General features: G+C 38.7%; 9 protein-coding genes, 2 long non-coding RNA genes and 1 pseudogene across 19 annotated transcripts; 7 read left to right on the top strand and 5 right to left on the bottom strand.

Moving 5' to 3' along the window:
- Window positions 1-7,320: 7,320 nt before the first annotated feature.
- Window positions 7,321-9,510, bottom strand: LOC103699448 (annotated as a pseudogene).
- Window positions 9,511-13,618: 4,108 nt separating this feature from the next.
- Window positions 13,619-16,466, bottom strand: LOC103701583 (pentatricopeptide repeat-containing protein At3g57430, chloroplastic). The gene has a single exon (XM_008783703.4). The coding sequence runs from the start codon at window positions 16,446-16,448 to the stop codon at window positions 13,800-13,802; it is 2,649 nt and encodes an 882-aa protein (XP_008781925.2). The 5' UTR covers window positions 16,449-16,466; the 3' UTR covers window positions 13,619-13,799.
- Window positions 16,467-18,000: 1,534 nt separating this feature from the next.
- Window positions 18,001-21,824, top strand: LOC103701492 (60S ribosomal protein L8-like). Its single transcript, XM_008783564.4, has 2 exons — window positions 18,001-18,498; window positions 21,269-21,824. The coding sequence occupies exons 1-2, from the start codon at window positions 18,059-18,061 to the stop codon at window positions 21,612-21,614; spliced, it is 786 nt and encodes a 261-aa protein (XP_008781786.1). The 5' UTR covers window positions 18,001-18,058; the 3' UTR covers window positions 21,615-21,824.
- Window positions 21,825-26,762: 4,938 nt separating this feature from the next.
- Window positions 26,763-27,695, bottom strand: LOC103701491. Its single transcript, XM_039117464.1, has one exon. It carries the CDS (start codon window positions 27,342-27,344, stop codon window positions 26,949-26,951), a length of 396 nt encoding a protein of 131 aa, XP_038973392.1. The 5' UTR covers window positions 27,345-27,695; the 3' UTR covers window positions 26,763-26,948.
- Window positions 27,696-33,133: 5,438 nt separating this feature from the next.
- On the bottom strand, window positions 33,134-39,075 carry LOC103701489 (cytospin-A-like). Of its 2 annotated transcripts, none has more exons than XM_008783560.4 (5): window positions 38,698-39,075; window positions 38,498-38,600; window positions 38,104-38,177; window positions 37,247-37,990; window positions 33,134-33,410 (listed from the first exon to the last, which is right to left on the bottom strand). In XM_008783560.4, exons 1-5 carry the CDS (start codon window positions 38,902-38,904, stop codon window positions 33,288-33,290), a joined length of 1,251 nt encoding a protein of 416 aa, XP_008781782.1. In that variant the 5' UTR covers window positions 38,905-39,075; the 3' UTR covers window positions 33,134-33,287. The 2 variants fall into 2 exon arrangements, with proteins under 2 accessions (XP_008781782.1, XP_008781783.1); XM_008783561.4 differs by having other exon boundaries at window positions 37,247-37,984.
- Window positions 39,076-41,318: 2,243 nt separating this feature from the next.
- Window positions 41,319-44,692, top strand: LOC113462360. The gene is made up of 3 exons (XR_003384570.2): window positions 41,319-42,081; window positions 42,199-42,340; window positions 44,619-44,692. It is a non-coding gene; the product is annotated as an uncharacterized LOC113462360 (long non-coding RNA).
- Window positions 44,693-46,576: 1,884 nt separating this feature from the next.
- Window positions 46,577-57,590, top strand: LOC103701488 (tRNA-dihydrouridine(47) synthase [NAD(P)(+)]-like). 2 transcript variants are annotated; one of them, XM_008783559.4, is made up of 10 exons: window positions 46,577-47,847; window positions 49,576-49,692; window positions 49,809-50,039; window positions 50,534-50,792; window positions 50,914-51,176; window positions 51,846-52,118; window positions 52,349-52,630; window positions 52,782-52,902; window positions 56,867-57,036; window positions 57,129-57,590. In XM_008783559.4, the coding sequence occupies exons 1-10, from the start codon at window positions 47,542-47,544 to the stop codon at window positions 57,225-57,227; spliced, it is 2,121 nt and encodes a 706-aa protein (XP_008781781.4). In that variant the 5' UTR covers window positions 46,577-47,541; the 3' UTR covers window positions 57,228-57,590. The 2 variants fall into 2 exon arrangements, with proteins under 2 accessions (XP_008781781.4, XP_038973378.1); XM_039117450.1 differs by having other exon boundaries at window positions 47,519-47,847; window positions 49,572-49,692.
- A 6,302-nt stretch (window positions 57,591-63,892) lies between these two features.
- LOC108511091 (protein IQ-DOMAIN 31-like) lies at window positions 63,893-72,770 on the top strand. The gene is made up of 6 exons (XM_039117441.1): window positions 63,893-64,132; window positions 68,028-68,450; window positions 68,538-68,738; window positions 69,289-69,363; window positions 69,475-71,360; window positions 72,278-72,770. Coding segments are annotated over exons 1-6 (2,673 nt in total). The 5' UTR covers window positions 63,893-64,045; the 3' UTR covers window positions 72,279-72,770.
- Window positions 72,771-73,954: 1,184 nt separating this feature from the next.
- LOC103719899 lies at window positions 73,955-79,511 on the top strand. The gene is made up of 7 exons (XM_008809382.4): window positions 73,955-74,105; window positions 74,202-74,282; window positions 74,378-74,471; window positions 76,960-77,048; window positions 77,888-77,999; window positions 78,408-78,612; window positions 79,226-79,511. The coding sequence occupies exons 1-6, from the start codon at window positions 74,055-74,057 to the stop codon at window positions 78,596-78,598; spliced, it is 618 nt and encodes a 205-aa protein (XP_008807604.1). The 5' UTR covers window positions 73,955-74,054; the 3' UTR covers window positions 78,599-78,612; window positions 79,226-79,511.
- Window positions 79,512-81,883: 2,372 nt separating this feature from the next.
- On the bottom strand, window positions 81,884-87,168 carry LOC103719898 (peptidyl-prolyl cis-trans isomerase Pin1-like). Its single transcript, XM_008809380.3, has 2 exons — window positions 86,781-87,168; window positions 81,884-82,271 (listed from the first exon to the last, which is right to left on the bottom strand). The coding sequence occupies exons 1-2, from the start codon at window positions 87,013-87,015 to the stop codon at window positions 82,147-82,149; spliced, it is 360 nt and encodes a 119-aa protein (XP_008807602.2). The 5' UTR covers window positions 87,016-87,168; the 3' UTR covers window positions 81,884-82,146.
- A 414-nt stretch (window positions 87,169-87,582) lies between these two features.
- LOC103719896 lies at window positions 87,583-96,965 on the top strand. Of its 7 annotated transcripts, XR_005507562.1 has the most exons (8): window positions 87,586-87,759; window positions 87,852-87,917; window positions 91,953-93,579; window positions 94,536-94,734; window positions 94,844-94,943; window positions 95,037-95,140; window positions 95,240-95,883; window positions 95,961-96,965. It is a non-coding gene; the product is annotated as an uncharacterized LOC103719896 (long non-coding RNA). The 7 variants fall into 7 exon arrangements; XR_005507563.1 differs by having other exon boundaries at window positions 87,583-87,759; window positions 91,953-94,734; window positions 95,240-95,844; XR_003388035.2 differs by having other exon boundaries at window positions 87,584-87,759; window positions 91,953-94,734; window positions 95,045-95,140.
- A 3,104-nt stretch (window positions 96,966-100,069) lies between these two features.
- On the top strand, window positions 100,070-113,206 carry LOC103719895 (ABC transporter F family member 4-like). Its single transcript, XM_008809377.4, has 5 exons — window positions 100,070-100,379; window positions 100,485-100,571; window positions 100,659-100,802; window positions 100,902-100,972; window positions 112,745-113,206. Exons 1-5 carry the CDS (start codon window positions 100,149-100,151, stop codon window positions 113,016-113,018), a joined length of 807 nt encoding a protein of 268 aa, XP_008807599.2. The 5' UTR covers window positions 100,070-100,148; the 3' UTR covers window positions 113,019-113,206.
- Window positions 113,207-116,440: the final 3,234 nt, after the last annotated feature.

The following is a 116,440-nucleotide window of genomic DNA, read 5'->3' as shown; positions in this document are numbered from 1 at the left end:
TCTCTATGTATAATATAAAACTGATATTCTAAGACGCATAATAATTTTGATTGCTTAATTCATTCAACCACTATACTACGAGCATTTCAAAATAAAATATGTGATTTGTTTTCTCTTTTGATCATTTATGGATCATTTCTATTCTATTCATTAATTTTATCATGTTATTAAACTAAGTGAATGATTTACCAGGTTATTGGTATAGATATCCAAGTGCCTGGTATAGATATCCAAATGCCAAATACGTTTTCCATGTGATCAATGCGTAGAAAAAGAGATTGTTTCGGGGATTACCAAAGAAACAATTTGTTTTTTTTCAATAAAGAATTCTTCTAACAATGTGGAGTATAATCTTTGTAAAAATGCGCGTAATATATTTTTATGTTTATGAGTCAAACTTTAGCACACAGAAATCGAAGTATATATTTTATTCAATACAAACTTTTTTTTTTTTTGAGGATCAATTGGGATAATGAGAAATGTTTCTCCATATCTGACCAAATCGATCAATAATCTCACAGTATAACAAATTGGTTTAGATCAACTTATTAATAGGATGCGTCCGTATGATATAAAATTTGGTTCTAGATGATGATCCAATTAGAGGAATAACTGAGACCTTAGTATTACTTTTTTTTTATTGGATTAATATCAATTTTTTTAATAACAATATCTATTAGAAATTAATTTTCTAGCATTTGATTTCTTATTGCCTAAGGATTTATTAGTACACTTGAAGGATAACTTAGAAAATAGAAAGAACAATTTGATATTTGATTTATATGAATCTTGTATAGTTGAGACCAAGAGTGAAAATAATATTGGCAGAAATTGATAAGGTAGCATTTCTATTTACTTCATTAGGAGATCAGTCCCCTTAGAAACCAAAATAGCTTTTCCTTGATATCGAAAATAATGCACGGAAGGATTCTTGAAGAATCATAGGATCTTTTGAAAATAATTACGATGCCTTGCTTAAAGATGTTTCCATTTTTTTATAGAAATATATTTGCTTAGAAAAAGCTCTATAAGATGTTAATCGTAAATAATAAGATTGTTTACGGAGAAAAACTAATACAAATTTGCATTCAAATACATAAGAATTATTTAGGAATGGTCTTTTATTTTCTGGAGCTTATTATCCTAGGTCGGAACAAGTTAATTCATAAGATCTCCTTTGTTACATCCCCTTGCCATCACACCAGAGGGACATGAGGGCTTTCAACAAAAAGAGGGAAGGGGGTTTTTCTTGCTTTTGGCATAGCAAGCCTCCTAATAGGAGGCCCACATGATAGGCTATTAGATCAATACTAGAGAACGCCTAGATAATTGCATCGATGCACATGGTTTTTAAGGGCTCTCAGCCAAATGGATAGTTCAATATGCTAGTCATGGGTTGTAGGCTGCAACTTGCTTACACAAAGCCGAATTTGCTCATGATCACCGGCAGTCATACAAAGTGAATTTGTTTCATGGCCTTGTACACATTGCCTATTGCACTATGGGAGTTGGTCGTGAAGTAATTACATTGACCGCAAGGAGGGAGATGCCGATGGTGGGGCTAGTGAGTAGAGTGAAGTAGTAACAAGATGGCCATACTGGATAGTGCAGCTAAATCACCTCTTTTTTCAGGGAGAGTATGTTAATGCTCATGCTTGTATGGTATTTTTGTTTGGCACTGCTTCAACTCAAAAAGAAGCGAGCTACATTTGGACTAAGATTGGACGTGGAAGTTTTCTTTCATTTTTGGATAGTAAAATTAAGTAAAACCAAACTAATAAATTTATTATCCTAGGTCGGAACAAGTGAGTTTATATGTTCGCTTTTTGACATCTCCATGCCGTCATGGAGGACATGGGGGTACAAAACAAAAAGGAAAGAGGAAGTGAGGTTTTTCCAATGGAAGTCCCACACGACAGGTTATTAGCTCAACAGTAGATTACCCCCCAATAATTGATTGTTGTGCTTGAGCTGTGAGATTTTCGGGATGAGATTATGGGTACTTGCATAACACTGACATCCGGGCATTGTTTAGATACTCCTCGAGGGTTGGTTTGTAGCCGCTGCAACGCCACTTTGCCTCCATTAGGAAGGCGTTGAATAGGTCCTCGCACTAAAACAATTATTGCAGGTGCCACATAATTAATTAGTCATACAACCTTAGTAAGCCTTCGATGGATATTGTTTGTTACTTCTAAGATAAAATTCTCAATGAGGAATGGTAACAACAAATTTTCTTATTCATGGATTTTTTTTTGTTCAAATTGGGAAAAGAAGATCAAGGGAGATAATGAAAAATTAATATTTCTAAGGGTTTTATGTTAGGAAATATTCGAAGCAAAATAAATTAGATGGAATAACTTGCTAGTTGCCATCACGTTTAGACAGAGTTTATTTTAGATTATTTGGGGTATTGTCATTATTTTTGTACTAACAAGCTAGTGTAAAAGAAGGATAGGATGGTGAATTTACCGCTCCTCTGAGATAAATAAGGACATTCCAACCCTCTTCTATATGTATATGATCCGCCACTTCATTGGTTGTGTTGTATAAAGCTGAATACAAGATTTTCATATATTATGGAAAGCCTTGCATTGCATTGGAGTCCCAATCTAGAAGTAGAATTAGAAAAGAAATTATTATGAAAATTTTATTTAATTATAAGGAATAATTATTTTCTTTGAGAATACAATGGTTATTCTGTGGCTATTTATATTTTTAGTTTGAACTAAATTTATGAAATAACTTTTTTTTGTCAGAAGAAAAGGGGGAAGGAGTTAAAGAGGTCCTTATTTCAAGAATAAAGTTATTCTAGTTCCCTTGTGCTGTCATTGTTGTAATGATGGAGGGCCTCATTCGAGAAAGCTAGCTAAAAGTTGTTGCAATGAAAAGTGCATTGAATTCATCGGTCTAGAGAGCCTGGCATTGTATGAATTGGTACGAGTACAAAAGCAGCAGTTTGGAATCTTTTTAATCTGTGCTATACTCTGCAGGGTTCAAACAAGTCACCCATCATGCGTGCATTAACAGTTTGTATCTGGCCTATTTAACCAGATCATGCAGGGATTACAGTGTGCAATTGAGCTGGACCTTCAACATTTGAAGGATCCAGTTGCCATGGCATATTAATGCAGATGGATTTCTTTTATAAACTAAAATCTTTGGCTGGACAAACTCAGTCTTTTGCCTAGACTCGGTGAGTAGCCTTTCCTGATGCATATATTGAGATATGTATCTGTAGTTCCAATGCTAATGCTCAATTTTTTTTTCACAAGCTTTTGACGAAGGTTCAAGTTGCTTTTGTCCTTATGATGCTCAGAAGTTCTAACTTTTTTTTTATGAAGAAAGTTAGACTAAAAGTTGGAGCACAGTGTTATGCTAAATCCTGAGCTCTAGTGCCACCTCTAATTCTTTTGGTTTCTTTCTACCCATGCTATTTATGAACAGCCAGAGCCAATAAAAATATGATGTTTTTTTTTCTGTGGTTTATTAATTTTGACTGTTCGTGGTTGATAGCATGAAACCTAGAGTGAATTCTTTATAGATGGCACTTTTAATCTGTATTATGTGGTACGAAATTCTTATTTACTTGCAGATGTGAGTATGGAAAAGATCACACATGAAACATCTATTAAAGAGATGGTAGTATTAATTCTGGTACAGTGATGCTTAAGGCCAAGCCACTCACTCTGAGGTAGGACTGGACAAGTAATAGCCTTTTTTCGCATTCTGGCTGCCAATGACAACCCTACTAATACAACGCGAGCAGGGACTCCATGTTGTTTCATACAAGTGAGGCGCTTTATATGATGGGAAACTCAGGAGTCAGGAGCGATGTATATATGCTGGACCCCACGACTTTTTTCTTTATATACCGAGTAAATGTAACAACCCTAAGACACTATGGACAGTGGTTGTACGAAGGATTCATCTTCCTTAGCGCAAATCCACCGCCGGATCATGCAATGGTTGCTTTAAGATCTGTGTAGGTAGATGAATATCCAACAACTTTATTATTAGGAAAAATTATAGGCACACCCCCTCAACTTTGGGCCAATCTCAAAGACGCTTTCTCGACTTTATAAAGTTTCAAAGGAACCCTTCAAATTTCCAAACTAGTTATGTCGTTCATTTCCGTTAGAGTAGTGTCACATGAACATCACATGGTAGCGTAAAATTGTACTATGGCCAAACTGCCCTTCGTATCATAAAAGGATCCGCCATTGCATCGTCCATCGCATAGTAATGTCAAGACCCACCTTTCTTTGTGCGAATCCACTTTGGATAATCCATTGCCTAACACTCTTTTGTTCATCCATCTGCACAGATCTTAAAGAAACCAGTGCATGATCAGGATCATCCACCAGCTACATAGATCTCAAAGCAACTACGAGATGGTTTAGATTATTTATTCATCTGCACAAATCTCAAAGAGATCGCATGGATGATCCGGATTATTCATCCTTCTACATAGATCTCGAAGTGATTAGTGGATCATCAGGATTATCCATACACCATCATAGATCTCAAAGCCTAAATTATTCATCCATCTGCATAAATCTTAAAGCTGAATTTGTGCGAATGAGGAGATAGGGGAGTGCTCCTCCACCCTAGTCGCCGATGATGTTGGCCCCCTCCCTCAATGGGGGAAGGTTTGTGGATAGTTCGAGCCTGAGCAATTGGAGTTTGGTAGGGTGAGAATGGATTGGGGTGGTGAGAGAGGTCGAAGCTAAGCCACTCCAGAGATCATCGGGTGGAATTTGTAGCCGAATATCGAGATATTAAGAAAATTGGGGAAAAATTAGGGTTTGCATAGGTAGGGTGTCTTGGGCTTTGAAGAGGAGAGATGGATTCATTACAAATAGGGGAGTGGAGCACTGGTGTTACCGGTGTCGTTGCAAGAGGCTCATTGGTGTTGCCATATGTGCTGCTTGCCAGCCGCTAGCAACATAGAGGATGAGGAAGAAGAGAAAAAGAGAGGTGATTCGAAGGGAAGGAGATGATGCCCAAATAGATCCCATGGCAACCGCATGATGATACATATTTTCATTCGCCTGCAAAAATCTCAAAGGGATCAATGGATGATCATGATTATTCATCAACCTGCGCATATCTCTAAGCAAACCATATATTCATTCGTTTACATAGATCTCAAAGCACCATATGGATTATCCAAATATTCATCTGCGTGCATAGATCTCAAAGCGATCAGAGGATGATCAGGATTATTCATCCACGTACACAAGTCTCAAAGAAACTGCATGGATGATTGAATATTCATCCATCTGCACAGATCTCAAAGCGACTAGTAGATGATCAGGATTATTCATCCACTCGCACAGATCTCATAGTGATCGTTTGGATGATCTGGATTATCCATCCACCTACATAGATCTTAAAAAGATATTCTAATCAGCTAAAAGATGGGAAGGGCATTTTCGTTAATTGAAATGGCATGCCAACATCATTTGCTAGTCGGGGAGGCGATGGACTAGTTTGGAACAGTTTGGAAGCTTAAAAGACCCATTTGAAACTTTTTAAATCCGAGGAGATGTCCTCAAAATTGGTCCAAAGTTGAGGGTGTCCCTACAATATTTTCTCGATATCATTCATATAATTTCAAAGATCAGCATCGGACAGCCCTACTATTATCCATATGGTTTAGCATCCATCAACGCTACTATTATCTATGTGACATTGCAAGGATTAGTATCTTAATAAGCACTTGTTTTGAGTAATTCAGTAGAGTTGAACTGAATTTCCTATTAGATTTATGGATCGAGCAGTTTATTTTGGTACGAATCTCAAAGAAATCTCTATTGTTTTTTCCTTCTGCCTGGCAAGGGTTGCAAATCTGATAGTGTCAGGCTTCATACTGCCTCGACTCGGCATGATGTTTTTAATTAGACTGTAAGTGGGGACTTGGTTAGGTCAACAGATCCGAATCCTGTAATATATTCCTGCATGGATATCCAAGCATGCCCTAAAATAGTACAGAACTATGCCACTTCCAAGCATCTTCAGTAGGTGGTGGAAAATATCACAAGCCAAAACCTTTCAAAGCATGGTACTGAAGTAGGAGATATAGATTGGGGAAATGTATATCCTGGTTATTTTTTTTGATTAATCATCAATAAGCAAGCGATCCTGCCCTTCTTCCAGAAAAAATGCATATCCTGCACTACATCAATGTTTAAATTAGCATATGAATTAGATAGTTGTGATTGTGATGAAACGAATATGATTAATTTTAAGGTTATTCCATCCAAATTCTTGTGTCGAATAGCTAACCTGTTATCGAAGCTTCTTGCTAGCCATACCACATCCTTGAATTAAATATGCCATTTCTTTTATTTGAGAGCAGGAGGGGCTGACCCCCACCATTTACGCATACCCATTCCTTTCCACTTGGACCCGAGCCTAGGTCCTCGACAAATTGAACTAAAGCTCACAACACACGGACTTTGGTAATTAAGATCGAATTGATGGCCATCGCCATTCAGAATCGAATTTCCATCCTCAGTGCATGCTGCAAGAGATAATATCATCCAAGCAAGCGCTTGGTGGTAAATATTACCATCTTTAGAGATCGAGCGGTGTGATGGGGAAAGAGACGCCATATGCAGGACTGGATCTACCCTTATCCCAGCCCCCAAATGCATTTATTATAGCAAGCATCTAAATGCATACGTATCTTTATAGCTATAAATGCATTGAGGTCCCCAAATGCATTTACCTAAAGAAATTTATTATCTCTTTTCTTATTTTTGCATTGAGGCCCTCCAATACATTTATGTTGGAGCCTTTGAGTTCCCTTGGCCCCCAAATACATTGAGCCACTCTCGATCAGTGCACACAAAGTGGCCTCCAAACCTCCTCAAAAGGGAAAAGAAATCTTCTCATTTTCTAATTTCCTCAACCATATTTCAAGCAAAACTGACTATATTAGTGGTTCCCGAACGCTAAATTATGTCAAGTTTTGGAAATCTACTGATAACTTCTGTGGACTTAAATCACGTAGAATTTATGATATAAAGGACATTTCAATTTCAAAAAAAAATTTGGTCAAGCAGCATCAACATGATATACAATTAGAAGACAAGATTTTCCTCATATAAGTCATTATTAGAAGATAAAATTTCTAATGATCAATCTGATTCACATTACATAACCCTGATATCACAGTTAATGAAAAAGTGCTTATCACACTCTTTGACGTCTAGAAACAGAACTGATCATCTATTAAGAAAAATGGAAGTAGAGATGGACAGATGCATCAGAGCTTAAGTGAAAACCAGATGAACGAAAGAGACTGATACAGAAGAGAGAATAAAGGTACAAATTTATTATTATAATTCTCCCAAGATTAGCAGACCAGAGTTCCCAAACAAACTGACCCTAGGGGTGCAAATTTAATTTATTATTGCACTCGAACCCTTAGACCTCAGCAGTGCCCACGGCGAAGCTAGGATCCTCGCACCTATACTTCCCATCGGGGCCAATCCCGAACCCTTTGGGATCAGCAAAAACATTTTCCAGCAGCTGACTTCGAGGTGGGTGAGGGCTTGAATCGGCAAATTCCACAGCATCCTTGACGACATCATTGACCTTTTCCTCGATAGCCTTCAGCTCAGATTCACTCGCTAGATCCTGTTCCAGGATGTGCTTCTTCAACGCCATGATAGGATCTCTCGCGGCATAATGGGCTCTCTCATCTGTCAGAAGAGAACAAAAGCCAAACAAGTGATCTACTGTTTCAACTTGACAGCTTATCCATTGATCAAACCGATGTAGGAATGCGCATAAATATGCATACACATAGCTGAATGACTCCATGTGCACGTTAGCTGAATCATTATATGTTATGGTTAGTTGATGTGTAACTGAATTGAACTAGAGAGGTCCAGTTCATCAACCATGGTAATCCATGTATCGTGCAATGATCATGAATGTGTAGTCTCGTAATACATAGGATAGGATGGTCTTCTATGTGTCTTGCCCGGCCATGAATCCTCAACCATGTATGTGGCATGATGCATAGAAAGTTGGTGCATCTTTTGCGCCATAGAGTACGGTAACATTCTGGATAGCCATCATGTCATAGACAACTGTCGCTTATTTAGAGTCTGTATCATATATAATATCAAGCATAGTATACCATACCGATCCGAACCGGATGGTACGGAGCATACCGTACTGTATAAGTTTAGTATCGGTATTCGGTATGAATGGCGTATTGATACTCGATAAATCAAAAAATTTCTATACCGTGCCATACCGACACTGTACTAATGTGGCACCGGTATGAAGTCTGAAATCGAGACGGCGAATCTTAGCATCAAGTGCTTTTGAAATTTTGTAATGAACATTATTTTTCTGATGAGCATTAGCTGTCGAGATAAATAATATGGTGGCAGTGCATGGTACAGCACAATGTATGCACAACATAAAATCCAAGCCCCAAATCCAAATGCGAAAATACCAGAAAACCAAAGCAGGAAAATCATTAGAACATACTCACAGTGCAAATGAAAAGAATCAAATAAGAAAGAAACCTGCTTCAGATGTTCCCTATCCTTTGTCTTTTTTACTTTTCCGTGATTTGGTAGGATGTACTCATGTTCGAGTTATATAATATGAGTAGCTGTTTTCATTAAAAAAAAAAAAAAAAAAAAAAAAAAAAAAAAAAAAAAAAAAAAAAAAAAAAAAAAAAAAAAAGAAAGTAACGGGGATTGAAAAATAAAGAAATGTGTAACCTTATTAATTAACTCACCAGGGTCCCTGTGATCATCCTCATCCTTATCGTACATGGAGTGTCCCTTGAAGCGGTACGTCTTGCACTCCACAAGCGTGGGCCCTTCACCCCTCCTCGCCCTGGCAATCGCCTCCTTCGCCACCTCCCTCACCTCGAGCACGTCCATCCCATCCACACGCACCCCCGGCATCCCAAAAGCCTGGCCTTTCTTCCAGATCTCCGTTTCCGACGCTGCTCGGAAGTGCGACATCATGAGGGACCACTGATTGTTCTCAACGACAAAAATGACGGGCAGCTTCCAGAGTTGAGCCATGTTCAAGCACTCGAAGAACTGGCCGATGTTGCTGGTCCCATCGCCAAAGAAGACGATGGCCACGTCGAGGCCCTCGGGGCTCGATTCCTTGAGTACGTCATGGCGATACTTGGCACTAAAGGCAGCGCCGGTGGCGATGGGGATGCCCTCTCCGATGAAGCCGAAGCCGCCGAGGAAGTTGCAGGGACGGTAGAACATGTGCATGGAGCCGCCCTGGCCGCGGCAAAGGCCGGTGGTCCGGCCGAAGAGCTCGGCGGTAGGTGCCGACCACGGCATCCCGCTGCGTGAGAAGCTTGATGAAGCCGGCGGCCACGGCCTCCTGGCCGATGTAGAGGGGGACGTAGCCGAACATCTTGCCGAGGTTGTACATCTCGGCGCACATTTTCTCGAAGCGGCGAGCCAGGACCATGTCCTCGTACAGCATCAGCGCTTCATCGCGAGTCACCACCTGAGAAAAAACAGAAAAGTTGGCGTCAGTTCGAACAGATCGACGGAAGGAGTGCCAAAGATCGAATCTTGACATCTTCATAGTTTCAAAGACCAGATTTTTTGGGACGGGAGATTCTGCAAAGATTAGATTTTGAGAGGAGGACCTACTGGGGAATAGTGGGGATGTGGGACTGAGGGGCTTCTGGCCGGTGAGGACAACGGTGGAGATAGCGCGGGGGCCGAGGCGAGAGGCCTTGGAGGAAGCGAAGGAGACCTCGGAGGAGGCGAGGGGGTGGAAAGAAGGGGCTGGGAAGGATGGCGAGAGGAAGGGGGAGGAGGGCTTGTAGGAGGAGAGGGAGAAGGGACGGAGGATGCGGACGGCGGACAAGGCGGCCATTCTTCTTCTTCTTCTTCTTTGGTGAAAACAACAATTCATATAGCTCGAATTTGAGTACATCCTGCCAAGTCAAAAGAAAGCAAAGAAAACAAAAGAGACGGAATTTCCACTGTGGAGGTCCAGCGGAACTCTCCTGAATGCCGTACAACATCGGAAGCGACCCAGTCTACTGCCCTGTTCGCCTCCCGAAAAATGTATACTGCCCGAAACTCATCCATCTCCATAGCCAACCTACGGATCTCCTGAATCAGTGAGTGACCATCTTCGTACCTATCCGCATCCCGGATCTAAGCTATAACAATAGCAGAGTCCCCCTCAAGATGCACCCGCCCGGCCCCGAGCACCCGCCTCACATGGGATAAGCCGGCTCAGGCTGCCCACAGCTCTACTCCAACAACAATGAGACCTGTCGTGCCCCGACCACTCGCTGCAATCAAAGTCCTAAAGTGGTCTCGAATAACAAATCCAACCCCTTCTGACCTCCCATCCATCGCCACACTGCCATCAAAATTCACTTTGAGATAACCAAGGGGTGTGGGGGCACCCAAAAAACAACGGCAAATCTGGGCGCTGAAACAGCACTGCGGGTACCCCAGATGTCCCTAGTCAGCCCAAGTGAAGGCCGGGTCGCAAAGGAATGCGCGGCCAATGCCTCTCTGTTTCTGGAGCGGGATGCGCGGCGCAAAGGAAATGCGAATGGGAGATGCTTGGTTGCAAGTATAAGGCCCTATTTGGGGTAGCTTTTGGAGTGCTTTTTCTGGCCCTCCAAAAATATTTTTAGATAAAAAAGTGGTATTTGGTAAAATTTTGAAAAGTTGTTTTCAGCTTTTGCGGAAAGCTGAAAACAACTTTTGAGGAGAAGCTCCAATATGGAGCTTTCCGAAAACGTTGTTTTCAGCTTTGTCGAGAAGCTGTTTTTTGAACCAAAATACCCCCATTTAAATCACACTTTTTTTCCCAAAATTCTCATCCCGCCTCTTCCTCTCTCACCCATCCTCTCTCTCTCCCTCTCTATCTTCTTCTTCCTCTCAACGTCGCCGCCTCTGTTCCTTCTTCCTCTTCTTTTTTTTCTTTTTTTTTTTATTTTGGAAGCTTGTGGTTGCGCACAGTGGCAGCCACCATGCCGGCCACCATCCATGGTCGGCGACCCCTTTATATTTCAATAAAATGAAATAATAAATAAATAAATAAAATAAATAAATAGATAAAAAAGGAAAATAATAAATGAGCGGCAAATAATCTGATCTAAATAAATAAATAAATAAAAATATTAGTAATTATTTAACTAATTTTATTACCTAGCTAGAAAATTTGTTAGAGAGATAAATGATCATTAAAAGGATGAAAAATTAATTTACACTAATAGTTATAATATTTTATATATTTATTATTTATTATATTATAAATATAATATTATATCATAATATACATTGATATGTTATGTTAAATAATTTAATATTATATTAAATTATTATTCTATAATACATAATGTTATAGTACTATATTATAATAATATTATATTACATTATATTAATATTATACTATATCATATATTTATGTATTAATACATATTATATTTTATTATGCTCTGTTATATAATACTGGTAATGTCTTTTATGGTCATTTTGTCACATAAAAGTATTTTATCAATTTGTTTACCAAACACATATTAAAATGCCACAGCACTTTAGAAATATAGTTACCAAACATCAAACAACTTTTTATAAACGCTCTGCTTCAGACAGCTCTACTTCCAACAGCTCTATTTTCAAAAGCTCTACTACTAACAGCTCCCCAAACATGGTCTACGAATTCTTCGCAATGTGATCCCCGATGGCGGCTCGGTTTCTCCATTACCTAACACCATGGACTAAATGTCGCGTTTGGGTTCAATGTTTTCCGTTGTGTGGTGGCAAATCTGGGAATGACACGTACTTGAACGTCCTTGGCTGGAGAATCTCTCTACGTCACCCATCTTGTCTTTTAGTGTGGAGTCGGTGATTTATGTACATCAAATACTGGAGTCCATTGAGATGATGTTGAAGGTGCATCGACCATGCTAAGCTGTCTCCCAAACAAAAATTTTTGGCCGATCGAGTTACATGTGGCCGGTGGACTGTAAGAGCTTGAAATCTCATCCAAAAAACGGTAAAAAAATATTATTTATATATATTTTTTTATTTTCAGCTGATCAAAGTTACATATGGCCGGTGGATTACAAGAATTTACACTTCATCCAAATAAACTAGCTAAAAATATTTTTTTATATTTTTTTAATTTTATATTTCAGTATTTTTTATGATTAAAATCCAACTATAAATGTCATAATTAACTCGTGATTAATCTATATGGACTCGTGCTATAGTATCCTCTAGTCTACATAAGTCAAGAACTAAATCCGCTCTAATACCATTTTGCAACAATTCAGAACCTCGATCAAAATGACTACCCAAAAAATAGAAGTTGCGTAATTGCCTGATTTCTTATGTTCATATAAGTATACATATATACACACATACTTATGTAACATTAGTTATTTATATATCATTCAATTTCTAAATTCTTAATATATGAAATTTTATAGCTTATAAGATCATAAGATAAAATGTAATGACATGTTAAAATATCTAATGGTATTTACACTCGACTGAAAGTGTCTCTTTTCAATTTTTAGGCAATCATTAATATATAGTTATTTGTCATATAATTGCTGGCATAATTTATTTTTCAAACATGTATTGAATGTTTCGTTAATAAAGTTCTTAAAAAAATCCTGGATTGTTTTAGTTTGATTGAATTTTTAAGATAAAACATTTGATATTCGATGGGTTCCTAAACCTAATCTGAATCCAATGCATATTTTTATTACCTTAATTTGAACTCTATTTGATTCTTCAATGAATTGGACATGGAATAAAAGTTAGATCCAAAATCCCAATGTGTATGGGATTGGATTTATAATATTTTATACCTTTATTATTGTATTATACTATAAATATAATATTATAATATATTATATCATAATACATTAATAATGTTATGTTAAATAATTTAATATCATGTTATATAATAAAAAATTAATTTATACTAATAATTATAATATTTTATAACTTTATTATTGTATTATACTCTAAATATTATATCATATTACATCATATCATAATACATTAATATGTTATTTTAAATAATTTAATATTATGTTATATTTTGAGAAATTAATTTATACTAATAATTATAATATTTTATACCTTTATTATTGTATTATACTATAAATATAATATATATATTACATCATATCATAATACATTAATATGTGATGTTAAATAATTTAATATTATGTTATATTATGAAAAATTAATTTACTCTAATAATTATATTAATATTATGTTATGCTATACAATATCATATTACTATATTATAATAATATTATTTTACATTACAGTAATATTATACTATATCGTATGTTAAGTATTAATATATGTTATGTTTTATTATGCTCTATAGTATAATACTATGCAATGTCCTTTATGGTAATTTTGTCATACAAAAGTATTTTCTCATTTTCTTTATCAAATACATGTTAAAGTGCCACAGCACTTTAGAAATGTAGTTACCAAACAGCAAACAACTTTTTATAAAATCTCTACTTCGGACAGCTCTACTTCCAACAGCTATCCTGCCAACAGCTCCCCCAAATAGGACCTTATACTAGCATAAGTATCACTGAAAATTAAAGCACTACATACGAGTGAGGTAGTTAAATTGACCACAGCAAAGTCATATAGATTATAGCTTCATTACATCAACTACTTGAAATTTACACTCACTGATCTCCTCTTATGCCAATAATAAAGATTCATATGCTAAATCCCCATGGCAGAAAAAATAAATTTTGAGGGACTTTGTCACCAATAGTCTCCGCAAGAACAAATTCCATCTCTAAAATGGTGGAACCTCCTCATATCTCTTAGAACGATCTGCCTTCCCACAAGCTTTGAAATAAATTTGGTGGCTTCATGGCAGTCATTGCACACCCTCAGGTTCTTGGCAACTCTAATAGTTGAACCTGGAGGAGTGTTCAGTATGCCGAATGCTATGGCCAACTTCTCGCTGTGGCCACAGAGCAGGACTTCCTTCTCCTCCTCCTCGACATCATGCAGCACACAAGACGTGTCTGGTTTGTACCCTTCCTTCCTCATTCTGTCCCAGAGAGTTTCAAGGAATGAATAGAGCTGCCGGCTTTGTGGGTGCAATGAATCCCCAGCCATGAATCTATGAACCTCGTCCCCAACTTCAATCCAACTGCAACCTGGTTCTTTCCTCACCCCCATCAGCTTCATTTTCTTTCTCACCTCCGACGACTTCTCCCAAAGCCCAGCTGCTGCATAGATGTTGGAAAGGAGAACGTAGTGACTGGCCACATCTGGCTCTAGTTCAAACAGATGCTCGGCAGCAATTGCTCCAAGTTTAACATTCTGCTTAATGCGACAGGCACCTAACAAGCTAGTCCATGCCCCTGCTTGCTGTGGCCCGGGCTCCATTGTGGTTATGAGATGGTATGCTTCCTCTAATTGCCCTGACCGACCAAGCAAATCGACGACACTAGCATAGTGGTCCGGTGTGGGTTCGACGTCATGATCCTCTTTCATCCTATGGAACAGCTCCAGGCCTCGGCTAACCATCCCTGCATGGCTACAAGCTGCCAGGGCAGCAATGAATGTCACCTCATTGGGCTTGGCTTCCCCTTTGGCTACCATTTGTTCAAATAGCATCATCGCATCATGTCCTAGCCCATGCATTCCATAAGCCATGATGAGAACGTTCCAGGTGACCACATTGCGTCTCAGCATCCTGTCGAAGACTGCTCTCGACCAGCTTAAGCAACCACTTTTTGCATACATGTCCACCAAAGCACTCCCCACTGCAATATCTGAATCTAATGCATGCCGAATGGAATAGCCATGGATCTCTTTCCCCTTTGCCAATGCTGCCAGAGAACCACAAGCAGGCAGAATGGTCATGAGAGTGATATTATTAGGTTTGATATGTTCATCAACTGAATTCCTCATACTCTGCATTCCAATCACCAGATCAAATGCCTCGGTGTAACGACCACAAATGATGTAACCAGCTATCATGGTGTTCCAAGATACCACATCTCTCACCTCCATACCATCAAAGATCTTTCGAGAAACCTCCATCTTCCCCACTCTGGAGTACATGTCCATCAGCGCATTCTGCACGAACTTATCGCATTCCATACCTCTCTTGACAGCATAACCATGTATGTCTTCCTTCCGAGGGAATGCTTCGGACCGCACGCAGGCAGGAAGAATACTTGCCATTGTGGTCTCATTCGGATATAACCCTGCAACCACCTCCATCTCGACAAACAGCTGCAGGGCCTCGTCATCCAGCAAATTTTGAGCATAACCTGAAATCATAGCATTCCAAAGGCCAAGCCTCCTCTCTGCGATCCCATCGAAAACTATCCGGCCCTTCCCCACCTGACCAAAATTACAGTACATGTCAACCAAGGCACTGGCTACAAATGTATTCTCGAACAGGTTGTCGTTCCTTGTGGCATATGCATGGATCTCCCTCCCCGTGTCCAACATATCCATGTGGGAGCAAGCAGGGAGAACGCTTGAAAGCGTGACTCCATCTGGTTTGATTCCCGAGGCCACCATACGATGGAAAACAGCCATGGCCTCCGGAAATCGATCATTCTGCACGAGAGCACTGATCATCGTATTCCATGAGACGACGTCGCGGTCATCGAACCGCTCAAAAAGTGCGACGGCGTCGCCAACCCTTCCCAGTTTGGCATACATTCCTATTAAAGCATTGTAGGTGAATCGCTTTCCATCGGAATAGAAACCATTTCGCAGACCAAATCCATGGAGTTGCTTCCCGAGCCGCAGCCCATCGAGCCTAGTCAGGTTCGAGCAGGCAAGAGCGATACTTACGAGAGTGAACGAGCTCGGCTCGATGCGCTCCTCCAGCATCAGCCGAAAGGCCTCGAGCGCGACCTCCCACTCTTCAAACATGCAGAGCGCTGCAATCATCGAGTTCCAGGAGACCTGGTCCCTCTCGGCGATTCTATCGAACACCTTGAAGGCGCTCGAGATATCCCCGCACCGGGCATACATGGTGATAAGGGTGTTGGCGACGGTGACGGGAGAGGACTGGTAGCCGCATTTGATGACGGCGGCGTGGATCTGGCAGCCGACGGGGAGGTCGTGGAGGCCGGCGGCAGCTTTTAGGGCAGCGGGGAAGGCAAAGTGGTCGGGGGGGACGCCGGCGGAGGTCATATCGACGTAACAGGAGAGGGCGGAGCGGAAGGCGTTGGAGCGGGCGTGGGAGCGGAGGGTCTCGATCCATGAGGCCGCGGTGGTGCGGTCGGCCTGGGAAGTGGCGGTGGATGCGGCGGTGAGGACAGGGGGAGGGGGTGGAGGAGGGATCTTCGGGAAGGAGGGGGTCTGGGTCTGGGGAGAAGGACGGGGAGGGGGAGTGGCGGGGGAGGTCAGAGAGATGGGGATGGCGGAGGACATGGTGTTTGGGTAAATGCCATCCTAACAAACGGGGAGAAGCTCTCTGGTAGTCACAACCTGAAGCTGTGGATATAGGGTGTCCCGGGGTTTGGGTTAAAACAGCAAACAGCGTTTCCAGCCATTCAGTTGACAATCTCAGATCTATGGATATGGTACTTGTTTTGTTTGCCTTCTTTTCATTAAAAAAATTGAACTGATTGACAACCATGGCTTCGGGTGATCAAAGAATGCATCCTTGTATGCTTTGTTTGATTTTTTTAAATTTATTTTTGAAAAAAGTTGAACTGATAAGCAATCATGATTACTGGTGATCAAAGATTAGATAGATCTTTGCATGTACTAATTAGATTATAGCTCATGAGAAGAATGAGAAAGTTCAAGAGGTGGCAAACAAAGTAACAGGAATTGTTTCTTTTTTGTAATAGAGAACCATTACCAGGAATCTTTTAAAAGAGAGAATGCCACTTTGAATAGGAAAACCATATGTCAAATAAAATATTAGAGCTGAACCCTTGGACCTTCCATATCTAAAAAGTATTAAATTAAGTCAAAATTGGGTAGAGTCTAAATATTATAGTTCACTTTATATTAGTAGATAGGAGATGATGGATGAAATAATGTTGTCCTACAATCTTGTAGCAAATGTTCAATCATGCAAATTAGTTGCTTGAATTGCTTTTGTTGAAAGTGTAGGTTATGTTTGGGCTTACATTAATTTCTTCGACCATGCAGATAATAGCCCAACATTGTAGGAGGCCTCTTCAAGTGAATAATAAGATCAAGCTCCATATGTTTGTATGTATACATACGTACATGCACGTGCGCGCACATATGTATATTGAAAAATTTTCTAAAAAAAGGAAATAGTTCATTTTAAGCCCTGAGTTTCATTCTACCTTGAGATTTTGTTAATATTTTGAATTTAGAGAGCAATAGTCATATGGTGGTCCTTGTATTGATGTTAATACTTTAAATATACAAAATATTTAAAGAATAGGTAATGTTTAGATTAAAGAATAGTTCAATATCAAAGTAGGTTGTGGATAGGCCTTGCATCTTGGACACAATCAATATAGAACAAAATCGATGCGATCCAACCCAACCAAATATTTTTTATATAACAATTTCAAGAGAAGGGTTGCAATAAACTTAATCTTTAGTGGTAGGACAAATAGGACTAGCATACAATTTGACCCATCCAACGGTTAGAATTTCTCCATCATGAGGCACATAACATGCCCAACTCCATCATCAAATTATTAGCATCCAAGGCTCAACATCAGGCACTTAAGCTCTGCTTCCGGGCATATGATGTTATGAACTCGTTCACTTGCCTCGTTTTGCCAAAGTCTGCATTGTAATTTACAATTGGAGCTAAATGCACCGAATCCTTTCTTAGCCCCCAATTGGCGCCTCATGCGTCCACTCGCATGACCAAATCAAACCAAGTTTCGGTCTGATACGAAGCGGACCGGATACTACTGAAAAAAATCTAAACCGGACCGGATGAGCCGACGGTGGAGATGGCAGCCGCTAGGGCCACTGTATATACTCTCAAGAAACCCTAGCCCGTCGCCTCCCTCCCGCCGCCACCGCTCGTCACCGGCGCCATGGGTAGAGTGATCAGGGCCCAGAGGAAGGGTGCGGGTTCGGTGTTCCGATCCCACACCCACCACCGGAAAGGGCCGGCCCGCTTCCGGAGCCTGGACTACGGGGAGCGCAATGGCTATCTCAAGGGCGTGGTGACCGACATCATCCACGACCCCGGGCGCGGCGCCCCGCTGGCCCGCGTCACCTTCCGCCACCCCTTCCGCTACAAGCATCAGAAGGAGCTCTTCATCGCCGCCGAGGGAATCTACACGGGCCAATTCATCTACTGCGGCCGCAAGGCCTCCCTCATGGTCGGCAACGTCCTGCCCCTCCGCTCCATCCCCGAGGGTGCCGTCGTCTGCAACGTCGAGCACCACGTCGGCGACCGCGGCGTCCTCGCCCGCGCCTCCGGCGACTACGCCATAGTCATCAGCCACAACCCCGACAACGGCACCACCAGGTCTCCTCACTCTCCAACCATCCCTCTTCTTCTGATGCTGCTTTACTTTAATGCTTCTCTTTTGATCTAGGGTCAGGGTTTTGGGTTTTTGGTGTCTGGATCCGAAAGCATAGATCCTTGATTAGGCGAGGGAAAAAATGGGGCTTTAGGTATTTTCTTGCTGCGATCTGATCTGAAGGCTTCTTCGGTCAACTGATATTAGTTTTTTGATTGGGAGCGGTGTTTTGATTTTATTGCCTTGGTATTTTTATTATAAGTGGGCCAGTGTGCATGCCGCTCGTGGTTTATGTGTTGCATCAAATGTAGCATTTTTGCTGTTTTCGTTAATGACGGGGCATTGCGATTTGTGTTTAAATTGCCATACGACCTTGAAGGTATGTCTTGGTAGTTAAAATTATGCATGTAGCTTGGTTTGTGTAGACTTCTGCTAATCGTTTCAGGCATGTGGTTTCATTTATTTGTTTCGGCAATTAGATTCGGGGGCTATTTTGTCTTGTGAGATCAGTTATTCCTAGATCATGGGCGGTAGGATTGTTTGTTATGATGGAGTACAAATAAGAAAATTCAGATCGAAATTAGATGATAACCTTTGATGTGAAGATCTATTCGGTCGTTCGTATAGATGCACAAGCTTGATGACATGGAAGGCTGAAGGTGGCATTACAGTGGTCGTACCTGAATGCATGTTTATCTTATTTTTTTCTGTGAATTCCTATTTTTCCCTGTCAAACTTCATACAATACAAGCACGTTTAAGGGATTTGTATGGATTTCATTTACCCTTTTCATAGGTTTTGAATGTTTCTCCTATTCTTTGTACAAAGTTTCTTTCCATTAATTGATTTCTGTAGAGCATAGTTCATTGGCATGCCATGCATATGTGTTGTTAGATATCGGTGTATTTAATTATGGTAAGGCAAACATAAATGGACTTGCTAAACAATTTTAAAGCTTCCATTCAGTCTCTAGCTCTAGTAAATCGTTGTTGCAGAGTTTCTCGAGCTTGGTCCTACCTTTATTAGGAAAAAGAACCAGAAATGCCTTCTAAAATATCATAGTCAGTAGCCACATAAACATGATTTGGGATTAGTGCACCATTGGTCAAAATACATTACTAATCAATATTATAGAGAAGAAATGGAAATAGTCAGAGGTTAAAGAATGAACAATGGAAGATTTGTTGAAAAATGTTGGGCATACATAATTCTGAAGGAAAAGTTTCACAAGAAAGCATACAAATCCAGAATTATTCATGATTGTTTCATGGCATGGAGGAATATGATTAGAAGATAAGTTATAAAAAAAAAAAGAAGAATCTTGTTGCATTATGTCGTGATAAAGAAAGTATTTGATCATATGGGCGATGTGATAATTAGTCTGGGGGCCCTTGTCTAATAATTTGTGAAATGGAACTGAAATTTTATTTAAATTTTTTTTTGGCAGTGTAACTACTTGGATGAAGGTTATTTTTGTGTAACTTGGTAGGTGTTTCCTTGGTAAAAGGAAGTTTGAGAATAATTAGGACAACTATTTTGTTTTTTCCTAGTAGTGTTCCACTTTCATTTGGTATCTCCAGTCAAAGAAGAGGGTGAAAAATGTATAGAGTAGATCAAAAGAAATTCTATGTTTTCGATTGAGTTGTTTGTGAAGATAAATGATTTATATGCATGTGACTGGTTGGGTGTCTTCATGTTGCTTTTTTACTTATGATGGATAGCATGGAGTCAATAAATAGGATGTTCTTTCATAGTAGCTATTCATTAATGGTAGCTTTTATTCTTCATATAATTATCGTTTAGGGTAATCTGTATCATGGAGTCATGTGATGCTGCATCCCTTTTGTGCACCCATAGTTTAGTTAAATGTATCAAGAATCATTGTTTCTGTCATGATATCCTTAGGTTCTTCCAGTTTCCCAGTTATCATTTTCAGGGTGATAAATATGCTGATTGTTGACATATTGCACTTTGACCTAATTTCATCACAATCTGGTTAGAACTAATCCCTACACAATTCAATCTCATGTTGCATCTAATGACTAGATGCGTCTAATGATTGACTTCTCTGAAACATGAAAATTATTAAATTTTATGGTTGATGGCTTCATGTTATCAAACTCTGCATCATGATGTTCTGTCAAAAAGATTCATTATTGGGACTATATGAGGAATTGAAGGATTTTCTTGTTGTCAGAAGAACGAAATGAATAATAGCTGAATTTGATTTTGTTACTCATCACGTTCGCTGCAGTCAGGAGAAATAGTTGTTACTTAGAGAGGATGTTGTTAGCTTGCTTTTCGATGATTCTGTCATTGTATCGGTATCAGTAATCACCTATTCTGGTGGCAACGAAGCCCGTTAAAGCAAAGTAATCTGTTTTTCTTATATTGGAAAAGTAAATTTTGCATGCTATGCAGCATGATGTACCAAATCCACTAGCTAATTTAACTTCATAATGTTTGGCTATCTTGAGTTATATTCAACTTGTATTACTTCTGCCAAATGGATTGCTGAATCATGGTTGAGCCTCTCTAATTGGAATGTTGCTGCTAAATGTGTGAAAGTGCAAACATTTCTTTACCTTTATATGTGACTAAGTCCAGCTGGAATACTTTAGGAAATTTGTTGTAGTCATAGTACAATTCTCAGTGGTATATTTTTTATAATTAACATGGTAAACAAACTTGAATTCTTCCAGCTGCTCTTTTATCCAACTTGCTAGGTCATACACTCGCGCGTAACTATTATATTGCTTGCTGATTTGCTTGCAGGATCAAGCTTCCCTCTGGTTCTAAGAAGGTTGTTCCTAGTGGCTGTCGAGCAATGATTGGGCAGGTAGCTGGTGGCGGTAGAACTGAGAAGCCCATGCTCAAGGCTGGCAATGCCTACCACAAATTCCGTGTTAAGAGAAACTGCTGGCCAAAGGTTCGTGGTGTGGCTATGAACCCTGTGGAGCATCCCCATGGAGGAGGAAACCACCAGCATATCGGCCATGCGTCCACTGTTCGTCGCGATGCCCCTCCAGGACAGAAGGTGGGTCTCATTGCTGCAAGGAGGACAGGCCGGCTCAGGGGCCAGGCTGCAGCCACAGCTGCCAAAGCAGAGAAGGGATCTTAGGTTACAAATCCTTTTTGTTATTGCTTGTTATATTTTTGGTTTTCTCGGGTTTCTAGATATGCTGAAGACTTCATCCGGCAGTTTTTTCATAGTTTATTAAGTCATTTGATAAATTTATGAAGACCTTGTTTATGTAATTTTGGACATATCTGGATTTGGATTACTTTCAGGTCGAATTAAAGAACTTCTTCTTGATTTTCTTTGATTTCACTATGTTTATCTTCAGCTGAGTTTTCTCAATTTCTCTATCATAAGTGTTATCACTGGACCAATTTGATGTCACTTAGGCTGTGTCAGTTCCCTGAGTTTTGATGTTGCTTAGGGCTCGTTTGGTTCGCGGGAAGCATTTTCCCTCCTAGGAATATGATTTCTGGGAAACAAATTCCTAGGAAAAGGATGCCTAGGAAAGTACTTTTGGCATGTTTGGTTGACCATTAGAAAGTGACAAATTTCCAAAGTGCTTATGTTTGGTTGGCCATCCACCTTCCTAGGAAAGTTATGTATAATTCCTATTATGCCCTTAATAAAAATTAGGTTTTTAATGTCTCTTTAATGCTTCTTTAATGCTGAAGGGACTTTTTGGAAAAAAGTAAAAATGGAGTAATTCCTGCCTCATGGGAAAGTAACTTTTCCATGTTTCTCATGGGAAAGACTTTTCCATGAAATGTGGGAATCATATTCCCATGGGAATTCAACTTTCCCTTCTCTCTCCTTTGAAAACTCCAACCAAACAAGAGACATCTCATTACTTTCTCATTGACCATACTTTTCCCCCCTTCTTTTCCCACGAACCAAACGAGCTCTTAGTATTTTTATTCAATAAATACCTGTCTTGAATCTGGCAACTAGCAAGCAATGAGAGGTGAAGCAAAAAGACCAAAAAGGGTATATACTTTTATTATGTGGTGTGCAGCATAATTGATCAACCTACAAGAAAAATATGACCATCCTCTGGACCATTTATTCATTAGTTATATGATATTTTGGCATGTTGATCTCTGAGATCATCTCGGTCTGTCCAGTAGTCCCTATATTCGTTTGAATTTGCATGCTGATGCTTAGAAACATATATATTACTCAAATGCATGTTCTTTCTCATTCCTTTGAATCAAACCCTCACTTTAGAAGTTATGGTACAGTTGAAAATTTACTTTTCCTCTCCATTCCTTTTAATTAAGCCTTCTCCCTCCCTTTTTTTGGGGTAAGTGGGTGGTCTAGACTAAACAGTCTAGCAGAAGTAACTAGTCTCTAATTTTATTGCATTCATTTCCTTCTGCCATTGAAAGATAAGCAAGCTGCTAAGGGAAATAACACTGGCCTTACAAGGATAGTCCGCCTTGCGGTCGGTTTCCTTGTTGGTGGCTGTGGGAGGCCTGGAAAAACAGCAGTGGATCAGTAATCATCCAAAGATCTTGAAGCAGGGAGTTAGAGCTGGTCATATTGTTAGAACGACGAGGGATCCAAGGAATTATAGTGATGGAATCTTCTTCCAACCAAGCTCTCATAACCCTGGAGACATAGAAAGCTGTACAGGTTCCTTCCCAGGCCTCACGGAGTTCTGCTGCATCCAGCACGGTGCAAAGAGATGACTTCCCGGCGCCTACATATATGGGTTTACCAAGCAAGCTTATCTCTGAGGATGAAACCTGCTTCTGGTGAGTGCTCCTTTACAGACCTATCAAAATTGATTTTGATGATGCCAGGGATGGAGATCGCAGATGAACTAACTCGTAGAGTAGATCTGACACTACCCCAGTTTCTCAGCATTTGTATAGGATGAGTAACAGAGGCATGATGAATTTCCTTAGCAACAGAGTTGTATCAGCTATCTTATCAGGGGCCATAGATTTTGACTCTCCATCCCCTTCAACACTAGAAGTTTTATAGAGCCATTTGATGGTGATATGTTGAATTCTAAATTTCTTGAAGTATACAACAAATGTTGCATCAATATATTACTTAACACCAATCAAATGGATAATTCTTAGAACTTCACAGAGGGATGAAGTACAAGGAGTGGGGGAAATAAAAGGGTTCAAAAGGGAGAGAAAAACCATTGAAGTTCACAAATCTTTTTTTTTTTTTTTTTGATTTGTGGACAGAACTTTAGAACTAGCACAGAAATCAAGAATTTTTAATGGATTAACGTGCAGAAAAAAGATTACATCTAGGCATGAAATAAACCTGCAGATAAACTGAGTGCAAGGGGGAGATTGTTTCCCACAAATGAGTGCATCAAGATAAATTCTAATGGGGTAGTGTATAGAGAACCTAAGAACTAATGCAGGATTTATTGTCAGAGATTGTGAAGGAAGCAGCAGGTAATCTCGCTATTGCTCAAATCATTCTTGCTAATTTATATGCTCTGCTGGGAAAGGAGTATTGTTTGCAATAAAAAGCTTGGGAGCTGACCGTATTCACTTGGAAAGGAACTCTGAGGTTATGATTGGCTGGATTCAGAATACAACCTACCTTGATTATTCTCCAATTCTGTCTAATTTTTGGAGTCCAATTCCTAGATCTTTGGGTTTTCGAAGATTTATTCACACACACACACACACATAGATATATATATATATATATATATATATATATATATATATATATATATATATATATATATATATATATATATATATATATATATATATATAAAATAGAGAGAGAGAGAGAGATGGTTTTTTTTTTTTTTTCTTTCTTTCTTCCCTCAACTCTTGATGGATTTTATCCTTGCATATCACCACCACACACATGCACACGCACAAAAGAAAAAGGGTATGTTAGACTGTTAGGGTCAACTGAGTAACTTGGTGGATTTCATTCTCACTTGGCACAATTAAAAAAACTAGGTATGTTGGACTATGAGCTCGTTAGGATAGCTTGTTGGCTCAATAGAATAGTGACGTGCAAATTCATATCTCTATCCCTCACTTTTCCATGATTTGAAATATAGTTGAATTATTTAAGGCATCTATAGGAAAAGTTGCACGATATTTTCCAACTTCTAAAAAAGAGATAATTGCCCATGTCTCTTCAGGCTCATACGTTGCAGCACTGAGGCCTTATAAAGTCTCGTATTCTGGATATAATATTCCATAACATTAAAAAAGAGATGAATCCATATCTTAGCTCCTAAGCAATCTCTTGTTCACTCACATATATTGGTGATAGATACAACGTGGATACCTTTTTTTTCTTTTCTTTTGATGTTCCAGGAACATCACTGTCACCATAAGCTGCAAATGTGGGCATTTAGTTTTATTTTCTTTTTCCATATACAGAAAGTTGGATGTTCGACTGCCATGCATAAACCTAATACAGTGGATATGCGAAGGACGCATCCATAACTATGTCTTGTTTTGAAGCAAAAATGAGAAGGCAGATTATATGACTTTGTCTTTAGAAATGTGAGAGTGTCAGGAGCCACTTTAGATTCCTTGTAATACTTCAAATTTGAAATCAAACAGATGGAAAGGTAGAAAATATCACAACTTGCATAAATTAAGGCCAGATGCTCTTAGAAACAGCATCAAATTCTCCCATGTCTAGACCCTGACCTATGAGACTTTTCGATTAATTGACCTTCTGGGAGCCCCAAAGATGGCTTTGAAGATTTTATTGTGACGTTGGCCCCTAAGTTTCTTCCTTTCCGATTTAAAAGGTGCTATTGGCTTACAAGACTTTTGATGGTATTTGAATGTTGCTGTTCATTTAGGTGATGAGGCCACATCGTTTGTGACCTCGCCTTCTTTCCTGTAGCTCGTGGATATACCTTTTGTAAGAATTCATGCGGACGTGTGTTTAGTCACACATCAATTATTCGCTAAATAGATCTTGGATACTTATACAGAATCAAGAAACTCAAATAATACTTTCTGACTAGTCTTTTTGGATGAAATCCTGAATTGTTATAAATGATATCAGAGCGAACCTGACCCATAACCTATGTGGACTAAGGAACACTGTAGCAAGGATCCATCGGAGCTGACCACGGGCCGATCGTGGTACTTGTGATTAGATTTATATGGATTTGAACTCGACGAAGACGTCAGAACTTAAACGAAGGGGTATGTGAGGACCTGTGCGAGCGTATGTTTAGTTCCACATTCCGGCCAACCCCAGCTAACCTTTTTAAGTGAGGTCCTGGGTTGTTACACACAAAGAAGAAGATGCCTGTAGATCCCTTTGTCCAAGCTGCTGCTTTGGTCCAACCACAAGATGTTCACAATTCCTAAGCTGTTGCCTTCAGAGCGCATACTTGCCGTGTTTCCTTTGCATTCCCTTGCTTCTTCTAATCACTCGGTGCAGCGTTGGCCTCAACTTAGACGTCAAAATTCCCGTCTTCACACGGAAAAAAGGAATAAGACAACAAGCCTGTAGGATAAGCTTTCCTCTCTGGCGAAGGAACCCCACACGCATCATAGAGGTGGTTGCAAGCTTTCCTCATTTGATACAATACCCAAGGTCAAGGCCTCTTGTTTGTGATGAGAGAAATTATATTATAGAAGATAATCTCAAGATAAAGATGATCATATAATCGGAAACAATGTCGAGTAGTTTCATCCATCTTTAAGTCATGAATTCTTGGTTTTAGAATTGAAAACCTTTTCTTGCCCAAACCATCATTGCAGCGTGGCTTGAAATAATGTTGGTCTTTATCATGGTTTTGGTGCTGTTTGGATGATTTCATATGCTACAAAAATATCGGTATATTGATGGATTCATGGACTCCTCTGGTTCCGAGATTCCATGTGAAACATGACTCATGAGGTATACTAATTTATCTATATCGGACCATCTGTCCTACCTTTGGATAGCAAAATACATAATCCAATCCATTCTGAAAAAATGTTGCTTTGGATAATAATTGATGCAAGACTCCAAACAGAAAAAAACGAGAATTATGATACCTATTTCTTTGATGAGGTCATGCAAGCATTCCAAATGAAAGTTGAATGAATCATGACATCCTGCTCATTCGAATAAAATGATTCATTTTCCTTTATTTCACTTCTGCTGTTTGCAAGGATTCATCAATTCCAGGTGAGAAGATCAATGAATTCATCCCCCAGATTGACTCTTGGTGTTATTGCTTAATAGGCTGCTGCCAGAGGTAAATTAACCAAGGATTCATCAAAAGAACACTTGTTGAGTTAATAAAAACCCCTTCAATTATGATTCTGTCTATAAGCTTAAAAGCAAGTTTAAAGAAAAAACACCACCTCAATACCATATATAATTTTACAAACAAAAATTTCATCACAAAAATATATATATATACAGACAAGTTCTTAGTAATAAGGAAACCGCTGGATGCAAAGTATTATTAAGGGATCAAGGCTTCCACATATCCTGAAAAGTAGATTGGAAGGAGACCAGGATGAGCAACAAGACGACGACTGCGGCCACACCCCACGGCGAGCTTCCCTCCTGCGGCTGGTTGATGTAGTTACTCCTCCGCCGATCGTACGGTAGGAGGCTCCCCAAGAACGTGTCATCAAACCTCTCGATTGAAGACAGCCATCGGATGACAAGGAGAAGGACTATGGGGATCAGGAGGAGCGCCCAGTTCATCGACTCCTCCGTGCTCTCGATGAGGTCCTCATAGGTGAAGAACCATGATATGCCCAGGAGGAAGAACACCATCAGCAGTATCAGCAGCACTGGGTATGGCAAAGGAGAAAGCGTGAAGGCATCGAACACGGAGGACTCTCTTCTATCATAGGCCATGGAGAGAGAGAGAGAGAGAGAGAGAGAGAGAGAGAGAGAGAGAGGAATGGTCGAGTCTTCGGGACGCAAGGAGAAGGTTCTCTCTTTTCTTCTTTTCTGGCAGCATAAAGAGATAAATCCTACACTGCTTTCAATGCGAACAGCTGGTGGACCTCCTTCATGATGCTTCGGTGGCTCCACTCAAAGAACTTTCCTTCATGGATGGTTTCTATATGAATCCGCACACAAACAGCTGAATAATGGGATGATATGATGAAGGTTGATCCCAATGCTTTGCCATTGGCCGAGTGATTTCCTGTGTCTATAGTGGTGGCTGTTGATAATGAATTAGATCACTATCAGTGGACACTCTCTCCATGTGGGTTGGATGCTTGGAATTTATAAAGGTGGACCTGGGGAAGTGCAGATATGGTAGGTTGGAGCTCTTAGATTGTATGGAAGTTAAATGTTGGACTCAATTATCAGGCCCTTTTTTTATCCAAAAGAAAAATATTTGTTGGACTCAATAGTCTTAATGAACAATAAGTGTCACCCTTTAACTTGCCGAGAGGTAGGTTAGTGTGTGGGACTTAGGATGGCCGACATTGATGCAGGAGGGCGCAAATTGCGGCATTATTGCTTATTTGATTCTCATTGACCGATGCAACTCAAATTCAATATCCATTACTTATGAGCTAGCCGGCCGAGACTAATGTAGATGGATTTGTTATTCCAATTGAATCTATAGGGAGGATGGTGATGGTACCACTTTGGGCAACCTATGAAAGTTATAGGTAAAAGATCTGATCAAGATTCTTTGCTTATTGTGGATGGCTGCCACACATTCATCATCGTGATGCGTCGTGCATGCCTTGTCATATTTCAGGAATAAACGAGAGCTATTCATCTTCGTAATGGATGATGCATGTGGTGGCTATTCGAAATAGCACAAGACTCTGCGGTGCAAAAATTGCATTGTAACTTCCTGAAGTCAGCAATCACTTTCAGTCCCTGCACGGAGATTAGAGTCCGACAGGAGATCCGGGGAATACTGCAGATACCAGAGCAGGAGGGGATGCTGACCTACCTGGGAGTCCCCATCAGTGGCCGGCGGCCACGAGTGGCAGAGTGCTCGAGCCTGGTACAATGGGTCTAGAGTAGGCTCGAGGGATGGAGAGCGTCTTCCCTATCCATGATGGGGAGACTGACTTTGATCAGATCAGTATTGGGTTCCATACCATCGTACCTCATGGCCAACACTGTGATGCCAAAGACGACTCTGTTGAGGATCGAGCGTCTTCTTCGGAGCTTCTTGTGGGGATCACACGGTGGGGGCCATGGCATGCATTTGGTGGCTTGGGAGCATGTTTGCCGTCCTACTAGTGAGGGTGGCCTCGGGGTGCAGTTCCTGATGGGAAGGCGTGAGGCTCTCATCGCTCGGCATTCGGTTCGGTTTCTGCTTGAGCCACACAGCCTTTGGAGTCAGGTGATGGCAGCCAGATATGGCCGAGGGGGCCTAGAGTGGGCATGGAGGGGTCGCCGAGCCTCTTTCATGTGGCGCGAGATTGGAAGGTACCTGCCGACTGCATCAGCGAACACCAGGTGGCTGATAGGTGATGGCAGGAGCATTGACATGACCAGTGAGCCGTGGGTGGACACCCTCCCATTGAGGAGTTGGCCGACCATGGTTGGTGTAGAGGCAGCAGACGGACTATGGGTTTGCGACCTTTTGGCAGCAGGTGGAGCAAAGTGGGATGATGCCAGACTTCGACAGCTATTTGGGGTACATCTAGCAGCGAGGATCCGGTCCCTCCCGTTACCAGGATGTGCAGGGCCGGATGTTAGGGTATGGAGCACTTCGAGCCGGGCCAGGGTCAGGCTGGGAGACCTCTCCCGTGTCATCCAGCCAGAGCAGGAGAGGGGGCCGGATTGTGCATGGATCTGGAGGTACGGTCTCCACCCGCGGGCAGCCCTCTTCTTATGGAAGGTATTCTGGGACCGCCTTCCGACGAGAGCAGCACTGAGCAGACGTGGATGGGGGATCCCCGCAGAGTGTGGGACGTGTGGAGCCGTGGAGTTAGTGGACCATGTGCTCTTCCAGTGTATATGGGCGAGGCTGACATGGCAGTGGGCCGGGATCCTGCAGGAGGCCTGGAGTGAGAGGCTATAGTTTCTTCATACGATACGGCAGTGGCTAGTCAGTACGAGGACATGTCAGGAGGCCATGAGAGCAACTTGCACAGCGCATCAGATTTGGCTGGCAAGGAACGCTCATACTCTCCGTGAGCGTAGGGTGTCACCGAGATTTGCTGCGGAGCTTGCTCGTGTACAGGCTTCAGAGATCATGCCCATCCACTCTTCAGATAGGCCTTTGATAGCTCAGGACACCTGGGGTGCCCCTTCTGCTTCGGCAGTTCACCAGATGGTGTTTTTCACCTGGGAGCCCCCGCCCCCGAGTTTCCTCAAGGTTAATTTTGATGGGTTGGTGTTGGACGGTGGTACGCGAGGCGGTGCAGGCTTTATCATACGAGGCCCGCACTCCAGGGTAGTGGCAGCAGACGGCTGCCAGCTATTTGACACATCGGTTCCGGAGGCAGAGCTCCGAGCTGCCTGGGCGGGCATGCGACATGCGAGGATGGTCCTGCAGGCTAGTTCGATCATCTTGGAGGGCGACTCGGCCACGGTCATCGGATGGATTCAGAGGGGGGCGACGACTGATGGTACAGACCATCCCTTGATCCGTGACATAGGGATGATGATGGGAGACGGGAGGGCCTTTCTGGCTAAGCATGTATTTAGGAAAGCTAATGGAGCGGCCGACTGGGTGGCGGCCCATCACTCAGGGTATACTCTTTGGGTAGGGGACGGGAAGCTACCACATGCTCTCGGTGAGTTGTTGTATTTTGACTTTCTTGGATGTATTCGTACGCGTATTGTATGAAATACTCGTTTTCAGCCAAAAAAAAAAAAAGTTGCTTTGTAATAGCACAGGCTATCCGTAATAGCTTTACAGTCATTCTAGATTGCTTGTTTGGTTGTGATGGGTTTAAAGATTTGTAGCCGTGGTATACTTTAGAAGAAGGCAACAGAGCTAGAGCTACAAATAGGATGGCGAAGCATGCTAGGCTCACTGGGGTCAACTAGGTTTGGAATGATCATAGACCTTGAGAACTTGTGGATATTTTGGTGCATGATGTCTCAGGGGTTTATCATGTATGGTTATAAGTTGGGTTTTCTTTATGGCCAATTTGAAATCAAAAAGAAAATTCATTACATGGCACAAGTAATAAAACTATTAGTGCTAGGAACAAATTTATATTTTATTACTTTTTTTTGATAATATCGTTGTTATATTCATAACAACTATGGTTTGGACTAGATCTCTCATTTAGATAGAAGGGTGTAGTATTAATTGATACATACAATATTAGTGACTAATAATACAAAGACAGGCACCATAGGTTTAAGAACATACGTGCATCATGGAGACATGATATCGGCGATTTCTTCCTCATCCTTTTCCATTCCATGCCATAGCTAAGCTAAATATATGGACAGTTTAGGCAAAATTGTCCGACAATTCTCTTTATCTATGTTCACTCCTCCTTAATTGTTACAAGGGGTTTTATGAGGATCCACCTCATGGAGTTTTCTTTCGGTGACTGGATAGAAGACATCATGTTATAATTGATATGGAACTTCCAATCATAAGTCTTAATTCTAATAGGATTCTTATCTTCTTCATTGCTACCAGGAACAGATATATTCGTGATAAAGAAACCTTTAAGATGGTTCGAGATTTATTAAAATGGAGTTCAAGAAACTTTTTAACTAATGATAATTTAAGCCACATAAAATAAATGTTCTAATATGCCAATTAGTTAAGCTAAAAGCTGTTAGCCCAAGTACATTTAGTTGTTAACAATATTAAATTATTCTTATAAAAATAATTTATTTAGTATAAAGGTGCCATCCCTAATAGTGATCGACTTGTAGGAATCCAAGAAAAGAAACACGGTTGAGCTACCCCTCAGAAAAAAAAAAAGTTTGATTGGATTTCTAAATCAAATAAGATTACCGTGAGTAATTATAAGATAACAAGCATAGATTTCTACTTTTGTTCCCCCTTGCACGTATTACTTCAAGCAATATAAAATTAATTTGATTATTAAGATTTTTCTAGAAAAGTAATGGGAATGTGTGCCATCTTATGCATGTTTAGGTTTCATTTGAATGAGTTTTTAGAGGAACAAAAAGTACTTTCTGTCTCTTTAAAAATACTTAAAAAAATATTACGATTGTACCCTAAAGAGTGTAATATTAAAATAAATAGAAAATATATTAATCCGCCAATAGTTGAACATGCTCTACATCGATGATGATAGGCAGCATATTTCCTATTTTAATTAAAAATCATCGATACCCATCAAGATAGCTAAATAATTTTTTTTTAGTTTATCGACGTGCGGCAAATTAAAATTAATCCAAAAAAGAAAGCATATTTATTGACTACCTTATTTTCGGTACGATACAAAGAACAAAATATCACAGGGTGGAAACATGTCGATGATGATGCCTAATCAGACCATCGAATATCAAATAACAATCAATTATATAACAAAATTAATTAAGTTGAATATATCCAAACTGTTTATTTATAATACACCAATGGTGAAGACAGTGACAAAGGAAGAAATTATATTAGTTAGACCAAATTAACCAGTTCAACGGTAGACTAGTCCAACAAGAAAGCAACCCGAACAGAAAAAGAAAAAAAGAGAGAGAGAAAAAAAAGCCAGCCCTTCATGTTGCTTTCTGTAACTAATAATTTCTTGAAAAGGAGGCACCCTAGGCTCAGCGGTGGACCACGTTCAACTACTAATTTCTTGAAAAAGAGGCACTCGGGGATTAACGGTGGACCACGTCCAACCAATAATTTAGCAAAAAGGAGGCACTCTACGCTCGGGTTAGCGAAAAGGGATTAAAGTGTCACTCGGGCATTACAGAATCACCCAGACTGTTGATATTAGATATCAAGACAAGCAACCATTCTTCTCAATTAAATAACAAGCCCATGGTTTCCAAACTAAAGCCAGCTGAGAGCTGTATTTAGATGGGGCCATGGGGGCAAGACCAAGGCCCTGTTTGGACATCAAAAAAAAATCTTTCGATGGGACATCCATCTCTTTAGAAAATCCGCTGTATGTGGGAGCTACTGAAAGAGATCGGGTTATTAGATGCACAACCAATTCCTGGTTTTCAGGAATAATTATCACTTTTGAGAGGTGACATCAAATTCCTGGTTTTTAGAAATAAATTATCACTTTTGAGAGGTGACTTACGGGTTGAGTCCCTAAGTCACCCTTCATCCAAGGAATCATGCATCTTCTTTGCAAGCTAAAGTGAAAATATAATAGAGACCAAAGTACTCCTGTATTATCCCGTGTCAAGAGAGCAATTCAGCAAACAATTAAGCATAAGCATGCTACAAGTAAAAAAGCATAATAATACCGAAAATACAGACGAAGCTCGAAGTTGAAAAGGCCTACATATCCTAAATGAACATACCAGAAGACCAAGATAAATCATAATCCTTGATCGCAATCTTGAGGAAGAAAAGGCTGAATTCAGAGCCAAGATGGAGTAGGTGGCTGCCCGGAAGACTTATCTATATAAAGGGGAAAGGGTCTAAACTGATAGAATCCTTGGCAGTGAAACAGGAGGAAGCATGGAAATGAATATGGATAGTTTTGTGAATTGTATAAAGGTGTAGTGAAGTATGTACAAACAACACAGAACATCGAGGTAAATAAATAAACAAACAAAAGTTATAGCTAGCTATTTGACACAAGGCTTGAAATATATTTAGTTTACAAGGAAAATCATAAAGCATCAAACTATGCAAGAAATTGATAAAATACAGATAAAATACAAGAAAAATACATAATGGGCATTGTTGTTAAATTACACGATTGCAGGAGAGGAGCTCTTCAATTTTGGAACCTTAAAATTAGCAGAGAACAACCTTGGGCTGTCTACTGGTGAAACAGTCCTTGTTTGTCGTCCTCTTGAACATTGCCGAATTCCCTGGTGATAATTCTAGTCTTGTTAGGCTGGCCTCTAATGAAAAGAGAATTGTCATCTACGTCTAAAATTGGATTAAAGGAAATTGAATACACTAACATAATAACCAGAATCCACCTCCATAATATAACATTAAAACGATTGAATTAATGTGCTAGCATTCACAATCTGGAATGAACTACATGGAAGAAAATTGCAAATGGTACATAAATGCAAGCATCTAGCAACCTGATTGGAAGAACATATTGTCAAAAAGAATATTTGCAAGTCAATTTAATTGAAGATGGTAGATTTGAATCTTGACTGAGGCATACATCATGATGAGGCACAAGCATAGCATTAAGGTTTTCTGGTAATATAGTCATATAGAAAAGAAACTGATAAAAAAGTGACAAAAGGCTAAATAATGAGAACTTGTGCAGCCCAAACACGATGAGAGCACAGAATTACAACAAATTGGAATAATTAATGTTTTTGTGACAAGTGCACGGTTCAGCTGCATCATTAAGATAAGGTACCAATAACCTTAGCATCTGTCTATGGAGCTTCATTAGGAGAATTTATTCCTCATAAACTTAAAAACCATAACTAACATAGGACAATGTGATCCTATTGTACCTTCTGCATGAACATGATGCTCTCTGACTAGAAAAAACACAAATTAGAGCTAGTCTCCAAGCATACCAAAAAAAAAAAAAAAATCTCAGAACAGACTTGCTTCCACATATTTCAAACATGACCTAGTTAGACAGAGGCTTCCTTAACACCAACTTTAAGTTCTGAATACTTTCTGCAACCTGATTTGTTAGGTGCAGTAAATGCAAATACTGATGACAGCAACCACAAAGGATCTTTCCCAATAGATTCAGGTTTGAATCTGTAAATGTCTGCCATTTGGGAGGCATGCTCGACCATGGTTGTTTGGGGACCCTTAACCACTGATCTGCTAGATAAGCATAAAGACTTGGTATCTGTTGATAGATGTGAAGTGAGTGAACTGTGGAAAGAGTGGAGTAAATTGACTCTTGATTACCAAAAAAGAAGGCCACCATCTTGCTAAACTGAGAGGGAAAAGAAAACCATAGGCTATTAGCCTAATCACACAAAATTAAAAAACAAAGTAATGAGCTGACACCACAGAAAGCTGTATATAAGTAGATCAACTAAAAGCACTTGAAAAAGGATGCAGGCACCAGAAGGAAGAAATTCCAAATGAAGGAACTTTTGCAAATATTCCATCTAATCTAATTGAAAGATATAAATTTTTCCTCAACAGCAAAAAAACGTGAACATTAAATACATTTAGGTCATAAAATCGATGATCTTGTGACAGTTAACAATACAGGAGATGGATGAGAGAAAGTTCTGATATGTGTAATGATACGAAAGATGGTCGAGTTGAAGATCTCATATGTATCTTCTTATTCCTTTTAATATTAATTACTCATGTTTCATATACTACTCTCTGAATTTTGTAATCTACATCTAAACTTATGAATTACTTGCATATATAATGAATCATCTTACAATTTTAACACCAAGAGCCTGCGCGGTCTCTTAGGCTAGATGTTCCATCTAGGTCCCCTATAGGAAGTAGTGCTTAAAACCACTTAGGCAAATTGAAAATATAAAAGCACGTTCCATACTTTGCATTAAGTAATTACATAGAAAACATTCATGCTGAAATAAGGAAAAAAGGTGGCATGGCAAGGATATAGAAAGATCAAAAAAAAGATCAACTATAAATTTCTAAACAACAGTATAAACTGTCCCCCCACAAACAATTTTCATAAACTAAAATGAGAAAAAATTCTCATGACATGGAAGCCAATATGCATAATATGATGTATTAAAAGTTACATGCTTCTAAGCATTAATAGCCTATTTAATTTTCTTAATATATGACTCATAAAGTCCTTGATACAAAATCTCTAAGTCCTAGGAATCATTTGATGACTCTGCAGAGACTGATTTAGAGAATATATTCATAACATTGATAAAATGATGCTGCAAGCACAAACAAGTCTTGGTTCTTTAATTCTGGGTCAAGTATAAATATAGATTAGAAGTGTATGCAAGAAAAGGAAGAGGATCCATTAATTCAAGAATATATGATAGGCACTGTTCAACGGTAACAGAAGTTTGATCTCACTATGAAGTATCAAGACAAGACCCCAAAACACTAAATATCAAGATCTTTCACTGATGAATTGTAAATTAATAAGCAAAAGAACTAGTCCCAAGAAATTAGGTGCTAGGCTCTCTATGCCCCTGTATCATTAAAAAAACAAGTCATGTTGCGACTAGGTATACCATTAATGGTGTGCATGGAAATGGTATAACTTTTACGCAAAACATGCCCCTGGAGAATATTATGAAACCCCAAAGCAACTTCGACATTTCTAACTACCATATTATGCCAAAGTTAGTCTCAAGATACAAAACGATTGCAAACTTCTGGTGTTTGTTAGACCATTGAGCACCATTAAACTTTTATCAGAATCTTGTTTGTACATTAATTTCTCTATTTAAGGATTGGCTAAAGCATATCCAAGGCTATGCATTATACTGGCAACATTGGCATATCTGCCAGAGGACCAATACTTTGCATTAACAAAATAGAACATCTAAGAGGATTGCCAACATGACAGAGTTTTAAAAAAGATGGCTAGATAAATACAGTCAAGTTCATATTATACGCATCATACAACAAGATACCAATTTTAAAATTATGTTTCAAATTTTAAAATGACCTAGATACAAAAGATGATATGACAAAAAGTCAAGTTCATTGGTGAATGTGATGAGCGATAGCAGGGACAAAAAAATCTAGTAAAGAAGCAAGGTCCAAGAATGGAGAAGATATGCCTTGGGTGAAAAACATCACGTAAGTTCTCTTTGCTTTCAGAAATCACAGGTGCTAATTCTCTATATGGATCTTGCTGTGGGTATTTATTGTCATAAAAAAATTGAATGAGTCATCATCATACAAAATTTGCAATCCAATGATTTATGAAAAGAAGTTCACGATAAAAAGTATGTTGATGTAGATTCAGTGAAAATAAGCTGGACTAGATAGAGAACATGGCCTGTGCATAGCCATAAAAGGAAAAGTTATATTGCACTGACCGCTCTTGAGCATTGAATACTCATCCAGTAACTGTTTTAACTTCATGTCAAAAGTAAGCAATCATGCCTAGATACTATTAAAAAGTTGTCAGCAGGCTAACATAATTCCATGGATAGAAGTAGACTAATGAGCCAGCATCCTTTAGGGAACCAATTATGTAAATTTACCATGCCAGTTTTTCCTTATGAAGTGGAACAGAGCATGGCTTCTGCGGCTTATATAAGACAACTGATTTGGTGGATTGAAATGCCATCGGTACCTACTGGCTTTAGCAAAACCAGGGACAGTTATACAAACATCAAACTCTGTGATGTGGCTTACAATTACAGTGTCACTTACTATGAATTTTATATTTAATGAGATCCATAACATGTATAATCTGGCAAGCATTCCATCCTTAAGATAGGAACATCAGCTACTCAGTAAAAGTTAGAAACTGGTAAAATAACATCATGAAAAATGAAAATGGACATCATGCTATCAGAAGACTCAATCTACACAGAATATTAGAACCATGATAAGGAAGATCACTTGCAAAGCATGAAATTAAAGAATCAGCATCAGAAAGAAACAATTTAACTTACCCAATCACCCACATAAGAAAGTGCAAACAGGTATATATGTGCGCACAAACACGTGACACATGCACACACAAAAGTGAGAAAGAAAAAGGAGCAACTGAAGTAACTAGCTAGTGTGTTACACTTACATTAACTGAACTAGCGACCTGTGATCCAGAAGAATCTTCATTAGTACGTCTTCGCTTTTGACTTGCATGACCTCTTGCACTTTCCAAGTTACGTTTCCGAGAACTCCTCCTCAGACAACTCCTTACTGGTGTAACTGATGCATTTCTTGAGTTTCTCTGAGTATTCATATCCTTAAAAAATCTAGATTTCCTGTTAGTGCTTTTGGTGGCATCCATCTCAATCTTTGCAAGGTCACTTCTTAACTTTGTAATTGTTTCATCCTTCTCTTTGGCCAAAATTTGCAGCTGCTCCATATCATGCTGAAGCTGTTCTAGCTTTGCATTAGCCTGTTCAGCTTCTTGTGTTTGCCTTCTTAGACCCAGTTCAAGCCTAGCCCGCTCATCCTCCAATCTAGCAATAGTCCCATCCTTCTCATTGTCTGATGACTGCAACCTCGCCAAATCATGAAGAAGCTTCTCCATGGCTTCATTAGCCTGTTGAATTTCTGTCCTTTTGATCTTAAGGAGACCAGCGTAGTCACTCTCCATATTCTTCAACTGGTTCCACACAAAATCCTTCTCTGCTAACAAGGCAGAGACCTCTGCCTCTTTCTTTGAGCTAAGCCTCTTGTAAGCATGTTTTAGCTTCCGTAGTTCACCTTCTAAAACAGTGGTAGACCGCTGCTCTTCCTTGGCATTTTCCCTGGTCTTTGTGTCACTAACTCCAGTCCCTCCATTATCAATTTCTCTGCTTCTCAGCTTTTCCTATCAAACAGATGACCCGGTGGTGGAAGAAACAAGTACTACTATTTGAATTGGACCGAAAAGCACTTTGGCATGACAAATTGAAGAAAGAGGATGTGAAGTTGTAAGAATACCTTCAGCTCTGAGATTTCGGCACCCAGAGTCTCCACACAAGCGCGGAAGTCCTCCAAATCACTTTCGGCAAGTTCTGCTCCATTTAACATAACTTAGAACAAAAAACAGTAAAAAACAAAGCAGAATAATCATAAAAAAAAAGTGTGAGTTGTATTTGCAATTCAAGAAAATTAAATCCATACATAAGAACAAATTGATAATTTCGCCCCTTCTTGCTTGAGAAGAATCATACCAGTTCGCTCATTACCCACAAAGAGGCTCATTAGAACGCAAAAAAAAATTAAAAATTGAAAAATTATGTCAAAAAGACGGCAGAAAACAAAAGCACGTCAATGTTTAAAAGAGGGAAAAGGGGGGAAAAGAAAACAAGAAGAAGAAGGAAGGGAATCCAACCATATTGCTTCTTGGAGCACAAAGCCTCCCTCTCCTTCATCCCGACCATGAGATCCAACTTGGCCGCCTGGACGCGACGACCCTTCCTCTCCTCCTTCTTCATCTGTGAACCCAAAAAAATAGAACATTTTTTTAAAGGAACCCTGGAAAGGTCGCAGTTAGGACTAGGGTTAGGGTTTGCATCCCAAATTATTTTGTACCTGGACGATGTGGGATTCGAGAATGCGGGTCTTGGAGGCCCAGCGGTCGTTCTGTATGTGGATGTAGCGCTCCAAGAACTTGCGGTCATCAGCTAGGGTTTCGATCTGCGACTGCTGGGACTGCAGCATCTCCACCAGGGTCCCAAAGATCCGCTGCCACTGGCGGCGGTCGGAGGACGACGGCGGCGAGCTCTCGTGGCCGCCCATCGATTCGCACAGCCCAGGAGGGAGAGATTTCGAGCAAGCGAGAGCGAGCGAGCGAGCGCGAGAGAGAGAGAGAGAGGTGGGGAAGGCGCAAGGGGTAAAAGATGACCGTTGCCCTAATACACGAGTTTCTTTCCGATTTGAAAGCGTTTCAGATAGGGCGCATCCGACTCGTAGTGGAGCCGTTGGGAGTAATTACAAATAGTACAACTCAAGAAAAGACTTGAAGGAGTCGATTTTTTTTTTTTTTTTGGTACAGAATTGAGTCGATATTTTTTATTTTTTTTTTTGCTTGGTGCTGTGTTCACCCAGATAGCAGGTCTCACTGGGCCTCCCTTCCACCAGAGAATGTTCGATGTAGGTAGAAATTTTATTCATACACTCTCCGACCTATGAGTCACCTCACGTGTGAGCATGTCACCCCAATGTCATCTCAGTGACAGCTGGACCAGATAGCACTTCCACCGTGTATGTCCAAACTGGAGCATCTAGTCCCCACATTTAATTGACGTCCGCGCGTTTCGAAGCTGGACCATACTGGTGGAAGCAAGATCCCGTTCTAACTGTGCTACCATCTTGATGAGTCGATATCTTCGATAGAGAGGTTTTGACAAATAATTTCTATATTAGTTTCGTAAACTCAGTTTGCCGAGTCTGGTTCAAATTTGTGCGAACCAAATTACTCCTTGCTCATATTGTTGCTGCTTTTGTATTTATGTTTATCTAAAATTTAGTGAAATACCAATGCAAATTGATGTTTTAAGATAGTATTTGGACAAAACTTCTAATATTCCCTACTTTTATTTTTTTTATTTTTTAAAAAATAATAGACATAGGATGCTAAGAGCTCTAAAGATTTTCACAAATAGTTAAAGAAAAGAGTTCCACCATGCATATTATTTAGTCTGTTTCATTTTTTTTTGGATTTTTAAAAATAAAAGTGGAACAAAAGAAATACCAAACAAGCCTTTAGTTTTTGGTTCAACCTACTATTTTACGAGCAACAAGTCTCAAAATATCTCATCACCAAAAAAAATGCCTTTTTTCAGACAAGAGCTATGTCTAATGTTTGTAGAAAAATGTGAATAATGTATCTCTAATAATTTAGGTCTAGTCTTTAATGACTCGAACAAGTTGACCAAGTCGACCCACCCAACTTGCCTCAGTAGTCATTATATGTTCGAGTAAAACATAAACACAAAATTGCCGAAAAACTATTCAACCTATTTGGCTTGGATTGTTCAATTGTTCAAATGGTTTGAGTCAAAACATGGTAGACTAATTCACATGGGATCATGAGTTCAAAGTATATAAATTCCTCTATTCCATTAGCTTTTTCCACCATAGTAAATAATTGGCATGAGCGAAGCCATGCTAGCCAAATATGCAGAATGGGAGGCACCAAGACAAGAAAATGGTGCAAATTGTAGTGGAGCAACTAGATATGATTTCCATTTTCCCCTTTCTCCTTCATTTTTATAGACTAGGGGTGCTACACAGGAGTCACCTTATTCTTCTTCAACTTCTAAAATGCACCAATTTTGATCTTCAACCAAGACCACAATAAAGGTCTTCTCTGGATGCAGGAAGAATTATCAATCTGATAAGATCTTCTTGACTAATATGGTGGTGGGGGTGGTTCAAAGAGCAAGGAGGGCGAGACGGTAGCTACTTTCTAATTTTTAAAAATAATATACACCACCTCTACAAAGAGATTCATTACTTACTAGCAAAAGGAAAAGATTGATTATTTCTTAAAAAAGAGTACTTGCTGCTTTTGTTATTAGATCTCTTTGAAACACCCAAATGCCATCATATTTTTAAAAAATTGAAACCTCGACCAAAAGTCCTTTTCAAATACATGCGATCTTTGGGATATCCAAACAAGTTCTAAATCCCTTCCAACTAAAACACATAATTCATTAACTAAGTAATTTGTTGACTAGATACTTAACTTGCTCATACCATGCACAATTATCTAATTAAATGTCTACATTCACAAGCACCTTCATGAGAAATTATACCATGGGATCTCATGCAAGGTAATGCATGCAAAACTTGACTTGCCATGTAGGTTAGATCATGCAAGCATATGAATCATGGTAAAATCTTAGCTACTTAATGAATAAACCACTTGACCTTGTTTTACCTTAACAAAATTGATCTGCCTCCCTTCCCTTTTCCTGGTAAAAGAAGGATTCAAACTCGTTTGGCAAGTTAAGCTTACACTTTCAGACACTTGACCCACTTTCATGGACCTGGTTGGGGCCACCCCAAATGGCCAACGGTCAAGAAGCTTTTATTTGAGCACTGATATTCCAAGATGGCACATCTGTAATTATATTCTTAACCGAGGGCTTTGCAACTATATATATAGCGCCTGGCTCTTCCTCCGGTTCTCACTCCGTATGGAGAGATCAATCGTCCGCGCGCCGATTCTCATCTTCCAAGATCGACGGGGGTTTCGTTCTCCGCCTCCTTCGAAGCGAGCGAGTGCGGAAGAAGGGAAGTATTTGATTGGGATTCCTGTCGGCAATGGTGACGCCGCCCTTGGTTCTCGCTGCCTTGGCCGCTGTTCCACGACCGAGGGAGAGCTCTGTTTTCCTGCCTCTCTCTCCGTTGATTCCTCGGAGATTTGGTTTCGGTTAGAGCCTTCCGCGTCGATTCCCCCAGCCTCTGCCTCTATCGTTCTCGGGGTTGATGGCGATGACTGTTACCTCCATCTGGTGAATCAGCCTCTGCCTCTATTGTTCTGGTATATGGTCCATGATTTAGGGTTTATAGGGTTTTTTCTATCACGTATTTTCTTGATCCTGATTCCTTGATGTTTTAGTTTGATATCTTGAATGCTTCATTTGTTTTTTTGGAAGGCTTTATTTGAGAATTTCCGGTTTTGGACTGCTTGAACAGTTCTTTTCATCAGTCTCATATGGTAAGTGAGTTTGCTTCACGGGTTACTCTTTGGATGCCTGTTATAGCTGCCTGTTAATAAGTTGCGTCCAAGAAGAGCTCACATAGACGTTTGATCCTCGTACACGGGTTTGCAGGGCTATCTTGCAATGATCCGAAATTAAGAAAAGGTGAAATAGACAGATTAGTACTTTTATCTGCTAGTATGTTTTGCAGGCTATCTATAATCTATGCAAGAGATGCAATCACCGTGAGCCAAAACTGGCTTAGGTAAGAGGTTTTTAATCTTCTTGCAAGCTTTTTCGGGCCGTCTGTTGACGAGCTGCAAACTAGGAAAAGTGAGATAGAATCTTGTTTAGGAGTTAAATTTTCTTGCACAACTTGCAGGCATAATTGTTGATAAGTTGCAAGTGAGAAGTGGTTCACAACTTGTGGAGATCACTGCTGTTTGAATTAGTGCCAACAAATTTTGATATCTGTGAGGGTGAGCCTTGGCGCAACAGGAAGGTTGCTCCATTGTGATCTAGAGGTAATAGGTTTGGAACATAGAATCAACCTCTCCACATGTAGGGTTAAGGCTGCATATACATCTGACCCTTTCTAGATCCTAAAATAGCAAGAGGCTCATGTGCTATTTGCCTTTTAAATTTTGATCTCTCTCTCATATATACTCTCCAATTCCATTAATTCAACTCTTAGAGTCAATTTAATAATGCAAGTTAACAGATTACGCCATTCAAGTGTTCTTAGAGTATGCCAAACCGATACCGAAAGCCGTATTGGACGGCGACTGGACCGGTTCAGCTCGTTCGGTACCGTCTCGGTACCGGGCCCGTACCGGGAGAGCCCAGCTAGAGCTGGGGAAGGAGAAGAAAAACAACGAGCGAGCGGGAAAGGGAGGGAGAAGGAGAGCCGCGGACTCCCGCAGAGGGCTGCGGGGGGGGGGGGGGGGGGGGGGGGGGGGGTGTTTGGCGGAGGCGGAAGCCGCGGCCGCAGAAAAAAATTTGAGAATTTTTAAGTGAAGTCGGCAGAGGGTTTGCCGACTTCACTTAAAAATCTCGAAATTTAAAAAATTGAAAATTTTTAAGTGAAGTCGGCAAACCCTCTGCCGACTTCACTTAAACATCTCCAATTTTTTTTCTGCGGCCGCGTCCTCGGCCTCCGGCCCCCCCTTCCCCCTCCCCCCCTCCTTGCCCCGCCCTGCAGGCGTCTGCGGCAGCTGCTTCTCCCTCCCGCCCCCGCTCGCTCGTTGTTTCTCCCTTTCTTCCCCGACTCTGGCGCATACCGGTTTTCACGGCGGAATTGTACTGGTAGGCCACCGGACTAGTCCGGTAAGGGTTGAACCGGCCGGTACGTGTCGGTTCAGCATACCATGGATGTTCTATTTGAAGTTGGTAAATATATCAGGAGAAACTAGTCTTCTTTTGAGAACTATTCACCTTTTATTTTTCCTCCCTGATTTATTTTGTCATTTTATGAGCACTCAATATGAAGGGAGTTACAAAATTATATGTAGTGTTCCTTAAGTGTCCAGAAAATTTCTTTTTCTTCCTCCCAGGCTACTGTTTTTCTCTATTTAAGTGTCCAGAAGTCATTTTATGTCTAGGATTCATTAAATGCACAGGTTTGTAGCAGTGAAACTGATTTTATTTGAACAGAATATATATGATCTGGTAGCCTTTGTTCATTAATGTCTATCACTGAGGGTAGTAATACCTTGGAAGCTGGACTGTGAGTGGGGGCAGGAACAGAGTATGATGTTGGGATGTTAAATTTTATGCTGCTCACAGTTCACAGTGGCACACAGAACAGATTCTAGAGGGAGTGGGAGCATACCAAGGAAACCAGATTATGACCAGCAATTCGGGGTTCCTGCCTCTTAGGGAAGTATGACGAATTGATCAACGATCACTTTGTTTAAAATGATACTTTTGGTTGTGAGAGTTTCTATAATCTTTTTTTCTTCAGGCAAGGAATATCAGGATACCTTTAAGCACCAAAAAATACTGCAGAATATCCTAGAACCTGATACTGCCATTGATTATGTTATGAAAACATTATCTTACCTGCAATTCCATGCAAAAACATTCCATGTAACTGGTCTTCATATTCTCAAATTTCATAGTTTGCCTGCAGTTAGACAACAAATTTCAAAGTCAGCAATTTCTTTTGTTTTCAAGTAGGAACTTTCTGGATTAACTTGAATATCATGATGCATCTATTATGGACTTTTAACTCCTTTTTTTAAAAAATATTTATTGTTTCTGAATTTTTTTATTTTTAATTCAATATTGCAATTGTCATTGTTGAATTTTGCATGTCTTCATAGGGTTTCTTGGCATGTGTCAGCATACTAGTTTCAACTCTATATTTGGTATATATGCAGGACCCGGCAATCTTTCAGCTGTAGTTTTACTTGTGCTGCTTGCATATTATTTCCACCTCAGCATAAATGGAGCTGCTGTAACTACTATTGCACCCTAGTGTGTGCCTACATTCCGTTAAACTTAGTTCATTCTTCCACCAGCACTCAAGGAACTAACATAATAATTAATAATTGAGTACACTGATAATTGAGTACACTGGCACACTGTTAGGGTGACAAAAATGATAGAAGTAGTTGTGCTTTAGTTTGGATGCCTTTAATTATATGTCTGCCTTTTAGTTTCATCCAGATTTCATGGCTGTGGTTCACTGCACTGCTTACTATGTCCTAACTATGAAGTGGAGTCAGACTTCTCTACATTATCTACTCGGCAAAGGATGAAGTAGTATTGAGTCATGACCTTACAATTGACTTCTTGCAGATTGAGTTATCACTTGATATTCAGATATCAAATGATAAATAACTTTCTTTGGCGGACATCAACTCATGCAGGAGCGTCCCAAGGAGCAAAAATGTTCCGTTTATCTCTGTGGTAAGGAGTCCATTGTGCTCCATTTGCTTCATTGGTTGTTATCTGTCCGTCTGATTTGATCGAAAACTTTGAGAGACTAGAACCTTGGTAATGACTGCTTCTTGAACTTTTGATTGGAATTCACTATTGACCTATAGCAAGAGTAGGATAGGGTGGATTATCGTGCTGCATGCACCCATTATAAGTGTCAAAAGGGAGGAATTCTACAATTTTTGTATAGTTGTTTGAGTACTGTTGCTTTCTTGTGTAGCTATCAGCAGGCACTCTTAATATGATCAGTAGGCAAGTTTTTGTTTAGAATGGAGTGCTATTGGTGTTTCGATTCTTCTTAGGGGTGCAAACAAGCTGAGTCGATATCAGGCTCTGCTCATCTTGGCTCGATATATTTGAAGAGCTGCTCGAGCTTGGCTCAAACTCTAAGAGAACTTTGGATAAAGTGCTCAAGTTTGGCTCAGCTAAGCTCTGAGATGAGCTTTAATCGAACCGAGCTGAGCCTTCTCACTGTTTTCCAATAGACTGCTGTTTGTTTATAGAGCTGAGCTCCAAAAAATGTTTGAAATATGGAGCTGAGCCCAAGTTACTCATGAACAGCTTGGTTCGTTTGCAGCTTTGATTCTTGCAACTCATTTTTGCTTACTTTCTCCTGTAGCTTTATTTAGGGTTGCATGTCTTCATTCGGTATGCTCTGGGCCTAAATCTCTCGCATGTTCCTGCTCTGTGACTTATAGATGATAATGAACTTTTGTTTTGTTACTTTTTTTTATTGCCTTCATCTCAACAAACTTTGCTTAAGATATCCTTTGCAATCAAGTAATTCTAAATTATGTTTGAAAAAATGGAATTGTGCTTCTGCATAAGAGAACAAATTTTTATTTTAATGGACGTTGTATTGAGTATTTCTTCCAAGAATACTTTATAGAACCCATAATAATTCAATTAAAATGTGGTGCAATGGTGGCATGGAGTTTTCGCCATACCATTACACTCTTAATCTTGACGTGCAGGTAGGAAATATCGGCAAGGGAATGGTGGACCTACTTATATGAGCATTCTCAGCTTTGTTTTCTGATTTTATTTTGACCTACAGAAATATGCTTTTATATTTTGGTAGCATGAATTAACACCATTATGAACAAAAAATTCGTTATGTCTTGTTTAAATTTGAATTTTCCTTTTCTCTAGTTGTTTAGTATTATAATTTATATCTCCGGCATACTTCTGAATATCTCAGCTATTTTATTCTCATGATAAAGAATTTCTGAATCTCCATAGTGTGCCTTCTTATGTTGGTGATCACAAAATTCATAAATGATGCACATTGGAGAAAATGCATTGAGGAGGCACCATTCAATGAGTAGGTCTGTCCATGCCTTAAAAGCATCCACAAAACTGGACAAACATTTCAGTTTAGTATGGTTGTTAGTCATATATAGGAAAATTCTTTTTAAGGCCAGTAGCCCTGTGAATAAGATAAGCTTTTTGATTCAAAAGTATAATGGATTTAAAAATTGTGAGTCAAAGAGGACACTTGACTAAAACCAAACCTGCAATTACCTATTGGACATTTTAAATTAGTCTAGCCTTCTATGTCGAGGATTTTGCTGCAATATATAACTTTATAACTCATTTCTTTGGGTTGAATCATCAGTCATGTGTTTTTTCAGGTCTCTGTTGTCTAATTTGGGTGGCTGGATGATAGCTTTAATTAAGAATAGTTTCTTTCTGCATATAGTTGGTATTTAGAATCCTTTTATTGGTTTCCTTTGTCCCAACAGTTCTATTTTTTTCCCTTTCTCTTATGTAGCATGTCTATAAAAATGGTGCAGGTTTCACGCATACATCAATAGCTAAAATGTTGCTTCTTCATTCGGCGACCAATATACAGAACCATTTGAGGGTCAACTATTTGTCGCTTACCATATGAAATATAGGAATAGATTTAACGAATGGTCCCTCCTTAATTTATTACTTGCATAAGGTTTTAAAATTTCGTATTTCTGAATAGTAACCAAAAGCCCTTTCAAGATTATTATATAAAATCGAGAAATAAAATTTAATGATTGACTGCCATGGTTTGGTTAAATATATAGAGACCTAAAAGGTTACTTGCTTCTATCTCTCTTTGTTCTGAAATAACTTTCTGCACCATGTAATGAGGAGTAATTTATTCGGGTTAAATGAAAAGAACAACTTTATTTATTTTGTAAAATGCCAAGTTTTCCTCAAGATAAATTGACTAATTTTTTAATGTTTAGCAGATTAAGGTGAAATAGGTAGAGCGAAGGGCATTTATTCTACATGTCTTCAACCTGCAACCAACTACAGCCTCATAGGTGTTTTGAGAAGTTTAATTTCCTTGAGATATAGAGATATGTAACTAAAAGTTGTATAATTTGACCTTTGCGTACAAGTCTAGTGAATTCCTAACGCGACTCAAGTCACTTTGGACAAGGGGTGTGACACTCGTATGGTGCTAGTCGTCTACGAGAGTCAGGTGGTATCCACGCGTGCGAATTCTAACTCCTCGGGCATGGCTTTGATTTAATAGCATGTTGCGGAGAATTCTTTTATTAAACCAGTGTAATCTGAAAAAGTTATTGTCTTGATCACGAAACAACAAATAGTGTTTCCCATGACAAATCACCTGACACGTAATGCTGGTCCCTTTTTTCTCCGGTGGCGTTTGATTTGGGACGCCGAAGTCGAACCCTAACCTCACCTCGTCCGGCTTCGTCTATTCCCCGTCTCTCACTAGAACCCCCATCAGCCGCTACTGGGAGGCGGTTCCCATTTTTTTTCTTTCGCCTCCGCCATGGACGTCGCCGCGCTCGCCGAGGAAAAGGCAGCGAAGCCGGACGAGGGCCGCAGCGCTCCACTGGAAGGCCCTCCTCCTCCTCCACCGAAGCCTGACGGCGCCCACCCGAGGCCGGAGGATCTGGTGGCCAAAGCGATAGCGCCGGTGAAGGTTGAGTACCTCCGCGCCCCGCCCTCCAGGTCCCGCTCGACCCCCGAGGCAGGCGATGCAGCCGATGACGACGTCAACAAGAAGAAGAACGCTCCTTCGAACGTCGTCAAAGAGAAAAAGTCCAGGCGCCAGCTCAAGAGAGAGCGGCAACAGGTGCGCACTTTGTGATCGATTTCCGATACCCTACCGAAAAATTAACCTCTTTTCTGCTTTGCCTTGGTTTCATGTTGTTCAAGTTCAAATCTTGTTATGGCTTCGGTTTGTTCCTTGGTGCTTTGAACTTCTATGAGCATAACAAAAAAAGTGATTTTTAAGGAAAGAGATGGCTTGGATAATTAAGATGATTTTCGAGACTTGACGCCTAGAGTGTAACGGGGGTAAGCTTTAGTATATAAGATGACAAATACCTGTCATTTATAGGTATGCTTAGTCTACTGCCTTCTGTCTTTAATCTGTTCGAGGCATTTCTTGACCGTTTTTGGAAGATAAGTCCAAGGCCGATAATTTTCTAGGTTTGAGATTTTTTTGTATGAACTTTTATGGATGCTGGAAATAAGCCTGATAAAATTGCAGTCATCTTAGAAAAGTTTTTAAAATTGTCGCTGTGTGAGCGAAACTTGGGATTGTTTTGTTTTTGTCAAAGTTCCAAGGTGTTATATGCTTTGGAAGTGTTATGTCACCATTAGGAAATAGCAAGAAAGTCTGGCTATTATTTTTTTGAAAAAAGAAACTTAGGCACTATATTCCAAGTGTTTCCTTTCCTGGTGGTTGTCTATTTAAAGAGTGCTCATATTTGAAGTTTGCTTTTCTAACTTTAAGTGTGCGACCTATCTTTTCTTCTGTCAGCTTTTATCAAATTTTTGGCCCATTTTCCTTCTTCTTATACATCATCTATGGCAAGCTTTGATCTTAAGATAGCGTAATCTTAATTCTTAAATTAGTTATAGACAAGTTAAACATGCGTACATAAAAACATGTCTAAAAATATTGTGAGAAACTTTCCTCTTTCCTAAATCTTCACGAAAACATTTGATAGAACTACAATAATAGTTTCTGGAAGATGGGGATTGTTATGTTTCTTTTTCAGTGAAAATTGTATCTATTTCTTATATTTCTGGTTTCAGTAAAACATGATGAACCTTTACCTCCAAGTTTTGCCAGAAACTTGGGGATGCACCACCAGAGACTCAATCCTGGAAAGTCCTCCAAGGAGAGAAAAAGGTGTGACTATTGGGGCATCACCCATTTCACCACAGAAACAACTCATGCCATTACATGAAATTATTGAAAACAGATGGATCATTCTAAATCAAATTACATTTCTAGTTTGGATGCATTTAATGATTTTTATGAGCACTGAGGTAGTTGTTTTGTTATATATGCATGTAAAATGCTCCGTAATTTGTCATAGCATTGCGTCTTCCCCACTTTTCCAATCATGCTCGCAGTCAAACTGAGTCATCTAATGTTGAAAAGATATCAGATCATTTCTTAATTTTGCTTGTCTTGTTTAATTTTTATAAACAACATAAAATTCAGGTCTTTAAAATCTAGGTATTTTATATCCAATAATTTCAGTATTCTTCCATTCACATTTTCCTCTCTCTCTCTCTCTCTCTGGTGTGTGTATGTGTATGTGCATCCACATGTGGAATATCACTCGCTTTCTTTTGTCATTGCAATGTTTATGTGCCCTTCAATCCAAACTAAACCCTGATCTTGTGCCCATCAGGCTGTGATGGTTTTTCATAGCTTTGATTTTTATATACACATACCATGTAAGTGATTATCACAAAAGGGGTTGCGTATCTAAATTTACATTTCTTTTGTTTCCATACTAATAAGTTAAATTTTGATTTTGATGTTTTTTACATTAGCCAGGAACAAAAGTCTGCACTGCATATTTGTCCGGAAGTAGCAAAAAGTGGAAATGTTGATGCATGTCGTTACAATAATAATTGCCGTTTCAGTCATGATTTGGATGGATTCTTTGCTCAGGTGCGGTGCTTAAATCCTTGCTTTTTTCATATTGTATTCTGACTAGATCTTCTCGTGAGGTTATGGCACAATTATGCATCAGTTATTGTTACTTAATATATCATCTTTACATGCAGAAACCAGCTGACCTAGAGGGGAGTTGTCCATTCCTCAGTGTTGGAGAGCCATGTCCTTATGGAATAACCTGTCGTTTTTCAGGCACACACAACAAACCTGTAGAATCCCAGAATCCTCCTGAGAAAAGCTTTGAAATCAATAGTCTAAAAAAAGATTTGCAGAAGCTTTTGTGGAAGAATAAAGTTAGTTTTCCAAAGGCGAATGCCCAGCTCAAACTTCTTGGCTTAGCGGTAAGATTTTGTCATCCTACAGTATACACTTATATTTTACTCTATTGTTTATTTTATCTTCCTGAAACCCATTTCTCTAATATATTCAAATTAAACTTTAAACTATTTATTTATATTACGCACTTGTTTTACCCCACTGTTATCTCTCTATTCCTTTTGGTGGACATCTAATATGGCTCATTATGTTAAAGGTTATCATTCTTATATTAATTTAAGTTGCCCTGGAAAGCAAGGAATATAACAATGTATTTAGATGATTCTTCCATTTCATATATGGTTTCTTGTATGTAACAGTAAGTTTGAGGACATTGGTTCTAGTTTTTAACCAACTTCATTCTTCTTCAGCTGCCTACATTACTTTATCTGCCTTCAAGTTTTATTGATTTTTGTTTCAGAAATGCGACTGTCCTTTCTGTTCCTAAAATATTCTTCTGAAAAGAATGTATAAATTGCTAGTCTTTCCTGTCCTCACTATTACCAATTCCACTTTGCAGGGGGGTAACAAAACAAAGGCAATGCCAGATGTCAATCAGGTGGAAATCCATTCAGAGTCTCTAAATGGGCCGGATAATCTTCACTTGGATGATGACAATGGGGTTCTTTGCAGCTCAGCCAATGAAGCAGAGCCTGCTCTAATAACATGCACAGAAAAGGACTGTTTAGAGGATGCATCTGTCATTGACCCCTCAAGACCTTTGAAGAAGGCAAAGAGTTCAGTTGATGAGGGACGCTGCTTAGCTGATAACAATAGTGGTTAGGTTTCATACTAGAGGTTTTAATGCTATTTAATGAAAGTTTTGTGTGGCTTTGTTGCAATGTATTTTCTGTAGCTAGATCGCTCTGTTGCTGACTCCAATAAGTGAAATCTGGACAGGCACATATCACATGGACAAAGATTTTAAAGGAATTAATGCACAAAATGGACCACAAGAGATCTCAACTGATAGCTTATGTTCATCTAAAGTTGATTTAAGTTTGAAACCGCATCCACGGGAAAGGAAGCTTATTGATTTCAGAGGAAAGCTGTACCTGGCTCCCTTGACTACAGTTGGGAATCTTCCTTTTAGAAGGATTTGCAAAGCCTTAGGTGCTGATATTACTTGTGGAGAAATGGCTATGTGTACTAATCTTTTGCAGGTTTGCCTTCTAACTTTGAGCTCTCACATTTCATGTGCAGTTTGGAAGAATTTAACAGAATGAAAAAAGAGACTTGCGACATTGCACTTTCTCAACAAAAGATTTAAAAAAGGAGTTTCATGTGCCATTACCATGGACATTGCCAGGCTGTTGAACTTCGGAATTCAGTTAGATTTTAACACAGTCATAACAATCGAATTTGTTTTACTTCAATAAAATAAATGCATATTGTATATGTGTTTCAAATTTGGAAAGGCAGTAAATGTTGAGATTTGAAGAAAAAGATATAAACTAATCTAGAAAAGAAGTTTAAGAAAACTATAAATCTAAAATGGTCAAATATAAGAATGATTTATGTTCTGTATTAAATCATTATAAAATCATGAATAACAAATCAAATGGAAAAACATTGAGTAAATGTAATATTTGGAAAGACTAGAAGATTAATGTTTTCTATGTAACACCTCTAAATGTTGCTGGTGGATATGATCTCAAGAATGTAGCCACAAGTTGATGGCTTACAATTAATTTTATATGAAGGAATATGAGCCAGGGTGCCTGTTATGGTTAATTTGTTTGAGATATTTCTAAAAAATATGTTGTTTCTATGACTGTGAATATATGAAAACAAAATAAATTGTCTTATCTGCAATGTTCTAATGGATTTAGGGACATGCTTCAGAATGGGCATTGCTGAGGCGACATTCATCAGAGGATGTATTTGGTGTACAAATATGTGGGGCTTATCCTGATACCATAGCACGTGCTGTTGAGCTTATAGATCGTGAATGTTTAGTTGATTTTATTGACATTAACATGGGGTGCCCAATTGACATTGTGGTTAACAAGGGGGCTGGATCTTGTCTGCTTACAAAACCCATGAGGATGAAGAGCGTTATTCAAGCAGCTTCTTGTACCATCAACATACCATTAACTATTAAGGTAGGTCAACTTTCTGGTGACACTAGTCTTGTTATGTCATTCTGCTTATCCAGTTCCATCAATAAATTAGTAAATTAAGGTTTTGAAGGAATTGTCAAGAATTCCATCTGAGATACTCTTAAGGCATTTCATTTTGAGATAGCTGTTTTATTTTCTCTTTCTCCTTTTAGAATGATTTCATAATAGAATCAAGTATTTCTCTGCTCTTGACTCTTTGCTCTTTTTAATAGGTGCGTACAGGTTATTTCGAAGGGAGAAATCGCATTGATTCTCTAATCTCAGATATTAGCGACTGGGGAGCCAGTGCATTGACCATCCATGGCCGATCACGACAGCAACGCTATAGCAAGCTTGCTGATTGGGATTATATCTACCAATGTGCAAGAAAAGCCCCTGACGCTTTGCAAGTTCTAGGAAATGGTGATATCTTCTCATATTTGGACTGGAACAAGCACTCTGCTGATTGCCCTGAGCTTTCTAGTTGCATGATCGCTCGAGGTGCCTTAATAAAGGTTTGTCTCCCATCTGGTTCTCTCCTTCATAAATTGTTGAAATCCGTTATCTTAGTATCTATTGGTATATCAGCAGAACTCCTTTAATACTCTTAATCCTCACCATGTTCAATATGTATTTGCCTTTGATTTAGAGATCTTTGTTTCGCAGCCTTGGTTACTTACTGAAATCAAGGAACAAAGACATTGGGACATTAGCTCTGAGGAGCGATTCAATATTCTCAAAGATTTTGTACGTTTTGGCCTAGAACACTGGGGTTCTGATATGAAAGGTATGCTCTATCAACCCATTACAAGAACTTATATCTATGTCCAACTATATCATATCTAATGAGCAGATTCCGAAAACCTACAATATTCTGTTGTCTTTGTAACTATACGCATGTTATTTGATGTGTTACATCATCCTGGATTTGTGCATACTGATTAAACATAGTATGAGTTTTGCTGTTAGTATGGAGCTGAAATAGAGTTTCATAAGACAAGAGATACAAGACAGTTAGAACATGGTGATATGTTGAATTGGTTTACCTTCATGGTTTATGTATAATAAAAGAAGATCATTGTAACATCAATGTGGGGTAGTGCAATAACATGCCTAACTCCAGATATTAATTAATGCTGGGATCAAATCTAAAATTTATTCCTCAAAGTGATGCTTTTATGTGGACTTATTTTCCTATTACCTATTTCTGCTGACAACTTTGGGAGTCGGAGAAAAGATGGACAGGGGAAGGCATTTGCATGGGAATCCAAAATGGCATCGGTCTCCTTAGTTTTAGGTTTAAGATGCTAAAGAGAAACTTTTCTTCAAAAAAAAAGATGTTAAAGAGGAATGAAATGACTAGAACATGAACACAAAGTGAAATCATTTGAAGCCACCCAAAAACACCAAATACCACGAAGGAATTGCAAGAGGGGGTGAAGAAGAATGAAAAGAGTATACAAACAATCCTTTAACAATAGTGAGTTGAATGTTTATAACGATAAGCACAGTTGGATATGAATCTGGGTGGTCGGTTGGTAGAGGGTAGAGAAGATTTTCCCTCAAGAGAGAAAATAGGGGTCATGAATTGCTTGTACAGTCAAGGGAGATCAAATTAGGCAATGAAGTTGGACAGAGATGCTTAAATGATGCCAATAAATTTTTAATGCTTCAGCTTTCCTCTATGAAAGCCGTGGAATTGCTGTTGTTCAATGTGGCGATATTTCTTGAATTGGGTACCAATAACATAATTCATACCACTTGCATCTTATTTTTGGTCCTCTTAAAACTTTATTGCAATCAAAAGCTTCTGATTTGGATTTCCTTTGTGAAAGTGGAACTGAGTAATTCTTCACCAAAAAAGATGAAAGAAAAAGGAAAAGGAAATGAATCGTAAATGCAAGAAAACAAGATCATACCTGGGAGAAGTTTTAAGTGCAGGCATGTCGTTTGAAATCAATATTTTTAGCTCAGGATATTCCTATTGAAAATTTGTGCTTGGAGACACTATTTATGATAACAGGCCTTGCATCAAGTCTGGAACACCAGATTTCTGTGATTTTTCACTCATTGGAGAGTTCTGCTCAAGATCTACAGGAGTTTTTTAGAAATTTCAATAGTTAATGTTATAGGTGTAGCTCTCCATTTTAGTTATAGCTCAGGGATGTGAGCCAAGAATAGGGAAAAGAAATTTATTGGATATAATATGTGCACACTCCCATTACATAAATATGGAGAGGAGGGTGTATGCGTGCATCCAAAGCAGAAAATTTTTGATTGTGTTTGTGTTTGTTTATTTTGGTCTACTTAAGACTTCGTGGATATTATCTCATTGGCATTTTGTTTACCATCTTTTCTTTTTTACTGAAGTTTCTATTTCAAGCCTAACTACAGCTACATAAGGGACCATCAACTGGTTGTTACCTATCTCTCCAAGTGAGAGGACTCAGGTTCAAACCTGACAGGTGGTGAATAACTACCATATTGTCAAAAAAATAAAAAGAAAGAAAAATATTAGCTACATAAGGGCCATTTAATTGATATTTGAGTGTCTGTTTTGGCCCTCCAGAAAATGATTTCTAGGTGCCTAGCCATGTTACTTCGAAATATTAGAAACACCAAAGGATTTGTTACACACACACACAAAAAAATCAAGCTGTATGTATTTGAATCTAAAAGGCTAGTTCAAAGTTCAAACCATGATGGAGATCCTGAATAAAAGAATTTAGTGGCATATCCTTTAAAGGATTTTCCACTGGATTCCCTTCATCTTGCTTTCCCCCACAGGTCAATTCTCCGAATCCATCAATCGTTTCCCCCTTTTCCAGTATTCCACTTGGAAATCCATATGCCTTCTCGTTGCCAAAGCATTAAATTTCCATTAGGAATGTAAAATCAAACTGGGGGAGCTTCATTTCTAGCTATCTATGGTGATATTTGCAATCTGTATTAATAGCTAGGTGTTGCACATAAGTGGTTTAGCTAAGGTTTGTAGTACGTCCACCGGCATCCAAGTAGTACAGTGTTGGTACAGTCCAATTCTTGGTACCGACACTTAGTACATGGGGTGTACTGCATGTCAGTTCACTACTGGTATGAGTTGGTATGCCTGCTATGGTCCGATATGGTTTAGTATTGTGAACCATGGATTCAACTATGCATGGCACATGTTGCCCTTTTCAAACATTGAAGAGGGCAATTCAAGTGTTTGGCTTGATATTTTGTGTTCCTCTGCTCTAGTCTCAACAAGTATTCGCATGGCTAACTAGAAAACATTCTAATCTCTCTATGAAAACATTAAGTTTAGAAGCATATTTCTTTAGGCGTTCAGGGCAAGGAACATCCATATAAAACCAACAGGCTAAAATCTGTCCATGATCTTTACCGTAATCATCTTAAACCGACATCATTAAGGATTCACAAACCAGTTACAGTTCAATTTTTTGAAACCAAGCTTTTGCATTACCAAGATGAGGGTCCTAGTTTCTGCACAAAGTTTTCTGTTCTCACAGAACCTTCATTAGAAATAAGAGGTACATAGCCTGTAGAAACCAGTTACAAGCTCGTGTTGTACAATCATTGACATTCTTTGGAAGCTTTTGCATTACTAAGATGAGGGTCCTAGTTTCTGCACAAAGTTTTCTGATCTCGCAGAACCTTCATTAGAAATAAGAGGTACATAGCTTGTAGAAACCAATTATAAGCTTGTGTTGTACAACCATTGACATTCTTTGGAAACCCAATCACTCTCTAGCTGGTGCACTTAGAAGATTTTTTTATTTTACAGCAGAGAGCAAATTTGACTAGCTACAACCATCACTCATCCGTCTGAAACACTTAATCTAATTATTGTACTACTGTACCTTCAGTATCTTCAGAGTAGATATGTTAAAATAAAGCCTAGGAGAAAGCGTCTTACATTTTCAGTTTTGTAAGTATAGTATGATTGTATATTTGCACATGTTAATCATTTTCCCTGGTTTCTGCCTCCTTGCTCCATTGCATAAATTCACTTTCTGGTTCCTGCTCTTTCAAATATCATGTAGGAAGCTCCATTCAGCTAGTGTTTTGGCATTGCTATTATGAGTTATGCTTTTTCAACAGCCTTAGTGAAGCAGAAAAGATGTTAGAAGAAAAACCTCACCGTCTGCACAAGTATGGGAGGCTATGCCACCCTGAATTGTCGGTTCGAAGCGTACCGAGATGTAGCAGGGGCGGATTGGCACGGTTTCGCCCCTCGGTTCAAGAAACTGGCGAGGGAGGGGAGAGTGAACTTCGAAGCCCCCCCCCTCTCTCTCTCTCTCTCTCTCTCAGCCTCCGCCTCTCCCTCCCTCTCCCTCCTTTCCTCTCTCTTCCTCCCTCCCTCCCTCCCTCTCTCTTTTCCTATCTCCTCTCTCTCCTCCTCCCTTGTAGGTTCCCCTTTGTTGGTATGCACCAGAACATCATGGCATGGTATCTTACCATACCGTACTACCGATGTACTGGCATAGCTGCTGGTTCCAGTACTATGAATCTTGTCTGCAAGTGTTTGCAGCTTGACAAATTGGGATTGCTTGCTTATGTTTATTCTAAGTGCATGATCTATTTCTTCTTCTGTTGTACGACACACCTGGAGTGTAATCTATCTTTTTGGGGATAATCTGTTGAGATTTTTTATTGCACTCATTTTTTACCATTGCTATCAAAGGTGGTAATCCACTGTATTCTTGCTTTTGTTCGTCTCCTTTAAGCTGCTAATCTAGTTAGTACAGGTGTAGAGACAACTCGCCATTTTCTGTTAGAATGGCTGAGCTACACGTGCCGCTATATTCCAGTCGGTCTGTTGGATGTCATTCCGCAACGGGTAAATTGGAGACCCCCCTGCTATCATGGTCGCAATGATCTTGAGACCATGATGGCCTCTGATTCAGCTGCTGACTGGGTATATATTTTCTTGCCCATTTTTGATTTGCATGTACCTTATACATTTCTTGCTGATTGTTTCCTCTCGTCTTGGCTTCCTCAATAATGCAGATCCGTATCTCTGAAATGCTGCTTGGCAAGGTTCCAGAAGGCTTTACTTTTGCTCCGAAACATAAATCTAACGCTTATGATCGGGCAGAAAATGGCTAAGATATGAGAGTTGGATCCCTTGATTTCCTCTATACTTCTGCCAGCTTGAGAGAAGGCTTGCGTGGCCTAGCTAAGAGCCTTTGTTTTGGCATTACTAAAAGCAAACGTTCTTTGTTTTTTTTTTCTTTTTTGGTGAAAATTCCTCTTAGTTATATGCTATCATTGATACGGGACTTCGGAAGAATCAATATATGTCCACGACGATTTGAAATCATTGTTTTGCACGTACGGATAATTGCAAGCATGTGCAAAGCGGAAAAATATGCTACTGTATCTTTTTTGTTCTCTCTTTTCTTTTTTCAAGTGGTGGATAGACAGTACTTAATCATGAAATGAGTCATTTTATAGGTTGATTGCATGGCAGATATCCCTTTTTATTCTGTATTTCACAGGCTAATGGATGTAATGCTTGATCTACCTGAAAGAAAATGATAGTTCCTTCGTACAGCTATATAAAATTATGAAGAATGCCAGTGACATTCGAACTTTTTGCCAATCAACACTAATAAATTGGACTACGTAGCAGGTAGCTAATCTGATTCTTCATTTGTTCATTCGGGTTTGCTTATCGGATATTGAAGAAGAAAATCTGTTAAGTATGCTGTGGAATTGCCAAGAAGAGTTGTATCAATTAAGACCCAAGAAAGCACAAGCAGTTAATATGCGACTCTGGAGGTCTTAGATCCCATGCGCTAAGATTTCTGATTTGAAAAACAGGCCCCACTTCATTCTCTTGTCTAACGCGGTGCCTGAGTAGCTCAGCGCATGTTTTATATTGCTTTAAAAAATTGTAAAGAAACGCACTTTCCAAGAAAAAAATTATAAAAAAGTGCTTTTCCAAGATGAGAAGTTTTAAAAAAAATTACGGGAAGCGTAGGTGTGATAAAGTTGACACGTTCATGAGGTGCGCATGGGCTTGGAAGATTGAGTTTTGTGCTCGGAAGATACAAGAGCTTGTGGTTTAATTTCCAAATGACAAGATCTTTTTTACTTATTGCTGGTGATAGATGATCTTTGGCTACAGAGTAAGAGGAAGCCGTCAATTAGTGCTCCTGAACTAACCCAAACTATAAATGTATTCATGTCTATATAATGAAAACAATGTGCAACATGCAAAATACGTAGACTAGTGAGAGTAGGATTGATTTTTCTAATCTCGAGTACAATGAATGAGGAACTTTCCTTGGATAGGATTTATTTAGGATCCTCTCGAGTTCAGCTCTTGACTGGAGAGGATTTCAACTCTTTCTTTCGTAAGCTAGTACTTTAAGGGCTTGTTTAGATAATCTAGTTGGAATACCACTAGATTAATGAGATAGTAGCGTCAAACCACAGAGAGAGAGCGAGAGAGAGACGGAGGGGGGAGGAGAAAAGGATGAGGGGTCGGGGAGACCCAAGCAATGGAGAATAAATAAAGGCCCTGCCCGTAGAAATGGGCTGGCAGAAGTCCGGTTGTTCTGGAGCGGACTGGGTCCAATAAAACGTTCCAACCTCATGCTTCAACAGGATTATCAAAAACCGATCTCTCCCTCAGGGCCTCAGCAAGCCTGCGGAAACCGCCAGAGAAGCTCCCTCCCACCTTATCGGCAGCGGCGATGGTTGACGCTGCCACAACGGAGGATCCGCCACCGCCCCTGCAGCTGAGAAAAAGGAGAGCGAACATTATTAATCTGAAACACAAAAACTCAAGGCCCGACGTGGTCGACGTGTGGGATGCAACAGGAGCAAATCCAAAGCTACTAGTTTGTCTGGAATCATATAGGAATACTGTTCCTGTTCCAACGCACCCGTGTCAGAAGCGAAGCGAAAGTTCCTCCAGAAAAAGTCGTCCGCCCCAAGGCCTTTGTCACGCCCGGTGTGTTTTACAAGCTAGTTCCATCATTCTGGATGGGACTCGGCCACTGTCATCAGTTGGATCTGGAGAGGCCCAAGGGGCAATAGTTGCGTCCACCCTTTGCTCCGAGATATCCGGATAATAGTGAGGGATGGAGAGGCCTTTCAGGCCAAGTATGTGTTCCTTGAAGCTAATGAAGCTGCGGATTATTTGGCTGCTTATGTAGCCAGTCACTCCGATAGTACTTTATGGGCTGGTGATGGAAAGTTGCCCCTGACACTCCAAAGTATTTTATTTTTTGATTTTATTAGATGAATCCGTACTCATCAGGTATGATCCATCCGCCTTATGCACAAGAAAAAAAAGAGAAAAAAAGACGAGGTACCTTAATCTTCAACTTCCTGACTTCGTTGCTGCGACGAGAATAGATTAATAGAAGCAATGAGGCAAGCAAACATCGAGAAAGACAGCAAGAAGCTGAAACAGAAGCAGAGTTATGGTCCCCCGCCTTTTAATCCACATCTCGGTGTACCTCCAGTTGGTAAAACTGGGCAACCTTTCTATGGTGATGTTCTTGGGCTTCGACAAATGGAAAGAAATTAATTAAAAGGAGTTCGAGGGTGAACAAGAGATGGAGAGTGGACGTAGCTATCATACAACCACAGGAGTTAGAAGTCATGCACGATGTTTAAGAAAAGTGTTGAAACCCCAACCTTCGAAGCTGATCACTCAACAGCCCCGAAAAGCCAAAGCAACAACAGATACAGCTCCCAATTAGTTGTATAATTCTTTGTTCTCTATAATTGATATATATTCCCTATCCAAACTATCATCTAATGTTTTTAAAGAGTCCCAATTGAATAGGGCTGTCAACCGAACAAACTTAGCTCACATTCAGATCAAAATCTGGCTTGAGTTCAACTTGCTCATTTAACAAGCATGTCGAGTTAAAGCTAGGGTTAGCTTGCATGAAGTCTGGTTGATCAAGCTCAAAATATGAATACATAAATAATTTATATATAGTATATTACGTTGAGACTACTGTTATCAATATAAAATTAAAGCATAATAAAAACAGAATATATTTCAACTATAAAATTAGAATATAATAAAAAATCTAAACTATATAGATGAAAGTTTTGGAAGACTTCTAGCTCCAAGTAGATCTCTTCCCTGAACAGCCTTAGTTTGGCTTGGTATTAAATGAACTAAGCTTCCCTCAATTACACCCTGGTTGAACAAAATCTACTAGCCTTTTTGTGAAGGAAATACCAAATCAAGCTACAAAGAACTGCTGTATGATCTCTATAATGTTTTCTGCAGTTATTTCTCAGAAAACAAAAAGGGCTTTAGGGAATTGCCATGATGCTGCTATCCTGAGATATGGTTTGCTAGGTTGTGAGTTCCAGTAGACTTGATTCTGCTAGCTCAACCTGCCCAAAAGGCAGTGTTAAGAAGAAAACCTGGGTGAGCTCTACCTTAACCTTGGAGCGACTTCAGTCATCTACTTGTGGGAAGAGACATGAGAATTGAAGTTCTCTCGAGATCTACCTCGTCCATGCGAACTTCTGCCAACCCCAATGAGAGAAGTGTACAATTCTTTGGCTATTATACCTCATACAAAAATGTCACTAGGTGACATGGGTAGAGAGATCCAACGTGTTCATTAACTTGCCGATCCTGCAAACATATTCAACCAATTTAATGATGGATGGAAGGAAGGAAATGTCTTCTCTTGCGTATGGTCTTTACTCTCAGAAGCGTCCAGTAATATGAAAGGAATGAATAACTTGAAGGGTTTTGACCTGTTGTTGTTCTTCATGAGATACCATGATGTCAAGGAAACAAGGTCATGATGACCTTCACTCGCACTAGTGCATCAAGTGGCATGGTGGTAAACGTGAGCATCCACATTAGAGATGGATTCCTACTGAGAGATTGTTTGAGCTTGAAGAATACACAGATAGGCTGAATGCCCTTGTCAGACTGGAAGCAATGAGGTCGTGCCAATGGGACCAGATCATTGCTTTTTTCCTTACAAATGCCATCTTTGCCAAAAGAGTTTGTTGAAGGGTACAACTCATGGTAAACTACTCAGCAGCCTGCTTTCTCTATGTGATGTGTGGGCTCTACAAGCTCCAATCTGCAAGAGAATGCTGACGAGTCATCATCATGTCTTCTGGATTATGCTGTAGAATCTCCCTTTTGTACTCTGAACTCTTTAGGAAAGAGGTGGCAGTTCCTTGCAGCCAAAATGCAAAATTGAACTAGAAACTGTTTTTCTTTGTTTCCGGGACTTCCAAAAGTAGGTTATGGATTGTTTTCAGGTGGACAGAGTAAAATTTCAGACAGCTTAACTCATAAAAAACAGTTGAAGGACACTGATAGATCAACTGATAAGAACTGCAGGAATAGTCTGACATGCATTCATAAGCAAGCACCTAATCATGAAGAAATAAATGTCACCTGGCCTACTGTTCGTTTAAAAAGGTGCAGTGTCAGAGAAAGATTGTCACATATAAACTTTTAGAAGGTCCAATCTCTCTTTCCTTATGGTTGGTAGGCTAAATTCAAGTTGCAATCTCCCAGAATTGGTTCCTGAATAAGTTTCAAGTTGGAAAAGGATTCAATAACAGAATTTGGACTTAGCAACGAAGATAACAAGTAGTAAACATAGTTCTCAGTGGGGTAATTTTTCAAGTTCTGTCGACGGATGTTGGATTTATGGGCCATGATCCTGCCTTTTTGGTTACAGGCATTGGTTTAGGTGTTTTTTTTTTTTTTTTGCTCAAGTTACGGTAATGTAACACCAGAAGGCAATAAAATTCAAAAGAAGATGATATTTTTTATATAAAACAAAAGGCAAATGATATGGGTAGGTTGGCTTTGGAATTTATTGTTTCTCTAAGAAATAATCTGGATTCTGGTTATAAAGTCTGAATTCTTTTAGGGGTCCAAGGGAGGTTGGTAGCCTGAAAGCCTTCCCCACATTTCAGACATTGGGCTGGATTGGGATGAGATGCATGCATCAGCTAACATTTACTCTTGGAGAACGTAAAGGTGTCAATTGGCCTACTGGGAAATCTAGTAGTAATAATGAAGGAAAGTTGAGAAGTAGGTAGGAAGATTACAGATAGATTGAAGCAAAATAAAACTTTTGAATATCCAATTTCCTCTCCTATATTATTGGGCACATACCCTTGATGATACAATTGTCAAATGAAAGTGATCTAAAAGTTAAGTGCGTCTTGACTCCTTAATCCATGAATTACATCAGTTCGTTTCTTTAGATAGAAGCAACGAATTACAAATCCATTTGACTTTCTTCTCATATCAAATATCCTTTCTCTCTCCCTCTCTAGACTTCTCTTGTAAAGTATTTATATACAAAGCATGGAGCATGCTCAGCGTAATTTTTTTCTTAGACAAATTAGAGTTTGTTCATCTCTCTCTTCATAATGGGTTCGGGCTGTATATTTCGCATGAAAGAATGATCGATCTTCTTTCATAGTGCGAACCACCGGATTGCACCTCCCATAGATCTCAAAGTATCCTGAACCATTCTTGCATCCATCTGCATAGATCTCGAAGCGCTCATTGCACGATCCAACGGTTGATGTCAATAAAGGAGATGAATCATTTTTTCGCATGAAAGATGCAACCCAAACCCCTTCATAATGTACTAGAAGCGAGGGCAGCAAAGGCTTCTATATTAAAAAAAAAATATTTCTCAATTTTCCTCTGAATTATTATGATGATGTTCTTTATGGTAGGTAAAGATAGTATGCTGAAGTTAAGTGCCGCATTCATGCTTCCATTAATGGAGCATAAATTGCATATTGTGCAAAATTGAGAAGACAGAAATTTACGAATAACATAATGGTGTAAGTCAGCTGTTGATTACTCTCATGGTTTTAAGGAGCATTATGAATCTAGAATTTTTTTTTTTTTTAAAAAAGTTCCTCATACTCCCTCAACTAAAATTATAAATCTGATTAGAAACTCAGGGATTGTGTAATTCTTAGCAGTCGGATGAGAAAGAACTGTTGTGAGATGCATGGAAGCAAAGTGACCATGTTCATGATTCCCTTTCTTTACTTGCCTTCCACCTTTGGCTGGTAGATCAAAATACTCCATTGCGAAAGGCTATCTTTTTTTTATTTTTTTGGACTAGCCACTTTAGCCACGCTGAGGAAACAAGGAGAGGGCTGAGATATTAAAAGGCAAAGTGACAGAGAAAAACGGAGCCACAAAAGGAATTATACTCTACATCGCGTACATGACCATGCATGCAGATAATTATCTTATACCGGTGCACCGAGATGAGATATTGATGAATGAAGCTTACAGAAATAAGCAACCAATCGTCTCGTGCAAGGCTACATGGTGTATGTATGTAATGTTGGGTATAATTTTTTCATGAGATAAAATGAGAACAAATACATAGTATAAACTAGCTAGTAGATACACAAATATATATTTTATAATAATTACTAATACTAAATACTATGATGAATAAAATTAGATGATGACAATTAGTATTTTACAAAGATCATTTTGTATAGACTCATGAGCCAACTTTTTTACAAAAAATTAAAATAAAGCAAAGATAGACTCATAAAAAGCTCTTCCACCCCGTGGCACGGAGAGATTAATGCAATAAAGAAAGTACTATAATACTATTAAATGGATCCAAGAAACGTGATCACTAATAAAGAGAGTTACAATGCTACGGACACCCTACCGTTAGTAGCTGCCACGTAGCGTCAAGGCAGCCACCACGCGGCAGACGAAATCGTGAATCGGATTACGACGGAGGAGGAGGAGGTTTAAATCCCAGCGCATGCAGCGCCGATAAGCAATAAATACTCCTTTAATAATTTCTCGTGTCATCTTTATATCGAAAAAGATCGATCAAACGAGTAGGAGAAGGCAAAGATTTCGCGGCGAGACAGAGAGGAAGGAAGAAGGAAAGGCAGTAAACATGGGGAGATCTTCCACGATCTCGTGCTTCAATGTTATGATCTGCAGCGGCGATTCAGCGAGCGACGGCGATCCCGCATCGGTGGAGGTAACGCTTTCTTTCCTCTCTCTCTCTCTCTCTCCCCGTCTTCTTCTTCTTCGTTTTGTTTTCTTTTAGCTTTGCATGGGAAACTAGGCCTTCTTCTTCAATGTTTAGTGGGGCTGAGAGCAAAGCCATGGATTTTAATCTGGATTTAGACTAGATTCGTTACTCCAGCAACAGGTCGTAACGTGAGGTGTTTGATGGACTTCGTTTGTGTTGGTTGATCCATAGAGCGTTTGGGGGTGAAAGTGTTTGTATCTCAAGTATTTGGAAGAAAAAGTAATAGAGAAAAAAACGCAAGTTTTACGAGCAACAGTCTATGGATAATAGATTGGATGCTCGGCCAAGATGGACTTGAGATGGTATGGACGTGTGCAGCAGAGAGAGACTTGAGGAGGCCTTTCAAGGAGTTGCTTGTAAAGAAAGAGAAGGGGAAGGATTAGCAAACATGGCTGGAAATTATGCATTAGGATTTTGAGTAGCTTATAATTACATTGAAGATAGCCTTAAATAGAAGACCATAGGCAAATAAGAATTCATGAAGCCAATCCATATACTTCAAACCTTATGCTTTTTTCTTTTTAAAAATTGGATAAAAAGTTATTCTTTGAAATTTTGTTGCTTTTTGCTCCAAGCTCAGAATTTCTTTATGTATTTCTAACGAATTGCATGCTTATATATAAATGCCTTCTTCCAGTTTTTTTGTCAAATATTAAAGAATCTCCTTCATATCAAAATTTGGGAATTCATGCAAATCAAATAAGGCTGACAGATGATTGCTCTGTTAGAACAAAGATTTCGAGTACCGATGCCGGTGGAGACTTGGAGTGCCAAGATCTTGTGGTATTTGAACTCAATCATGCAAGAACTGATGACCAGTAGCCAAATCTTTGTTTTCTTACATTAAGTGGAAAGAGCATCTGAAGAAAATGTGCCAGACCAATGCAACCCTCTTTTTATATGTGGTTTCGTCTATTTTGGTAGCTCTGGTCGAAACCAGAATCTTTGTAAGTTTTATCTGAAATCCTTTTCAGCCAAAAATCATAACCATGATCTAGCAATATGTGTGCAAAGATATGACTACAAGATTATCATAACATGAAGGAATAGTCAAACATAATGTGAAAGACTATGGATGAAAATTCGTAACGCAGATTTACCTTTAAAAAACAGAATGAAATATAATGTAAATATGTTCATCTAACGATGTTAGACTATCATATACAACGTAGCATACCTCGGTCAAATTGAACTGGAAACTTCTGATCAAAACATAAGATTAAGTCATTTTCTGTCACCATCACCACCTTAGAGTTAATATACTGAACATTTTTCTTTTCTTTGGAGATAATCATATTTTAAGACCTTACAGGAAAGAAAAAGGATTGGTTTCAATTTCGTTTTTGGCTGCAGTTATTGAGTTTTGGCTTCAATGTTTTCAATGGGTTTGAAAATTTCATGTGAAATAACAAATTAATCCAAACGATCATTCAAGTAAGTCATATTGTTTCATACCTCCGGATGAATTATGTATAGAACACCCAGCTTTACAGGGAGCTATAAGCAATCTCTCATAATTTTTTCCTACTCTCTTCTATGCAAGTCATAGACCTAGCTCGTATTTGACTCAATGATTTATAAGCTCTTCGACATCAAAGTTGAGCTTCTTGAGTTTCACGGGAGGCTTAATCTAGAGGACTTACTCGATTGGATCACACTTGTTGAGAGGTTCTTTGAATCTATGGACATCCCCAACAACAAAAAAAATAAAGGTCATGACCTTAAAAAAATTGAAGGCTATATATCTATATGGTGGGAGAATATCTAGAGCACTCGAGTGAGAATTGGAAAAATAAAGACCAGTAATTGGCTAAGGATGGAGAGCATCTATGCTGCCACTTCTGATAGATTATTCTCACTTTCTTTATCAATTTTGTATGAATCTTAGATAGGGCAAAAGGACTGCTCCGGACCGCATGGAGGAGTTTTTCATCTACTTCGGCATGCCTGCATGAAGATGAAGGAACTCATGAAACCAATTATCTTAATAGTTTTTGGGTTTTGTTCTGAGATTGCAAATCACACAATATGGCATGTGAATGATGCTTATTAAAAAACGTTGCATGCTGAAAAAAGCTAAGGAGAGCTCAAACTTTTTACCATCCCTCAGCAAACTCACAAGGTTTCCCACGAGAATCTTGCTCTAGTCCTATAGAAGGTGTGTCTATCAAAAACTCCAAAAACTATACTAGCACCATCCAAGGAGAAACAAGCAGCATGCAAGAGTAGAGGAGAACCTTGCAAGAATTTTCAAAAGTTGCTCGCCCCATGACTTCTGCATGTTATACATGTAGTGAAATAAGGGATCTCCATGATGACTTCTCACCATCAAAGTCCACCTCACCAATACGAACGACGAGGCAGATGGCAAGTATTAGGAGCATTACACTGATCAATCGGAGTTAATTGGTGAGTCGTTCTATGACAACAAACAAGATGATGGACCCATCATCGAGTTTGATGCAGATTAGGGTCCAAGCCTTATTCTACGATATATGATGTCTGCGCCTAAAGCCAAAGAAGAGGATTGGACTCAAAATAACATCTTTCACCCATTGCACTTCCACTAGATGAGTTTGCAATGTCATCATTAATAGTGGGTCATGTGAGTAACTTTTTCTCAAGAGGGTATCGACAAGCTTAATCTAAAGATGAAAAGTTATCCACAACCACACAGAATTTGCTTGGTTCAAAAAGGGTAACAAGGTTCCAATCTCCAAACATTGTTTTGTTAATTTCTAAATTGGTGACACTTACATTGACAACATATGGTAATATCGATGGATGCTTGCCACATGCTATTGGATCGTCCTGGCAATATGATCGAGAGGATGTGCACCACAGAAACACTTATGCTTTTGGTAAAGATGGATAAAAATAATTCCCAAACCCATAAGAAAGAAAGGACTTCTATCACTATTCAATACCAAGGTCTTCTTTAAAGACAACAAAAAGAGAGGTTTTCAACTCAAGAACTAGTTCTCTCCAACCTGGAGGGAATGATGCAAATCATAGTCTTGCTGACATGTATTTGACTTGATTCATATCTTGGACTAAATAGAAGTACACAGAGGTTTGACTTCAGGTTCCAACCTAAGTCAGTTCTAGAAGGCTAGAAAATAATCCTAGAGATCTTATCCAATAAAGTGACATCAAGATGAGTTAGAGATCTTATCCAATCAAGTTATGTTAGGATGAGTTAAGATTATGCCATCAAGAGGTATATTATAGGGAATATTCTTATTTTTTCCTTATTTGGAAGAAATGAACGTGGATATATTTGTGTGAAGGTTCAAGAGGTCCTATAACTATAGATAGGGTTGCTTAGCCATTGTAAAGAGTATCTTAAATTGAATAAAATTACTGGAACTCATAGGGAAGAAAATGGATTTATGGATGGAATCAAATTCTCCATGATTCTATGAGAGTTCTTTATTGTTGTTTCCTCTTCCTATCGTGCCATGTTACTTTTGGGTAGATCTTCTTCCTTAAAGAGAATGTTCACTGCATGCACTACTTCTCTTTCAAAATCACTATAAAATGTGATCGGGAAATAGTTTCATTTATTTTCCTTCTCAAAGAAAGTCATTTATCTTTCTTTCACACCTTTGTTTTGGTAAGTTTCTTTCTTCATTCCAATCCTTTTTTTATGGCTTTAGTAGATTTTTTTATGTAAGGCATGTTTCCGTGGTTATTCTAAAGTCCACCAAACGTACAATGTTAACTATTTTGCGACCATAAGTTAATCTTATGTCATTTTTTCTTTCTTTTCCTTGCCACTTTATCCTCATATTTAGTTGCTGAATATATTTTTTCTGATCATGTATTCAATCTTTTACAGAACAAAGCATCATTAGATAAAGGGAGGTGGAGTTTCCGGAAGAGATCCTCTAGACATCTAGTGCAAAGCAATTCTGTGATCTCAGAACCCAGTCTTAACACGAAAATAGCAGAAACCATGACCAATGACTTTCATTCTGAAAAGGAATCAACTGTTCCAGAAAACCCAACAATACTAGGGGAGACAAATGAAAAATTCCCATTATCGGTTGCAGTTGATTCAGAAGTAGCTGATACAGTAGTTTCATCTGTTCCAGAAAGCCCCCCCAGGCTAGAACATACAAATGAAACACCTCCATCACCAGATGTAATTGATTTAGAAGTTTCTGATTCACTGCCTGCTGCTGAAGTTAGAACCGCCATTGATAATAATTTCCAGGAAGATGCTGTTATTGTCATCCAGGCTGCAATCAGGGGATACTTGGTATATTTCTTATTGAGTTTTTAACTTTATAAGCTGCAAAAGGTGGGTTGAAATCGAATTTTTCTTGACCTTTTAAAATACTTTCAGGCTCAAAAAGAACTTGAAAAATGGAAGAATGTTGTCAAGTTGCAAGCTGCTGTACGTGGTCATCTTGTCAGGAGACAAGCTGTGGGAACTTTGCGATGCGTACAAGCCATCATCAAAATGCAAGCACTTGCACAGGCACGCCATGTACATCAACTAGAGGAGAAGTTTGCTGCAGAAGGGAAGCTTGATGAGAAACTCCAGGTAGATTCCTCGATGTAAAACCTCTTGATGAAGCTCTTGCTTCATTGTTGATTCCACATATCTTGCCTATAGCAACCAGGGTTGCCTCATTCACTGGCTAATGTTCCAAACTAGCATCAAGTGGGTCTTGGACTAATTCTAATGCTAGACTAAAAAATTTAGCAGACTCCAATCCTGTATTGACTATTTCTAAATGCTAAATGAACCAACCAATGCTATGCCAACTGTTGTGTATTGTTGATGGCCTACGTTCTTTCTTTTCTAACCTGTTAAGCAAGTACTGCTGTGGTTGCCCACTGTTGAGACCTGGACATGCTTTTCTATCCATATTTTTTTGTTTTTTTTTCCTTCACTTTGTACTTTTCTACTTTTCCAACTAGGCCATCAAATCCATCATAACGGTAATTACTAATCTGAGTTTTATCTTCCACTGAAATTTAACTTTTTGTTTCTCATATATTGTCATTAAAACCTAGATTGCTATTTCTTCTATTGAACCATATCTCTTGTTTTTCATATGCAATTTAAGTTTGGCCTTTTCTCATTTCAGGTTAATGGTGGCATGAAATCAGATATAGCATATACTTCAATTGATAAATTGCTTTCCAATGCTTTCGCTCGTCTGGTATGATTGCTGATCGCCTCATCCCGTTTCTGCTTTTCAATTTTAGTATAAAGTTTCTTTCTGTATTTAATCTTTCAAATAGAAGCTTATAGTTTGATACTTCATGGCAAGCTTTTGGAGTCGAGGCCTAGGATCAAACCCATTCATGTGAGTTGTGAGACTCTGAGTTCTGATTCAGCATGGACATGGTTGGAGAGGTGGATGACTGTGATGTCTTCAGAAATAGGGCAGCAGCAGGAGTTTAATTTAGATAAAGATTATCAGGGACAGAAGCCAAAGACTAACCTTGCCGCTTCTGAAATAGTAAATGTGGTTCCTGATTCTGTTGCCTCTATATCATCAGATTCAAAGTCATCTCCCTGTGAATCAGCAAACCCAATGGAAGGTGTAGGGGATTTAATAAAGAAAAATTCTGGTGAATATGAAATTCATATTTCTGTATCTATTCCTCATCAAAGCAACAGCTCTGTAGCAATAGATGACCAAGAGCAGTCTCCTTATGAGAGTGAGACATCAGGCATGATAGAAGAGAATAGTGAATCAGCAGCCCCAATTGAAGGTGAAGTAGATTTAATATGTGAAAATTCTGCTGAATATCAAAAAAATGTTCCTATATCAATTCCAAATCACGAAATGAGTTCTGTAGTGAAAAATGGCCAAGAGCAGTTCCAGTTCGAGGGTGAGACTTCAGGCGAGATAGAAGAGAATACGAAAATTGGGAGAGTTGAGGAGACACTTGATTCTATCGCGAGTCAAGTACCAGTGAAATCAGATGCAACTTCACTGTCCTTACTTGGTAATAATTCTGCCAAGCCTGGATTTGACATGGAAAACCTGAAGTGTACTATTGAAAGGGCAACTTGTGAATCACCGGATACCGAAGGAAAAAAGTGTGCATTAAGGTCAAGAAGGGCATCAAGTCCGGCATTTGCTTCTGTACAATCAAAATTTGAGGAACTAAGCGCAGTTTCTAGTGTGAGTAGGTCTGTCACTTCTGTTAATCGTGGTTCTGGAGTTCAGTCTAAACTAGTTCATCCTAAAGTTGATTCTTTGATGAAGACTAAGGAGCTTAGCATGATGGAGAACTCAATATCTCACTGTCAAGTTAAGAATTCTGCTTTAGAATGTGGCACTGAGATATCTGTCTCTTCTCCATTTGACTTGCTAGAAGGAGCTGAAGTTGATGGCAAGGGTAATATACTTGCAATTGGAGCTGTTGATGAAGGAAACCATAATTTGACTGATGGTGCTGATAGTGCATTAAATCATGAAAATATCAATTCTGAAACAAAATTCCATCATTCTGAGTCAGATGTGCTACAGCCACAAGAACTTAAGGGAAGTGACAACAATTTGTCCGGTACTGTTAATGCAGTTGATTCAGTGCAGGAGCATCAACTGCCAGCAGAGTCAGCAACATCAAGTGTTCAGATTCAAGTTCAAAATCTAAAACATACACAAGTTTGTAGTTCATCCCCAGAGGTTTCTTCCAGAAGCCATGCAACTGATTCAGATCAACACAAGACACCATCAAGACAGATCTCAGCAAAAACTAGAACAGCCAAGGCAGGAAACAACATCCACGCTCAAAAGCAGAGATCTCAATTGGCATGCAAGAACTCACCATCAATTCAAAAGAATGACTCAGGTACAAGAAAAAGCACGGAATATCTGCCAAAGGATGCAAAGAATGCCAAAGGACACAACACATTTGGGATGGCTAAACCTGATAACATTGATCATGAGTCCAGGGACAGCAGCAGCATTTCCCTTCCAAGATATATGCAAGCCACTGAATCTGCAAGGGCTAAGTTTCATGATAGTGTTTCTCTGAAATCAAGCTCAGATGTCCGAGACAAAGATGACCACATGAAGAAGAGACACTCCCTTCCTACTGGGGATGTGAAGGACTCATCCCCCCCAGATGCAGATGTCAACACCGCAAACACAACAAAATCTGAAGAGGAACAGCACCCATTCTCCTCAGGAGTCTGCTGGTAACACCATGATCTCACATGCATATATGTTTCATTATTAAAGACAAGGCTAGATGCAAATTCTAGGGCTATTATTTCGTTATACTAGAAAGTTAGTATAATCATTTCTTAAATGTGTAATGCTGTTATATTCATATGTTTTGATAGTCATGGAGCATACTGCAAGCATATTACTGAATTCTCTAACATGAATAAAGCGACTCGATCTTAATTGTATGAATAGGAATTAGGAAAGCTAGATCAACAAATTTTGTTGATTAAACCATCTTTACTTAGAATGAACATGTTCCTGATTTGTGTTAGGTTCACACCAAATGTCCCAGAATGCCATGCAACTTGTCTCAAACTCTCAATTCACAGATGTTTTAAGTAGATCTAGCATTCCTCTTGCGCAAAGTGGTTCGTAAACTTCACGGTCAGTAGTCAAGAGAAGGGATGAGTGGCCCCTGATGCTCAGACCACAATCCTCGAATACAAATCTGAATCAACTTATCCGGTTTCCTCGAGTTGCATGACAACTGTTCTGAACCTCTCAAGAAAAGTGGCGAAGAACTCATCCACGTATGTAGGCCTAGAGGTTGGAGAAATTGGTTCAGATAATGCATTTTAGTTAATTACCATTTAAGTTCCTCTTAAGCAATGAAGTCTTTCAGGGAGAATTAGTCCTGCCTGGATTTTTGTTATACAATATGGAAACAAACGAATCTTACATGTAATCTCTGAATAGAAAATCTCAAAGAAGGCCTCTTGGCAAGTAGATATTTGTTTATTAGAAAACAATTCTCCTGGAAATTTATGAATGAATGGTGCTCCTTTCTAATCTGATGAAATTCTTGAGATTTTTTTTTGTTCGTTTGATTTCCTCAACATAGCATCTTGATTGGACTGACTCGCATCTTTAAACCTTCCCGTTTCAGAGAGGAGATGGCAGAAATGATGAGGCTTTGTGAGTACTTTACGACATGATCAACCCATCACCCATAGAAGACTTGGAGCAAGGTTGTTGATGGCTGTTTGAGAGTCATGATTTTTTGCTCTTCGAGGTGCGGCTTATGATGATGATGATGATGACAGTGTGGCTTATGCCTGCAGTATGTGGCATCACAGAGGATTACTGAAAAGTCATGATTTGTTCATATACATTAACATTGTGTGAGAGCTTTTGCTCGTATATTCAAATGTTGGCCTTGTTTGGTGTTCGTGTGAGATATAAAGATGGTGTTTGAGAACACTCGATTCTATTACTAATATATGAACCTGTGATGTAATTTTTCAACAGAGTATGAAAGTTCTGGGTTTAACATATGACAGACATCTTTCTCCATTTGCTCTTGTTATCACGAAGGCAGCTACTGGCTGGGCTCATGTAAAGGCAACTCTACTTGATGCGTGAATCAGATTTCGGATCAATCTATATTGATTAACTGTCTTCATTATATTGTTGCTAGCAAATACTACTGTTTTTAGTTTTGAATCTTCCAAATCATTTCCGCGGTAGATCTGGACCGAACCTTAATTCTTGTCTTCGAAATATTTTTTTGTCAAGAAATTATATTTTTAAGTATAATTCTGTTGCCTAGTAATTAATGACCATAGGTTTTACAATTTCTACATGTTCCATTAGGAGTATTCCTTTGCTATTTCCAAATAAAAAGTGTATGTATCATATTTGTGCTTAACCGGAAAAATCATAAGGATTTTATGAAACCGTGTGCTATGGCTCAAATCCATAGCCAATCCTATTTCCGATGGAAGCAGCTGACAATTGAATTCAATCTTTTTCATTATTTTACTATCCATAATAGTGTGTAGTGTGAAAAGAAGGTCCGGCGACTGTCGATTCTAAAAGGGCTTGGCCCCAACCCCAACTGAAACTGAATGCATATTTGGATGCAATTTTTCATCTCTAGCTTTGAAAGTTTTTTAATTATGATATTACTGTAGCTATGTAATTGCACGAACACCAATCCTTCTGCTAAAATGTTCAAAAGACACATCTCTCTCTGACAGAGAGAACTTAGAAGCTTTGGGCCAGTTCTGAAACATAAGACAAAATAAGCAATTTGCTTTGCGGGACATGGGAAAAGGATCATTTACTGGTCAACTGATAGATATAGATAATATCTCCAAAACATTTGAAATTTTAGTTTTATGAATATATATTCTTGTAATCATTAACGGTGTCCATTGCTTATTTGGATGCCCCATTATTAATTCTAAGACATGGCTAACTTATTTTTTCTTTGCTAAAATGGATGATTCATACAATTCTAGTATTTACACATTCAAAATGATACCTCCTAGAGTGCTCTAGGCAGCTTTCTTTTTCTTTTTTTTTTGACCCATAAGACATCTTCAGAGTGATTGGCCACATAAAAAGCCACCCAATCTGTAACTTCGTTAGCCTCTCTGTATTCCTCTAATCATGGACATGGCTAACTTGGTTGAGGTTTTGTAATTGAAGTTCGCCTAAGGTTTTGTAATCATATCTCATACCCCTTTCTAAAGCAATCAACAACACTAATCAACAAGCATGAAATGTTTACAGTACAGTGTACCCACAGGAATTTCTTGATCGATTATCCTGAAAAGAAATGAAAGCTTTGAGCGGGCAAGGGGTCCGAGTCGGTATATGTAGCTGGCTGAGGCGGCGTTGTTCGTTCGTTCTTTTCCTCGTTTCGAATCTGAGCACCGATGGGCGCCTCCGAATCCCTTCTCTCAGAACAACAGCAACGACAGCAGCAGGTACTTTCTTCTTGCCTCTCCTCTCTTTCTCTCTTGTTCTCGTGAATTCCGCTGCTGCTGCTGCTGATGATGATGATGAATCCTTCCTCTTCTCAGCCGATCGATGAGATCACCACCGTCTCCGAGAGGATCGAGGGCGTCGATCCCCTCCTCGAACGCATCCGGGCCCTCAAGATCGTGAGCGCTCTCCCCCTCTCTTCCTCCAACCCTAGAAACTGGCCTCCTCCTGGTTCGCTTCTCATTTTATTCTTTTCTTCGATGGATCGTTGCAGACCACGCCGTTGCTGAAATCTCTGCCTCCTTCCGAGAGCTCCTTGACGGATATTCTCGTGAGGAAACCCTCCTCCTCCAACTCGTCCGTATCAGGTGAGCTCTATTTACTTATCCTTTTCCGGCGTTGTTGTTTAAGGGATGGATTCTGGTTTTCTTCTGTCTCTGGATCCTCTGGTTCATTTTTTTTCCTTTTTTATTTGCATGTTTCTGGAGAAATTTTAGAATTTTTATATCTGAGTACTATTTCTTATATAATTTTTCGCGTGCATTGAGGATGCTGAGAGTGAAAGCAATTTGAGGAACGACTGCCCATACCGAGCTTTCAGCTCTCTGGTTTTCAAGTCGCGAAATTTAAGCTCTCTTGAACTTGGAAAGAATTTTACTTGAGCTCTAAAATTTTTTTAGGTGATGCAGATGTCACAATAAATAGAAAAGAATCTTTGGGCGCAACTGACTTGACACTTAAAACATATTGGTCAGCTAATGTTATGCATCTTCCTTCTAATGACCAATCTGAACTTACCTAATCATGCCCTGCAGCAGTGTAGTAAAGTTACAGTGCTAATGGAAGTAGTGGTGGATATTCAGATGATTCCATTGCACATGGATTGCATGACTTTTGTTCATAGATTTTGGAAAAACATTGATTTTTTTTTCTTTTTTAACCCAAAACGGTAGCTTTGGTTGAATCTAACCTAGCTGAATTGAAGATGTCGGGGTGGTTTTCTTAAGTTAGAAACCTAACATCTAATAAATTTCGCCTCAGTGCAAGCTTAATTTTGCATCAAAGAGAGTCAGGTTGCATTAAGATAGCCAGCCTTATACTAATCATGCATCTTAAATATCCTCTATTCACATTGTAAACACAACATGCTTTCTGAATATGAAGTTTTGGCAGTTATCTATAATATTTACTTCCCCAATCCTTATCATCACCCTGAGATTCTTTGTGTCTTGATGCGCCAAACTACAACACTATGTTATGCAGTCAAATTTCAATGTATATATTTGACTACATTCAAATTTTAATGTTAAAGGCTAGTATTTGCAAGTCACCAGAAGACTTTGATAGATAAACCTTAAATGTAAATTAGATCCACACAGCTAGATGGGAATTATCATCTCCTTGAAGTTTGAAGGTTTATTCAGTATTGAAGCTCTTGCTTCCACGATCCTGGTAAATATTTTTGTTTGCATTCTTTTTGGGTATCTGTGTACCCATAATGGAATTTTATCACAGTTTTCCTATTTTTTTTCTCAGTTGTGCCTTGAAGGTGAAATGCAATTCCTTATATCCAAACCTCCTCTTCTCATCTAGGATCTTTGCAAGGAACCTTGAAAAGTGGTTCCCTGGTTCCATAATCTTAAACTCTCTAATTGATAAGTGAACTTTCCTACCCATCTAATCGACCTTCTAGTTTTCGTGATGGACCTTTCTATTTCCCAGTTTTGCCTTGGCGAGGAATTTAGTGATTGAGGTTAAGAGCTGGTTATAATATATTCTTAAATCTGGATACCATAATTCAATCCATGAAGTCAACCATATGTAACCAGAAAAATTATTCCCTACATTGCATGCACCTGATCACCCGTGCATGTAACCAATCATAGCCACTCATTCCTGTGGGCCCACTCATCAAGCTCTCATCTTGGTGCACCATTATAAGAACAAGCGGCTGCGATACACGGCGTGCACGGCCATTTGGTGCATGCACTGTAGAGAAAAATTTCTTATGTAACTGGGTTTAATACGTATCCGCACACCAATGAGGAAGCATGCCTTAATTACTTTCAATACTTTGTCCTGTTGATTAAAAAAATTTTGCAACCGAATCCTAGCAACTACCAGACACCTGATCATCTTTAGCGGCCATATTTTATTGTATCACCTTGTTCAAATTCTGTTGGAGGATTAATGGGTTGTTTTATTAAATGAAATTTTATCTCAGGACGTATTCACTATGTGATTATTAAGAACACTAAAAAGAAAGATAGGACATGTTATTATCATTTGCAACATGATAAAAGAGCACAGAAAATTACTTCCAGATTAAGCGAATGTCCTTGGTCTTAAGTTGATCTTTTGCCTTGTCTCTTGTATGAGATGTAGCCTATGAGATGTAGCCTACCATACCGATCTCATCTTATATAGCAAGGAAAATGCTTAGCTCTGTTATTGCCCCAAGAGTTTTATCTGTATAATATTTTGGTGTATAACCCTCTCCGATCAATGATTCTCTTGTTTACAATGCGATTTAATCCACGTGTATGCATGATAAAGCTGCACTCCATAACCTCCACCTGCAGCTGTAGGTGGCTTCATATGCTGGTATTTCAGATGAAGCCCATAATCCTGATTCAGTCCCTTCCTTGTACTTAATTTTCTGTCTCCAGGATTTCATACATCATAAACTTTTGGGTATAAGAAAACCATGTTTTATTTTTGGAGATTTTTTTAATGATCATTTGATTAATTTTTTTCACTGTAGGGCTTTTTGAAAGTTTGAATCATGATGTGAATATTTTAATATTTGATTTACTAGAGATTCATGAAATTTGTCGATCATTTTCTTTGTTATAGGTACTTTGAATCCCAAGGTTCTACTAGAGTTGTTTGCTATGTACCGTGAATGGCAGGAAGAGAAGGCCAAGAAAATTAGTCAGAAACAGGTGCTCTTTTGTGTAATATCAGCTATCATAAAGTTAAATTTGTCAAATGAAATGTTAAGAACATCTTGGTTGAGAATGAAAACCTTTTGTTTACTATATATTATCCTTTCGATAACTTTCACAATAGCATTCGTCTCGAAAAGGGAAAACGAACATTTACAATAGCATGGGTTCTTCTCATTTTTATTATCATTTGTTAGAATCTCATTATTTTTTCCAAAATATTCCACCTAAAAGCACAACCATATTTATATAAATGAGGTGGTAGTGTGTGAATATCTCGAATAACTAGGCATGGCATTTATTTTATTAGACATGTTTTATATGGGCATATAGTGGTGGAAACTAGATTGTGGCTTTTATTCTTTATCCTTCAACCTTACAATTTACTTATTTGGTCGCAATTTTCACATTTCCGTTATATCATTAGAACGTTTGAATGAAATTGGAAGGAGTCTTATATTCGCTGATTGGATACAACGTTCGATTTGATCTGACGCCTGTTTAACTCAGTCCTGATCACGATAACTTTTGTGGTCATTGACAATTTGGCATTCTGTGGATTAGATTCTTCACTTTGTGATGTTGACTGGATTATCTATGTAAATTTAAGCTCATAATAAGTCAAATGTTCAACAATCAATTTCTGCACTTTCATGTTTGTGTTGATCCAAACTGCAACTTTCTGATTTTCAGTCTCCTCTTTTTGCTCTAGTTCTAGGCATACATGATAATCCAAGAGGATCTTTATTGGTTTGAAGCAATTTAAGGTTATCAGGAGTCTTCATGATTGTTGAAATAATGTAGAAATGGTCATATCCTGACTCTCAGTATTGCAGGAGGAGATAGAAAACAAGATAGAAACCGCAGATGCTTTGGCTGTTAAGCTTCTTCAGCGATTCAACTATTCAGTGTCGGCTATGAGATCTACTGCACACAGTCTCTCTGAAGGTAATACCCCAGCTTTTCTAGATAATCTGGCAAAGAGAGTTAGAGTTGGGTAATGGATTCTACAATTCTAAAAGGGCAGTGCATTCTGTTTGGTGCAATACAACATGGTTTCAAATACCGATAGGACGTCTTGCAGGACATTGGGATGGGTTACCATCCTGCCACCATCCCAGCATCCCAAGCAGTGCATCCTGAGACATCTCCCATCCTGAGTGTTATTGAAACAGGGTGGGACGGTGGCCCGTCCCAGTCCACCAAAAACCAAGATGGCCCTATCCCCTGGGGATTTAAAACCTTGGAATACAGTACTCTGATCCACCTGCTGGCAACTTAGAACTTGTGCCACACCAAAATCTTTTGCTATGATAAAACTCTTCTGTATTTTGATGTTGGCATGCAAATTTGCAGTACATCCATTGCAAGTAGAAGTGGGTGAATTCAAGGGCAGGCTTACAGAGGTAATAAGCAATTGTGATGCATTATGCAAGAGAATTGCTGCAGAAGGTCCAGAGGCACTTCGGTCATCAGTGGAGCCATTTTCAGCTAGTGGCATGGAACACCTGGACCGTGCCGCATTGCATAAGCAACAAAACCACTGAATATATAGCTGAAGGTATGAACTCAATTTAGAGTGTATCCATTTGCACCCATGCCATGTCCAAAGAGAGAAATGATACATCTGTAACTCAAGGGCATCTGTATCCACTCCGTGCGCAATCAAATATCAACAATCTCCACTTTGATTGGACAGTATAACTAGTCAATGAATTCCGTACTTTGTCTGAACATCAGATCAATTTGCCCATTCACCAGATGAAGATGATCTTCCGAGCAAAAGCTCTAAGATTTATGTTTGTGACATGTTACTTATAAAGTTAGATCCTAGAATATCAGGAGTATCCTGAACGCTAAAACTGGAGAAAAACCTTCATGACCTCTGTTACTGAGACCAGTCTTGACAGATACTCATTCCAATGGCAGATTCACCAACTTATTCATAGAAATCAACACCTATCATCCTTGTAGTTGGAAAATGCTGAACAGCACTTTCAGTATTCCCATATATATCTGGTATACAAGGTTATATTCATCAGTTTTAAGGTTACAGGTTGAAATATATATATGAACAGAAGTGGAAAACATAGTCATCTAGTTTTGCTAGGCATTTGAAGCGTAACATTCTATGGGGGAGATGATACAGCCTTACATTTTGTATATCTATGCAGGGTCTGGATAATGCTACCGACAAACTCATTACTTTCTGCTCATATACTACTCAACACCCAAGAATTTCATGTCAAACAACAGTGGATGGAATGGTTTTGTAGGCCATCTCGGACAGCATCAGAACGGATAGGAAAAACAAGTAGCTGGATAGATGACCACTTGGAACCCTTTGTTACTGGGGTTGGCATGAACATGTTTACATCAGTTGGGAGAACACTAAATGTTGGACCATTCTTGTTCAATCAACCCTTCTCATTTTTGATTTTAAATCTAATCATTACTGCATATGCACCATACTCCATTAGAATGGAAACAACATAGCACAAGTTCTTTAGTCGAGATCAATTGTGGAATAATGTGCAAATGTGTTCCTTAAAATTTCTATAAAAAAAAAGATGGCTTGCATTTAGACATTGGCTGAAAAAATGAAGACTGTGGACGGTAATCCCCATGCCCTACCATTTAGCCGAACATTCGTTGTCGCATAGATGTACATGTAGGTATTTTCCTTGGTTTATCTGACAAGTAAATTTTAAATATTTAGAAGTATGGTTTTAATTTAAAGGATCCTCCATATTTTTGACAAGCACTTCTGAAAAACAGCATTAACCTCCAAGGACAATTTCCATCCCTATGTTAAGGAGGAATAAGCAACAAGGACAATGTGCTGACTTTGCAGTTTTAATCTTTTCATTTGTGCCGGCTTCACCGCCGCTGACCGGGTTGAAGGATGATCCCTCTGATGCTAGATGCCATTCCAAAGTACCAAGGAGGATTTACTTTGATGCTTGTAATTTTTAGAAGTATCGATGATTCGTCCATCTTTGTCCAACTACTTCAAAACAACTGCAATACCAAGTTTAATAAAGATAACTACCACATCTATGACCCTCAAGTGAATACAGGTGCAAAACCAATGACAGGGTCATGTGCCGTCCTGGGCCAAGTGGAAATAATTTAGACATTGCTTCATCTTTCATGGATGGTAATCACCCACAGCATCATACTAACTGTACAAAGAGGTAAAACAACATGAACAAGGTATCTAATCCAAATGAGCACTCCAAGAAAAAAAAAATTCTCAACCATGGCCTGTCTCAGATAATGATTTTTCGCAAGGAATGCTCTCCCGAGATTCTAATGCTCACAATACATCATTTTTTGCTCACAATATAAGACCAACCTATATATTGGTATTTAGGTGCTAATACATAAGTTGAGGTTTCTTTGCACCCAAGCATGTTAGAATTAGAAAAAACCTTGATCGAAGACCGGGTCCGCAGGTGTGTGTGTGTGTGTATATATATATATAACTTTTTTTTTTTAAGGAGGGTCCATTCCTTCACCACCTTCTATCCTATACCCTCGCTTCACTCCATTCAGACTAGAGCCCAAGGCAAAGAACAGACCGAGTCACTGCCAGTAGAATCGAGACTTGGCATAATAAAGGTTTAAAGCAAGGACTAATGATTTGATGAATAGACTCCTAGGCCGTATCTAAAGTGGCAAGAGGTTGTACTATCTGAACCACCAATTTGATTGTTGTATATGGGCAGGATGATGAAGGACATAAGTCATTTTGAACAAAGACGAGAGAAACCCTTCCAAAGTATCCCTTGAACATCTTTTATCTTTAAAATCCCAAGTCTCTCTTACAAAGGCTACAACCATCAGAGATTTTTCTAGCAAGTTAGAATCTTCAATTGAGAACATGACATATTGGCATGAATTTTGGGTCACAACCATCTCATGGCCAATCTATAAAAAGGTCAAAACAAACAAGAGTTGCACTTCCACAAACAAGAAATAGGTGCCTTCATTCATTAGAAAGGGTTATTTGGAAATGAACAGAAGTGCAACGAGAATACGACAAAAAGCGTAGGATAATTTGCAAACATTTGTCACCATGGATTCAAAATGGAAGCTACGAAGACACATTCAAGTAACTGAGTTCGGACATGGAACGGAAGGATTAAGAAGGCACTGACGTTTTATACCGATACTGCAAGGAGTTATCCATCCCAACAGAAGAGTACCTACCATATATTCTGTACTAACGTCAAACTAAAACTAGCATCATTGGTGCAGTAAAAAACAGGCTTCCATGATTTCCTAATCACTATAAGACCTGTTTGAATGCGGAATAAGCCGGAAATGTCCCTAACTTCGAGAAATATCCTTGTCAAACGCCTAGAAAGGTCATGAAATACGGACTTACATGCCGACCATAAACGTACACATAAAAAATATCTGTGACAACATTCAAACATTTCAAAATTCAATAAGCATTAAATGCATCTTATTCTCTTTCCGCGAAATACACATAGGCCTTCAACAGTACAATGAATATCTCCTTAAAAAGTTATTCGACAATCAAACATCACCTTGAATAGATCCAACAAACATACCTGGAGAGCGGATTTACTTTACTACCGATAATGAGTTGCATATAATATATGATCCCACGTATTACGAGATGAGAGGTGTATATCAATCGCATGGCCACAAGTGGGATACAAGAGAGATGAATATCTCGGGCACGGCCAAAAACCGCTTTCCACACCTGCAAATGTAATAGCGATAGATCCCACTCGCGCCTCGTAAGAAAGATTATAACAACAACATCAACCAATTGACCATTTCGAGACTTGCTGCAATGTCTTAAAAATTCATGGCGTCAAATCTTATTACTGCAAAAGCTCACCGCACAAAGTTGATGAAGCTTTGATCATGGTTTTAATGGCCAAAGTTCTTGGGGTTTGAAGCATTTTGTGATGATATTGTATGCAAATAGCTAGAGAAGTCCCAGCCCAATCTTATAGACTACAAATGATACTAAAAATATTTTTCATGGCTGGGAATAAATTAAAATTAAGGCCGGCTTCCTGGTCATCAACCAGTTCTCACGATGACATGGGCGTCAGCCGGTTCTGAGGATGATGTGGACGCCACTGTCTGTGTCCACGGTGTCGCTCATCTCACCCATTTTGAGGGCGAAGGTAGCTTCTTCAAAGGGCTTCTGCATCTGTCCCCTTCCAAAACGACCTGCAGCAGTGTGGAATACTATGGTCAGTGGATCAGATCAAATACTAATGAAAACGCCTGGACAAGGCCAAAAGAGATGGGCAGATATGTTTCTAGACTTGTTGCGCACATTAAGGACAGACTTCTTCAAACTTGACAAGAACACATTTGAGGCCATGGTGAATCAAATTTTACTTTAGAAGCTTCTTAGTTTTACTTCCAACTTCCTCAGCGTTAGCTGTCCCACATTAGTTACATTATCATGCCCATCTTGATGTTAGCTCTTTCATGTATCAGTTACACTAAGAAGCTTACGGTTGTCTGCTACAGAGTAGCACTTCTCTGCAGTGACAACCATAGAGTCCTAAATCTTCTTATAAGGAGCAATATATCTCTAATCTGACTTGTAGTAAAATGAGCAAGATTTTTTTAAAATCAACTGTTGTAAATCTGCATCCTGTGGCAGCTATTAATTAGAATTTGTTTTTTTTCCCCGAAAAAGAAGAGGGACTGAGGCAACTAATTGTTTTCCTGAACCTCACCAGTGCAGCATTCTTACAATACCTGGAAAGAAAACTTCCATTAAATATCTCTCGATCTTGCAATTATCGATAAAATATACTTGAGATATTAGAGAACCGCCTATATTTCATAAGTAGCTTTGCTATCAGTTCCACTGTGACAACAAAATATTTACAGTTGAACAATAACAGGTCACGTGAATTACACTGTTACAAGGAAAATAGGGCCCATGCTATAGTGGGATTTAACTATGGAATGAAAAGAAATGTTTGCGATATGGTGTATTTTACCAAAGCACATTAGATTGGTGAAGCAAACTAACAACTTTTCAACATTGACATAATAACCAAAGCGAATCAACTGTAAACAGTATTTGTTGTCTCCATGAATTTCACAGAGATGCGCATAAGAATAGCAAGCGTTGATGCAAATGTTAGATGAACTAACAATATAAATTAGATAATAATGCATTTAATGTGGTCCAAATTCATCATTATCTCCATTTTGTATTCCACAATATATACAGCATCAATATAACCTATACATAGATGAAACATCAACTTCCGACAATATAGATAACACTTTGTAGTAATTTATCTTCAAAAAACTTGAACAATTCAGTTCTATTATTCAAATGCTTAATACAGTATTTTGAGGCTCCATACCAGGGTTGTATCTGCATCCAACTACATAAAAAAATCATTTTAATTGATACACAGACTACAAAGAAAAAATTACACCTACTATCATCACTAAAATGATGATTCCCCATCCAAAAAGAAAATTGAAAAAATTATTACATAAGGCATGGAATAGCTAATGGTATTATACTATGTTGGGTTTCACTTTTAAGATGTGGTATAATTCGTGTTTATGAACTTTCAGAATGCTTTCATTACCTCTCCATACTGCAGTATTTCAAACCACACTTATTTCTCAAAAACAAGTGGGAAAATGCTCGAATAATTTCACTAAATATTTTCCTCAACTCCCTGTTTGAAACAAAAAAGGCTCCTTTCAATTGGCCTTGTTTCACACAAGGCATATGTGAGATAACAAATCAAGTCTTCCTTCAGCAAAATATCAAGAAAAACAAAAATATATTCTTGCAGAAAAACTAATTTATATATATATATATATATATATATATAAATTAGTTTTTCTGCAAGATGTGTGATCAAGGCATCCAGTAGAATTTTATTTATTTATTTCCCTAAAAGAATGTACTAATCTTTCTATCTAACCATGGAATTGGCTTAATGAACCCTTCGCTATTAACCAGTCTGAAGGCCTGCTATTAATGCTAAAGCAAGGTCATCTCAGATTCTTTCTCACAACCTGAACTCATATATCTTATCACCAATGCTTGAGAGATGGAAGTTTGTGGCAATGCATAAGCTTCATGCATTTGCCTAAAAGAAATAATTGTATTGTAAAAGTAAAAAAAAAGCAAGCTACAAAATAACACCAAACTTGGTAAGAGAGAGGGGATCTAACATTGCGTACTCCAACTACAGATTTAATGTCTGTCTAAAGAGTCGGTATGCCCTCCTACATACTAAAGTTGCATAAGAAAATATCCATATTTTTTCTCTCATTTTCAGTGAAAGCAATCAAAATCTCTCATAAAACCATTGAAGCAAGGCTCAACGCATTCACCTCATCCACATGTCTTGTACAGCCACCTCAAATCTTGAGGAAACCTAAGGTTACATATGCATGGACCATCTAAGTTGATTACCCACAGCTTTATTCATTATAGAAGCATCTGGTTTGGGAATAAAGCAAGCATAAGACATAGAATAGGATATATGCCTGCCAAACAACTTTCTGAGAATAGATATAAGCAAGGTTTATTGTGCCAATCAAATTTGTTTGTTTCGTGCATAACTGTTCCCAGGGAAAGCTGACAGAAGCTTTTTCTACCATAGAGCCTTCATTTAAGCCTGTCTACCTTTTATAATGTGGGGAAACCCCCAACCAAAATTTATTTCAGAAATTGAAGCTATACAAGAATAGGAATAACTTGTGGCATAACTATTCCAATAAGCATAGCTGTTTTTATCCCGGTTTTTCTCATTCTCAAACCAAACATGGATGCAAATTTGCAAAATCTATCATGGGTATTCACCAACGGTCCACCACATCAGCAATTTCTATAATGTGTCCTCACTAGTGAGTCCTACCATGCAAACTTTAGATAACTAGAACATACAAATCTCATCACACTGTTACTAATCTTGTGTGGTTGTATGAAGTTTATAGCCAAACATATTGACCTATAAAACATCACACCATTTTGTCGTCTTATAAAAACTTATATTATATTTCCATAATGCCAAAGGCATGCAAAGATCGACAAACAATTGCCAGTATGTACCCTCAAATATTGTACATTAATCTACCACTAATTTCTAAGACAACTTAGTTAATCTTTTTCCTCCAAAATCCCTTGCAATAATACATTAACTCCTCTTAAGACTACACCCATATACTGTTCCTCCAAATTCTAATTGTGGGGAAGATGTTGAAAGAACACACCATTGCCTCTTGATTCCAATTTAGTGGCTACATATCAGCCACTTATCAATTTTTTGGGTAAATATAGAATATAATATTTCTCTAATGACAACAAAAGTAAATAACAAGCAGTTAGATAAAAAAAAATAATAATGTGAAATAGATGAGATATAATGTACTACAAGAATCAGACTTGGACATATACCCAAGTGTCTAGCTCAGCAAGAAAGAAAAAGAAAGATGCAAGGATATGTAGGATGACATATAAATATAACTAAACTATAAATTTATACCTTTAAAACATTATCTCTTTAAATATTAAAATGAAAATATTAAAAAGTCATTGTTAGTTAAGACCTTTCAATATGCATGTTTTTCGTTCAAACATCGCAACCAACTTAAAGATATTAACAAAATAATATTTTACAAAGTTATTTTAATACCTATAACCTTAGCAAACCTTGAAATGAACTACTCACTTCTAATATCAAACTTGAGGATCAAACTTATTGTTGGAATAGTTCAACTCACATATTGTTGGAAGAGTTTAATTTTCTTCTAGTCTCTAAAAATGGTTACCAAAAAGTTTCATAAATATCCAAGCATCCAATATGTATCTGATTCGATTTGTATACATATCTGACATGGATTTTTCGAGTTAGATGCAGGTGTCTAGGTAACAGTGATTTGACCTTGATATATATAATGTCATTATCTCGAAGCAAAAGTTCCATAAACAGTCTCCCCTCTTTTCCTTTCTATGTTTATTATTTTAGTTTTTATAAAACTAAGACGGGAGAAAGATGATGGCGGGTTTTGAACCCAAGTCACCGGTATTTGGCACCTGGTGACCACCATCTAAGCTGGCTAGCACCCTCTCGCCTCCTTTTCCTTTCAAAAAAATAGAAAATAAACAGATCACTATCACATATTTCTAGCAGATGAACAGAACGCATATTTCCAGAAGATGCAGCATACATAAAGTCCTAACCTACAAAATTAACTCTCATATGGCATTAATTTATTGAACCACACGATTCTTAAGCATGGAATCTCAGTTCATTCATTGTTAACAGCCAGCCATTAAATGAATTCAAATTATTTACATAAATATTTTAACGCAAGAAAGTATTTCTACATGCCAAAAGCAGCGGCAGAAAGAATCAAAATTACATTCTTTCATCAAAACCTAAACTCTAAATACAACCATGCCTTTGAAATTGAGAAGCACACACCCATGAATCAAAAACACTTCACAAACAAAGAAAAAAGTTCCTGAACAAAATCAAGAAAAAGCCCAAATCTTATCAAGGAAAAAGAAAAAGGTTTAGTTCCGACTAACGCATCATGGAAGCAAAAAAGAGAAAAACGAAGAGAACAACAGAATCCCAACGATCAGGAAAACCCTGACCCTAACCCTAATGTCCGAACATCGGATCAAATCTGATAGGGAGGGGGGGGGGGGGGGGGGGGGGGGGGGGGGCATACCCAGATCGCCGCCGCGCTTGGCGGAGCTGCAGTCCGAGTGGCGGGCGGCGACGTCCTCAAAGCGAGCCTTGCCGGCGATGATGTCATCACGGAGGGCGCGGAGCTGGCGGACGGCGGCGTCCCTGGTGGTGGCGGAGATGATCCGGCCGTCGGGGTCCTTCCAGGAGGCCTTCCGCCGCGATCCCTCGTGCTTTATCAGGATGTGCGAAGCCCTCACCTGCTGTTCCGATGCCATCTTCTTCTCCTCCTCTTCTTCAATTGTTGCCACCGCTGGATCGCAGAGGAGGGACAGTCTTGGGCTAGATTTTATAGACCAGAGGAGAACATAAAAATAACAGGTTCGGTGAGGCGGCGACTTTTGGGCTATTGGAGTGAGGAGCCGACATTCCGCTATTCTCTTAAAAAAAGGCTTATTTGGTTCTTAAAAAAAAATATTAATTTTTTAATCTAATAAATATTTATAAAAATAATTTTTATATACTATTTTTCAAAAAAAATATATAGAAGCTTAAAAATATTTTTTTTAATTTTCAGCCAATTAATATTAAACTTTTTTATATTTTATATAAATTTATATTTGACATAAAATATAAAAATCTTATTTCTATAAAAATATTTTTTTTTGAAAACTTTCATAGTATATAAGTTATTTTTTATTTGATCATATTTTTTTTCCCTTTGTTTTCTACGGACGAAATGGATCCCTTAAGCTTTTTAGCAAAGAGATCAAAAAAAAAAAAAAAAAAATATCATAAAACCCAACCTAGTTAATCTGGGTTGCGTTGGCTCGGGCTCGGGCTCGGGCTCGTATGGTTACACCACAAAAGAAGAGCTCCCCTAGGGTTTTGGGCAGCCGGCATTCCCGAGTTTTATTCCTGAGCCTCAGATCTCTCTTCGTAGCTGCTGCTTCTGCTGCTCTTCGTTTACTGTTTCTATGGCGGTTCCAGGTCCTTACTCCGGCGTCAGCACCCTTGCTTTCGTAAGGCTCTCGTTCTCTCCCTCTCTTACTCGCTCTTCTCCATCAATTTCTTCTCCACGCTTGCTTAATCTTTCTCTGTATCGCTCCAATAGGTGGCTCGTGCATCGGCCTTCACCTTTGGCGTTGTCTATGGGAGTATAAAGCTCTCCTATCTCAGGGTACGTTCGCTTCTAACCGTTTTATCCCGTCCGACTCAATCTCTGTAGAGGGCTGGCATTTTTATAATTCCTCGCATGAATCTAGGATCTTAGTCATTCTTTCGTGATCCTTGTTATCCATTTTAGATTAATTTTTATTGGGGGTTTTTTCCCTCATCTCTTTGAATGCTGCGGTGTTGGTATTATTGTCTTTTTCTTTGAAAAATTGCGCAACTTAGTTCTTCCTTTTGTGAAAAAAAGTACTCAGGTCAGAGCGTGACCATTTCTCACCTTCGAGGGTTGTACTTAGACGTGTTGAAGATTAGGTCTTAGTTTCTTGGAGCAATTATGGCATGTCTTCTTAGAAGATGTCCCATATGAGAGTATTGGGTATTTATTCCACTCAAACCTATGATTTTTCTTATGTAAGCCTGCTGAAAACCAAGTCTTTTTCCCATGGGAATACATAATAGATAGATTTAAACCATAAGAAATAAATTTATACATACAACTAAGGGCCCGTTTGGTAGCGCTTAGTTTGCCTGTTTTTGATTTCAAAAACCCAAGAAGAAGAAATGAACTAGACTGAACAACTTGCATGATGAAACCCTTTTGCTTTTTGAAATTGTTTATAGAAGTTTCAGAGCTTTTGGAAGCAAAGTTTTATTGCTTTCAAAAATGAGCGAAAATAAAAGCAAGGAATAACAGAATTTTGGAAAATGTTATCTTCAGCATCAATCATGAAGTTCTATTTCACTAATTTGTAGAGAAACGGAAACATAGAAACAACAATGATGCCAAACAGGTCTTAAATTTTTGAGGTTGTTCTTTTTGAAGGATGAATGAGCTGTTGATAAGATGGGAAACAAAACTCAGAACTTAGTTTGGAGACCTTTTTTTTCTGGTTGATGTGATGGGGGTTGAGGGGGTTGGTTTTTTTTTCATAATCTCAATGCAGGGGAAAACATGGCGAATGTTATAAACTATCTAGCCTCCATGCTTACGGTGAGATTCCCTAAATGCAAAATGTTTCATCCTAAATGTATGATATAGGTGAAACCATGATATTTTTGGACTAGATTTGAATATGCTATAATTGGAGAGACATTCCACAGACTAAGGTAGCTCCTGTGGTGCCATGCTTTTAGGAAGTATATTCTTTGCATCAGTTGAATAATCAGATTGTTTGGTTAGTCATTGCCAAAACTGCTCTTCTTCATAAGCTCTAAGCACTTGAAATTTGACTGGAGTGCAATGCTTACCATTGAGCATAAGTAAAGCTGATGCTAATCTATTTTTCCATTGTTTTTTTTAGCTCGAAAAAAAAATGTCTCTTGGAACAACAGTAAGCACTGGGTGTTCAAGAGTTTTTTCAGCAGCACAATTTATCCCAGATCAGCCTAATGGAACAAATGTGGTAGGCTTTGGGTTGGCTCAACTCGGAGAATATTTAGGCCTATTGAATGAGCTGGCTACCCGGAATTCTCTTGAGGATGCTGTTTGAGCAGTTGGTGATGGACATCTTGAATAAATTTCATCAATAGATCATGCAATTTCAGAACCCTACTGGTCAAAAACAAAAAAGAAAAAGAACAAGAAAGAATAGAGTTGGAAGTCTACTGGAGTAAAAAGAGATTGCATAGGTTTAACTGAGAGCGCTATGTGTTATATACCTAGGATAGATTTTTCAATCTTTTAGAGTTAGACGAACAACTGGGATTGTTTTTAAGGTATTTGTTTTGTTATGTTTTAGCTATATATGTAATAGAAAATTAATTACTGAAATTGAAGCTTAAATATTCAATTTTCATCCTCTTTTTCGCTGTGCATTCAGTCCATTGGGCAGCACTGATTTCACTTCTAAAATGTTTAGTACTAACCTCTTTACTTCTTTCAATGTTTATATCAAGTTTTAAACTTAAAGGGGCATTTGCATAGAGCTTAAATCAGTTTGGTGGCAGTTTCTTTTGAGAGGCAAAAGTAGAATCATTTTAAATCCTGATTTACAAACCTTGTGTTAGTTTTTTTTTTGTGGCTTACTTTGAGTTCAAAGTAAATTTTGATGGATTATGTTAGGCTAGGCTAGTTGAGGTTAAAGTCAGCAAAATTATATTAACATATATGATTCTTTTAAAAAATTATCTTGACATTACAACATCATTGAATAATAATGAAATGTGATGAAATGATTAGATGCCACTTAATATAGGCCATAAAAAGTTAGATTTCAACTCTTGATTATGCAAAGGGTTTGTGCTTAATGTCCAATACTACAAATTATGCAGTGTTTTTTGGGTTAGGTTCGATTGTCTCCAAATGATTTAAGAAAAACAAACAATGCTTTATTGTGGAAGTGGTTTCATTTCATTTTTGTTTTTTTCTTTTTCGATAGAGCATAGATTGATATTATCGTTCTCGATTCACTCTATTTATTATTAACAAATTATTAAGAAATAACCTAGATTGTGGTGGCAATACCATTCTTCATTAGGTTATGACTATTCAAGTGGCTCTTTATTATTATATTGGTTTAAAGACACCTATTTCATGCTTGATTTAGGGCTGATACACATTATAATTCTTTGGATATCACAGTACTTAATAAATATTGAAGGTTTCGGAATGACATGTTGCTGAGTAAAGGCATGTTGCAAAATTGCATCGCTTATATCTAGGGTCATAAAAGAGAGTTTGGGTGCTGCAGTGAAGAATCTTGAATGATGTCAGCTTGTAAAAACTGGGCTAAGAGCCATCAAACTTCATCGCTAGGCCCTTTTACGTCCAATCAGTAAATTGAGGGTCATGTTTTGCTTGGAAATGGAACAAGACATGAAACCTTGACAACACCATACCCAATTGTATACTTCATCTATAAATATTTTTGGGAAGTTTTTTAGTTTATCTTTACAGAGGGGTGAGTATTATCTGCATTCTTTGGGCTAGATAAGCCTTGCTTTTATCCCCAGCAGTTCAAAGGGAAATGTTATTCTTGTGATTTGAATGGAGCATTAAATGCCATCTGGAAAAGTCAGTTGTATGGCCTGATGATGTTGCATTCAATACCTAGTTAAATTTTAAGAAGATACTTATCCTTTCCATGTGCATGGGAATTTAGGGTGAGCACTCTAGTAATTAGGGTGGTGCATATAAACCTCTCATATGCGATGTTTGTGTTATAACCTTGTTATACACACAGAAAAACGAGCATGATTAGTGGAGGGCTTAAGGTATGGATTCAAGGACACCATCATGTTGATGCATACTGTAACATGTGTGCCTTGCTAGCAGGAGACCAAATTGGTATAGAGCCATATGCCCTTATAGTTTGTGCCAATTAATGCCTATTTGTGTTGGCCCTTGCAAGTTCATGCTGGTCATGCGGGCCATTATGGACCCATTTGGCTGCGACAAGCCCCGGCACATAGTTGCGTGCATGACCAGCACAATTCATCACTATAATCCATGTTGACAAAAGATGTGCTCTCTGCGTGTCGAGGACGATTAGATGTATAGAAAGCTATTTGTTTTTGAGTGTCACTTGTTCCCACAATTAGTGTTGTTTGTGATTCAAAGTAATGTGAGGGCAACGGTTCCAGACATGGCAGATTATTGCAAAAAGGTGGGACCCTGATGTTGTGCATGGGATGGTAGGTAGATATGTATCAGGGAAAAAACAAGCCAGGCTTTTATCAAAGATCTCTTTCTATGGGTGTTTCATTAAGCAAGTGTTGCAAACTAACAATTATAATATAATTAACAATTCTTCCAGTCTTCAAGAACTTGAAATACATCAGGAACGGGAATGCCTTAATGGATGATTTATAATGCTGTTCAAATAATTGAGACGAGGCTTGCTGACTATAGCTACATTAATATCCTTCTTCCATTTCCCTTTCTTTTTCATGAAAGTGTAACATTAGTCAAGCACTAGCCATCCTGGAGGTAATAAAACATGCCATAGTGCTTCTTGCAACTGGTGACCCTGGGATGGGAGAAGGCATTTATGTTCTTCACTTGTTCGTAGCTAATGTCATATTTTCCTTTTGACCCTTCCAGGCAAAGGCAAAGTCTCACAAAAAGGAGGCGGCAAAGGGCCATCACTGAATGAAGGGATACGGCCAGTTGATGATCCCTCCTGATATGTATCCAGCGACAATTTTTGTTATCATCTTTTGTTTCTCTTTTTTTTTTTTTGGGTTCATGCTTCCTTCAAGGTTGCTCAAATCTCACACATGGAACCAACGGGAGGAATGTTTGACATGTTACCTCCTCTCCAAAAATAATGGCCATTCTTGATGTCAAAGTGGATTTACATCAAAACTCTTCATGTAGTTTTTCTGTAATTTGTCATCTAATTAGCTTTTAGTCAGCATTCTTTTATTTGTGCCCTTTTTTCTGACAAACACCAGGTATCAAAGTGTTGGAAACCTTATCAGTTTTTATTCATGTCAGCGCTATTTGTTTCTCCCACCTAAGCCTTAGCAAGCTATTATAAGCTCCATGTCCCGCTGTTTGGGATGTTTGCCTAATCAGTTGTGTGAAGCATCTGTTGAATTTTGTTTTAGAGAGAATAAAGGTCTTTTGTAATGACTATTTCTTTTTGTAAAATAATATGGGCAAGGAGCAGGAGCAAATCACACGTAGCTGGTCCTAGTTTCAATTTAGTGAGACAGCAAGCATGTGGTTCTAACGACATTGGATAAAGCTTTACCATTTAATTAACACTGAAGAATTAGGAACTTGGCATGGTTTCGCTTTTCTTAAAAAAGTAGGGGTGGCAATCGAATTGAATGGGACCAGAGACGTCGAATCCGATCTATTTATTAAATAAATAAATAAAATTAAATTCTGATGGCATCCCTCGTAAGGGAAGCTCCCAAGCTTGCCATCTACGCAAACTCCCATGGATTCCTGACAGGTCCCTTTGTTCCCGCATAAAGCTCACCATCTGGGTCGTCACAGATCCATAAAGCTATGCGAGCTTTCTCGATCCAAGATTTAGTAGATTTACGGTAGATTTTCTTCCAACGCAAACTTCCATCGATTCCCAACGGGTACCTTTCTTCCCGTATAAAGCTCACCAGCTGGGTCGTCGTCACAGACCCATAAAGCTATGCGAGCTTTCTCGATCCAAGATTTACGGTAGCTTTTCTGGAATCTTTTTTTCTTGGTTTGGGATATCGATGGACGATTTGGAACTTTCCGGGAAATTTCCGTGCGCATATTTCAAAGATATGGTTAATTTTATGTTAATCTAAAAAATATTTTTATTTGGATATTTTATTGTGGTCGAAGATCTTTGTCTTTATTCCCTGCACCGTACATATTCTCGCAGGGAAAGAGGATTTTTTTAAAAGAAATGGTTGGGCAAAGCGAAGTGAAATAAGATTTCACGTCCGCGAGAAAGAGGCATTGCCGATCGAATCGTCAGGCACTAATTAAAAGTGGGAAGAAAGGGGAGACCACCGGCATGGATGCGCGGCTTTGTTGGTAAAGTAATTGATTCCAGTACCGGAAAAGGCGAAGTCGGTGAGAGCTGAGGAGATGACGAGTTTGCCATCGATCTGATTGATAAAGAGCAGCCGAGGTTGGTTTGGTTCTGCAGGGAAGATGGGAGCTCGTTTGGAAAGACTTAAGGGTGCTGCTTCCACCGATCAAGTCCTGGAATGAGATGAGAAACAAGGTGCGCCTCATCTGTTCTCTTTCTAAACACCATGGTTTTCTGGTTCAAGATGTTTATAGCTAAAGCTTGTTGAAAAGTGATTTGATATTCAAGTGCTTAGCTGTTTTTCTCAAAAATTTTGAGCGTTCTGCAAGATTTTTATGGCTGAAGCATCTCGAGAAGTGATTTAATGTTCAAGTACTTGTTATAGAGGACCGAAATCATCTTGAGAGGTCATTTTATGTATTTCTCGAGAAAAGAGTGAGAGAGAAGTGGTAGATCTGCTCAACAGAGTTCAGCCCCATGGAGATAAGGGGATGGTGGATCTGCTTCGCTGTAAGCACATGCCAAGTGTGTGGAAGAAGAGTTGATTTTAAAGGGAGTATTGTGATATGGGAGATTGGTGGGGATGGAAAAAATTATGAATTTTTGTATTTTTTGTCGGAGTGGGCATGGGAGGTATCGGCAAAATTGTGATAGTGCAGCTGGTCCCAGAGAGAAAGAGGTATATGTTCGTTTTTGAGTTTGAATTAAAGTGCACTCGTTCTAGATGATGTCTGGAACGAAAAAGAAAAATATTTGATAATTTGTTCAGAAATCAAAATTGGATCCAAACGTATTAATTCTAGATGATGTTTGGAACGAAGACATCAGATATTCAGTAATGCATAAAGGATCCATATAATGGAAGAATAAATGATTATTTTTTGTTATGGATTTGAGTGTATGATTTCTGGACGATGTATGGAACGAACATATAAAATGTTTAAAGGATCGGCAAAAAATTCTAAGCATGTTCGGGTTTGGAAGGTCATTCGCTCGCCAAACAAAAAGTTTCTCCTCATTTCTCCGAAAATGACATACTTATGCCAGTTACCAATCAGAAAAACTGTTAATACAGATTTTTATATTATATTTTAGTGCAAAGCTTGGATTCATCTTGGGCTCTCTTCTTTTTCGTGGTAACCTCCTAGCAGTTGCCAAATGCTACTTTGAAGAGTTTTTTCAGAAAACATCACTTATAGTATGACTTTCGGCTCGGCTTTGAAAATTTCGTTAGCCCCACATCATGTGCTGGGTGGGAGGGATTGGACTTGGAAGCTTTTTGATGTATGACATGTTATTTCAAATCATTAGCTGATTCCAGTTTCATTCTAAAGCTCCAAAGGTGGGGAGGTAAGGTCCAAGAAATTTTTACTTGGTTCATTGTTCTGTTGCACAATATGCTAGAATTGCAAAATTGTTCAAATGTTAACTTTTCTTCTTTATTTTGCCTGAAAAATAGGAATTTTGTTGATATATATTTGAGGTGCAGTGATTTTGATGGGGCCTTTTGCATAAAGCACATGAGTGGCCACACTGCATGCACATAGATTTCTGAGGAGGTAACTTCCTGTACTATTGAAAAATTACGGCTGTGTTTCTGCTTTATATTTTGTATTTCACATCATCCTACATTAACTTCTTGTTGACAAAAGGATAGCAGGTAAGACTCCATAAAAAGGAACCAACCCAGACCAAGTAATCCATGTCAACTCATACTTGCAACAATGGGAGGCCCATTAAAGATGCATCATCAAATGTAATCATATGTTTCAATATCTAACTTGCAAATCATGTTTTCTCCACATTGAACTACTTTGCAACTGCATAATCTAAATACTTAGATCTCTGGTTGCAGTCTCAGTTTTGTGAATTTGCCAAACAATAGCCTGAAAGTTCATAGAGGAGTGCTATCCAAGTTGATTTCTTCTCCCCTCTTCTCCCAAGTCATGTGAGAAGATAGACATACCCATATGTGCACTTGGTTGCTGGGGCCTCCTAGCCATGCTAGTTCGATTGGTGAACTCAGAGGCCAAAAGACAGCTGCTTGGAGGGTTTGCATGATGGAGGAGAGAGTGGAGTCCATCGATCAGAAATTCACTATGATGCCAAGCGCATCATAATTAGAAACATGGGGCCATCAGGACCTACGAACCGGGGCAACCGGGAAGCTGATTGGGAGAGGCCGTAAAGCTGGCCGCCTGTTCCACAGTCAGGAGCGAGATGAAGTCTGAGTGCAATGACTCGACTAATCCACTAGTTGAGGCAAGTTGAATGACCCAGAGCTGATCCCTCCTTTGATGATATTCGTGCTCAGCGAAGGAACTGCCTAAGCATACTTTTTCGGGTCCAAACTTCTTTGTTCTTTCTAAGTCTTCTTCTTACATAGAAGAACGCAACTCGCTGACGTTCGATCAGCTTTCCTTTCACGCAAAGAGCTCCATGATGAGCATAATTGTGCTGGTATAGCGGCCATTCATCTTTGGCTAGGGTACCTTGTAGGTAACATTTATTTCTTTTATTGGATTTGATGTTACTTATCTAGGTGTAATGTTGAACTAGTTGTTTCTTTCTAATAGGTTCCGGACACCTTCAGCATGGATGATCTGCAAAGTGTCTCCCCTCAACATCAAGGCATGCAGTTTCATCCTGTGGATCGACAATTTTCGATTCCCCATTTCATACCTGATTACATCATGATGCACGATGGAGAAAGTATGAGATGCTGTAGTTGTTATATCAATGGAGAAGGGGATTTGTTGCAAATCAGTAATTTAATAATATAGTTTATCATTAGTATGTTGGCTAGGTTGAGTTATAGCAGCATTTGTTACCAGTTAACTTCATGTCAACATGTTTCCTGTTAATTTTAACTGAACAAAGTCTGATCAATGCCTTGGGTCGGTATTGTGAACTGATACCTGCTTGCATGTTATAGGATCGTATACTTTCTATGAGTTAGTAAATCCAGGATCAGTTTATAGAAGTATTTTTCATATAATTAGAGATGAGCCATTACTCAGTTTCAGTCATACTAAATTACAGTCAGGTATTTTCTCTGTTTCATGTGCTTCGAATGTTATCTCATAATCTACTTCTATTGTTGCGTTGCGCCTAATTTCACAACTAGTTACTGCTAGAACTTGTTCTTTGTTTTTGAGAGGAAATAAGCTTCTGCTTTACTTTCTTGGACTCGACTGTTTGCTCCCAAGGAGGTATCGGATCCATCTTAGTTTCACTAGTGCCTTTTTTCTTTGCATTGCACCATACTACATTCGGATCTTGGCTCTGGATTCTTATGGTACACTTGGTAAAAGACTTGATCGTCACCTGGGCTTTAGTATAAATTTATTCAAAATGATTATGCCTGCAGGTATCAACGGGAAAATAGCAAAAAGTGGATTCTGATGAGGATTGAATGCAATGCAAATACAGTGGGTTGATGTGTCAAATCATTTTTTTCACTTTGGATTGAGATGAAAGCGTAGATGTTATGTGTCTTTCTTTACCAATGTACAGTGAGATCAGAAACTTGTATGCAAAGATAATGGATTAATACATGTCCAACGTATTCTTTTCTTCAATGAGCATGATTTCCTAATAGATTAGGTGTTCTCTTGTTTTGCAACCATGACAAAGAACTAAAGCCTCTCTTGATGCTTTCCAGTGCCTTAATATGACTCTTATGTGAATTGATGGTGATGATAATATTTCTTTCGAAGGGGAAAAAAATTGTTTATACGGTGGATATGCTGCTACCCCCCCCCCCCCCCCCCCCAATAGAAATGCCAACTGGTTGAGCTAAATAAGATTGGCAGGGTCAAATTCCCTTAAATATTATTTTGATGAGAAACAAAGAAATTATCTGGGGCTTTGCAGTGAAGTGGTGATGGAAATGGAATATATTCTCTCATTGACTTGAATATATGCAGCTTGTATGTTTGCTATTTTTTCATGGATCCTCTGTTTATGGACATGTTGTATCTCTTGCTCTAACCTTGTGTAATTATTGGTTCAAAAAGAGCCAGAAAACTCATCCGAGAATCCTTGATTAACTTCTTAAGCCTATGATTATGATGCGCTTGGCGCCCTTTTGGGCCTCTGTGGGGTATTTGGGTTTTGGTACCTAACAACATGGTTCGGCCAGTTTGGGCCGTTGTTTGGATGATTTATCTATTGGGCTGATAAGCTGAGCCTAAGAAACTCTTTATGTTATATATGCATAGATATATTTCCAACTTCGGGGACTGAGGACGAGAATTTGTCCAGAGTTGGTCAGTCCATCACATCGCCAATCCCATCCACCGCTTGATTCCAAACGAACGTCGATTAGAGCCCAATTCCACCATCCCCATTTCCCTATACTTTTCCTAGCAGCTAGCTATATCCAAAAATTGTTACGCCCCGAACCCGGAGCGCACTCCGAACCCAGGGCATAACTGACGCCATATACTTGCAGAGTGGACCATGCGAGCATGCAAAGCTACAAATCCAGTCATAATAATCACAAAGCAACAATAATAATACTTCGATTCTCAAAAACTAATTTAACCAAAATCTAAACAAAATCATTCTCATAATAAATTGTTCCAAAGCAGCATAAGTCAAAATATGCTAGGTAATGCAAATCAAATAAATTGTTCTCTAAACTAGTCTAAACTAGAACTTTCATAATTGCGAGTATCTTTAGAAGATTTAGTGAACTCTCTCGACATCCGAAAAAACATGATTCAGAATCTGAAAAATAGAAAAAGAATGAATAATGAGCTACACTAGTCTAGTAAACAATATAACACAAAAAAATAGGATCTAAGCATGCTAAATAAAAAAATAAATAGATAGCATAAAACTGACTTCAAAATAAATTAATTTTTGAATAATATATATATATTTATTTTGAAATTTATTATTATTTTCATAAACTGATATTATTGACCCAACATTAGGCTGTGGCCATGTAACTCAGTGGCATGGATCAGACACAAAATACACAATGTGCCAAATACTACTATTCTAATCACTGGTGGTTCGCTGTTGCAACTAGTTTCTTAGATTACAAGTCGACAGAGCCAATGAATAATTTCCATTAACAGAGTCAAATCATAGTTGTACTGAAAATACATACATATAAAATAAATTTCATAATTTGCCTAATCATATTTTCAACTTTCATAATATAACACATAATATATTTTAAAATAATTACTATCATAACAGTAACATGCTTGGCCTGTTTAACAAAGTATGAAACAAATATCATAATCAAATTTAGTAAACTATTGTTACTTTATCAAAAATTCGAAAAACATACTTTGAAGCATTAGGTTACTTATTTCTCCTTGCTTCAAAATTTCACTTCTGTTAGAAGAGTCAGGTTCACCTACTTTAATATCATTAAAATATAATTAATTTTATCATTATCCTAGAAGCCCAGCAAAATTTAAAATTAAGATACTATTGTGGATATAGCATTATGCCCAAATCAAGGTAAAGAACAGGTAAAGTCGGTCAGGTGGTGGTACTCGATTATATGGGTCGGTCTAAACAAGGTGAACTAAACTGGTCAAGATCATATATGATTTATGTGATTCAATGAAGATCAGTGGTGACCGAATTCTAAACAGATCAAGCAAGGGCCGAGATAATAGGCCGGCCTACCGCCTGAGGTATTGGGGCGGCTCAGGGCCTCCACCTAGGGTCAACTTAGACCCTAACAAAGAGAGATAAGGCTTCATGCTCGATAAGGATGAAGAAGGATAGGGCTGACCGAGCGATAAGGCCTAACAATTCAATCAGATCGGTCAAGTTCATTCTATTTAATCAAAGATCAAATCAAAGTACAAGTAATTTACAGCAATCGAAGATAGCCAAATCTAGTGAAATCCAACACGACTAGGATGCCAGCAAAGGCCAGGTAAAAGTCAATATGTTGAAAGGTCACAAGTGAGCCAATCCTAAACCTCCTATTTAGGCTAATCTGGAGTCCACAAAGTAAAGACTCAGAACCCTCCACTGAGCCCCAGATCATGTAGAGAGAGAAAGAATGTGTGTGTGAGAGAGAGAGAAAGCTTCTCTCTCTAACCAAGGAAAACGAAGGAAGAGGGTGGTTGTGGGTTGTGCTCGAGGTCAGAGACCTATGGTCGGACAACAGGCGACCGGCGGCGACTGGTTGCTGGCAGCACTAAAACGGATCAAAATAGGAGTTCCAACTACCTAAACCATGGATCCAATGCGTCTCGGTGGCCGAAGCTCTGGCCATAGCTTCCAGCCACTACAAGGGATCAATAAAAGTCTTCAGCAATAAGCACCGGCTACAAAGCCAGCTGGAATCGAATGAAAATAGGATTGGTTTTCAAAAATAGACGAAAATAGGGTGTTGCCCTTCTCGCCAAATTTCAACGATCACCGCCTAGAAATCGATGTTTCAAAAAGTCAAAGAAGAGGAGGGGAGTAGCTCGAAGGTGTCAGGGTCCTTATCAGTTTTTCTACGACAATTAGCCGTGGAGACGGTGCTAAGGTAGTCGACGTTCGAAGAAAAGACTTCGATGGAAAATCTCTTTCCTCCAATGTGTGACACGCGCCTTCCTTTTTTTTTTTTTTTTTTGGAGAAACTAAAGGACTTCTGGGCCGGCCAAATGGGCCTGGCCAGTTCGTAATCACTCTAAAAGGGCCCGGTTATTACAGAAATCCCGAGCGCTCCACTCGTGCCTCGCTTTTTCCCTCGTCCCTCCCCAAAACCCTCCTCTCTTCCTCCTTCGCGAGCAAGAATGGCTGAAGAAAAGGTAAAGCCGGTGAAGAGGGAAGAGGAGGAAGTGGACGACGACGATGATAATGTCCCCATCGCCGCTTCCAGTGCGAAGCCCGTAAAGAAAAAAGAACCCAAGGAGGAGGAGGAGGACGACGATCTTCCTCTTGTCCTCTCCAAGAACAAGAAGAGGAAACACGATGCGCCCTCCAAGCCCAAGAAAGAAAAGCTTGACGGAGAGGAGGATCAGAAGGTTTTCTCCTCTTTCTTATTGATGGATTTTTTTCTGGATAAATTTTCGTTCTTTTTCATGGTTTTGCGCTATCTTTCTTGGTTTTCGTTCAATTTGGTGGAAAAGATAAAGAAGATGGACGGGGGGAAAAGCAATGCAAGACCTTCTAAAGCAAAAAAAGATTTAGAAGAACAAGACGGGAAGGCTGATAAGGTTTTGTCTTATGTGGATTTCTTGCTTCTGTTTGGCATTGTGGTTTTGTTGATCTCTTAATCGATTTTCTTCTATTCTTTTTTGAAGGAGAAGAAGAAGAAGAAAAAGAAGAAGGAAGAGGAGCGTAAGGTGGTCGGGAAGAAGGGCAGGGGGGCTGCTTCTCCATCGAAGGAGAAGAAGGAGAAGAAGGTGTATGATTTTCCAGGCCAGAAGCACAACCCACCGGAGGAAGTATGTCTTCCTTGCCTTCTTTGTTTTCTTGTAAACGGCATTAATTGATTTCAGGTTTTTGCCTAAGGTGAGTTTTCTTTTTATTTCGTTGAAATGCAGCGTGACCCGTTGAGGATTTTCTATGAGACGCTGTACCAGCAGGTGCCTAACAGCGAGATGGCCGCATTCTGGTGAGCAGATTTATTTTCTTGTGCTCATAGAACATTTTCCTTGACTATTTATTAGCCGAAAAGAGATAGTTTTATAGCTAAATATTCTATAAAGGATATAATAGACTTGGTTGAAACAGGTCAATATGTTATGGTGATATTTGTTGTTTGAATTAAATCCTTTCTGGTTTCTTGCTTGCAGCTGTTGCTACTGTTTCTGTATTGTTATACATGGTGCTAAATTACTTATTCATGAAGAAAATTCTTTCATTTTCACATCCTTCTTTGTCATTATGCTGTCACTACATAAGGGTAATTGAAGAATATTTTGGATCAGGATGGTTAGTCAAACTAGCAGTTAACCTCACCTATCTTCTAGAGTCATAATTATTATCATCATTGTGATGCACAGACAACTTATCATGGTGAAAAATTTTCTTGATAAACATTTCTCATCACTAATGTGACCTGTGAAATGGATGCCTTCTTCATAAGAAAATATAGCATAGCATCTTATTGTGCCTAAAGCTGTAAAATGATCTTAAGTCAACTGACTGAGGCTATGATAAGATCTTGTTAGATAATGATATCACAACTGTTCGATGTTTTCCGAGGTTTTTATCAAACCATAACCTGCAAAGGGTCTTTGGTAAACTTCCCTAGTTCACTTAATTTGAAAAACCTGATGAACCATTTCTGATTAAGGTAACTTTCATGAGATTCATTATTGTTGCGACTTGTGAACCTGAAAATGTAATAAATCCCATCAGTACTTCCAACAAAGATCTAACTTTCTGATCTCGTCCCAGGATCTCCCCATGGAGAGCCTTCAAAACTGGAAATCATATTTTTCATGATTGCCTTGACTACTTTTTCTGTTATGAATAGATTGATACAAAACTTTGTATTGATACCTATATAACTGAAGTGATTAAGGGAACCCTGTATCGATGTTGTTGCTGAACCATATGTTGCATTTTTTTTCCCTCTTTCATGTATTTTTTCCTCTTTTTAAATTACTGAACTTATTGTGTAGAAAATGGTCCAATATTCAGTCCTCCAATTACAGTTCACATTCTATTTGATTTGACAAGACATTGTGATATCTATTCTTGCCTAACCTTGCTGTTGATTTAAACAGTAAGATGAAGTAATTAATAAATACAAGAGAAAGAACATATTTACCATTCCTTAATATTTCTCTCTTTAATAAATAAAAACCTTTAATATTAGTTTTAACATTACTATGCACATTAGAAGTTTTACTGCATTTGTAAAGTCCATTGCCGAATCTCTTCACGTTCTGATTTCAATCAGCAAGAGGATAACTATTGTATTAGAGGGAGATAAAAATACATGAAAGGAGGGGGAAGGTGGGGGAAGGAGTTGTAGCTATCAGTTAATGAATTAAAGTAGCTTTCGGCCTTAAGGCAAAGATAATTTGCTAAATTATTAAATATTTTGGTTGTAGTTGAACTCGGGGGACTGGTTAACCAATGCTGAAAGCAAAGCCAAGCTTGCCCATAAACTAGTTATCTTAGCTTGAAAGAATGGCCATGTAGATAAGCCATGTAAGAATTGAAAACTATTGAATTCTCATTAGAATTAGAGTATCAATTATCACGTTTGTTTTGCTTGGGGGTTATCAAGGTGCATGTAGTATGGCCTACCATATGAAAACTGAATGTGCATACATTTTGATATTATCACTAGAAGCTCATATAGTGATAGCACTACTCTGGGAGTCCTCTCACATATTCCATGTATTGCTTTTAGTGTTGGTTGGCATGGCATGATATGTATAATGGTAGTGCCTTTCCTGCATATGGCATTGGTTGCATACTAGTACTTGGCATGTTGCTGCGCCAATGCCAAGAGAGCACGCCACCGGCACATGATAGTTTCCTCCTTGGTTCCATTTAATGTATTCTACAATATGAAGATCAACATCGGCCACTACTCTCGAAAGAGGTATTGCAACACCTATTTTATGAGGCTGAATTGAGAAGGTTTGATATAACTTCTTGGAGTCTAGGGCTCAAATTTGAGTATTGCTTTATTAATTTCAGATCTGTATTTAGTTTAATACTAAAATACTGCAATTATCTTCCATAAGGAGGGGGAAAGGGAGGTAGGAGAAGAGTAAAGTGGAGAAAGAAGAACGATGTGGAGTTCCTAAGAGAAAAGAATAGAAATGAGAGCAACAATAGCATGTTTAAGATAAGAAAGTACCCAATCTTGTTCAATTATGCAACATACTCTCTCCATACATCCACTGGACTCAATATACAGAAACCCTAACCAAGCATAATCAAAGCCAACTAACTATTCCCCAAATAGTGGGTGGTCCTTTGGGATTTTTATAAGAGATAGATGTTGTTAGAAGAGGGCATATAGATGCACAAGAGATATAGGGTGTCCCTCCCTCATTTTCTCTCTTTTTTTGGGGGGTGTCCTGACCAATATCTGGGCCCCACAATTATTACTATGCCCCATAGTTGTGTGTCCTTCCAACCCCTATATATATATATATATATATATATATATATATGCAGGTTTCCTTCTAGGCCCTTCTTGTGCCTTCTTGGGCTGAAAGCTGAAATTTGACACCAATTTGAAGAGTTGAAATTTGGTTGAGAGTCAAAAATGTTCTCAATTTTTGATGGATCATAACTTGATTGGTAATGCTGATCTGATACTAGATATGGGTTGTTGATTGATATTTGAGAGATGGTAAGTATTTGTTATTATTGAGGGGAAGATGGGTGGGTTTAGGTGGAAGGGGAGATTTCTCATCTTCATAAACCTGATATTTGTCAAATCTTGGTTTTGTTTATCTAGAAACCATATGGATTAATGATGGAAGGTTGATCACATTTGTATGAGCATGTGGTTGGTATTTGGACATCTCTCTTAATTTTCCCCACTTACGAGATGCCAAAAGTTAACCATAAAGAATTTCAATTAGAGAAAGTTTCAACCCTACTATTAATTGCAAAAGGAGAGACCCTTATGCTAACCTACTCTTTTTTTTTTCTTTGTTGGAGGGAGGGATGGATTTTGAAGTGGAGTCTGAAACTTCTTACATGGGGACATGCATTGCCCTAGCCAAGAAGGCAACCTATTACTTCATTGGTGAAAACCTTCATTATGTTGTAAGAATTTTACTTCTATTGCAAGGAAATGTAGAGTGCATAACCAACAGCATTTAATGTTCTGAGCCCTAGATTGAAATGGTTAGTGAGTCAAAACCAATAATCCCTTTAACTCAATGTTTGCTGTACCACCTCAAACCATCTAGTTCGAGGCCCGTACCGACCCATATCAAACTAAATTGTACAATACTACCCAATACCACCCAAAATCAGGGTGCATACTTTACCATATTGACTTGTACTGCCCGGTTTCGAGTAGTACTGTGATAAAAAGAGCAAAGAAGGGTCGGAAGCTGTCTCGATACGAGGCGCATACCATACTATACTGAACCAGTAATGTAATGGTATGGTTCTGTGACCGAGATTGCGGACATTGCTTCAACTCTTACTATAAATTGTAGATTAAGAAGCTTACACTTTCTGTCCGGTAATATGAGTGGCATCTTGGTTTAAATAAGAACAAAATTAAGAGGGGAAGAAGATCGGCCAAACCTATCTCTATCAGCATTCCTTTAATCTAGTTGGTGAATTTGAATTGTAAGGTTTGTTTTGGTGTACGGAGCAATAATCCATATCAAGTAGGTCTCAATCTATTTATCCTTTCGCTCAAAATCATTGGGTGCCTCCATAAGTGCAAGATCATATCGTGGGTAACGTATTTTGATAAAATTTATATTCTTGCGGTTATTGATAGGGTAAAAACATAAAGTCATGTAGTGGTTGTCTCGTATGCTTTTTGGTCTTGGGTCAACAATATGCAATATTCATTGGAAAAACACGGCTAGAACTGACATAATATTGGAAAGTATGCTAATTGATCTCATGTTTGGAAACTTGCTAGAGCATGATCACTATAAAATGGTATCATTTTGAACCAAGCATTAAAGTATATCGGCTGCATGCTAGCCTGACACTAGCATGGTCAAGGTATACTGAACCGGCCGGTTCAGCACGTATCGTACCAGTCCTCCCCCTGACCGATATGGTACACGGGTGGAAAACGGTTCTGGAACCATTGGCACGCTGCCTTATCGATGCGAACCGGATCGGTTGGCATCGGTATGGCTACAGGATGCCACTGTGTGCGCGCCGTGGCCTAAAGTGGCCGACAGCCATAGCGCGCACGCTGTCGCCAATTCAGCGACAGTGCACACGCATTGTCCGCTCTTGCACACTATGGCCCAAAGTGGCCAACAGCCACAGCGCGAATTGGCGACAGCGCACACGCACTGTCCGCTCTCGCACACTGTGGCCCAAAGTGGCCGACAACCACAGCGCGCACACTGTCGCCATTCGGCGACAACGCACATGCCCTGTTCGCTTTTCCTTCCCGCCCATTCGGCTATAAAAGCCGAACGATTTGCTTCGAAGGGAAGGCCGAAGAAGGATAGCCGAATGATTTGCTATGAAGGAAAGACCGAAGGAGGAAAAAAATTGAGGTGAGAGAGCATTCTTCTCTTTCCAAAAAAAATCCAGAGAAGGCTAATTAAGGTATGGTTTTCTTTTCCCTATCTTTTTCCTTTGATATTTTTTAAGGGGTTTAGAAAAAATAGCTTAAAAATTACAAAATAAGAGGAGATCATGTCAAATTTTTCGATCTAGGCATGATTTTTTTATACATTGTAGATCTATGGAGGATGTGCATGTTGACATAAATATTTTTATTTTTTAGAATATTATTATTTAAAAATTATTTTAAATTTGAAATATAATAAAAAATATATTAGAAATAAATTTTTTTGAAAAAATAGTAGTACGTTCTACATAATTCAGAAGTAAGTTTTGAGGTAGAATTTTTTTTTGAATTTACAATAAATAAAGATTTTTTTAACTAGAAATTATAAAAATTTAAAAAATATTAAAAAAATTATTGTTCTCGTAAGAATGGAGCCATCAAGGAAAACTAACCTCCAACAGCCTGATATTGGGTGGAAGAATGGGCAAATGCTCGAGGCTCGACACTAGTTTCAGTGCAACTGGTGCGACAAGTGCTTCAAGGGAGGAGGGGTAATCAGGTTGAAGCAGCACTTAGTTGGTAATTTCGGTGAGGTAGTTACGTGCCCCAAATGTCCACTGGAGATTCGGGTGCTGATGAGCAAGAACCTCGCTGAAATCAAAGAAGCGAAGGAGAGGGCTGCTAAGAAGAAGGTGGAGGTGGAACACCGAGCAGCAGAACCACCTTTCTATCGCATCAGGGAGTCAGAGGAGGTCGAGAATCTAGATGAGGAGGAACAGATCCAGACTGCCATGTAGGCAAGTTTGGATGATCAGTGGCCAAGCATAGGGCTCGACTTGGGCCCTTGTTCTACGAGTCGGATTTTGGTTTTGGGATGAGCAGGCAAGATTCAGAGTTTATGAGAACATTCTCAATTAGGAAGGGCGTCCGCAGAGGCGGTGGTTGGATTGCATCTATCCTGAATTTTTTATGATGGCCGAAAGAAGTCATCCAGAGGGATTCCACCAGGAGCGTCCATCCATGATTTAGATCCGCATTCCTTTTTCAGTAAAGAATCGAAGCAGTAGAGGGTTGACTCAATGCTGAAGAAGGATAAGAAGAAGGATATGTGGCAAGCTATTGGATTCTGGTTCCACTTCAGCCATATTTTAGCGAATGTAGCATACAATACGTACTACATATCTGCCATTTCCGCCATACAGACTGTCGGTCCCAGTGTAGATCTTTGAGGCTCAAAAGACATCTACGACGAGCTTCTTGACAGCAATAAGAAGCTGAAGAAATGGATTACTTCCTACAAGAACAAGTGACCCACATATGGACTGACTGTGATGTGTGATGGTTGGACCGGTCCTATCAGGCGGAGCATCATTAACTTTTTGACATACTGTGATACGAAGACTTTTTTCTACAAGTCTATTGATGCTTCGGATCAGGTGCACGACTCCACGTACATTCTCAAACTTATAGAGGAGGTGATTGATCAGGTAGGAGAGAAGAATATCGTGCAGGTCATTACTAATAATGGGCTGCAATATAAGGCCGCCGGAGAGATCTTGATGGATCGGCAGTCACATATTTTTTGGACCCCATGTGCTGCACATTGTATTGACCTTATGCTGATGGACATTGGAAAGATTCGTAGGGTGCAACATATGGTGGAGACAGCCCAATGCATCACTAGGAGTATATCAACATTATTGAGTGGCGGTGGAGAGCCCAAATAGGTAAAAAATTATATCTAGCAGGTAAACAAGAACATTGATAATTATACTGATGGATGTACTTGTATAATTTTACTAAGACAGTCTTGTCAATGTACATCATACTACCTGAACCCTCGGTTTTAGTGCAACGCATCTGAAATTGGTATGAATGACGAACTTCTAGAGGCTCTGCGTAATGTTATTTACAAGATAGAGTCTGATTCAGAAGTCGCGACGTCATGTCTAAAAGAGGTAATTATGATTTAGTAGTATGTGTAAGTATACTGGCATCTTCTATTATTAACATAGTACAACATGCTTCTTTTTTACAGACCAAATTATTTAGAGAGGGCAGCAACAGCTTTGGACAGCGAGCAGCTGTCGTGAATAAGACAACTATGAATCCAGGTACGTTCCACATCAGGAAGACATTGACTTGGCATTACATGGTTACTAATATGACACTATCATATATGTAATTTTTTTCAATATTTTTTGCAGCTGAATGGTGGATTCATTTTGGCAGGTCCGCAAAAATATTTTAAGCGGATAGCTAATCGGATTCTCTCCCAAACGATCTCCTCGAGTGGCTATGAGCGCAACTGGTCCACCTTTGCCCTCATCGATAGCAAATAGAGGAACCGTTTGACACAAAAATGCCTCAACGACCTTGTTTATGTGCACTACAATCTGTGGTTGAGGCTAAAATATATTCAGAAGAAAGTGGAGCTCAAGTATACAGATCCGATCTATAAAGCTTTCACAGATGATGACATGATCCTATGCTCGACCAACAGCAGGATCCCAAGCTTGACGAGCCAGGATCGCCTTCACGACCAGCCGACTTCATAGCCAGCGAGGCTAGGGTCAATCCAGAGCAATGGGCTGAGTGCAATATTCCACGCACTCCCACACCTGATCAGCCGCAGCTAGAGGGGAGCCAATCACTTGGATCCTGGTACGAGACACTCTCTCAGTGAGATGATCAAAAGATACTCAGACGAGGACACTATGGTATCCAGTCGACTCGGTTAGGAGGGCGTTACAGCCAGACAGAGAGGGGCACGAATGGTAAGAAGACAGTTGCCCAATAAACCAAAAAAGAAAAACAAAAGGCCCCAATGGAGAGTGTCGAGGAGACTTGGAGCAACAAGGATAAAAGTTCTGGTGGTGATGGATCTACCAACCATGGAGGGAGTGGAGAACAGTATGGTACTACTCATGAGATATAGTCCGAGGTTGGTCTTCGATTCACCGGTGAGTTCTAGTTTATGCATGCTACATAGGATAGGGACTACGGTCGACCATCTGATAGAGCTCACGAGGATACCATCGCATATAGAAGACGGGCTCCTTGAGATTGTTCACAAGGACCGGATGCAGCTGCAGATGATCTTGCATGTGGAGTAGGATCCATAAACGTATCAAGTTCCGAGTTGTATGCTGGATCTTATTATTCGCAGCCTTAGGCAACTTATAACCCATACGAATATGAATATGGATATGGTGCGTCAGAGGCATCTTCCGGTGGCTACTACCCTACGCAGCTCGGAGCATCACACGGGTCGGATTTTGCTGCTGCCATATTTGGATGGGCCTCTATATAGTCAGAAGACACCTCTCAAACTCAGAGCATAAGCGAGAGATCCGACAGTTCTTATAATGTGGTGCGCGTTCCTTCTAGTTGGCTTGATCTGCCTCCTCATGATTTTACTTATGATCCGGATATTTACGAGGGTCATCGCCACTCAATCCGATTTTAGATATCCGAGAGTGCTTTAAATGTATGTATTTGGTTGTATCTTAATTTGGAGATATTTTATGCTCTTCATTTTATGACTTGTATTATTTGAAAGTAATAAGACGCATCATCTAGCTTAATTAAACCTTAAACATAAACATAAAAACATAAAAACATAAAAAAACATGGAAAAAAAGAACAAAAGAAATCAAATTTGACTTAATTTCATAGAAAAAGATCCAAAAGAGAGAGAACTCCCAAAAGAAAAAAAAACAACGCTGTAGCCGAAATCCGGCCGAACCAACCGAACTGTTTCACCACCAGTACACCGACCGATACCTGTTCGGTGTACCTAAAGCATGGTACTTAAGTCTTAAGGTGCTCTGTCATGCCATTTCATGCTAGTTCGTGGCATGTGCTGGAACAGGAGCATGCCAATTGATGGCATGCTGCCGGTATGGTGAGGCATTATTAGTATGGATTTCAATACAACCTTACACATTCAACTTTGCATAGAATTTGTTTTTGGGGATGGATTTCTTATAAATGGAATGTTTATATTCACACGATAATGTTTTTATTTTAAGCTAAGTAAAGAATTTTTTGGACAGCATCTTGTACTAAGAGTGTTGCTTTAAATAGGTTGTCAATGTATTTGTTGATTTGGTTTGGGTCGAGGCCAACCTTCTATACCAGCATGTCAAGGATTGACCAGGGGCTGACTGGCCATCAGCTTCGCACTATTCTACCTGTATTTGTTAGTAGGTTGACCCATCTGATCTGCTTGGCCTGCTTAATTTGCCTTATAGAGAGATCAAGCAAAACCCTGATTCCCATAGTTATTCATTGGTGAAAAGAGGGATCAAAGGAATTGACTTTTGCATTGTTTGAAATCACACGGAGTGGGAAAACATGAATTACTTTGTTTGTTTTGCACTATTGATGGTGAAGGCCGAATCGCAGGAAGCTACTGCATTTATCAAAGTACCCCTCCTTGCCTCAAAAATAAAAGGAAAAACTTGGCATAATATGAGTTTTTTTTCCAGTAAAAAGTCAATAGAATTTCACGGAATGGCTCTCACTTTCTCGCATGGAGTTTGCAGACAGTCCTAGCTGATGTTACTTGTCTTCTTGGTCGTTGCAATTGCAGCAAAACATCCTCTTTATTCTATAGTTTTTTTGTTGATGAAGTATTTCACTCTGGTCTTGTAGCTTTTGTTGGATTTACAATATTTATTTGACCAATCTTCTCTGCTCTACAGATTCCTTCATCTCATAAATGTTATTAGCCTCTGTTTGTTTCTGCTCTTTCCATATTCTTGTCTAGTCTTAGAAGATCTCTCACCATATGATGTCTAGGAAGCAAAATGCCTCTGAATTTTGAATTCTAGATTTAAAACTTTTTAATGAGACAGATCATAAATGCTTAGTCGGTGTGCTTGAAACAAGTACTATAATTGGGACAAGTATACCTCTATGTAAATCAATATTCAATATTCTGACCTAGGTTTTATTCTTTACTTTGTGCTTGAAGCAATAAAAAAAACCCTCCATATATCTAAGGATCAACAAATATATGAGGTTACTTTTTCCAAATCATTTGAACAATCTACTACTTTGAACGGATGATTAATGAATGACCTTGGATATTAAGGGCTGAGATGGTTACTTGTTAATCAAGTTAATGCAGAGATTTTTCTCTTATAGTTACAGAAAAAGTTGTGAAATATGTACATTCATGGGAGTCTTAAGAAGGCCCATAAATTCTTTATTTCATCACTGTGCAACACTCTAAGGGGTATGGATCTTCGTATAGCCAAAATTTAAGAAGTATGTCATCAATTCAGTAATCATCAAGAGACCTTTCTTCAAAATATCAAACTTATCTGTGATAATAAAAGATTTTATGATCATGATTTGGTGGTTATCATAGTGAAGAAAGCATAGTAGATATTTGATATTTAGAGCCCTATAAGGACAGTTCCAAGTGGTATACTATAAAATATGCTGTTCTTTTTAGCCAAGACAAGACTGAGTTGCAAGCTCATATGGAGTGGAAGGCTTGATGTTCCATTGGCATATCCAGAATGGCCCTTTGGAGTTAGATGATGCTATATACAATGTAAATGTTGTGGACGTTTCTCAATCAAGTTGTAATAAAAAAGTTGGTTTTTGATGGCAAATTCCATCTGACATGGTGAACTATTGTCTTTGCGCAACTGCAAAGGATATCCATATCTATAATATGTAGATCGAATGAAGGTTTGCTTTCATGACCAACACCATGATGTGGACTGTTGATCTAGTCAGGTACGAAAAGAGTAGCAAAGAGAATCCTACACCTGTTGCTTTAACTGGAAAATTTCAACACATTTCCATCCCGTTCTATATGTTGATCTTGCTAAGGAAGCCCCTATCTTTACCTAAGAAACAAAGGACATAATGAGCTTGGTGATAACAATGAGTTGTTTTGTGCAAAAGGTAGTACTAGAACAATGCCTTGTGCATGGCTAGAGTCTAATATTTAGGTTCAAACTGGTGGTCATATATGGTAGGAAGCCATATAACCTTGTTATCGATGGCAGTTTGCTGGGAAATATCTCCCCTGAGCTTCTATAAAAACTCAAGCAAAAGCAACACATGAAAAGAGGTCATATCAGTTGTCATGAGACACTGATCATCAACAGTTATGATCATGAAATTACTTACTCAGCTTCTTTATTTTAATATCATATGTTGATTGAGTTTTATGTAATTTGATGTCTATTTGTTAGATAAATCTTCTATGGATGTATATGATAAAGGAGGAACTCATGATGGAAGGGGCAGCACATTACCATCAGGGAACAAAGATAATTCTCATGCCTATGCAACTAGAAAAAGAGCAGCACATCGTTATTCTTAGCTGGAAGACTCCTGATGGATTTAATCTATACTCAGCTGCCAAGGTGAATTCATTATGGTCAAACATGCCAGATCCAGATTTAGGTTGTAAAAAATGGGTGGAGTAGCGCCAAGTAACAGCATCTTCACACGATCAACATGTTACTTAATGACGAGCATTATGCAGTATGCACTGAAGTAAATGGGTTTATTTTAGCTTGGCAGAGTGGGCTTGTTTAGTTGGTTTCAGTATTTATTTATGAATTTTCTGGATCATGAGGATTCTGATGCAGAGGTCTTAAACACCTTTCTTCTTTTGTAAGAAATATCCACAAGAGTCATAGTTAAACTATCTTAAGATGGTATACTGGTGTCATTAGTTTTGGGGCTTAAGTGCATTTTTTTTGATCCTGCTTTATATGGGCTTTAGCAAGTGATAAACTTTGAAGCACAGTTTTGTTGAAATATTTAATGTATCATATGATTTTAACATGTAGACTTTCCGGCATACTTCTTTTCTCTCCAGGTATCTCTTCCTTCCAGCTCTCCATCCTCACATTTGAGTTTACATTGTTTTTCTTCTCTTTCCTAAGTGCATTGGGTTCAACAAACTGTAAAGCGACAGTTTCGCTTGTTTTTATCGCCCATACTCTTGACATTTTCAGCACCACTCGGTGATTTGTTTGTAATTCTCGACTGCTCCTTGTTTTAGCATTTTATACTTTTATTTTAGCTCTCAATTTATGCCTTCTTAATTAAAAAAAAACATGTGAGAACCTGCCAATTAACTTCAGAAAATGGAAGGGATAATTCCTCTCAACCTCATTCTGATCTTTCCCCACCCTTCTGTAGGATGATGGAGTGGGGCTTGCTTTCGTTGGAGGAAGCTAAGGAGGTTTATGAGAAGAAGCTGAAGAAGGCCCAGCAACAGAAGCTTGGGTCGCCTGTCAAGCCCGTCTCTGTTAAGAAAACAGCAACCGTCTCAGTCAAAAAAGTGAAGGGAACAGTCTCGAAGGCTGCAGTTATTGTGACAACGAAGCGAAAGGCCAGCGATTCAGAAGCAGATGATGATGAAGACTTCATTGTGCACAAGAAAACAATCAAGAAACAGAAGGTTTCTAGCTAGCATTGCTCCATCCGCTACTTGTTTTATTAGTTCCATGTTACCTTGTCGCTTCTTGCCATGTGCTACTGCACACAGGTCTTTGCCATAGAATAGTTTACTTTTCAAGGTGTAGAAGTTAAGAAAGCTTGGATATATGATGAATCCTACGATTTATATTATTCACTACCTACCGCAAGAAAGCTTGGGTACATGATGAATCTTAGGATTTATTATTCATTACCTACCGCAGATAGGAACTTGAAACTTCTAATAGCTACCATAGTCCTTTTGACCGGGCATGGAAGAATAGCTACATGGAGGTTATTTTCATCTTATAATGAATAGCGCTTTGACAACTAATGTTATAATTTATAACATCACTTTTTTTTTTTCACTTGATTAGAGGAGTCGTGCCTGGTAGAGGTTTAGTGACCTAGTGGGGGAAGTCACCGTGATATCCTTTAAATTTATGGGACTGCTAAGTTGTCATTAAACAATGTGGTAAAGAAAGCTTTTGCCTTCCTAGTGCAGTGCCACTATTATATGGCGAGGCTAAGGGAAAGCACATGCTTTGTATTGAAGGAGTCATTCATATGGTGGAAAAAAGAAATGATTCTATGTAGAGTGTGGTTTCTGATAACGAAGCAACCTTGAATTTTGTTGTCACCACCTTGGTTGAATGAATCCAGGGGCGACATCTTTGCAAGAATAATCTAAGGACTTTATGATCTTTTCTGCATGTCGCTTCAGTTTTCAAACAAAAAGATAATATAGAAGGAATTTGATGGCAACCTGTCTAAAGAGTGAACCTAATTCTGAATTACTTTTTCTTTTTTCTAATTTTTAATTTTGAATCAGGAGATCATTTGCCTCCCTGATTCACAACTCATCCACTACTTCAAAATTGGCTAATCGGTCTGCTCATTTATTGGTCTCTTTATTGGCAAACAGAATTTCTACATTTTATATTGCTACTAAACCCATATGGCCAGGAGGCTCTTTGACAGCAGAGTCTTCTCAGAAATGCTCGTGCCTTCAGTTTTTGTTGGGTTTTTTTTTTTTTTTTTTTTTTTTTTTGTATTTTTGCTATAAATTTGAGATTGATGGTAATCTAGTATGTAACCTGCGCTACGCGGCGGGGTTTAACTGGAACAAAAGAGAAAATACCGAATATATTATCAATCTTCGTTGACTGTAGGTTGTTCACTTGAACTGATATTAGAGTATTATTCAATTGTGAAGGTTTTGTAATGCAATAGAAATATAAATGATTGCAAAAATAACCAAACAAATGGCAAGACAATGATTGAACTAAAGTTACCTCCATCGTAATCTCTTTGCAGGTGGCGTTTTCAATAGTTTTCCATATGGGTTATGCGAAGTTATTTCAGAATTTTTTTTTCGGAAGCGAAAAAAGAAAGACTCCTAATTAAAATATGTTATTGGATTTTTTTTTTTGTAGGAGTGGTTTGCTGAAAAGGTTCATACTGCCACCAAGGTGGTAGCCTAGTGGTACTGGGCAGCAATTCTAACCACAAGGTCCCAAGTTCGAATCGCTGCGGCGACGATTAAATTGTGGACCGGAGCTCACTACTTTGGCCACTGCTTGGACTTGTGGTGTAGGACCGCTCTTGAACCGCTAGTAGCCGGGGTGGTGCCGGGTGTGACGTACTCACACGTGGAACTCGAGCCAGAGCTCAGAGGAGTAGCTGAGCCGGGCCTACGGGTGGGAAGGGTATGAGTAAAACCGGTCGGGGTGCCCAACACACAGCCATTTCTGCCCGCATCGAACATTCTCCTGGCGGGGCGGGGGCCCAGTGGGGCTGCTACGCGGGGGTGGGCTTGTCCCTTCCTCCCCCCTACCCCTTTTTTTTCATCAAAAAAAAAAAAAAAAAAGGTTCATACTGAATCTGTTTCTCGGGAGTTGAAAAAATAGATTCTTGTAGAATTAGAGATGAAAGTTCAGATGCAAAACTTCCATGTAAATTACCTAGCTAAGATTCACTTTTCTGAAAAATGTTGGTTACCTTGAAACTATAGCTATTATCATTAGAATTTTGTGAACGAACCATAATTTAGAAGATGCAGCCGTCATTGAAAATCTTTTTGATAACAGCTGGAAGAGTGCATCTGGGTTCATTTCAAGATTAAGTGTTGGGATGTCAATTAGTTGCTGAGCTAATTTTCTAAATATGATAAAATTTGCTATACCAGTACCATCTTCGACAATAGTGTTTAATTTATGGCTAGCAAGGTTAGATATATGACATTTATTTTTTTAATTAAAAAAATTTATCCATTTATAACAAATAAAATAGGATAATTAAGAAGATATTATGATTCTACCATGGCACTGAAGGTTGATCGTTTTTATGATATTAGTTGCACCAAAATTTGTCACTTTAAATTTTTATTGCAATCTTGCAACTCTAGCATGCTTTGCACAACCATAAAAGGTGTCAATTTCATTTAGATTTGCCTTACATGTGAGTTTCACCTCCTAAAAGAAAAAAGAATAATTTGAGTTTCTTGTGTGAATACATGATATTTCATAATTAAATTTCAGATTATACTTAAAAGTAATGTGGATTCAATTTTAGTAATTCTTTGGTTGTTTTTCTATTGGTGATAGCTTCATCCTGGGGATTAACAATAATTTGTTGCTCCTATTCCATAAATCTAATTAGAGCAACTAGTGCTTTTATCCTATACACAAATTTATAGGTATATTTAGATCATAATACATGATTCTAGTTTTTGTTCAATATATTATCGTAAATTTCTGTCATAACTTTTTTCGATACTTTATTATGTCCAACATCCCCATATCCATATAAAATCTTGATATCGAACTTGTTGATAAGCATATTTTTTTTTGTAGATACAGTGCATATAAAGTGCTTTAATAATCGTAAAATCGATTTTCTTAGTAGAAAATACTATAGAGAAAAAAAAAACTTTTATATATTTTTACAGTCATGTCCATCAAAATAAAAATAACTATGCCTTCTCTTTTCCTTTCACGAATAATATTTTGATTGACCTCTTTAGCAATTTGGCCTAGAAGGTGACAGATAACTTTTGCATGCTACAAATTAGATAAAATAGTTATGGACATTTAATAATATTGTACTATTTAAAGATAAGAAAAGATAGATGAATGAAAATATTTGCATATTATGATAATTGAAAAGAAAATTGAGTAGATATATGTTACTTTAGATTTTTCTATTTATAGAATCCAACTTTTGCTTGATATGGGTTTGCTCAAGAGATCCCACAGCTATGATATGACTAATAACATCTGCAAAATAAATAGACAAATATAGTCAAAATATTTTTTTAAAAAAATCATGAATAATGGTGAATAAAGTTTATGTATACCTGTTTAAAGGAAGATCATTATAATTTCTAGCTGGAAATTCATCAAAATTAATAAAATT

Source organism: Phoenix dactylifera, chromosome 2 (assembly GCF_009389715.1).
Source record: "Phoenix dactylifera cultivar Barhee BC4 chromosome 2, palm_55x_up_171113_PBpolish2nd_filt_p, whole genome shotgun sequence".
Taxonomy (NCBI): domain Eukaryota; kingdom Viridiplantae; phylum Streptophyta; class Magnoliopsida; order Arecales; family Arecaceae; genus Phoenix; species Phoenix dactylifera.
Note: the sequence above shows the minus strand (reverse complement) of the source record. Positions and strands in the feature narration are given on the sequence as shown.

Bases quoted from the DNA above. Each gene is read 5' to 3' on its own strand.
- LOC103701583 (XM_008783703.4), bottom strand. From the start codon at position 16,448: ATGTCCTCCGCCATCCCCATCTCTCTGACCTCCCCCGCCACTCCCCCT.
- LOC103701492 (XM_008783564.4), top strand. From the start codon at position 18,059: ATGGGTAGAGTGATCAGGGCCCAGAGGAAGGGTGCGGGTTCGGTGTTC. The intron at 18,499-21,268 runs GTCTCCTCACTC...ATTTGCTTGCAG, and splicing joins CCCGACAACGGCACCACCAG to GATCAAGCTTCCCTCTGGTT.
- LOC103701491 (XM_039117464.1), bottom strand. From the start codon at position 27,344: ATGGCCTATGATAGAAGAGAGTCCTCCGTGTTCGATGCCTTCACGCTT.
- LOC103701489 (XM_008783560.4), bottom strand. From the start codon at position 38,904: ATGGGCGGCCACGAGAGCTCGCCGCCGTCGTCCTCCGACCGCCGCCAG. The intron at 38,601-38,697 runs GTACAAAATAAT...TTGGGTTCACAG, and splicing joins TCGAATCCCACATCGTCCAG to ATGAAGAAGGAGGAGAGGAA. The intron at 38,178-38,497 runs GTTGGATTCCCT...TAAATGGAGCAG, and splicing joins GTGCTCCAAGAAGCAATATG to AACTTGCCGAAAGTGATTTG.
- LOC103701488 (XM_008783559.4), top strand. From the start codon at position 47,542: ATGGACGTCGCCGCGCTCGCCGAGGAAAAGGCAGCGAAGCCGGACGAG. The intron at 47,848-49,575 runs GTGCGCACTTTG...TACATTAGCCAG, and splicing joins TCAAGAGAGAGCGGCAACAG to GAACAAAAGTCTGCACTGCA. The intron at 52,903-56,866 runs GTATGCTCTATC...TAGTTAGTACAG, and splicing joins CTGGGGTTCTGATATGAAAG to GTGTAGAGACAACTCGCCAT.
- LOC108511091 (XM_039117441.1), top strand. From the start codon at position 64,046: ATGGGGAGATCTTCCACGATCTCGTGCTTCAATGTTATGATCTGCAGC. The intron at 68,451-68,537 runs GTATATTTCTTA...AAATACTTTCAG, and splicing joins CTGCAATCAGGGGATACTTG to GCTCAAAAAGAACTTGAAAA. The intron at 69,364-69,474 runs GTATGATTGCTG...CTTCATGGCAAG, and splicing joins CCAATGCTTTCGCTCGTCTG to CTTTTGGAGTCGAGGCCTAG.
- LOC103719899 (XM_008809382.4), top strand. From the start codon at position 74,055: ATGGGCGCCTCCGAATCCCTTCTCTCAGAACAACAGCAACGACAGCAG. The intron at 74,472-76,959 runs GTGAGCTCTATT...TCTTTGTTATAG, and splicing joins CTCCAACTCGTCCGTATCAG to GTACTTTGAATCCCAAGGTT. The intron at 77,049-77,887 runs GTGCTCTTTTGT...TCAGTATTGCAG, and splicing joins AGAAAATTAGTCAGAAACAG to GAGGAGATAGAAAACAAGAT.
- LOC103719898 (XM_008809380.3), bottom strand. From the start codon at position 87,015: ATGGCATCGGAACAGCAGGTGAGGGCTTCGCACATCCTGATAAAGCAC. The intron at 82,272-86,780 runs GTATGCCCCCCC...ACACTGCTGCAG, and splicing joins CAAGCGCGGCGGCGATCTGG to GTCGTTTTGGAAGGGGACAG.
- LOC103719895 (XM_008809377.4), top strand. From the start codon at position 100,149: ATGGCTGAAGAAAAGGTAAAGCCGGTGAAGAGGGAAGAGGAGGAAGTG. The intron at 100,572-100,658 runs GTTTTGTCTTAT...TCTTTTTTGAAG, and splicing joins AAGACGGGAAGGCTGATAAG to GAGAAGAAGAAGAAGAAAAA. The intron at 100,973-112,744 runs GTGAGCAGATTT...ACCCTTCTGTAG, and splicing joins AGCGAGATGGCCGCATTCTG to GATGATGGAGTGGGGCTTGC.